The sequence below is a fragment of the Rhamphochromis longiceps genome, linkage group LG9 (assembly GCF_057381845.1).
Source record: "Rhamphochromis longiceps isolate RC_006_pf linkage group LG9, R_longiceps_female_GT1.1, whole genome shotgun sequence".
Taxonomy (NCBI): Eukaryota; Metazoa; Chordata; class Actinopteri; order Cichliformes; family Cichlidae; genus Rhamphochromis; species Rhamphochromis longiceps.
In genome coordinates, this window is record NC_140565.1 from 18176430 (window position 1) to 18320608 (window position 144179).

The 144179-nt window shown below is 41.2% G+C and overlaps 2 protein-coding genes across 2 annotated transcripts; both read right to left on the reverse strand.

Annotated features, from left to right (window-relative positions):
- Positions 1 to 5455: 5455 nt before the first annotated feature.
- On the reverse strand, positions 5456 to 87570 carry neto1l (neuropilin (NRP) and tolloid (TLL)-like 1, like). The gene is made up of 12 exons (XM_085418598.1): positions 86885 to 87570; positions 86098 to 86154; positions 85852 to 85986; positions 85226 to 85474; positions 32913 to 32954; positions 32556 to 32683; positions 20455 to 20537; positions 18697 to 18842; positions 13220 to 13333; positions 8479 to 9106; positions 7440 to 7514; positions 5456 to 6450 (listed from the first exon to the last, which is right to left on the reverse strand). The coding sequence occupies exons 1-11, from the start codon at positions 86910 to 86912 to the stop codon at positions 7454 to 7456; spliced, it is 1671 nt and encodes a 556-aa protein (XP_085274724.1). The 5' UTR covers positions 86913 to 87570; the 3' UTR covers positions 5456 to 6450; positions 7440 to 7453.
- Positions 87571 to 135632: 48062 nt separating this feature from the next.
- LOC146662140 (uncharacterized) lies at positions 135633 to 141244 on the reverse strand. Its single transcript, XM_085417880.1, has 3 exons — positions 141052 to 141244; positions 135697 to 141019; positions 135633 to 135638 (listed from the first exon to the last, which is right to left on the reverse strand). Exons 2-3 carry the CDS (start codon positions 140362 to 140364, stop codon positions 135633 to 135635), a joined length of 4674 nt encoding a protein of 1557 aa, XP_085274006.1. The 5' UTR covers positions 140365 to 141019; positions 141052 to 141244.
- Positions 141245 to 144179: the final 2935 nt, after the last annotated feature.

Below are 144179 nucleotides of genomic sequence, written 5' to 3' on the forward strand. Positions count from 1 at the left end.
CTAGATGATGTTAATGCAGCACTACGGGCAATACCTACAACCACGATTACCGACACTAACAAGCTGATCTACAATACGGCAGCAGTGATCAGTGAGATGCTTGGCTACAAGTTGAACAGCCACAAGGGGCAGTACCCTCCATGGAGAAGGAGGCTAGAGGGCAAGATCAAAGTAGCACGGAGGGAGGTTAGCCAACTAACGGAGTTGCAGAAAGGTGCGACAAATAAGGTGCCTAAGAAATACAGCAAGCTGTCCATACCTGAGGCCTTGGAAACTGCCAAGCAAAGACTCACAGCCTTGGCCAGCCGCTTGAGGAGGTACACCAGAGAGATAGAAGGCAGGAGAATAAACCAGCTGTTCTCCACAGAACCAGCAAAGGTGTACTCTCAGTGGCAAGGGAACAATAAGAGGACAGCACCACCAAGGCTGGAGACGGAGCAATACTGGAAGAGCATATGGGAGAAGGATGCAACCCATAACGGCAATGCTCAGTGGCTAGAGGATCTGAGGGCAGACCACAGCGACCTCCCTGAACAGGGTCCAGTAACCATCACAGTGGCAGATATCCAAGAAAGGGTCTCCAGTATGAAGAGTTGGACAGCACCAGGGCCCGACATGGTTCACGCCTACTGGCTGAAGAAGCTGACTGCACTCCACGAGCGTCTGGCAGCACAAATGAACCAGCTGCTAGTTAACGAGAGACACCCGGAATGGCTAACTGAAGGCCGGACGGTCCTGATCCCCAAGGACCCCAAGAAGGGACCGGTCCCCTCCAACTACCGACCAATAACCTGCCTCAGTACTACATGGAAGCTCCTGTCAGGCATCATATCGGCTAAGATGAACAGGCACATGGGTCAATACATGAGCGGGACACAGAAAGGAATTGGCAAGAATACCAGAGGCGCAAAACACCAGCTACTGGTAGACAGAACAATCAGCCGAGACTGCAAGACCAGACTGACCAACCTGTGCACTGCCTGGATTGATTACAAGAAGGCCTATGACTCAATGCCCCACAGCTGGATACTGGAATGCCTAGAATTGTACAAGATCAATGGGACCCTAAGAGCCTTCATCAGGAACTCAATGGGGATGTGGCGTACAACACTAGAGGCCAACTCCAAGCCCATAGCACAAGTCACCATCAAGTGCGGGATCTACCAAGGAGATGCTCTGTCCCCACTGCTGTTCTGCATAGGCCTGAACCCCCTCAGTGAGATCATTAACAAGACTGGCTACGGATACCGACTACGGAACGGAGCAGTTGTCAGCCACCTCCTGTACATGGATGACATCAAGCTGTATGCCAAGAGTGAACGAGACATCGATTCACTGATCCACACTACCAGGCTATACAGCAATGACATTGGAATGTCGTTCGGACTGGAGAAGTGTAGTCGGATGGTAACAAAGAGAGGGAAGGTAGTCAGAACTGAGGGGATTGAACTACCAGAAGGCAACATTGCAGACATAGAGGACAGTTACAAGTACTTGGGGATCCCGCAGGCGAATGGGAACCATGAAGAGGCCGCTAGAAAAGCTGCAACCACCAAGTACCTGCAGAGGGTCAGGCAAGTCCTGAGGAGTCAGCTGAATGGTAAGAACAAGATCCGGGCCATCAACACGTACGCCCTGCCCGTGATCAGGTACCCTGCTGGGGTAATAGGCTGGCCAAAGGAGGAGATAGAAGCCACTGACATAAAGACAAGAAAGCTCCTTACCATGCATGGAGGGTTTCACCCCAAGTCCAGCACCCTGAGGCTGTACGCTAAGCGGAAGGAAGGGGGCCGGGGACTGGTGAGTGTCAGCACCACAGTCCAGGATGAGACAACGAACATCCAAGAATACATTGGGAAGATGGCCCCAACTGACCGAGTGCTCAGTGAATATCTCAGGCAGCAGAAACCCAAGAAAGAGGAGGGAGACGAGGAACCATCATGGAAGGACAGGCCCCTGCACGGTATGTACCACCGGCAGATAGAGGAGGTGGCTGATATCCAGAAATCCTACCAGTGGCTGGACAAAGCTGGACTGAAAGACAGCACAGAGGCACTAATCATGGCAGCACAAGAACAAGCTCTGAGCACAAGATCCATAGAGGCTGGGGTCTATCACACCAGGCAAGACCCCAGGTGCAGGCTGTGTAAAGATGCCCCAGAGACAATCCAGCACATAACAGCAGGGTGCAAGATGCTAGCAGGCAAGGCATACATGGAACGCCATAACCAAGTGGCCGGCATAGTGTACAGGAACATCTGTGCCGAGTATAACATGGAAGTCCCGAGGTCAAAATGGGAGATGCCCCCAAGGGTGGTGGAGAATGACCGAGCTAAGATCCTGTGGGACTTCCAGATACAGACGGACAAAATGGTGGTGGCTAACCAACTGGACATAGTGGTGGTAGACAAACAGAAGAAGACGGCCGTAGTGATCGATGTAGCGGTTCCGAATGAGAGCAATATCAGGAAGAAGGAACACGAGAAGCTGGAGAAATACCAAGGGCTCAGAGAAGAGCTCGAGAGGATGTGGAGGGTGAAGGTAACGGTGGTCCCCGTGTTAATCGGAGCACTAGGTGCGGTGATTCCCAAGCTAGGCGAGTGGCTCCAGCAGATCCCGGGAACAACATCGGAGATCTCTGTCCAGAAGAGCGCAGTCCTGGGAACAGCTAAGATACTGCGCAGGACCCTCAAGCTCCCAGGCCTCTGGTAGAGGACCCGAGCTTGAAGGATAAACCGCCCGCAGGGGCGTGCTGGGTGTTTTTATATTTATTTATATTTATTTATATATATATATATATATATATATATATATATATATACATCCTATGCAGCTTATATATAAAGGTTAGTGCCTACCATAAGTGCCATAGGATAAGAGGGAGACGTACACACTGAGCCCTGGGTGTGTATCGCAGACAGCGCCCTCTACTTCCTGAACTACAGCCTCCCATTTAAACACCACATGCTAACTACTAACAATTATTACTTATACTACGAACAGATCACTGATTGTAGCTTTGTAGTCATAGATTTTCCCCTACTTTTATTGTCCGAAGTGAGAAAACTTGTGGTGCAGCAGCTTGTTTGATTAAAAACAAAACACAAAAAGCATTAAACAAACAATATATACAAAAAACAACTAAATATAACTTAAATTTCATCCATACAAATTAAAAAGGTTGATAGGCGATGGTACAAATGACACTGTTAATCTTTGATGGTTTAAACTTTTGTCCCAAAGTTTAGTACTGAAATTCGTAATGGCTCTTACTGGCCTTGGTGCATCTGCTGCTCCCAGACAGTTACACCATTACACTATTCATTGAGTATCGTATGTGCTTATTTCATCTTCTAACCGATACCTGTTCTTAAAACGTCCAACAAATGTGTCAACAAATAAAATTGTAAGGTGTGTCCTTCAAAATGTTTGAAGATGTAGTTGAACTTCCTTGCAGTTTCTGCATGTTGTCTAATTGTTGTCTAAACTTTAAAGGCTCAGGTTGCCACACTGTGCAATATCATCATATAGGTGTGTGATCACTCAAACAATATGCCTGACAACAACCCCAAGCATAAATCCAGTGCAATAAACAACCATCTGGAGACACAAAAACAACATCCCTACATCTGATGGGATACCATTATCAATATCATAAGAATGTATCAAAAAATATATAATGACATCATGCTAAACATAATACTTAATTCAGTTTGTACTCATTTATTAAATAAGTCATCACAAAAAAAAATCAGTAGACATGAGTTTATTGAAAACATTCAGTCCAGCATTTTCTTAATGTGTCTTAAGTTAAAAATGCACATGAATAAAAAAACAAAAAACAAAAACAAAATACCACAATGCTATGAATTTTGACCAGGAGACTGAAAACGAATCGGTAAAAGTATCAGTAAAAATGAGACGAAATGGATGTTAGATGAAAGGCAGGGACAACCATGTATGCACCCATATATGCAGTTTAACATTAGTCACTTCTTCACTTCACCACATCCCCCCACCAAACAACCTGATTATCTACTGTAAAGACACGGCACCAAAATAGGAAAATATGTGAAATCAGCAGCTGAAATATGCAATTTTATATTTTCATGGTTACATTAAAATGATGTAAAAACCTGATTCTGCATTTTTTCTTTGCCTCCATGAATCACTTTACATTAAAGGTACTCTAAATTTAAAAAAACAAACAAACAAAAAAAAACTTTCAGTCTCATATCTGAAGTTATCAGCGCTCCGTGGCGGCTCAATCCAAGACCGGCGGGGAGCAAATGCACCTCTAGTCCAAAGCAAAGAAGAAAAAAAAACTTGATTCATACATCACAAACCTTTTTCTTTTTTTCTTTTTTCTTGATTTAAGGAATTTTCTCATAACATCACTCTACATTGGTAAAGTTGCTCTTTAACAACAGTTCACTCAAGATGCACATGGGAGAGAAACCTTAGCTCCAAATGCTGTCAAACTTGGCAAGATGCAGAGGAATGATGCATCTGTCTGATGTATCTGCAGAGAAATGAAAACACTATTACTTTAAGTCCGCTCTGGGCCCTTCACTTTTCTCATCTGCTTCCTGCTGCTGCTTGATCGAATTGATTCAGACTTACTTAATTAGCGGCGTGTCCGCCTCCATCTATAAACCGGCGGATGAGTTTGAGACTGTGTGTGTTTGTGTGTGTGTCCATTTTCAGAGAAAGAAAGAGTAAAGAAGACACAAAACAGAGAGAGCATGGATATGGTACCTGTGCTGAACATGTCTGTTGACAGACGTGTGAAGCAGAGAGACAACACACAGACCAGGCAGTGCAAATGTGTGTACAGAAAAGAAAAGCATTTTATTCGCTATTTGCAGGAATATTTATGTGCATGGCTGTGTGTATGCGGAAGGAAAAAAAATAGTGGAGAGTATGAATGTAAGTAATGACACTAAACACAGAAAAATAATGAACACATAGATGGTAAATTCAAATTCCCACAAATACAGGTAAGGACACAATGACAGTGAGTAAGAAATGTGTTGCATGTGTCACTGTGCTCAGATCCACTTATTTTACTCTCCACATAGTGCACGTCGTCTTATATTAACCAGCCTGCCAGTAGCAAGTGTTATCCGAGTGCAAGGCTAATCCTTCACTTCTGATCGAGTTGGATAAACGCATCACAAAAAGTCAATTAACTTGCCTGTCAGATACCTTGATTACCCGGAATTATTTAAACTCTCAGAGATTGAAAAGAAGTGTACTGCTTGGTGAAATAAATCCTTCCGGTTTGAGTCTGCGCTTCCTCAGAAGCAAGTCAGGCAGAAAAAAAAGGAGCAACATTTAATTGGTTGTGAGAGGAGAACGAGGTGTGCTGACAGATTGAGGACACGCTTAATGGACAGAGGAACTACTGACCAAAGGCCAATAAAACAAAGGGAAAGGAAAGGTGAAGCTTCAGTGTTATTTATTTTATAAAGCATCAGTAAAATCAGCCCTGAAAGATAACTCGAGTAACTGTAAAAACATTCACTTTTTCAATTTGCCTTAGTATAAAATCCTGTTTTAATACAAAGATATGAAGCTTCTACAGTAAGTAAGAGAATTAGGAGTTAAACAGATTTGAAGGAATCAAAGTTGCCAAAAATAAATAAAAATTAATTAAAGAAAAATACTTATTGGAAAGTTAGCACATTTAAGAAGTTGAACTTATTATGTTGGAAATTGGAGCTCTGCTTTGTAATGATTCAGCCACACAATAACATGCAGTGTAATTAATCTATTTTGAAAACACCTTTTAACCCACATCTTATTCCTGTATGACTTAAGTATTGTTAGTAGATGCGTTATTTTCATACTCAGTTGTTAGTATGTTAATGCTTTAATGGGTATAGAAGAAGCATGCAGGAGTCATAAAACTGGACTTTGAGCTGTTAACCAAATAAACAGTTGTCCAATAGAATTAAATTCAATTAGGTTAGTAATTAGTTTAATTCCAATTTTGACTAATGTAAATCTTTCTAGATTTGACAAACCGCAAGCACCTATAATTGGCTATCAAACTCATGTATGCTACAAAAAAATACATGCTTAAAATAAACTTGAAATTTCCTGATCACTTGAGAATCTACGATGACACATATATTTCTAAATGTCCCAAATCTAAAGTTCAGGAATGATGTTTGTTGTAAAGGTCCAAAGCTTCTGCAGTGAGACATCTGCACTGGCTACCGAACGTAGAGCAAAGAGACGATTTTCAAAACTTTGCATCTGCAGCAGTTTCATCTAGTCTTCATGTTCATCTTTGCACATTTAGTTTGTTTCATCAAATTGTCCCTTCATCATCATCATCAGCAGCAGCAGCAGCATCATGCTGGTGTAAATCTCCGCTCCGTTTTTTCATATGTCAGTGACGCCCGTTCGTACTGATCCAGGATTGCACTATTCTCAAGAAGTCTACATGATGGAGACAATGCAACATAATGCAGAACATAAGCAGACACACACACACACACACAAACACACATATGTATATCAGGACAGCACATTTTTTCACAGTAGAAGACAAAACAGTGGGTAGCATTTTATGTGGCTACTCCATCTTACGCAGGCATGAAGCTGCAAGCATGATCTTATATATCGCTGAGTCACATTTAAACCAAATGAAACTTTAATTGTCAATTAAATTCAAATATGAATCAGAAAAGTTACATACATTTCAAATGTATGCATTGCTATCGTTGTTTCATATGGTGCTTTTTGCAACTTCATGAAAGCACATTTAAGGAGCATACGCACATCAAATGTTACACACAGCTATAAACACTACGCTTCGCAATTAACCAAACACAAAATCAAATACTACCACTGATCATGCAAATCTACAGAGGACTTCTTTATGAGTGTGTGATAAGTAAAGACTAACAGGATATTTACATCATCTCAATGTGCCTCCTTTAAAGCATGTAATGTGATGTTGTAATAAAAACATTTGAGTGTGTGCTTTTCCCTTTTGGGCCTTTATGTGAACTTAAGTGAAGTATGATTTTCCGTAGGCTAACTAAGGAGAGCTGGGAAGGGGTTAGACATATTAACTGATACCAGCACCAACTAAAGATGAAATTGGAGAAGTCCATGCTAATGAATATCCACTGAGTGACTTAATGTATGCCTTCAAGGGGAAGAGGACATACAGTAAACTTGAGCATCACAAAGACTTCAAACAAACTCAACACGGCCAAGATGGCTGCAAGCAAGAAAACCATCTTGGTGAAAATGAACAATTCAAACATAAACATAAAAAAATAAAATAAAATATAAACCTGCGCAAAACAAAAACAAAAAAATCACAGAAAAATAAAATACATAAAAGTATATATTAACTGGGCAAACGATGGATACACAACAACATATAAAGATGTTGATTGTTGGATAAGGGTGCTTACCTTGAGATTGTCTCTTAGACCCTAGTGGTGTTGTACTCTGATTCATGTTTGCTCAAAGAGCCAATGAGGCAGAACCTGAAATATCATGGCTCTTTCATTTAATATCAAACTCCTTTTGCATAGAGAGATCAAAATGCATAATGTGCTACAAAACAGCAATAAACGTCATTAGTGCTTTGATGGCATCTGAGAGCCAGGCATGCAGACTTGGTAGAAAATTAATTCAGTTGGAAACACTCTGCACAGAGCACATAGAAAGTGCATGCAGGAAAACCTTGCATTTTTAAAGTTTTTCCTCCAAAAAACCCAAAAACAAATGTACTCTGATTCACATAGTGATTTTGTAAACATATACAGTTGCTTTTCAAGCAGTCACGGTACAAGTACAGAGTAAAATCTTTTTTCTATAGAAAATCTTGCTCATGCCAAAATAATGTGCTACTGGATAGAGATTACAAGTTATCTTTTTTTTTTTTTCAGTTATCACAGTTAGAAATACAAATGCGTATTTTATAGCAAACTGCATTCATTTGAATAGATGTCAGTGAATTAAATATCTCTGTGAGGCACCGATTCAAGCCCTTGTGGAAAACTGTCAAACCAGACGATTACAGAGTTATCATCTGCTAAATTGAGGTCTGTGTCTTCTTAAAGATCTCTGACAAACCTCAAAGCACAGTAGAGTTTAGAGTAGGAAAGCTGTGAATCAACATTCATAAAAAGCTAGCTGGAAGAGGGTTTTTTTTTTTTTTTTTTTTACATTTTCAAGGATTAACATGCAAGACGGGACAAAGACATATTTGTCCTTTGTATTGCAGCCCTTTGAGAAAATGTTTTTAATGTAGGAAAAAGGGGAAATAACAAGGATCAATGCAAAAATAAAGGTTATTGTAATATCAAAATAATAAACGAAAATAGGAAGCTAAAATGAAAGGAATGCAAAAAATAAATGTAAATATCCCACATATATCTCAAAACATCCCCATAGTTAACTCTGGGGTTGTTGCTCTTCCCTGATCAGAAATCTATGGATACTGACCGCTGTACTGCCTTTTCGTGGCGTGAAAGCCGGTGGCTGGTGGTGGGAACTTCTTCCAGGTCGTCGTCCAGGTCACATCCATTGTCTGCTGCCTCTTGTGAGTAGCTGTGCTTCATGACCAAGATGCTCCTGCGATTTCCCGTGGCCGGCAACAACGGCCGCACTGCCATGGAAGGCTGCGGAAGGTCTGTGAGCAGAGTGGCAGCCGCAGCATCACGGGCGCTCAAGTTGCCCCGGCTCTCTCGTGCACTGAGTGACAGCTGGGATATGTGCGCGGAGCCGGGGTTGGAGGAGGAGCCACAGTGGTGATCGTGAACGCAGCGGGAAGAGGCACGGCGAAGGGCGTGGTAGTTCTCAAAGTCTTCAGCCAGGTCGACTAAGTCTGCTGAGGCCGCTGTGGGTGTGGTGGCGCTCCGTAACGTACACAGCTCATAGTGAGGTGGCTCAAAGACCTCTTGGAACATGGTGGGGTCAAAGTCCTCACGTCGCAAGATATACTTTTTGCGTGGCTGCTTGATCTGGACAATAACAGAGATGATGAGGAGAATGAAGACAATGCAACAGGTGACGCCAATTATGGTCCCATTAGTGTTGTTCAGGTTGTCCAGGATGTTGGCTTTCCTCTTTTCTGTAGTGTGGGAGAAAAACAGCAAAACAAAAAAGGTAAAGTTTTTTTTTATGTGAATGCAATATAATCCTGAGGGATTTACTAAGATAAACCCCTCCAGGAAACAGTGTACAGTGTTAACACTAAGAGCCTGATTTAACTTACTTTTAAAATGTATCTCGGGCAATTAGACCAGAAGTGGTCAGCAATGATTATAAGTTAAAACAACCGCCAAGACCTGCTGTGATTCAAACATTTAACCACTTCACACATTTGGCCACATGTCTTTTGTAGGCCACATATTTACATACATACAGTGCTGTAAAAAGGTGTCTTTTCCCCCTTCCTGATTTCCTGTTTTTTCTATGTTTGTCACACTTAAATGTTTCAGATCATCAACAAAATTTAGAAAAAGACAACAAAAGTAAATACAAATGCAGTTTCTAAATGAAGGTGTTTAATATAATGGGGGAAAAAGTACAAACCTACATAGCCCTGTGTGAAAAAGAGAAAAACTGTCATGGTTCTCAAGATCTGGAGAGGTCGTGGTGTGTGTGGTTTTTGTCTTCGCCTCTCCCACCAGGGTGGAACTGGACCTTGATTCCCCGCCTCTGAACCCCCCCTGAACACACACCTGTGGCTCATTCACACTGATCCTGGCAGACTACTTAAGTTGGCAAGAGAGGCTGCTTCCTCGCTGGATCGTCACATTACCTAGCGCCTCGCCTTCTAGATTCCCTGCCGTCTGGATTTCTGTGGATGTGTGTGAGTGAGCGTGAGCATTTTGGAGTGGACATTCAGAGTGAGTTGTGGATTAAGTTGAAGAGGAGTGTATGTACCCCGCCTTGGACCTTCCCCTCGGGCCCCCCTCGGGCCCCCCTCCACCCCCTGGAGCCCCGTGTTATCTGTCTCACTGTATTTAAGTAGATATTCTCACTTGGTGCCACACTGTAAATAAACCCTCACCTTCTCTCTAAACTAAGCCACCCATAGCAGTAACAACTGGAGGGTTTTCGAGAATGAACCGCTGTTCTAAGGTCATGCCACAGCATCTCAATCCTCAATCGGACAGGACTGGACAGGTCAGGACTTTGACTAGGCCACTCCAAAGTCTTCATTTTGTTTTTCTTAAGCCATTTAGAGGTGGACTTGCTGGTGTGTTTTGGATAATTGCTCTGCTGCAAACTCAAGTGCGCTTCAGCTTGAGTTCACAAACAGATGGCCGGACATTCTCCTTCAGGATGTTTTAGGAGACAGCAGAAGTCCTCCATGCAGCAAAACAGCCCCAGGCCATCACACTACCACCACCATATTTTACTGTTGGTATGATGTTGCTTTCCTGAAATGCTGTCTTACTTTTACACCAGATGTAATGGGACACACACCTTCCAGAAAGTTTAACTTTTGCTTCGTCAGTCCACAAAGTATTTTCCCATAAGTCTTGGGGATCGTCAAGATATTTTCTGGCAAAACTGAGGCGAGCCTTTAAGTTTCTTTTGCTCAGCGGTGGTTTTCGTCTTGGAACTCTGCCATGCAGGCCATTTTTGCCGAGTCTCTTTGTTATAGTAGAGTCATGAACACTGACCTTAACTGAGGCAAGTAAGGCCCTCGGTTCTTTGGATGTTGTTTTGAGGTCTTTTGTGACCTCCTGGATGAGTCATTTCTGTGCTGGTCAGCCAGCCACTCCTGGGAAGGTTCATTACTGGTCCATGTTTTTGGCATTTGTGGATAATGGCTCTCTGTCTTCACTGGAGTCCCACAGCTTTAGAAATGGCTTTATAACCTTCTCCAGACTGAGAGATCGCAATTACTTTGTTTCTCACTTGTTCCTGAACTTCTTGGACCGTGGCATGATGTGTGGCCTACTTTTTGGTCTATCTTTTGGGGATTTTAAAAATAAACACCTTAATTTAGAAACGGCATTTTGTGTTTACTTGTGCGATCTTTGTCTAATATTTGATAATCTGAAACAATTAAGTGCGACTAACATACAAAAATAGGAAATCAGGAAGGGGGCAAACACGTTTTCACATCACTGTATCTGTTTGGTCTTTAAGGAAAAAAAAAATGAAAATAAAACTTTGTTTGTTGTTTCCTTTTTATTTCATCACATGCCCTTTTACAAATGACTTTCGTCCTGCCAGCTCAACCACTAGAACAGCCCGTACAGCCATATTGATTCTTGAAACACTTCATTTCTTTGCAAGCCAATCCTAACAAATGCTGCACTTGACTGTTGACAGGTGGATGAAAAAAAATAATGGTTAAACGACTTAGTAGAAGTCACGCAGACAGAGCAGAAATCTTCAAAAGTCAGCTTGACACTTTGGGGACATGTGATTGACACTGGATACAAAGGTTGTGGTAACATTTTAAAACCAAGTGCAAATAAGACAAACACAACTGAATGCTTTTTAAGCCTTTCTAAGAGAAAGGGAATGAAGCATAATACAAGTTAGTTAGCATGCCTTGTTTACTGTAGTACAGCACAAGCCTTGATAACCAGCACATTTTGCATCACTCTGAGGATTTCATACTGGTTATTTTGTGGGGGAACAGTGTGAACTAACACAGCTCAGTCCTGCTCTATAGGATTTTCTGCTTACAGTATCCACTTCTAACTATCCGAGTCCAACCAAACTGAACCATTAACCAGGTCAGCACAAATTTGTAGACGCTAGAAGAAAAAAAATCTCTAAACCACAAAACAAAAATGTCTGATGAAGAGATTTTGCCATACTTTACTTTAGACTTGAGTTTTTATTTTAACTTAAGCTGTCTTACAACATTATAACATCAGTTAGAGATGTGCATCGTCAACCAATTAATGAAACTTTTTAGTGGTTATTGCCTTAATTGCCTAGCTAGATAGCAACATGAAAGCTGCCGCTTACACTGAAATTGGAAGCATGCTTTTGTCTGAATTTAAGGACCAATTATACATAACATTAGAAGAATTTCTAAATGGGAATTAGTGATGGGATGAGCAAATGGTCTGGTATGTCCTTTAAAAGAGCTTAAGCTTAAGATTAAGTGACTTCCATGAATTATCAAACAGATGGACATATATTTTATTACAGGATCACAGCTTTAGTCTATTTATAACACGGGCTACTATAAAGACACGCACACGCACACACACAGTACAGAGAGCCAATCAGGGTGACATTTAAATGCTTTATGAACTTGTAGTGCAGTGGACTGAGCTTCAATGACAGCAAATGGTTACATTCAGACATGTAAAGGAGAAAGAAATGAAACTTGACATTTTACTGCTAATGAGGACAAATGTGGGGCCAACACTCTACCAGAGCAGAGTAGGAGTCTGAGAGACAAGCCCTCTTCTTGCTGATTTCTGCACAATTTCAAACTCAGACTGTAGGCTGGAAAGGTATCTGGTAGTCTGAGTGAGTAATAGGTCACGCAGGATTTACCTAATTGATAAAATTTGTCAGCGGTTCTGCTTAAAGCTTCAGAGGGTTAGAGTGCACATTCAGAATACGCAAGCATCTTTTCTGTGCAACTTTTCGATCTGAGGGAGAAAATATATACAAAAAATAATATAGCAAGAACACATCTTACTTGCAAACCAGGCAAAACACTTTAATAGTCTAAAAAATACATGTATTGAATAAGAAGGATGCTGCATTATAAAAAGAAAAAAAACCCTGAACTAGTCAATTCTTACTCCACTTTCTTAAATTACTGAATAAGATCAAGGACACTGCAATCAGCAAACCTCCTCATTATAAATTATGAACAGCCAGTAATAAGATGTTTGGGATCAATGTATGGATTTGGTGGCATTACAATTCTGAGAGGAGTGAAGGACTGAGCGACAGAGGAAATGAAAAAAATGGGCATTAGCTCAAAATACGGGACTACAAAGGACAGTGGAGGGGCATCAGCTTGGATCAGTTTGACGATGGGTTCAAATTTGGGTGAGGGAGGAGAGGGAGAAGGAAGAAAGGGGGTGGCATATAGCAAGAAGTGGCAGGTTTCTCTGTGTGTCACTCTCCATGGTGCTGAAACATTAAACATCCACTCCTATCTTTGTGTGTTGCTGTGACTAGCTGTTGGAGATCTGCTAAAGCTGTGACATGAGAGGTCAGATAACTACACGTAACATCTCACCTTTACACTGGTTCTCATCCCAGGGGTAGACACAGTTCTGCATGCCATTACACACGAGTGTGTTATTTATGCACATGTTACTGTGACAGAAGAAGGCATCTGCATCGCATGGAGCTGGAAGGGGAGAGAGCACAATGAGCAATTAAGACATTAAAGAAGTTTATTTATATTTGCACATTCAGTTCACAGGACAAGTTCAATGCAATTTTTAGTATATTTACCATCTCTAAAAATAGCAAACACAAAGGACAATTACATGCGCTACTGTACTGATCATTATAAGAAGTAGAGCAGAAGTCCAGCGTGGCAGATTTTCAGACTCAGTTCAAACCTGCTTCCCCTGAACCCATCTGTTCTTCATGAATTTTCATTCTCACCCTCCTCTTCAAACAACTTGTGGATATGAATGAATTTCTTGTTATGTGTGCGTATGTGTGCGTATGTGTGCGAGCTGTATGCGGGTGAGTGTGCGGGGTGTCTGGAGAAAAAGTCATGACATTTTACAACCATTTGCACACACACACCCAAAACAAATCCTTTCTATTTATACTGCATGTTGTTTATTTGTTCACCGTGACACCCGCCCCCATGGTGTGACCTGTCGGAGACACAACATTCACGTGTTTTGTCTCAGTGTGAGGAAGAAGAGTCATTCTTCAGAAATTCATCAAATCAATGTGCTGATGTCGCAAGAAAATACACTGTATTTTCACGTTCACGTGAAAAAGATTACTGTATGTAGTTAGGTGAAAAGCTGAGTACACCCTTCTTGCTTCCCTATGATTTAAGAGGGTAAGTAGCAGCCAGGTGCTGCTAATCAGACACGTTTGATTAAATGATCACGAGCAAATTTGAGCACCTCTATAAAAGCAGATGTGCAACATTCAGTTGAGTGTTAGGACAATGCTGCAGTCTTCCCAATTGATGTCTTGGCAAAATCATCCCAAGATGAGACCTTGGGATGTTCAGAAAAACAACATCTACATCTCAGGCTTGCCAGGGCAAAGTATGGCAAGTTTGGGTTGCTAGGAGAAAGTCTCTTTTCTCTAAAAAGAACCTGGAAATCTAAACGGACCATTTTCTGGGTGTTAAGTAAGAGGTTTCTGTTTAACACTGTATAAACTATTTGATGCCATTCTACCAGTCTAAAGCATTTACACACATGGTTGTAATTTTGTAACTGTGTTACTTGGAAATTAAAAAATAAACAAGTTAATTAAAAGATAAGATATTGACCTTTTTACTATTTATTCATTGTAACTGATAGATGTCTTCTGATAGATCACCTATATATGTATCACCTGACCCTCCTGTTATTTTGCAAAAGTATCCCTAAAGCATACGAAGCTGAATATGTCTGCTCCATGCAGATTTATGTGAAAAGGATGCAGAAAGCAGAAGTAATGCAGGATCGCTTTCAGTTTCTCTGTGTTTTAAAAGTGAGTGACATGTGAACAGAATGGCTCTGTTTAGCTGCTGGGTGTTTTGTTGCAGAGGAGCTGTCCTTCCCTGGTCTCTTGCATGTCTCTTACTTTCTGTCTTTATCTCTCACCTTCTCCCCACTCACACACAACACTGGCACTGGTGCTAAAGCAGCTTGCCAGTGGTATGGCAGAACTGGGGACTATTTGACAGCGTTACCGCTGTGATGTATGGCTGTTTTCATCCCAGCTCTCATCCCAAGTGAATAATAACACACCAAATTAGAGTGACTTATCTGTATCTCTCTCTGTAACCCATCCTGTCTGGGCCTTTGCCAGCATTTCCTGAGTCATATTGGCTCTCTGTGTGTGTTCTAATACTCCTCTTCTCATTTTCTGCCCCCAGCCTCAGTCTGTTTTTCTAATCCTTTATGTCATGTAGTACACTCCACACCAAAGCTGTGACAGTTTGTTTTTGCTAACAGCCACCAGAGGGAGCCCACGCCTTCTCGTTTTCCACTCAAGGCAGGGTGAGACCAGATGTTATAAAGAGCGTGATCCACACTAATCTCCTGCTAAATTAATTTCAAGACATTCTGTAATAAAAGTGCTCTTTTGCCCACACAGAAATGTCCACAGTCGCTGCTGGAAGCATAAATTAAGTCGTAAATGAGTGGCTGATGAAAATAGTCTGGGTGTCTCTGCAGAGCGGGGTCTAAGAGCAAAGAGGTGTCTGCAGTGAAGTGCTATAAGCAACACCTGGTTATCATGAATCTTTAAATTCAATCTACTGTAGATGTCTGCTTCGTGGGGTTTTGATTTAAAGTGCAGTTATAATATTTCTATGAGATGAGTTTGATGAGTCTCTGTTTTTTGTCATAAGTGATTTTTTAATAAAGATCTTTTTTGTTTGGTACATGGTAACACCTGCAATAATGCAAGCTCTCACGTGTTATGATTTGGGATAGTCAGCTCCTACCTGAGTCTTGTTTTTTTTTTACCCATAGAGTTATTTTCTGTTACTCTACGGCCTTTTTGATGCTTCTTTTTTATTTTCTGCTATGATTATCTAGATTTCAATACTGCTGATAATAAATACAGTAACACTACCCAGCAGAGTGCATCTGGTACTGATTTTTTACAATGTCCAGCACTACAGTCTCTCCACAATCCTCCCAAAGCATTCTAACTGCAAAGCAACAGAGTGCCTACAGTTGATATAATCTAATCTAAGACCAAGCACGCTGACAGGCATTAGCATATTGTGTTGGTCTCAAACTCTTTCATGCACACAGTAAAGAAGCTTTCCTATAGGTAAAAAGTGACATGTGTAGTGAAGCCAGAGCAAATTTCCATCTGCAACCCGGGAGACGTGTTGCAGATGAGCCGTAACAATGCTGACAGCTGAGATGTCGCAAGCGTACATTTATCACCTAAGACATAATTGGTTCTTGGGTAGAGGTAGGTATCACTTATGCTTCACATTTGTAACTATATACTACCTTCATAGCAGGGCTGTTTATGCGTTTGTGTGTGTGCGTGCATGTGTGTGTATGTGAGAGAGAGGATGGAAGCAGTAAAGTTCAGTGCTAGTGTCAGCAGGTGTAAACTCTTCACAGATGGTAAAGCTGCATGTTTGTGTTTGAGAACATTGCGTTTCCCACATGAGCAGTTTGCCGGGTGTCAGCAGGTCTGAACGGTACTCTAAGAGCCGCTGGTTCCACTGGGAACCAACGGCTGGGAACAAACATCCAATGGTTTAGGATCTCCATGGCTGGGGAGCACTTATGGTAACAATTGGGCTATAAGCAGCTGCATGCGCGCACAGCAGAGTCACTCATCTGCAGTGATCACATAGGGCATGAAAGCCATTATTTTTGTTTTCATATCAGCTGGTTTTTGCCGTTCTGAGCTTTCATTTTTCTTTTTGTTACATTTCTGTGCAATAAAAAGTAATTTTATTCGTTAAAACTAAATCTAAACTATATTTTGACATTGCTTTTTCTAAGCTTGCATTTGGCTGTTTAACGGGGGATCTTTTATCTCACATAAATGTTCAATGACTGATTTAAATAGTCGGAATATATGATGAGTTCATTAAAAACAAACAGCAGAAAAATCAATGTTTTGTTCATGTAACTGAAACAATAGACCCGAGGGCACCTGTTCAGTAAATGTGTCTAACAATATCAAATACAGTGCTTTTCAAATTTATCAGACCACCTGTCATAAAAAAACCCACAAACTTTTTAGAAATCTGCTAAAACCAAAAATGTTATTGTCAAGGGGAACAATTAACTGCTAAAACAAACTCTTCTCTTCAGGAATACATGTTATTAACTGTGCTTTGGCATCTTAATAAAAAACAATATAGTACGTTTCCCAACACAGAACACCACTTTATACACATCAAATAGAAGCAAATACATCTGTCCTGAGAGTGTAAAACAAGCAAAGTCTGAATTGTTTAATTGTTTGCGTTTTTCGCAGCTCTGGTACATTAGTGCATTCACTGTTGACAGGGTTGCTGCAGTGCTGCTGAGCTGTGGTGGATGCTGCTCTAAAGGCTGAGGTCTGGCCGGGGATCGCCTGAGTGACTTAGGCAGAGGCGTTGCCCCGGCAACAGCACATCCTGGCTCTGCTTGGTGAAAGGGCCTCACAAAGGGGACACTGACTTCACAACGTAAACAACTCTGTCGCTATTGCAGTTGCTTACTGATTAAGCTAAGCACAAGCACACAATAAACAGCCAATGAAGACAAGGTGCAGGTGTGTAAAGTGATAAACAGATTGCAGTTCAGTCTTTTATTAAACCTCTCTTTTTTATGAGTTAATGGTTCTTCTCACAAATGATAATGTCAGTGGTTCCAGTCCTTTTGAAATGGCAGCAAAAAGCATTAAAATAACTTTAAAATGCAGTAAGTCTTTCATTTAAACAGTTTGAAAATAATATTCTAAGATTTTTTTCTTATCCTATCTACATTCAGAAAGAAGCCCCATTCAGTTTCTGAAATCGCTCAATAGTGTGCAGCTGCGTGCACCTATTTCCTCGTGTCCTTGTCATTAAAAGGCACCGACTGATGCTGACACGGTGTAGACTAATGGGCCCCAGACCCTCTTCCTTCATGTCGCTAGTACAAAGAATGGCCTCTCCACACGACTATCTCTATCAATGAAAATCCGCTGAATGAGAAATAGACAGACTTTGAGTGTGCTTGTGTGAATTTCAAACTGATTTTTTTCTGAAACAAGACAGGTAGATGTGAACATATTGTAGGTTTGGTGCAGTCACAGTCTCTACATATTTTAAACAAAGGAATTAGCTGGTGCAGATGCTCCACCTGTGTTAATGCAGCAGAGCTGAACTCAAATCCACCTGTGCTGTCATCTTCACATTTACCCACAGGCAAGATTCCCTGTGATGGAAATGGTGTTCGGTGGTTTCCTGCTTGCTGCTGTTTACATTGTTATGAATCTTAATGGAAACTCATTATAGACCATTTCCTATGACGAAAGATTCCAGATGAAATATGACCAATGTGCAAGAATCACAGTGATATCTCTGATTGTGTTTTAAAACTCGTTATTGGAATAATTCTGCAACTGAACAGTGTGGGAAAATGTAAATGTGGGAAAATGTAAATGCCTCTATAACCTGCGATTACTAGGCAACCAACGGGAATGCAGCATGAAATTACACACTGATCGACACTCAATTAAGAAGAAAATCTAGTTGAGGCAAAAGCCTTGTTTGCACGATGTGTCGACCAGCTGTTATTATGACTGCACCGCGGGGGGTTTAGCATGAAAAACAAATATCAGAGGACGTAATAATGTATCATGTGTGTGTGTGTTTCAGCAGGTATTTGCATTGCACTGTCTGCACAGACCAAACGTGATCTTGTACTCAAGTTTCTTAGGTTTACATAAACTTATAAGAGTGCAGAAATCTCACAGTTTGGACGTGCTTTTATTTTGGCGACTGCAATTAAGCAAAGACCAGACGAAGAAAGCTGCCTAAGCAGGAAGATCACACTGCAGTAAAGATCAGCTTACGTTCTTGGTAGGTTGTGAAAAGGATGCGGAAGCGACTTTTGCGGCTGGCCTCGTCTGCCCACATCCTGATGACTCCCAGCGTGGAAACCAGCATGATGTCGTTGGCCACCGTGGAGCAGAACTTGCTCTTCAGGTCTTCCACTGAACTGAGACATGACGGGACGAGATAAGCATGCATACTTTATTATCCAGTAACATAGGCAGTCACTGTGCATCTTAATAATCCACAGAGTTGGAAAGAGCAGTCGTGGTACTTTAATGTTTGGTTTTGTTTTTTCTGGGCTGTTATCGTCTGATCACTGCTAAATATTCTGAATCTCTCAAGATAATAAACTGCCGCTGAGCTCAAGTGTGTAGTAGATAGTGATTCAATTATATCCTTATCTCAGTGTATCAAATATTGTTTTCTTTAATCTGGATTTCAAAATCTCATTATTTGGAGTTTAAAAACAGGTTACTTTATATTAATAGACTTGTTTGTGAGAAGTGCGCGAGAAGCAAGTGTGCAGCTTGCATGCTGTGAGTTAGATAAGAAGATCAATACCGCTCTCATATCTGTCCTTAAACTGCAAATCTACAGTCAGCAGTTGGTTAGTGTAGCTTATCATGAGGACTGGAATGGATAGCCTGACCTGGTTCTACCCACAGCTAATAAAATCCAGCATCCAGATCCTCTAAAGCAGGGGTGTCGAACATAAAGCCAAGGGGCCAGAATCGCCCAGTCGGGCCTAATGGATAGCTTTAGAAAATGTGAAAGAGGTCTTACATTTTTGGACAATTAAGTGTATTTTAATAAGTTTTAGACATTTTGACATTGTCTGTAAGCTCAGTGTTATAATTACAGGACAGTTTTTGAACTGTACACATTTATTTCTTACAGCTAAAGCCCAAACAGTCATGCTGACACATTTCTTTCATTTGCTACAGCAGCATTTATATATCATGTAGAAAGACTGAGACGTACTGTTGGAACTGACCTTCTTTCTCTTATAATGAAATATCTCTATTAAACCTGTAGTAAAAGTCCGGCCCATTCGTGATCAGAGTGGGCTGTATGTGGCCCTCGACATAAAACGAGTTTGACACCCCTGCTTTAAAGCTTGCTGCCTAAACTTGAAAAGAAATCCTGCCCAAATTCCTGAATTTAAATAATTTAATTGCATGTAAATTTTCCATGTAATTTTTTTTACAATTTAAAAATTTTACATTTAATCAAATTTGATTAACTCGATTGGTATACATTCAGTTTAGAGCAAGCACAATTCCCTTAGTAAAGAATTATTTGAATAAATTAACCTTTTAAAATATTTCCATTGCATGTTACTCAAAATTATTGCTTCATGTTTATTGAGGGAGAAGACTCCCACTTTTGACTGCATAAATGGAAATTATGAAGTTGTGATGTTACATATGCTGTAACTTGACCCTTTCCAGTCATTCAGCTCAGTTCATCTGTATTTCCCATATAGACATGAGTAGCATCATTCTTTTTATCTAGCTTTCATCAACAAAGCCAATATGTGATTACCCTTTAACTCAGCTAAAATACTTAAACAGTTTCCTTAAATTAAAATAGTTTTTTTTTAGGCGACTTCAATTTCATGTTTTCAGATCAGAAGCTCATGAACAGCACAAAGTTGTTATATGAGGATAAAGTAAAGTGAGTGAAGTGATTTATACAATTGAAGATTTAAAACAAAGCCCTCTTGTGCAACAAGAGCATGTCACATTAAAGATGTACAAAAAAAAAAATCACACCTGCCGCCATCATACACTGCCACAAAGTTGCGCTTGCATTCATTGGAATTTGCCATCTCATAGTCGAGAAAACGCAGGTAGATCTGTCCGAGGAGGCAGAGAGGAGGGAAAAACAACAAAGAGAAGAGAAAGAAAAAGAAGCGATCAGGCGAGGAAAATCAAAGGACACAGTAAGATTTGGAGGTGACAGAAGAAAGATGTGAAGCAAACAGCGGAGAGGAGAGACAAGTGAGAGAAAAGATTTCAGCTCTTTCCTATTACTGCCCGGGCATCTCAGTCATTATCCAAGTGCCTGATATAGCAGCCCTGTAATGAAATAAGACTGACAGACAGCAGCTAGCACAAAGTCATTACATACGCATTTCAAATGAAGACTCAAAGACAGACAGTCTATTAGCTTTGCACTCATTATCCATATCTGTTGAGATAAAGAATTACATAAAACCTACAACCTTGTTAAACTTTAAGGACATGTTGGACGTTTTGCCACCAGTTTTGGATATTTAAGCGAAAAAAAGATGTCATCATTTAAAATTAAAATGCAAAGAACTTATACACCAAAGGACATATTTGGTATATAAACAGACTTACCTTATGTCTAACTATTCATGAAGCAACTAAGACAGATACAACACATGCTCTGTTTTAATATCCTAACAATCGCTCGTTGAGTAAAATATCCACCTTGCTATCCACCTTGACTCTTCATAGTAGCTATTCTGCACTTCCTAACTGTCTCCGCACCATTTTCTGTCACTCATTCATCAGGCTGAGATCCCCCAATCACAGCTATGGTTCTGGTCGGCCGCTCACAGCACTTGCCATCATTACGGTTAATGAGCGGACGGCTCCTGGACTGTGACAGGAAAATTTGACGCTTTAAATACCCAAAGACAAAAGCTGCAGATGGAGCAGGATAATGGACCCTGCAATGTCAACTTGGCTTCAACAACATGACAAGCGAAATGGACTAGAGGGGGGAAAACAAGCTAGCTCTCTCGAGGTATCACACTGATGTCAATAATCAGTCTAATAAAAAACAATCATATTCAGCTATACTGTCACAGGGATGGGGGAAGCATTTTCTCTCCTATACTGCGATTGTGGAATTAAATACTGTCAAATTCATTGCAGGCTTTCTGATGCAAAGATGTATCCAGTTATAAACTCAATCACATAGGAAGCATGTGACTAAAAGTGATTTGTCCCAGGGAGTGTATAGATTACATTCATATTATTGGCTCTACACTGGGAGAGGGGGGGATACTCTGAAAATACACTTAAGCTGACGCCACTGAGTGCTGTTGTGTTCTTGTCAATATTACAATGATTTCCAGTACAGAGCATAAAATATGACTGAAAGCTTTAGACTGGAGATACATGCAGTAAGTGCCTAAAATTTGGTTTCTCAGCAGTTGGGATAATGCTGTGATTAAGTTAGTGATCTGAGACGAATGTCACTTGACATTGTAGTACAATATAAAAAGGTTTCTAAGTTTAGAAGTTCTAAGTTTTTAAGAACAAGGAAAACTTTGGATTAAGGGAAAACTGCCAGAAATGACTTTGACTAAGAACAAAGAATTTATAATACGTGGATGATGGCTCCTTTCCATATGGCAGATTACCAAAGACGACAGATTTAATGCAAAAATTTTAAGGTTATAGTGAAGGTTAAGGTTACAGTTAGGGACTCTCTGCCAATTTTTTCTTTGTCTGTTCTAGAGTTGAAGAGGCAAATAATTGGTAAAAGCACCAATGAGCATGTTAATTAGGACACTTGGCACCGTCGTTTCATCGTCAGCGAATGGTGGGAGAATTAGACATGAAGTTTTCCACCTACAGCACAAAGAATGCACTAAATTCAGCCATCTGTAACCGATAAAAGTACTTTTTCAGCAAGCGGAGACTAATTGCTAATGCAAAACAATGTTGATATAATGAACAAATTAGGATTTTGGCATAGACTTCAATTGGTGCTAATGGCTAATTAAAGCAATAAAACTACAGCCATTAAATAGCATAATTCCCAGTCTTGACCATCATGACTGTTTCTGGATGGAAGCATGACAGTGATGGTGTTGAAGAAGGGGGCTTCTCCACATTGATCACGTTAGAATATCTGAACGGATGCACTGTCACAAAATTGTGTACAGAGTCTTGGAGCTGTGGCAAGGTTCAAAACCTTTGATACTGGAGGCATTCTGGTTTTCCGTTTCACCTGTTTTTGGTTAAATTTCTTTTAATCAATCAGTTCCTTTGCTGATATCTCAAAATTGTCAGTTATCGTGTGAAAATGTAGCTTTTAATTTTAAATATATAACCCTTATGAAAGACTAACCAGTGACCTGCACACTAACCAGTTAAGCTGAAAAATTGGCCCTCAGACTGGCCGATGGCTTTCTAGGGTGAGAGTTTCTAATATTGTAGCATTCTAACATGCTTAACTCGAGTACTTTTGTATGGCAGGCCATAAGGATGTGCATGTCTGTGAAAAAAAAATCCTTTCAGTATTGTCTTTGATCAGGCGTTGCATACACAAACTCATTATCTGACCGATGTAGTTACTGTGAGCACTGACTGGAAGGTGAACAGGACGGCCTCATTATGTGACAAATATATAACATTTACTAACAAATTCACAAATAAAAGCTTCTGATGTTGTTTTTCTGTGGCTCCTAAGCCCTAACAGGCCGATGATGATGCAGATGGCATCACAACACAGAATGACAGCAACGGATAAGATAGATACAATCACCAATTTGTACGGTGAGAGATTGGCTCCAGCAGGGAAATAGGCTGCTTCTTCATTGATTGCAGCGCCCAATAATGACGCCGAATCCATCATTGACCGGGGAAGAATATGCTCTCTCTGTTGCTAAAGGGTGTCTGTAACAGCGCGTGCTGTTCATTACAGTCAGAATGAATGTCCATATTTTGACCATTATCATGAAAGGATGTAGAAGGTGTCAGACAGCGCGGGCAAGAAAAATCCAGACTGTGTAAAACAGACGGGACAGAGATGCTCTGTGGAAAACAGAGAAACTGATGAGGTAACTGAATGTATCCCTCAGTACAGCTAATAAGTTTGCGCTGAATTTGGACGGCTGTCCAAAATAGCCCAAAGAACCTAAAAAAACAGAGCAGTGGTGATAGGAAGAGTTTATAAATTTAAATATAATGCAGTTTCAGTTCAAAGTTTTTGTAAATCACTCTTATTAGACATGTATATCACTGTGAATCCTAGTGAAGGGTAATCTATTCTGAAGTGGAGGATGAATGGTGGTGTAAAGTAACGTGATGGTATTAAATTTGGTGCATTGCTGTGACTTCTGGCAACAACACATGGTCATTACTGCTTACTTGCAGGTATGTTTTTCAGTCAGTCTCCACCTTTCTTTCCTTTTTACTCCATCCCTCTCTCTGCCATCTGCCATGTGCCATCTCACCCCCAAAACTCCATCCCTATATATTTAAGATCTTCAGTAAAACGCATTATTAAGCATTGCTTTCCCTTATTCCCTCCTTTCTCATGCTTCCACCTCCTCTCCTACCTCCTTCTCCCGGCTTCTCTCTGGAGTGCTCCGGTGCAGTCTAATTAGAGCCTCCGGTATAGGATGTCATTATCTCTGCTGTTTCTGGCACACTGGGTGTAGTGCAGTAGTGTATAAGCATAGGGAGATGAACACCTTGCCTTACACACTGTGCGACCTCCATGCATGCGTACACACAGTAATGTAGTCCCCCTCTCTGCAGCAGCATGTGACCATGCATGCGTCTACTTGACAGAGGTAGTGAGGAACCAAAGAGAGAAACTGTAGGTTTTTTATATTTTATGTGTAACTGAGTGCGAATAGTTGCAGTGCAGGTGGGAGCTTCAGGACTGTGATTTACAGAAGATAGAGTTGTACTAAAAATGTGATTTGCTGCCTTGTCCATCAGTGCCAATGACTGTCAGCCTCTGGCCCATGACTTGGCCTCGGAGGCATTTCTGCAGTACGAAATGTGACACTTATTCAAACTAATACATCATACTGCCAGGCTTGCTTGCTTTGTTACTCTTTCATGCACATAACTAACGTATTCACACACAAACGGAGGATGCATGTGATGCGCACAAACTTGACTTGTCTGTTTTGATGGCTCACTGGCAATGCATCAATTGATTTTTTTTAAAAAAAGAAAAAAAAATCAAGCATAACCTTTAACCCTGGCAAGACTCCCTGCTAATAGCTGTTTCAATTTAACACTTATTGTAAGCTTCCATGTGACGACTAAGAGTAAGTCTCCTGATTGATGCAGTTGTATAACTCCCGTGGCCTTGAGTTTTCAAAACAGCTGAATCCGAAGGTCATTTCTGAAGGGAAACCAGAGCATTAGAGGGAAATATGCGACCCGAGGAATATGCCAGATAAGAACAAATACTGTGCCCATGAATAACAGTCGAACCATTATCAGCCAGTCATATCATAAGCCAGTGTGTGTGTGTGTGTGTGTGTGTGTACAGTACAGAGAGCCTGCAGTTCAGTATGAAAAGCCTGTGTAGAAAAAAATACTGTGAACCTAATCAAAGCTTCCATCTGATATAAACTATGCCTTAATAGCTTCTCTAATGTGTACTCTATAAATCTTAAAAGATCTCTACAGTAACCATAATAGCATGGCATCACTAATAAGCACTGAATTAGTGAAACTAATAGTGACACAGTAAAGCTGACAATACAGCTACCTTGCCTCACCCCCTGGAATAACTGAACAATGCACGTACTCGGAAAAATTGATTCCTATTAACATTAAGTCAGAGCAAGTCACTATTTCATATCCTGCTGTAGTATCTTATTATAATGATCATAGCATATCATCTCTTGCCAACTGAGAGACGATGGCAGCAGAAACCTAAGAAAGAGGAGGAAGAGGAGGAAGCGTCATGGAAGAACAGGCCCCTGCACGGTATGTACCACCGGCAGATAGAGGAAGTGGCTAACATCAAGAAATCCTACCAGTGGCTGGACAAAGCTGGACTGAAAGGCAGCACAGAGGCACTAATCATGGCAGCACAGGAGTAAGCTCTAGGCACAAGATCCATAGAGGCTGGGGTCTACCACACCAGGCAAGACCCCAGGTGCAAGCTGTTTAAAGATGGTCCTGATGCTAGCAGGCAGGGCATACGTGGAACGCCATAACCAAGTGGCCAGCATAGTATACAGAAACATCTGTGCTGAGTATGGCCTGGAAGTCCCGAAGGCACCCCTTAGTGTGGTGGAGAATGACCGAGCTAAGATCCTGTGGGACTTCGAGACACAGATGAACAAAATGGTGCTGGCTAACCAACCAGATATAGCGGTGGTAGACAAGCGAAAGAAGACGGCTGTAGTGATCGATCTAGCGATACCGAATGACAGCAACATCAGGAAGAAGGAACACGAGAGGCTGGAGAAGTACCAAGGGCTCAGAGAAGAGCTCGAGAAGATGTGGAGGGTGAAGGTAACAGCAGTGCAGTGGTAATCAGAGCACTTGGTGCCGTGACTCCCAAGCTAGGAGAGTGGCTCCATCTAACTAATGAGCCTCCGGGTAAATTTAGATCGAAAGCCAAGATGTGAATCCAGTAGGTTACAAATGTGCATTACAACTGGGATCTTAAATTATTGACCAAAGAAATCAAACATGTACTATGTCCCTTAAATGCCTTAAGTGTCTCTTTTTAAATAACAATTTAAATGTGTATGGTTTTTGGTGAGCATCACCAGCCACACCTAACATTACTGTCAAAGGAGCTTGCAAAGAAAAGCGTCTGGACTTCTTTAAGTTGCTTGAAGACGTTTCACCTCTCATCCGAGAAGCTTCTTCAGTTCTAAGGTCAAATGGTGGAGAGTCCCAGATATAAACCTAATGGGAGTTTCCCCCCACGGAGGGACAAAAGGACCCCCTGATGATCCTCTAATCGCCTGAGCCAAGGTGTGAAACTGGGCGTGGGTCCCAATCAGCCAGAGTTTCGGGTATGTTCATTGTGAAACCTGGCCCCACCTTATCATGCGAATTCCTGAGGTCAGATGGCCCAGGATGTGAGTGGGCATTAAGGCGTCTGGGAAGGGATCTCAAAACTGGATTATAGATGGCAGAGAGTTGGTGTCGTAAACCCCCGCCTCTGTTCAAAGATGGTCGCTCACAGTGGACATAGATGGCTTCTTTCACTCCTCTTTCAAACCATCTGTCTTCTCTGTCCAAAATGCGAACGTTGGCATCCTCGAAAGAGTGTCCTTTATCCTTAAGATGCAGATGGACTGCTGAGTCTTGTCCTGTGGAGGTGGCTCTTCTGTGTTGTGCCATGCGCTTGTGAAGTGGCTGTTTGGTCTCTCCAATGTAGAGGTCTGGGCATTCCTCGCTGCACTGTACAGCATACACCACATTGTTAAGTCTGTGTTTTGGCGTTTTGTCTTTCGGGTGAACCAGTTTCTGTCTGAGCGTGTTGCTGGGTCTGAAATACACTGGGATGTCATGCTTGGAGAAAACTCTCCTGAGTTTCTCTGATACACCGGCTACATAGAGGATGACAATGTTGTTGCGTCTGTCCTTCTTATCCTCCCTCGCTGGTGTCTGGTCTTCTTTTCTGTGCCTCTTTGCTGACTTTAAGAACGCCCATTTAGGATAGCCGCACGTTTTGAGTGCTTCCTTTACATGTGTGTGTTCTTTCTTTTTTCCTTCAGGCTTAGAGGGAACATGTTCTGCCCGGTGGTGTAGGGTCCTAATTACTCCAAGTTTGTGTTCCAGAGGGTGATGGGAGTCAAAGAGGAGGTACTGGTCCGTGTGTGTGGGCTTCCGCTAAACTTTGATGTTGAGTTTGCTGTTCTCTTCAATGTGCACAGCGCAGTCCAGGAAAGGCAAACAGTTGTCCTTTGTGTCTTCCCTGGTGAATTTGATGTTCTTATCCACAGCGTTAATGTGCGCAGTGAAGGATTCCACTTCTTGGGTCTTGATTTTGACCCAGGTGTCGTCCACATATCTGTACCAGTGGCTGGGTACTCTTCCTTTGAAAGAGCCAAGAGCCTTCCTTTCCACTTCCTCCATGTAAAGGTTGGCTACAATAGGTGACACGGGGGAGCCCATGGCACAGCCATGTTTTTGTCTGTAAAAGCCTTCGTTGTACTTGAAATATGTAGTGGTGAGGCAGAGGTCTAACAGTGTGCGGATCTGATCGGGTGTGAAGTTGGTCCTGTCCTCCAAGGAGCTGTCTTCTTGTAGTCGTTTTATGACAGTCTCCACGGCCTCCATGGTGGGTATGCAAGTGAAGAGAGAGACTACATCAAAGAGAGAGAGACTACATCTCTACATTGGAGAGACCAATCAGCCACTTCACAAGCGCATGGCACAACACAGAAGAGCCACCTCCACAGGACAAGACTCAGCTGTCCATCTGCATCTTAAGGATAAAGGACACTCTTTCGAGGATGCCAACGTTCACATTTTGGACAGAGAGGACAGATGGTTTGAAAGAGGAGTGAAAGAAGCCATCTATGTCCACTGTGAGCGACCATCTTTGAACAGAGGCGGTGGTTTACGACACCAACTCTCTGCCATCTATAATCCAGTTTTGAGATCCCTTCCCAGACGCCTTAACGCCCACTCACATCCTGGGCCATCTGACCTCAGGAATTCGCATGATAAGGTGGGGCCAGGTTTCACAATGAACACACCCGAAACTCTGGCTGATGGGGACCCACACCCAGTTTCACACCTTGGCTCAGGCGATTAGAGGATCATCAGGGGGTCCTTTTGTCCCTCTGTGGGGGGATACTCCCACTAGGTTTATATCTGGGACTCTCCACCATTTGACCTTAGAACTGAAGAAGCTTCTCGGATGAGAGGTGAAACGTCTTCAAGCAACTTAAAGAAGTCCAGACGCTTTTCTTTGCAAGCTCCTTTGACTACAATGACCTGGATGACTGAGAACCTTCACAGACATATTGCCGTACATTTTGGGAGGAACACCCTTCAACTGGTGCGGGAGTATGAAAGGGAATCAAGGAAACTAGCAGATTATAGGAACCATCTCCGTTTCAACCTAAGATGTAGACAAAGCAGAGTTGTTCCTAAGAGCCTGCACCTTGGATCCACTGTCAGGGGATACAGAGCAGACTTGATTCTACAGAGAGCACAAAATCAACTTTTAAGTGAAAGGATAAGACAGGTCCATTTCACCATAGATGCCCTCCAGATCAAGATCAGCCAGACCCTGTAGGAACTGGAAATCCTTCTACCCTCTCCAATCTTAGAAGAGGTTTACAAGTTTGTGGACAAGGCTCAGCGGGCCCAACACTCTAAAGGAAAAGAAAGACAACGCAGGAAATTTCACACCTTGCTTTCAAAAACACACACTCCTCATCCTGAACCTACACAACCCAGAGAAGAAAACACACCTGATGTCAGTCAGGAGAAATGGGTTAAGAACTTTTCAGACAGGATTCTCACTGAACCTGAAAAGAGAGTATTAGCCAAAGGACTCAATTTTGCCATTGCTCCACAACAGTTGCCCATAGTGGACCTCATCACAGCCACAGAATCTGCCATACGGATTAATAAATTATCACAGACAGAAGCAGAGCAAATCAGGATGAAAGTCTCAGCCACGCTCTCCAGTGCCAAAGTCCCTCCATCCAACCTCACAATACAGGAAAAGAAGGCCGTCGCTTCCCTGAGCAAAGACCACAACATCACTGTTTTACCAGCTGATAAGGGAAGATGCACCGTGGTCCTAAACACTACAGATTACCATACAAAGATCACTACTCTCCTCAGTGACAACAATACCTACGAAGCCTTAAAGCGAGACCCCACAAGCAGCTACAAAAAGAAAGTTATAGCTTGCCTTCAAGACTTTGAAAAGGACAAAATTGTTGACCGCCTTACATATCACCGCCTTTACCCAGGTGATGCCATACCCTGCATCTATGGACTTCCTAAAATCCACAAGGAAGCTGTCCCACTCAGACCCATAGTCAGTAGCATAAACTCAGCCACTTATAACATTGCTAAACACCTTGCTACCATCCTTGCTCCTCTCGTGGGGAACACCCCACACCACATCAAGAACTCCACTGACTTTACAGACAAGGTCCAGAAACTTACCCTGGATCCAGATGAAACCATGGTGTCCTTTGATGTAGTCTCTCTCTTCACTTGCATACCCACCACAGAGGCCGTGGAGACTGTCAGAAAACGACTACAAGAAGACAGCTCCTTGGAGGACAGGACCAACTTCACACCCGATCAGATCCGCACACTGTTAGACCTCTGCCTCACCACTACATATTTCAAGTACAACGAAGGCTTCTACAGACAAAAACATGGCTGTGCCATGGGCTCCCCCGTGTCACCTATTGTAGCCAACCTTTACATGGAGGAAGTGGAAAGGAAGGCTCTTGGCTCTTTCAAAGGAAGAGTACCCAGCCACTGGTACAGATATGTGGACGACACCTGGGTCAAAATCAAGACCCAAGAAGTGGAATCCTTCACTGCGCACATTAACGCTGTGGATAAAAACATCAAGTTCACCAGGGAAGACACAAAGGACAACTGTTTGCCTTTCCTGGACTGCGCTGTGCACATTGAAGAGAACGGCAAACTCAACATCGAAGTTTAGCGGAAGCCCACACACACGGACCAGTACCTCCTCTTTGACTCCCATCACCCTCTGGAACACAAACTTAATTAGGACCCTACACCACCGGGCAGAACATGTTCCCTCTAAGCCTGAAGGAAAAAAGAAAGAACACACACATGTAAAGGAAGCACTCAAAACGTGCGGCTATCCTAAATGGGCGTTCTTAAAGTCAGCAAAGAGGCACAGAAAAGAAGACCAGACACCAGCGAGGGAGGATAAGAAGGACAGACGCAACAACATTGTCATCCTCTATGTAGCCGGTGTATCAGAGAAACTCAGGAGAGTTTTCTCCAAGCATGACATCCCGGTGTATTTCAGACCCAGCAACACGCTCAGACAGAAACTGGTTCACCCGAAAGACAAAACGCCAAAACACAGACTTAACAATGTGGTGTATGCTGTACAGTGCAGCGAGGAATGCCCAGACCTCTACATTGGAGAGACCAAACAGCCACGTCACAAGCGCATGGCACAACACAGAAGAGCCACCTCCACAGGACAAGACTCAGCTGTCCATCTGCATCTTAAGGATAAAGGACACTCTTTCGAGGATGCCAACGTTCGCATTTTGGACAGAGAAGACAGATGGTTTGAAAGAGGAGTGAAAGAAGCCATCTATGTCCACTGTGAGCGACCATCTTTGAACAGAGGCGGTGGTTTACGACACCAACTCTCTGCCATCTATAATCCAGTTTTGAGATCCCTTCCCAGACGCCTTAACGCCCACTCACATCCTGGGCCATCTGATCTCAGGAATTCGCATGATAAGGTGGGGCCAGGTTTCACAATGAACACACCCGAAACTCTGGCTGATGGGGACCCACACCCAGTTTCACACCTTGGCTCAGGCGATTAGAGGATCATCAGGGGGTCCTTTTGTCCCTCCGTGGGGGGAAACTCCCACTAGGTTTATATCTGGGACTCTCCACCATTTGACCTTAGAACTGAAGAAGCTTCTCGGATGAGAGGTGAAACGTCTTCAAGCAACTTAAAGAAGTCCAGACGCTTTTCTTTGCAAGCTCCTTTGACTACGATGACCTGGATGACTGAGAACCTTCACAGACTAACATTACTGTATTCCAGGTAAACATCAAACCCAAAGTTTACAGGTTAGGTTTTGTTTGTCTTTAAAACTGAACAGATTTCTATGTAGCTTGCAAAGAAGACATATACATTTTGTGTTTACATACAACCAGTTCTTTTGGTCATCTGACTTTCTACAGTGGCATAATGAAGATAATAAGAACGATAAAAATAAATGAACCACATGTCTGTGCCATAAGTGAGTCATAGTTAAAGAAGCCTGTCATGACCAAAGTTATAAATACATTCTCACATATGTACAAACCAGACACGCGCAGATCCAAAAGACACTGTAATATAAAACATGGGTTTATTTAATGTCACGATTTATAGTTTTAGTATTACGAGGGAGATCAAATATTTTAACATTTTAACTATGCAGACACCATAATTCCTTCCTGCCCTTCAAAGAATTGTTCTAACCATGAAAGTCAAAGTAAAATTGTGGCCTTATGCTATCAAATCAAACCCCCCAAATGCACTCAGAAGAGGGCCAACACTATTTGAGCAGCAGATTTACTGCAGTCATGGATGTACAGGATCAAACCATATAGAATCATATGAGAGGTGGTAGCATTTGTAAAATATAGCCTTTTCCTGCACTGCTGCTCTGCCCTTAGGAAACACTTAATCCCATGCATTAATGCAGCACAGGTACCTCTAGTAGATAAGGAAGCATGTCTAGTGTGTATTAGGGGTTGGAGCAAAGGTGTGCATGTATATGCATGTCCTGTATTTGTATATGCAAAACACAGGCGAGGAAAACAAATGCAGGCTGTTGCAGGCCTCAGGGTCAAACTGCAACCCAACACTATTTTATCAATGGTAACGCTTCCTGCCTCTCTTTGTTTGTTCAGTCCTCTCTCCTTCTGCAGCGCTCTCTTTTTTTTCTTCCCTCCCTCTATTCCTCTTGGCAACAGCTCACTGATTTAAAAAATGGGCCTGACCCCAAATAAACCCTTCTGCCTATCTGTCTGACCCTAGCGGGGAAACAAGTCCTCCCCCCAGCCACAAACACTCTCGTCGGGATACTGCTGACAGCTGCAGACAAACTGACATGTAATATCAAAGCTTCCTGATGCAACCCCTGATCTTACTGCCTGTGTGGCGAAATATAGAAAGGAAACAGATAATTATTAAGAAAAAATATCCTCAATATCTCAACAGAAGCCGGAAATTTCACAAGGAATACATCCAGGATTTGTCAGCTGAACATTAGTCTTTCTGATGTAACTATGTTGTGCTGTCATCAGCTCAGCTAATGGGGACACAATTTCATTTCCATTTTATTTCATGTGACATTTCAAAATTTGGCTTCAAATCAAATTCACAGTTTGATGGGAGCGTAGTTTACGTCACTGACCTTGGAGCGCGGCGGGGCACGGATGTACCATTTACAGTCGACGGCCTCTGTGGCACCGGCCTTTCCGTCTCTGGTGATCTGATGAGACTCGACGATACCTTCTGGGCCAACCATGTCATACTGACAGGCTGAAACACACGCATATGTATAAACACACCCAAAACAAATGCATGCACACATGTGTGGTTCATGCAGACAAACACCGATGATTAAGAGGTATAACACATGCACCAACACACAGTATGTATATAAGTGATAGTAAAACAGCATAAATACACTTTAGAGAGACAAGAGAAGAAGAATGGCTATAGAGAGAGAAAGAAAGCAGAAAGCGGGAGAGAGAGGGAGTGTACCTACAGGGCAGAGGTGGGGGTATTCCCATGTCTCCAAAGTCTGGATCTGAGGAGAGAGCAGAATAGAGGAAGGGGGAAATTATTTTTTAATATATGATTACAAAATCAAAATCATTACAGAGGAAAACACAACAAGGTTTATCTATGTACTGAGGAACTTCCTGCAAAGACAACAAACTGCTGTCCTCACGTATAAATTATTTCAGCGTCTCTGAATGCTTTGCTGCTTTTTCCTCTTGAAGTCACCAACAGGAAGTTCTCCAGATATTCTCCATATAACATCTGGTTATGTGTGACTTTTGCACTTTGCACTGGTGGATTAAGCATTAAAGCAACATAAAAAATATTTTTTTAACTACAGGTACCAACACTGTTAAGGCAGCTGTGCCATTAATGTTTTAAACTGGGAAGTGCTCCAGTATCTATTTGTCTATCTGAACCCGCACTAAGCTATATGCTAACATCACCATGCTAGCATTTTAATTACTATACAGTTGTTTAGTTTGTCATTTTAGCACGTTCACATCTACAACATTGGAAAGTGTGAGCTCACAAACCGTTGCAGGGCATGCATGATAACGAGTCTAGCTGAAATCATTGAACCAAAGGACCAACGTTTTAGAAACTGATAAAGCAGGATGAATAAACCAAACTGAGCGGCAATTCTTTTTTTTCTTTTTTTTTAATCTATGGAGTATTTGAAAAACGCTTTTTTGTTTCCTTAGAGTAGTTTGATAAAATTACAAAAAGAAATCTACTCCACCCACATGCAAAGTCCTGCAGTACAATAAAACAACCTCTTAATATGTTTGTCAGATATTGCTCTGAATAAAATCAAATGATTTGGAGGATTGAGGCAAATGCACGCTTGTGCTTCAATTCAATATTGTTATCAGGACACTGCAGCTGTATTTTACAGTAATTGGCTTTAAACCAAGACAGGTGATGATTTTGTGAAGTGTAGCAGCCAACTTATTGATGCCAACATGAGGTCACCGTCAAGTCAGTATTTACTCACAATCAGGGTTGGGTAGCGACAGATCACATGCAACCAGCATCATGTAATATTATTCTTTAAAGAAACAAAAATCAAAATTAACTGTGATAAAAAAAAATCTGTTCGATTATAGATCATCAACGATTATTAATCACATCGTAAGTACACCCTTAAAAGGCAAAAATTGTTTTTAAATTGGTGACCAATTGTGTTTAGTAACTTATGATGAAGATGTTTGCGTTTCTTAAAAAATGTCTTGCTTGGGGGTGCATTTCAAGGTCCATGTTGGTAATCCTGACTTTTGAGAGTCCTGACTTTACAATCCACGATGGCAGCATTGCATGCAAATGTTAGCAAAACTGCGAAACCTGTAATCTGTTATGATCTGTGACCTGCTAAATAAGCCATATAAAGAGCCCTGACCAGTCTCTACCCACGACGGGTTGCAGAAGTGTTTTTAAAAGCATAAAGCATTTGTTTTTAAATAATTTCCCCTAGGGATCAATACAGTATTCTGATTCTGATTCTGAAAACTGGTACTGCGCTGTATTGCTAGTGGTAGATGAATGACTCCACCTTGCTAGGAAGCATAACAAATCCTCACTTTTCTAATTTTACTACTGGAACACAAATAGCTAAATGCACAAACATGTCAGAGCTGAAGAATCTTTCTCAGTTAGATAGCCAGTGTTTAAAAAAATGTTCATTCGGGTTGGAATTTTGTTTTAACCATCAGATAGCTTGCATGGATAATGGTAGCACTAGCATAGCTCATTAGCTAACACACAACATCACTTATTTTAGCTATATTTCAAAGCAATTCAGGTTAGATTACATTTTTTGCAAATCAGTGGATGAATGCGTATCCAGTAATTCATGACATTCAGATGAATGCTTCCTGTGCAGATGACGCTGTAAGCCTCTGGAAAGTATATAGCAAAGATAACATTTCTTGGGCTCGGCTCCCCTGAGCTCACCACATAAGTCTCATTTTTGTTCCATTTAGCAGTGCCAGAACAAAGCATAACTGAGGCTTAACAGACCTAAACGGAAGAGAAGAAACATTAAATGTGTCCTAAAGAAAGGTTTTAAAATTTTAGCAGACTGCGAGGCTGTGACGGTAATCCTCCACCAAACTTTTACATATTCAGAACAAAAATCAAACTCAACTTCCCAGCTGTACGTGATAAGAAACGTGTCACGCAAAGTTTAAAAAGTCAGCTTCAAGTGAGAGCTTTTTAGCAGTTTTTCCTGAATAATGTTGCAATAAATTACATCAACAAGGCCAGCCTTTCTGAGCTGTGTTCCCTCCTCCTGCTAGCGCAACATCACAGTCTCATCTCTTATCCCCAAAGACTCAATATCACTCTTCAGATGACTTCACAGAAGACAGAAATTGACTCTTGAACACTCTCACTAGTCTTTCACATCATCATTTCAGTGTGTGTATCTTGTCAAGGAGGTTTGTGTGTGTTTTTTCAGTCTATCAGAATTTCATAAGCACAAACCGGTGAAGCTTAAACGCGTCTAAAATTCATGCGATGTGTGATTATTTATGATTGTTTCTCAATAAAAGGAAAGAGCAATGAAGTTATTAGGCTACTTTTCTGATGCAGCATTCCACTATTACACCACTGCATGTCACCTGCCCTGAAATACAGCATTCTCTTTGATGTAAAACCTCCACAGAATTACAATACATTCCCAGAGACCCCATTTTATTCCAGCCTAGTAACAGAGCGGTTGGGCTTTCAAAGATATGCCGTTAGCTGTGATCTTCGGGCTGCATTCTTTTGAGGATAGAGCCTGCAGAAACAAGAAACACAAAAAAAGGCTTCACATTAAATCTGATTGTTCCTTGCCAAATCGAGACATGGCTACCATTGACTGAGCTCTGTGTGGAAAATGAGGTCTGATTGCACAGCGTGAACACCTTGTCTAAATGTCAAAGTTTTTTTTTGTCTGTATGTATGCCCTAATTTTTCTGTCTAGACATGAGTCGGTACTTGAGTGTGAGCACTTCGGACTCGGAAAAACATTGCACCGACGCCTGTGCTGCGGTGATATAAAAAAAGGGAGTCAAATGATGGAACAGATAGGATTCAGATAGGCACTCTTGGCTCAATTTCTGCTTTGTTCTCACAGATTCAGAAGATGGGAACCTCCCCAAATGGTGAGAAGACGAGCCTGTTGAATACCTGTGACAAATGTAGCAAGGCTGCCGAAACCCCTTCTCTCTTTGGCACTTTAACACCGTCTGGGACAGTAAAACATTCATGTGAGCACAAAAGCAGTCAGGAGACGTGCTTAGAGTGTACTCAAGAGTTTCTCCTGAGGCTTTTACTACACTTCCCTCCTGATTAATTGTTGCTTTCAACTTAGGCTCAATGATTCAATCTCTAAAAAGCTGAATGGGGAATACCACGCAATTTTAAAAGTGGCTCCTCTGGCCTTGGACAGCTAAGTGGTAGTAAACATGTTTTTTGTCTTTTGGAGAAAGCAATGCTTTGCTTGTACATTTCAAACAAATCCACCCACTTGTCGTCTTTCCATCTGGAGAAGTGGTGAAAGATGCCATATGCTTCAATATTATGAGTGATTTTTTTTCCTTTTACAAGAAAAACATGTGAATTTGCTGTAATGTAATATAACATTTGTTAAATTTGCAAATGAAAGCGGTGTGGCCTAGTTTTTGTATACGGTTAAAAACCACACATTTAGAGCCCATTTAGCATCTTTATTCCATTGATCGTTTAAGCTCATTTTATCTTTACATATACTATAAATAATGAAAAACAAGAATGTAAAAGGAGGATCTCGCTCTCTATCCACACACACACAAGCAGGTATTGTTTATTCATACACGGGAGTTTGAAATAAACAAAATATGATGCATTGATTCTTCTTCTTGTTGTTACGTTTCGGTGTGTCAGTGTTTTGTTTTTGCATGACTTATGTATTTCCTGCTTTACTTTGAAAGTCTGTGTTAACTTAGTGTGTTCAGTTTACATTTTCCCTGTCTCGTCAGTTCTAATTTGCCCCAGCTGTGTTTCCCTCCTGTGGTCCATTTCCTGATTGCTCCCTCTATGTATTTAAACCCTGTGTTTCAGTGTGTCATGGTCGCGATCTCCCCCGTGTTGTAAATAGTTTGGTGTTTTGTTGTAAATAAATAGTCTGTTGTAAATAGTTGTGAATGGGTTTGTTAATACTTTCGTCATGGGATATTTTCGTTTTGGGATTTTGGTGGAGAGCCTTCGTGGTTTTATTTTCCTTATCTTTGTTTTTCTACGTTGCACCCCGGTTGCCTAGGCCGGGGTGTAACATATGGGGGCTCGTCCGGGATCGCTGGTGGGTCCGAAGGAGAGACAGCTTCGGCCTTCTGTCTTCGCTGGAGGGTCCGAGGACCGCTTCAGCCTCCGTCTGCCTTCGCTGGAGGATCCGAGGGACCGCTCCAGCCTTCTGCAGCTGGTGGGCTGCGTGTCCGTGTGTGCAGCTGGTGGGCTGCGTGTCCGTGTGTGCAGCTGGTGGGCTGCGTGTCCGTGTGTGCAGCTGGTGGGCTGCGTGTCCGTGTGTGCAGCTAGTGAGCTGCTCGTCTGTCTTCGCTGGAGGATCCGAGGGACCGCTCCAGCCTTCATCCGCCTTCGCTGGAGGATCCGAGGGACCGCTCCAGCCTTCTGCAGCTGGTGGGCTGCGTGTCCGTGTGTGCAGCTGGTGGGCTGCGTGTCCGTGTGTGCAGCTGGTGGGCTGCGTGTCCGTGTGTGCAGCTGGTGGGCTGCGTGTCCGTGTGTGCAGCTGGTGGGCTGCGTGTCCGTGTGTGCAGCTAGTGAGCTGCTCATCCGCCTTCGCTGGAGCGTCCGAGGGACCGCTCCAGCCTTCATCCGCCTCTGCTGGAGGGTCCGGGGGACCGCACCAGCCTTCGTCGTCTGCTGGAGGGTCCGTGGGACCGCACCAGCCTTCGTCGTCTGCTGGAGGGTCCGTGGGACCGCTCCAGCCTCCATCAGCTTCGTCTGCCTTCGTTTCAGCCTTCGTTTGTCTGAATCAAACTTTTCACTTGGGGTTACATGTTTGATTTTTGGGTAGGGGGAAATGTTACGTTTCGGTGTGTCAGTGTTTTGTTTTTGCATGACTTATGTATTTCCTGCTTTACTTTGAAAGTCTGTGTTAACTTAGTGTGTTCAGTTTACATTTTCCCTGTCTCGTCAGTTCTAATTTGCCCCAGCTGTGTTTCCCTCCTGTGGTCCATTTCCTGATTGCTCCCTCTATGTATTTAAACCCTGTGTTTCAGTGTGTCATGGTCGCGATCTCCCCCGTGTTGTAAATAGTTTGGTGTTTTGTTGTAAATAAATAGTCTGTTGTAAATAGTTGTGAATGGGTTTGTTAATACTTTCGTCATGGGATATTTTCGTTTTGGGATTTTGGTGGAGAGCCTTCGTGGTTTTATTTTCCTTATCTTTGTTTTTCTACGTTGCACCCCGGTTGCCTAGGCCGGGGTGTAACATTGTGGACTGACTTTGAGGCAGCCTTGGTGTGGATATCAGCCAACTTGCAAAGGTCTGATGTTAATTAGTACGGCAAGTATATTTAACTCGTGATCACCTTAAAGATGGAGTAATTATAGACTCTGAAATATAAAACTATGTTATGATAGATATCAACATTTATCAAGTAATAAGAGGCATTAACAGAGTTAAACTGTTATCTCATCTGGGCGCTGCATCTGCAAACACGCAGACGTGTACTAGGCAAGGATCAATAACAAACTAGGCTGATCAGAAAGGTAATCAGTATATTTCCTTAAATGTCAATGCATTCCTCAAAGCCTGCTGACTGCACCACTTATGAAAGCCCCCCCTCTCATTATCCGTGTCTACATTGCCTCTCAGAGCATCTTTACTAGGTGTAGTGGGGAGTTAGGCAGGCAGGAGAGCAGAAGGGCATGAGGGATGAGAAAATCAAAGTGGAAGACACTTAATGAAACTGTAACCTTCAGGTCATCGATGATAGTTGCGGCACAGATTTATTATTGGGCTTTGGCATCACTTACCCAAACACGATCACAGGGGCAAGAAACCTAAGTGGAATGTATCTATGGCGATGCACGCACACATTCGGGCAAACACACACACACATTCATGAACCTTTGATAAAGGTTATTCCTAACATCAAGAACGAAGAGGGTGCTATGCCTATAAATGTCACTTGTGTGACCTTTGACCTTTTTAAACTTCAGCTCTTGAATTTCATTCTGATGGGTCCCATCCCTCTCGCCATCCATCACCTTCTCTGCCCTCGCTGATTAATCAATTTAATCAATTACATGGATTGATGGAATGATTCATGAAGCATATACAGAAGAAGTGTACTCCTTCCACAGCAGCTGATTTAACCCTGTTAAATTGGATGCATCAGCTCACCAGCACTATTAATACTGATTACACTGTGAATGGGACATTTCAGAAGGCTCTTTCTGTGTGTTGCTACACTGAAGGTAAATATCATAAAATAGAGATTTCAGCTCAGACAGCTGACATGTGGGATCTGTGCGTTCTCTGCAGACGTATTCGCTGCAGTGTCTTTAAAGGCCCTGCTTTATCGTATAAATGCTTTCGAAGCAAGCTGGATTCAGAGCACATCCACACTTGGCCACACCCTCTCCTCCCTTCATAAAGCTCGTCTAAGTGTAATCTGGGACTTACTGCGTTTACCCTTTGCAGCACAGAACTGCTCACTTTAAAGCCTGGGATGCAGACTTTAAGTCCTATATGTGCTCTTCATTCACAGGCAACTTAAAGAGAAAAACACCTCCAGCGTACAGTTTAATCTTAACCACACAAACAGCTTTTTTGCATATTATTATATGTACAACAGGTATGGTTAAAAAAAGAGAAGGTAGCACAACCACTGCAATTCCCAGAGACAGAGCAGAATTCACAGAAGCTATAATCTGCATGCTAAGTTGGCTACTTAAAAAAGTACTACAACAAAGTGCCAGGTCTCAACTTCAGTTTGAGTCTTTGAATATTTGAGGAACTCTGCACAATTATGGTATTCTGTGATTTGACTCTGATGGCCCATCACGGCAGAATGAAATCCTAGTGGTGATGGGAATTAGGGCAGACCCCCCGGAGATGGGGAGGGGGTGGTTTGGACGAAGGAGTCTGCAAGGGAGAATGAAAGAGGAGCAGCGCAAGTTAAAGTATACAGAGTGGAGGCTGACTGGCTTAAAGAAGGCGGGCAGATAGATCATTGGACTGCAGCAATGATGTCGGCTTTACAGAGTGGAAAAGAGGAAGTGAGGCAACGAATAGACTAGCAGCCAAGCATAAGCTTCTTCATTAAAGGCAGGAAGGCTGAAGGTGGCACAAGCATACCAGACATTCACTTGGGAGACTCCAGTCTGGGAGTATTTTTAATTTCTGCTTACACTTTCTATTTGCTTTCATTTTTATTCCTGGTTTAGTTACGTTTAGGCATACAACAATTAGGATGTTAACGATAGGGTGAGATAAAGGTAGATGTGGCGACCCCTAAAAGGAGCAGCCACAAGAAGAAAGTCAGGCGCTAGAACTATTTGTTCACACAGCCACAGAAACTACTTGATTAGGGTTAGATCTTCGTTTGGGTTAAAGTACACTGTTAACCATCAGATTTTTAAAAAAGCACATCTAAAGGTCACACAAAGCCACACATTTTACTTGCAAATATTCACGTGGTGTTTAGTTGTCATTTATTTTTTAAAAAGTAACTAAAGGTTGTGATAACAGCTTCCACAGAAAACTTATTCTGACTGTGAGGAGTAACAATGTGACCGTGTAAAGGAATACGACTTTAAAATCCACAAATAGATGAGTTCATTGTATAAAAAAAGCACGCATGGAAAAAACTTCCCCACAATAAGCAATAGCTGAAGGTCTGTGTGAGCAACACCAGGGAAGATAAAAGGGCCTGGTTTGTGTGTCAAAGACTTCAGGCTGTCATTGAAGTTTTTGCTCTTTTTTTTTCTCCACAGAATATTAAATTTTTTTCTGACTTCATGTCACTTAGATCCCTAAAAATCTGGCCCTTATGTGTGAAAATACCTCCCACACAGTTCTCTCAATATTGGCATAATCCTGCTCAAATTTTAGCAAAGACCAGGGACTTCAGTGTAATATCCAATATTTCATTTCAAACTGAATGCGCTGAAGCACAGCCCCGAATGAGCGGGAAAAAAAACGTAGCTGTGAAAATACACACGGTCTGGACTGTATGTGAAAGCAAACATGAGCAGCTTGCAAATGCCAGCTCAAATTTGCTCATTACATTTCTTCAAAACATGTTTGTACTAGCAGTTTGGCAGTGGCAACTCTGGACACGAAAACAATCATTACGAATTTGCTGTGGTAAAACTTTCTGAAACAAATGATACGTAGGTCCTGATTATCCCTATTTGGCAGCATGTTTAGTGATAAATGTTATAAATCTTCTATATACAGCACATATAGCCTATACTTTAGGCCCACACATAGAAATGAAGCAGAGCCCTGCAAAGCTGTCAGGAGGTGTGAATTTCTAATAACTGAACAATCCCATAAGTATTGTAATGCTCTTCATAATGCAGGCACAACAAAATGTTTTATTAATGAGACACAATGCGTCTCATTTGGAATTGAACATTAGGCTCCATTGCTACATATCCCTTCAGTATTAGCTGCTCCCACAAATGCATGTATAACAGCATATGAATGAGTTCAAGGTTAGCAGTGTGAGGAAATATTCCAGCAAGTAAACATGCACAGTGCGCAAATGCACACACACACACACACACACACACACACACACACACACACACACAGACAGACAGACAGACAGACAGACAGACAGACAGACAGACAGACAGACAGACAGACAAGCAGCCCACACACAAAAACTCAATTTCCCAGTGGCCTCATTTCCTCTCAGCTGCTCGGTGGTGACATTTAAATAAGCATCTGATTAATAATCTCTGCTAAAGTGGTTGATCAAGTTAATGAATGGCTGCCATTAATCACACCAGCCGTAGCTGAGGATTGAGTTCAAAAGACAAGCAGAGGAAGAGGCAGAGTGAGAAAGTCAGGGCCTGAAAACAAAAGATTTTCCACAGTCTGGCCCGTTCAATCAGTTCAATCTCAAGAACAATTCTGGCAGAGACGATTGCCGGTGTCGTTATTTCACGGCTTCCTGTTTTGAGTGCACTTTTCGTTCTTGCAGTTTGACCAGCTTTCAACTATAAAGGCAAAATACATGCTGGACTGTTTCCCTGAGCAAACAAAAGCCTATTGTGAAAGCCTCTTTCAATGAAACGGAGCTGTAAAGATTAGCCATATAGCTAATACACACTCAACAGTGCTTTGTTGACCCTGTGGATGACAACCCAACTATACAGAGGAGTAGCTGAGAAAAAGTGGGGGGCAATATCTGCTGGGGACTGATAGGATTCACCACACCCTGGTGACACGGCCAGTGAGCTGGGTCTTTGCCCCAAACAGTGATTAGCATTGATGTGTATCCCAGTGCCACACATCAATGTGCCTGCTAAGAACTGTATTGAGCTAGTCTGCAAAGGGGAAAAAAGACAGATGGAAAGAGTTCAACTTGTGCTTATGGTGCACAAAATGATAGGCTAGGATGTCACTGACCTGCAAATGTAAAATTATACTCTTTAAAGGAGTAGGATGAGCTTGTAGCTGAGAAAATAAAATCCATACAGGTCAAAGCAGCTAGTGACTACCACCTCTACTTCAAGTGCCCTTGAGCAAAGCACTTAACCCTCAGTATTTCCTAGTGGAGGTGATCAGTATCCAGAAATGTGTCTTTTTTTAAAAAGAAAAATCCTGTGTCAGCAGAACTGACTGTTACATCGTTTTCAGAGACATATAAATTACAAGAGGTGGGGAATCTCTGTCCTTGTGGTTGAATTTATGATTCATGCGATACATTATTGATCTCCATAAGGAAAACCACTATAGAAAAGCTCTTTAAGCAGACAGAGATACAGTGTCTTGGTCAAGGACACTTCAGCAGGGAAAACATGACACTCAGGGTCATCTCGTTTGTTTCTAACCTCTAAAGGCTTCTTTTTGTCCCATAGTCCTCTCCCTTGATTGAGACCATTCACCATGTTGCATTTGGATCATAAGCTGTTATCTTTTCAGTATTCAAAAGTTAGTGTTCAGTTAAGACGACTCTCACACAAGTGGACTTAATTGTAACAACTTATTCCTCATATCAAGACAGTCCACTAGAAGAGCGGTCTCCAACCCTCGGGCCACGGACTGGTAGCGGTCCGTGAGTTGTTTGGTACCAGGCTGCGATAGTTGAGGCTCGGGTGTGAAATTTATGGTTTTCAGGGTTTTTATTGGTTTTTAGCATTATTTTTTTTAATCGTTTTTATCATTAACTCAGTTTCCCTGGATCTTTTCCCATGTGTTATGAATAAATCTTCTTTTTTTTGGTGCCGGTACTGATTTTATTTTGTTGTATTTATCCGTGACACCTTAAAGGCCGGTCCGTGGCACAAAAAAGGTTGGGGACCGCTCCACTAGAACCAAAAACTGCTGTTCCAAGAGTGGCCACTTGAGTTTAGCTCCAAAAATGAGGCAGTTCCTACAAAATGTTGAACTTCAGTACAAAAAAACAATGTTTGCATACTACTTCAACCCCCTGTATGATAAATTACCACTTTAAACTGTATTAAGGCTTAAAGTTTGCATGAAAAGGGCCGTGGCTACTTTGAGTAACAGCTCTGTTGGTACAGACGGTACCAACACAAGGTGTTATAGTCCATTGGGGTACATTAGCTAGTTCAAATTACTCAAGTAGAATGTGTTTTAGTGCTCACAAATTCATGACTTGCTGTGCACTTATTTTTAAAATAACAGACAGCCTAAGAAGTGTGCAGTTAGATTATTTCAGCTAATAACATTCCAGTATAATTTTCTTCACATTTTAGCTCTTATTAGCAGGTACCTGTGCACTGTAGTAACCAAGCTAGATTGGTTCAGCTGATAACTTTGGTCACTACCCTTCCATCCAGGCATGGTGAGACATAGCTCCTAAGAAAATCACACAGCCAAAAATACCATAAGGGGTGTCTTTTATAATCTACTCTGCAACCTTTCCATGTATGAGCAAATGTAGACATATCGCAGAAGCACCTCTGGCAGATTACAGCTCGAAATCTCTTCAATCAGAATCGCATTATGAAAATATACTGAAGTGTTGCAATGTCTTTAATTATGTGTTTTGTTCATTTACTGTCTTAATTAGTTTTGGTTTCACAGGCTGAAATGTCTTTGTTCGCTACAGACCATTAAGCACATCGGCATTGAAGAGAAAAAAATCATATTTATTAATAAATATGCTCAATGGTCCATTCATCCATCTTTCTGCCCCCATATCCTCTGGAGTGTAGTATGCTCCTTTAACATTGCTAGTGTGAGGAGTTTGTTACAGAAACTCACAGTGTATATGCCGCATTGAATAAATGTGTCCATCCAGATTTCTGGGGGAATTCAGTCACTGGGATGGATTTTTACTTTATTTTCCTTTCTTGTTTACACTGATGGATTTGAGAAATCTGTTTATGGTTGTGTGTGCCCATAGCTCTATGTGCGTGTGTGTGCATGTGCTTCCATCTCTCCCATTGATCAAACTGTTAACTGCTCTCCTCCTTCTCTCCTCCTCTTTCTTTCCAGAATACCCCAGGGAACAATGACAAGGACACAAAGCTGATACAACGCTACTCCTGCATCTTGCCAACAATGTCCCCCATCCTGTTTAGGTATGTGTGCATGTGTTGTTAAGAAACGGCATGCTGCAGTGTTGGAGTGGTATATTGGTAGGAAGAGCTTGAACTATTTTACTCTGGGGTAGCTTAACTTATAAAATCATCTTTTATAACTGGATCTATGCAAAATATTCTATTAAAGTAACAAAACTGATCTTTTCATGGAGTGAAAAGGAGATTTCCATACAACTAAATTGCTTTAGCAGTTTTTCTTTATCAGTGGCTCACTATATGTTATACAATTGCAATCATAATCTAAATAGAAAAGTGCTTAGAAATATAGATTAAGTAAGCAGATTTCTGTATAATCAGTTTTTTCAAGCAGACGAGTCATTCCCTCCTTTGGTCTTTAGAAAGAATTGCAGAGCTGGCTTCACGTTTCAGACCTGGAGGCCATATTTATTTCTTATATACAGCCTGTTGTTGTTAGATTAGGGCAGCTAAAGCACTTTGGTTCATGTTGTGAACCCAATTCTGAAAAAGCTGGGCTGCTTCGTAACATAAAAATAAAAATAGAATGGTAATAAATCAATATTTTATTCACAGTAAAGACTGTGTAGCTTTGTCAGTACAGAGTGCATTTTGTTTTCAGTCCTAGCGCACGCGATTGTGTACCTGTGTAAATTTGTGTGCATGCATCTAGGATAGGCTGATAGCTCAGTCGGGAACCCATTCCTGATGGAGCGGTTAGTTGTCCCTAGGCATCACAGGTGTTTCCATCTAAGTGACACCCCAATGACAGACAAATTCCATCCAGGTTCCACTTGGGCAACCATGCAATAAATCAACACAACATCGCCACTCTGCCACTCATTACTGCACGCAGAGTGTCTGAGAGGCAGGGAGAGAGACTGAGCGAGCGATACAGTGACATAAAGGGACAGAGCAAGGATAGTTCTGCTGATCTGCAAACAATGCCCCCCTCAAGAAAGGTAATTTAAGAGTCTGATTGCTTTCTTGAGATGTGTTTCATTTCACTGTCATGGAATTATGAGTGGTAGCAGACTCCTGTTTCAATTTTCACTGCCGCTGTGCATCTGTTCCAGAGGGCCCGGGGAGGCGATCGATGGCTCACAGACATTTCTATACCAACAACAGGCTGCAATTTGACCCAGCGGGGCGATAAACTACAGGCTAACATACTTCAACTAGTAGCCAATGCAAAAACATGAAAGGGGGATTGCTAAGCATTTATTTTTTCCACGTTAGCTCGGTAACAGGTTTAAGATTAGTCAGAATTACAGGGTTAAACTGTGTGCAGCATTAGCTCTTAAACAAACCGTCAGTTGGTTAGAAGGGTGAAACCTAAGAAGAATGAGGGTGGAAACAGTAAAACTGCAATCTGACAGCTGAATCTTTAATTACGGAGAGAGTGAGAGGACTAACAGTGGATGAGGGATTATGAGCGAGAGATTAAGAAACTGAGAGAAAGACGCAGATTGAGACTTTGTCTCCCAGACTGCTGCTTACACTTTTCCATCACAAAAGTGACGGACCATAATAGGATTGACAGCTGCATTAAGAATATTACACCACCAGTGCAGCCGAGTAGCACAACAAGAGCTCTTAAGGGATCTGGTCATTAGAACAAAGGCAGAACAAGCTATAAAATCTACAGCTCTGGTAACAGTCACAACTGTCAGCCATGCTGATACATTTCCGACATTCATGTTCCCTTTGAGAACATAATCCCAACAACATATGGGCTACTTACCCAAGCTACTTCTAAAATCTGTTTCTGGAAACACGGCTGGCAGGGTGGAGTACAGTTTACAGTCAGAATACAGAGAGAATGACATGTTTTTGAGGCTATAAACTTTGAGCTTGATGAAATTGATTGATTTTTTTAACAATAAAGAATGAGGTAATTTAATTAGGAAGTGACTTTGGTGAACAGCAGCTAAAATCCACTTTTATGGCCCTAAGTGCTGGATTACTGTTAGGATTTTACACCAGTGGTGAATAAATTGATGAATATTTTGAATCAATTATGGAGACCAACAGAGGAATCTGTCTAAAAACACACATCATTTAATAATAATAATAATAATAATGGATACTTTATTGATCCCCATGGGGAAATTACTTGTTTTTCTCTGCATTTGACCCATTCACTCAGTGAAGCAGTGGGCAGCCCACTAAGCAGGCGCCCGGGGAGCAGTGTGTAGGGACGGTACCTTGCTCAGGGGTACCTCAGGGTAGCCGTTAAGTGGATTCAAACCGCCGACCTTCCGACCTTCCGATCATGGGGCGACCACTTTACCTACTGAGCTATCCCTGCCCCATTTATGAAGTTTTAAGGGATTCTCCGCTGACTGTACACATCAAAGGGCTTCATGGAGGCAAACTGTTATGTAATATACTCAGAAGGAGCTTTGTCGAGCTTGAGAAGCTGGAATGGAAATGTGTTTTTCTTCTTTCCTGGAAAATAGCTATAAAGTAGCTTTTTGGAAAATGTAGCATCCGGTGTTTACCAAAGGAATAAAAAACAAAAAAGTGTATTTCTACTTTTAACAGTGTATGTGGCAAATTTACCAGCAAACCTTTTTTTACACATCCAGAAGATGGTGCTCTGCATTTATTCTCGTTTTGACCTGTAATTCTATGCAGCTGAGTAATATCCAGAGTCCATTATTCACTCTTTTTGTCACAAATGCTCTGATATCTTAGCACGCTGCTATCTGTGTGGTTAGTTTATATGGTGGGCTGCTTGCATGAGACCTGTATGAGTCTATCCCAACTGAGCCTGCAGGATAACAGTGCTGAGCTTTCTTCACCCAGTGCTTGGGTCACATACAGACATTTTACCCTCTAATTAAATCACTGGCCATTTGATTAAAAAAAGGTTAATTTCCTATGGTTCTACATAATTATCATTTCATAAAAAAACAGGCAGGTTTGATCGGTTTTAATTGCATTCATTTGGTCTCACTGGGTTTGTAATAGAAATAATGTAACACACTCGCTGTTTCTGGGCTAAACTACTTGGCCTTATCTTGCTCACCCTCCTTGACTTTCTCCACACAGTCTATTTCCAACACACCCCAGCCTGTTAAAATATAGCACCCATCCAACCATGACTGCGCATTAAGGCCACAACAGTCAAAAAATATTTATGCCAGTCAGCAATTTATTCTTGTAGAGCGTATTCAGTGACTGGCAGCGAACTGCCAAATCCGACTCCACGTCCATCGTGACCGTCATTTCACAGGATGCTGTTTAGTGAAAATTCACTTTTATACATCATAGACTGTCACTTCTTCCCCAATATGTCGCATGAAGTATGGAATCAGATGAAATTGGCAGGTAGGTAATCACCCAGAGTGGTTAAGCATAATGATGGCATATTTCCAGGCAGAGAGCTATTCCATGCAGCATGGCATATTTTCAAGCCAGTTCCATTACACCCAAATAAGTAAATGCAATCAACAGTGATAGAGAGGGGGATGCCGTTGGAGGGTGGAATGGTACCATAGTTACATACTAATAGAATTTAAATTTCTATGTGCGCACTGAAAGCGTTTCAAACAGCTCTCAGCAGTGTGGACGAGAGAGTAATGGGTGACCCACGTGTTTGACTTCATATTGCCAGTAATTTGGGAACAATGAAGAAACTGCAGTGCCTGAAATGTGAACTGAAATGTGACTTGCTTTAGATGTTCATTCTATTACATAGTTCAGCACTCTGAACCCATACCTTATTTGCCTTTTATCCCTTTTTAATGGTAGTAATAGTAATAAAGGTCGAACAATGAACTGATAATCAGGGTTTGTGTGAAAGATGAAGCCAAGGATGTCTGACCTGTGCCCATAATGGCAGGTTTCGACATGCATCTGTCACATTATAAATTCACCCAGGTTGTTTGGGATAAATTCTGGATGTGCTGAATGTCAACTGAGAGCTAATTTTTCTAACCCAGAAACCTCTGCCAAAGTCTCGCATTTTATCCTAATGATGACCTGTTGGGAAAATCTTGTTAGTGTGCTGCAAGTAAAAAATCCATACAGAGGTGGATGTCTTTCACAGCAGCTACCACACTGTATAAAAAAGCTGACAGAAGCATTCCTGCTGGACTCAGTGAAGCAGACCAGGTTAGGATGTTTGATTATTCGTCAATTCTTCTCATACTGTTCAGGGTCTAAAAGCTCAGCACTTCCGCAGGTTCGCACTGTTCACCTTAATTGCAATCTCAGTGGAAGACAACAATCGATAACAAACAGCATAGCTTTAAGCTATGAGCGGGTGGAGGGAGGTTTGGAGTCTTCTCTCACCCCCATTCTCTGCGACCTGCTGGAGCAGGGGGGCTAGGAGGAGGAGTTGGCCGTCCGACTGCGGTCTGGAGTGTGGGGCCTCCCTGCTGCTGCGGAGTCGGGGCGGTCTGCCTCCCCCCACCGCAGGGAAAAGGGTAACACCACCTGGGTCTGGGTGCAGTTCCCCCCTCCAGGGGCAAGGGTACCTAGACCCGGTTCGTAGAGTACGCTTGGGGAGTGTGATCGTGTGTACAGCGTCTCTTTATGTCTGTCTCCACGTTGGTTGAGTGTGGAGTAAGTGTATATGAGAGCATGAGGGTGGGAACGGATGTTTGTATCTGTGTGTGCCTGTGTCTATATGTCAGGTTGGGTATCAGACGGCACCTCTCTGGGGACATCCCAGGTCCTCCAAGGTTTGGAGGCCTATCTCCCCCTACCACCACTTCCCCTGCTGGTGGCGGACTCCCTCAGGTGTCGGAGCGTTGGTGGTTCTTTGTGTCCGGGGATGGGCGTCCAGTTACACACCGGCTCACTCCTTGGCGGCCGCTTATCGGGGCCTGGAGCCTGGGGCTCGCTCGGGCCACTTCGGAGGTGGGGTGCCCCCGGCCTCTCGGCCTGGGGCTCGGTCACTCAGGCACGGCTGGCTGCCGGCGGAGCTCATGGGCGCGTCACTGCAACTCCCCCTGGCTTCTGCTCCGCGGCTGCTGAGTGAGCCCTCATCTGGGACTCTCCTCAGCTCTTTCTGGGACAGTGGCGCGGCTGCCACTCTGTTGGTCTTCCTTGGTCTCTTGTGTTCTGGGGGCCTCTGGATGTCTGGAGTTTTGATCTCCTTCATACCTGCTTCATGCCCTGGAGGACGGGGCTGTGGCCCCCCCACACCCTCTAGCAGATCATTACATGAAGGAACCTTTTAAAAAAAACCCCAAAAAAACAAGCGCGACCATGCTCACAGGTGTACACACGGGTGATCACACCCACAAACTACATCCTTTTTGGCTCCTACCTCAAAGCACACTGTGTTCTGTTGATCTTATGTGCTGCACAATAATGTTTAACATTTAGTATTTACTGTCATATTCCCATATATCATTGTGATGTTGTTTATTCTATTACTCTTGTTCTCTTCTGCTTGTTTTCTTTTTTCTTTCTCAGCAGGTGACCCAGGTGATTGATATATGCATTTTTTCCCCCTTTTTTTTTTGCCCATTCTGTTGGTTTTTGTTTTTTGCCCTTCTCCCCCGTCCCTCTTCTCAGCTGTTTCTCTTTCCCTCTTTCTTTCTCCCCTTCTTTCCTCCAGTCAAGTCTGTCCCGTATTCAGTAAGTGAAAAAACAAACAAACAATAAAAGGTGAATCAAATGGACCATTACGGCAAGGCTGGGATGGTCAATTTGGTAAAGTAAATCCGTTGGGCATCTTTCTTTGCCTTTAGACAATAATTCTGATGGCAAAAGAGCCAAACGGGACAGGCAAAAAAAAAAAAAAAAAAAAAAAAAAAAAGACTGATTGCCAAGAAGTTTAAAGGTATAGCTTAAAAAATATCCTCAGTGCACAATACCAGGGTATCACGCAGAATTTAGGAAAAGATTAAGGTTTGGAAATATTCATGCACAATGTCAATTACTCATGTTAAAAATATAACGTTAATGGTGTTACCTCATGGCTTACCTCTCGGATGACCTTAAGACTCACTCCTTAGAGGTCACCCTCTAAGGAGTGAGTCTTGAGCAATGGTTCTCTGGCTTTCTGAAGGTCTTTCAAAGTTTTTCTTTGGACATTGGCTATTTTGCCCCTCATTTTTAGTCCATTCATTGTATTCGACCACTTAACACTGACTTATGAATAATTCAAACATAAAGGCCCCTAACTCAAGTGATGAACTAGCTGTTGGTCTACACATAACAGAGAACTTAGCAAAGAACCGGTTTAAAACTGTATCTTTAAACACTGTATTACCAGCAGCCTGTCACAAAGACACATGCATTCTTTCCATTTCTTTAGCTGAGGTTTTACACACTCACCTAATGAGTGTTTAAAAAGTCTGCACAAAGTCTGCCTATGCGTACCAAAGAGCTATTAGCTGAAAAATTGCCATCTATCTGCATGGTATGCAATGTGTGCTTAACAAAAGTGGAGGACAAAAGAAAAACTGTCAGTCCTAAAAACCATTGACAGCAGGAAACACAACTGAATAGAAAAACACACAAGGGAACACAGTCATGGATTGGGCCCTGCAGAGCCCAGACCTCAACATTACTCGAGCAGTGTGGGATCACCGTGACAGAGAACAGAACAAAAGGCAGAAACATCCAAAGAAGAGCTTTGAATATGTTTTGAGAAGCCTGGAGAACTACTCCTGAAGAATACTTGCCTTTGGCTCAGACTTTTGCACTGTACCGTGTGTCTATCTACATGAAGCTACCACTAATAGTCTGTTAGTGTTAGAAAATCCTACACAGCGTAAGTGCAGGGGGTGAAAGCTGTCCTGCTCTGTCCAACGCTAACAAAGATCTACCCGTAAGATGACTGGCTGCTCGCTGAAGCTTCATATTTACTGTGCTGACAAGAAACTGAACAAGTTTATTTCCCAAAATGTCGAACTGTTCCATTAAATCAACACCTGCACAGTGGAAAAGACTTGAGATTTACACACTACAACGGAACAAGGTGTTTAATCCCTCCACTTTATCAAACAGGCACAAATAGGTTCGCACACATAAATATACCTCCGGCTCCACTTACTGTAGTGACACTTGATTAAGTCCCTGTTGGCACAGCAACAAATATCTACATGCACACAGAGCTACTGATGAACTGTCATCTAAAAGCCACCCACATAGCACTCTGTCCATATCTTCTCCTCACACACCATTCTCACCATCATTGTGCTACAGGGCAGAGATGGCTGAGCGTCACATACCCTCATCACAGCGGGCATGAGTGATCACTGTCAGCGCTGATGGATCTCACTGAGATCGTTATAATGTTGTGGTTGATCAAACCGTACTCGGGAGCTCCTGCAGGGAGCGTTCAAGCAGTTTTTTCCCCCATCTCTCAATGTGAGGATGTAGGAATGTGTTTTATATATAGGGATCCTTTATCCAATTACATGGCTGCACATGTGCTCTCAAGATTGGTGCGTGTCTCCAGCTTTGAGCATCCAGATGTTCCACTTTGTTGTATTGTGTTCTGTCATTGCTTTCATGACTGCTCATCCCATGCTCCCATATGGACACATCATTAGTGACGGGCTCATCATTCAGTCGGCAAAGGCCACTGACATGCATTTTACTAAGACTGGACTGCTGCCAGATTTCACACTGGAAGCTCCGATGCACAAGCACATCCATCTCTTTTCAGTGTTCCTTACAAACTGATCAGCACCCGCAACACAAACATTCACAGCGTTCTTGAACACTTGGTTTTCTCAGCCTGTTAGCATGTTCTGATGTCTCCGAGATCGCTCGTCTTCTAGAGCCACAAAGCGGCTCATACTTGAGTTTGGAGTAGAACCCCTCAATTTTTATACTCCCGTGAAAATCATGTCCCTGTGAAGACAAAGTGAAAAAAATGGAGGCTGACAGTGTTACAAATCTGAGAGATGAGCATGAATTGCTGAAACTTATTGAACTCGAACTGCAGCTGCACATTTTAAACTCCTGGCTCCAAACGAGGAGAAAAAAAAAAGTTTAGAACCGCATATGAACGTAAAATAGAGTTGTCGAATGGGGTAAATAAGGTCTGCGAGACACCTGTGATGGCATTTGGTGAGTATTTACAATAATCTTCGCTGTGACTGTAGAAAGAAATGAATCCAGTGGAGTTAACCCCTGGTGCTGATATCTTTTGTTGAAGCGGGAGCGGAACATTCGAGCTGAATCTGTAATCAGTCAGGAGCAATAGCCTCAGTGTGAGACTACCCTTGAGGGCTAATCTATATGTGTCCCTGGTGCTTACAGTGTCCGTGAAATGTAGTGATGCCAAGCCTGGAAACCCAGGGGACTTGGAGGCTTGGGAGTAGGGGTGAAAGGTCTAATTACTGAATGTGGATCTGCTTCTTTTTTGGACCGTGTTCATATCCTGTTTCAGTTTTTTTCCACCCATGAACCTTTCTTTAGTACCTGTCTATTTCCAATCTCTATTGTGAGCCACTGGACTGAACCCCATGGATACTGAAATATCTCTCTGTCTCGGGGAGATAAAAGGAGAGAAATGGTTTCAGTGGATATTGATACAATAATTTTCATTTCTCGCAGACAAAGTGAAATTGCAGAATTTTGATCATAGCACTCTCAGCGGAGGCAGTGCATAATAGAACAATGCATCCTCCCCCTTTCAGCTGTACTTTGCTTTATATGCAAGCTTGGGCCAAGTTTCTCCTTCATCATCCAAAACGTTACAGTAAAGGTTTAGTTTGTTTCAATCTATAAAACTTCCAGAGTTTTATCGTTTTTTTGTAATCTTTGCTGGGTCCTTTCTATGGGCTCTGCACTTTTTGTTTTGATAGCTTTTCTTTCTCTCGTCTCCCACAGTACACTTTTAATAATATCCTGCTGAAATATTTTAGCAGCGCTCTTTGGGGAGCTGCTGGCGCACTCTGCATTCTAAAAGCTCGCTTCATAGTTCACTCGTCAAGGTGATAGTGTTGACAGGGCACCTACTTTTCTTTACAACAAATTATGTTGGGAAGAGCCATATGCCAGACCTCTGACAGAAGTCAGCAGTGAGGCCTAATATATACAGTAAACACCTCTTGTGTATTAAAATCAGCTCTACTCAGTTTATGTAATCAAATGCATACCTGTGAGAATGTGTGTGAGTGTGTGTGTGTGTGAAAGAGAGAATTCAGCTGTCAACATGCCAGCCTTTCTCCTTCCTGTCCTGTCAACCTCTCTCTGCTTGTGCTCTCTATCCCATGGTGCAGAACAGAGAGGGGTTAGGAAAGCCTCTCTTCCCCTCCCCTCCCCTCCTTCATCTTCCTGCCTTTGCCCGTCATTTTTGAGTTGCAAATGTCAAACTGACAGTCTTTGCACCATTATACGTCACACTGTCAACATTTCCCCCCCCCCATCAAATTGAGTGTCCCGTGCAGGCATCGTATTCTGTTACTATTTGACATCCGAGCTCCATATCCTGGAGTTCATGTGTCTGACATCTCCAGTTTTAGTATGGGCTTCTAGGTCTGTTGTTTCAAAGTCCTGCTGTCACTGTGAAGGTCTAAGGTCAGCAGCCTTGGACTCATGAGAATGATGACAGCCCAGAAACAAAGACACCAGACTGAGGCCCAGAGGTTTGCATCATTTCAACGTGTCACACACACATGCCTCGCATCGCTTTGCAGCAGGGATGCCGGCCTGTTAGCAGTGTGACATCTCTGTCGAGACACCCAACTTGATGGGCAGCCATGTGAATCCGACTTTCACTATGATATTATGAGCACTTCAGCTTCTATTTCCCTTATTTACACTCAAATGTGCAGCTCCTGCAAAAGTTTCAAGAGAAAAGGATGCAAGCGTCAATTACAAACATAAATTAACATAAAACGCTCTCATCATCTATCAGTGATTGTTAGTTTTCATTTATAGATCAATTGCACAGCACGCACTAAAATATGTAACTTGAAGATCTCCTGTAGGATTTTCTCATTAATTAACCAAAACAAAGGTGGTCATTATATTATTTTCTGTTTGCAGGCTCTAGCCCCGGTGCAACCCTGAATTGGATACATGGAAGAAAATGGATGTGCCGATTTCCTATTTGCACTGCCCGTGCGGGTGCATTTCCTACATAGTTAGTCAGTAATTGATAAGAAAAGCCGCATGTTTGCCCTCGTGCACGTGCACAGCTGAAATCAAATAAGGACTCACTCATAAAAAAACTACTGTGTGCTAATAGTGGTCAAAAACTCCAGAGGGCAGCTTTAATTTAATATTGCAAGACAGTCAGCATCGTTTCATGATGACAAGTGGCAGTTGCTGGCAATGATAATTAAGCTGTTTGCAATTTGCTGAAAATGAAGAAATTTTAATTACTCACACGATAAAAAAAGTGGGGAAAAAATGATCAACATCTCATCTATTTTATTCTTTCTTTCTTTCCGTGATGGCATTTCGCATGTAATAATTATGCACCTCAGATTGTTCACAGGTTTTTTGCCCGTGTGAGCAAATTGCATCTTAACTGTCTTACACCGTTCAGTCTGCCAATCTCAGCCAGCAGAGTGAGTTTCATTTGCAAGATATTTGCAGCCAGCCATTTTAATTCAAGTCACATACTTCTCACTGTCAGATATATGAGTATGGTGATGACCAGTAAAGCTGAATCAAAGCTGCAGAGCACATAATGTTGATAACAAGGTTCCTAAATGAACTCTAAAACCACTCAAGCTCTTCTCCATTGTCCTCTGCATATCTCCATGTCACACTTTCCATACTGACAGCATGTGCTGAAGTACCGTCTTACGTTACCTGAAATGTCAAACATCAACATGCTCAGCAGTTCAGATCGTGTATTTTACGGCGCCAGTAGGTGCATAACTGTTCCACAAACTTCTCACACACCAATAAAGCGCAACAGAATACAGAGATATGACAAAGATATGAGTGTTCTTCCACTTCGTAAAACTTTTATCACAGATTGGCACTTTGTTTTTTTTAAATCAGCAGCTTCATAAGTCATATAAGTGCCACTTTATGAGTTTGCATCACAAGCTTTATGAGGGCAAATTTGAAAGTGGAAGTGGATTAACTTATGTGGGTTGTGTGTGTGAGTGGGTATGTCTAAGGATTGTGAGTGTAGTGCATATGCATATGTATGCACAGTAGCTGTGCACACAAAGGTACAGTAAATACTTGCACTGTGCTACATAATTTATAGTATCCATTACCAGTATCCTCAGCGCCCTTTGCAGCCGCACGGGAGATTAAAAAATAGATTTCAGTTTAAGGTTTCCTGATTTTGCTGAAGACACACAGAGGAACCGCTTGTGCATATCGGGACTGACATTAATACTTAAAATAGTTTAATAATACTGGAATGAAAACATGTCAGCTGTCTGTCAGTGCTGATTCTGACAGTTTCCGTGACAGGTAGTGTGCGCTTGTTTATAGGTGTAGGATGTGCAAAATAAGAAAGTGCAGCTCTCTGCCTGTTGAAACATGGCAGATCAACTGAATTCATTTGATTTCTCAGGCTTTTCATGAACTTTTCACCAATTCAAAAATTAGGCTTACCTTCCTCCAGCTAGCGTAGACATTTCAGATCAATCACAACATTAGAGGTGCTGATTTCCTACGAATTACTTTAAATTAGATTTTATCACAGAATAGAGGAATACACAGACATAAAAATTTCATTTTTGCTGGATTTTTAACATGCAAAACTACTTTGGAAGTTCATATGTATATCCAGTTTGATTTAGAAGCAGTTAAAAAGCCTCATGCAGCAGCAGTGATACTTTTTTCTCCGAAAAATAATAAATGCAGCTTTAAGGAAGGATAAGGCCTACTTGGCAGTGGGACTCTCGCCTGCCACCGGCACAATAAGAAGGCAACAGGAAGCTAGCCAAGCACTAGCTCTCAGCACTAGCTGTAAGGTTCTAAGCAGCAGGGAAGCTGTTCTGCAACATAGCTTTTGCTACATGTCTGCCAGATTTGAGCATGAATAAATAAATACAGCAAGATCAGTCCAATTTTCCCTTAGCCCCAAGGCTTTATACCAGAATACTTCTGACACCTGCTATGATCATTCATTATCCTTTCCTCACATGCATTATTTCGCGTATGCCAAGTTAAAAATAGTTCTATCCATTTTTGATGGATGCCAACGAGTAAGTGAAATGAAGCCCCACTTGTGTTTGACAGACCACATAGTGCCAGATGAGGAGATTACTGCTGGTTAAGCTGTTCCCACTGTGGTTCCCACAACCAAATTACTCAACAGGTCACAGTTCACTTGTTAGAAAACAAGGGAGCCTTCTGTGGATAAGAAGGCAGCCCAAAGCATCATTTAGGGGCTGAGCAGTGGTGAAATTTAACAAAGATTTTTAGTATTTGGATGTTTTCAACATTTTGTTGGAGCATGTGCAAACTGAAAGGACAACTTTGCCTGCATTAGGAAGATTTTTGTACTTCACTGCAATTTGCAAAGGACAGAAATCAGTTTTAGAAATTCAGAATTAATGAGATCAATTGGACTCGAGCTCAATTCCCTTTTCTGCAAAATGCTCCACATTCCTTAGATCTGTCATGAATCGTGCGGCTGGTTAAGCTGAACATAGCACACAAAAAGAAGTCAGAGACACAGCGGTGCTCAGTAGCACCTTGCTGAACTGAGCGAAAGCCACAGTCGAGTCTGTCTGTACTTGTCAAAAGCATGCCAAGCAATCAGCGATTCACATCCTAGTGGGATATCTTTCACAAGAACTACTCAGACATACAGCACAGAATGTGTAGAGCAGCGCAGCGCCACTACTTTCCATATCGTACATGTGGCACTACTCATCCACTATGATGCAAACTGCTAATTGTGTGACAAAGCTGCAGAGCCGTGCAGGTGCACATCTGCACATGGGAGGCACGATGAGACAGCAACATGTACGTGTAGGGGAGAAATTAAACCAAACATATTTGATCTCTTTAATTAATAGCATTAAGTGATTTAGCTCTGAATGGGAACGTAATATTAGGCAGTCAGTCAGGCAGTCAGTCAGTCAGTCTCCAGACAGTAATTTTCTAGCTACCTTGTTTAGTGTAAGCCACAAGTGGCTAAGCCCTCAATAGATTTTGCAGTATTAAATTAAAAAACATTGAAGAAAAAAAAACACAATCAGGCTCTACCTGCTGTTTCATTTCCTATCTTTCTGATTACCTGCTTTGATTCTCATTTTCCCCTGATGTTTTCACATCTAACTCAGTAGAGTAAGCTACTGAAGGTTTTATTTTGAACAAACCAGAATTTGAGGCTATTAGATCAGTGGAATCAGAAACAAAGATGGTTTTGATGAGTTTGATTTTATTTCTGAGTCTAAACCTGTATACCGGGTTTGAGGCGAGCGATAAGTGTTTGTGATTCAACATAAATCATCTTACTCTTACTACTCTTAGTATTACAAACTGTTCGTCAAATTGTCCACTCAAAACAAGCCAAATAGATTTGAGCCTTGCTCAGGTCACCCTTAATGCCAGTTTACAAAATAACTAATCTGAGGTGAGAGAGACTGACCACTGGGATTGATTGTGTCAGGGTTTCGATTTCCACAACTGATTCATATTTGCTTGAAGCACTGACAGAAATCCAGTTTCTGCAGCGAGCCAATAATAATGGCAAAAAATGATTATGAACATAATAAAAATACAAATGGAGCATAAATTACTTTTATCACAGTTGCTAATGATCTACTTTGGACTGTATCAAGTCAGTGTCCCCCTTTATAAGCAGATTTATTGACTGATATTACAGGGAGTGCAGAATTATTAGGCAAGTTGTATTTTTGAGGAATAATTTTATTATTGAACAACAACCATGTTCTCAATGAACCCAAAAAACTCATTAATATCAAAGCTGAATGTTTTTGGAAGTCGTTTTTAGTTTGTTTTTAGTTTTAGCTATTTTAGGGGGATATCTGTGTGTGCAGGTGACTATTACTGTGCATAATTATTAGGCAACTTAACAAAAAACAAATATATACCCATTTCAATTATTTATTTTTACCAGTGAAACCAATATAACATCTCCACATTCACAAATATACATTTCTGACATTCAAAAACAAAACAAAAACAAATCAGCGACCAATATAGCCACCTTTCTTTGCAAGGACACTCAAAAGCCTGCCATCCATGGATTCTGTCAGTGTTTTGATCTGTTCACCATCAACATTGCGTGCAGCAGCAACCACAGCCTCCCAGACACTGTTCAGAGAGGTGTACTGTTTTCCCTCCTTGTAAATCTCACATTTGATGATGGACCACAGGTTCTCAATGGGGTTCAGATCAGGTGAACAAGGAGGCCATGTCATTAGTTTTTCTTCTTTTATACCCTTTCTTGCCAGCCACGCTGTGGAGTACTTGGACGCGTGTGATGGAGCATTGTCCTGCATGAAAATCATGTTTTTCTTGAAGGATGCAGACTTCTTCCTGTACCACTGCTTGAAGAAGGTGTCTTCCAGAAACTGTCAGTAGGACTGGGAGTTGAGCTTGACTCCATCCTCAACCCGAAAAGGCCCCACAAGCTCATCTTTGATGATACCAGCCCAAACCAGTACTCCACCTCCACCTTGCTGGCGTCTGAGTCGGACTGGAGCTCTCTGCCCTTTACCAATCCAGCCACGGGCCCATCCATCTGGCCCATCAAGACTCACTCTCATTTCATCAGTCCATAAAACCTTAGAAAAATCAGTCTTGAGATATTTCTTGGCCCAGTCTTGACGTTTCAGCTTGTGTGTCTTGTTCAGTGGTGGTCGTCTTTCAGCCTTTCTTACCTTGGCCATGTCTCTGAGTATTGCACACCTTGTGCTTTTGGGCACTCCAGTGATGTTGCAGCTCTGAAATATGGCCAAACTGGTGGCAAGTGGCATCTTGGCAGCTGCACGCTTGACTTTTCTCAGTTCATGGGCAGTTATTTTGCGCCTTGGTTTTTCCACACGCTTCTTGCGACCCCGTTGACTATTTTGAATGAAACGCTTGATTGTTCGATGATCACGCTTCAGAAGCTTTGCAATTTTGAGACTGCTGCATCCCTCTGCAAGATATCTCACTATTTTTGACTTTTCTGAGCCTGTCAAGTCCTTCTTTTGACCCATTTTGCCAAAGGAAAGGACGTTGCCTAAGAATTATGCACACCTGATATAGGGTGTTGATGTCATTAGACCACACCCCTTCTCATTACAGAGATGCACATCACCTAATATGCTTAATTGGTAGTAGGCTTTCGAGCCTATACAGCTTGGAGTAAGACAACATGCATGAAGAGGATGATGTGGACAAAATACTCATTTGCCTAATAATTCTGCACTCCCTGTATATTGCTGAAGGTTTTCTGGTCAGGATTAAACCCTGAGAATGATCAAACATGTTTTTTAAGCCAAGGTGTTAGCAAGGAGACTAAGAGGGCAGTGCAGAGGAATGTTAACGTCATCAGTCTGCATGGGGAGTCTGTTGGGTCTGTTGTCAGGCACCTATATAAGTTCTATATACAGGTGATAGCTATCTAGCTAGCTAGCTAGCTGGCTCTTTACATTAACCCTGTAATGCCTGAACCAGGAAATAATTGTTATAAATCCTAATTTTGGAGTGTTTATTAAACATTCTGACAAATGTAAATTAATAAATAAAATTCATTAAATATTTTTTAAAAAATTCCATTTATGTGCAATTAATTGCTCACAGTAGCACTGCATGTGTCTGACTGTATACATCAGATTTTTCAGAGAGAAAAAAAATCACGCTGATGATTGAAATTATCTCTCTTGGGTCTTGGAACTACTTTTCTACATTTTCTGTAATTTTTATACTAAAATAATGAATGAGTTGCTAATGAAACATATTAATCAATAGTGAAACATAATTGTGATGCTACATGATGATATATAGAAATTAGTTGTGCTCTAAACTGAAATGATGCGTTTCTAGTGCTGTAGATAAAGGGAGACAAGCATCGCTGACGCTTACTAAATCATCTACTGTGATATAGTGAGCTGCCCAATGTGATACTAAGAGACACAGCCAGGGTAGCACCTGTCCACCTGTAAAATAAAAAACAGACTGACACACAAAAACTGACGAGGGCAGAAAAAAATGGCCTTGGCTGTCGAGAAACATAAAGTGAGAAACAGAGACACAGAGGGGTTTGGAGTAGAAAGAGGAGATGGAAACAGCAGAGTGTTGGGAAACAGTGGGAGCTAGAGAGTAGGGAAGAGATAAAAAAGAGAAATCCAGGCTATTAAAGAGTATCGAGAAATGGGAAAAGCTAGTGATGGGGAGTGGGTAAAACAGCGCCTGACAGAAGCAAAGAGAGACCGAAAAAAAGGGAAAAAAGGTTTGCGAGCTGTCTACATTCAGATGAGAGAGGCAGGTCATTAGTAGTGATGTGATGACTCGAGGTATGGGTGTGTGTGTGCGTGAGTCTGCATATGGCTGTTGATGAAGGATAGCTTTCTAGCAGGAAACCAGCCACCAGCCAAGTGGTCTAGCACCATCCTGGGAGAAACAGCATCTGTCTCAGCAAAATAGAGAGGAGCAATCAATAACTATACAGTTAAGGTGTGGGTGCACTGCGTGTGTGAGCTACGCCTGCACTGGCCGTTGTAGTTGTGCTTACACTGCATCTATGTAGCTGCACTATGACAGAAATGTATGATATGTGGATGACATGTAAAATGACTGTTTATGATTTTTAACATCTGCTCGCAGCCGCACTCTGGGGACGGCAGTGTTGGTCTGCCTGCCACTTGATAAATCTTCGTGATGGAGATAACCTGACTGACACTCGAGTTTTGGAATTGATACTGATGGCAGTATTAATACTAGTTTAAGAAAATTTAGTCGCAGTGTTTGGGCTAAAAGTCCATCCATTTTCTTAACTGCATATACACTTCAGGGTTTCATGGTTTAGAGCTTATTCCGTCTGTCATACGACACAAGTCATCAGTCTATAACAGGGTTAGTCATTTTTTGCTTCCTTCTAAAAACAAACAATCCCTTAGATTCCTCAGATTTTGACTTTCACTGTTACCTGGCGGACTTCCTGTGTATTCGCGTTGACCCAGTTTGACTTTGATTTTTTGGTGCTTGTGGTCCACACATGCAGCATTGGCCACATATTTACTTGGCTCTAACAAACTGAAACATCTCCACTATTACACTATGAACTGCCACTGGATTTTGTGCAGGCGTTGGTGGATCTGTGATGATTTATTCTGACTCTGGTGATCCTGCAAGGATCAGTGTGGTGGTTTCAATTGTAAACTTTCATCAACTTTTGATTAATGAAATCCGCTACATGACTGTCGATCGTACATTATGTAGGATAATTTTTTACCTGTTCAATACTTATGACAAAAAATCCAATCAAATCCAATCAACCTCCAGTGTACTTTGTAGTTTTTGTTAATTTGCTAATCCTGCTAGTTAACATATTGCAGTTCAGTAACCTGTTTCACAGGGAATAAAATGTAGCAGTAGTATAAAAAATATTGTACACTTTGTGTCTTTTTCTGAAGAGCAAATACGCTCTTCTGGGTGTGTTTATGGGTTTAGAGCACATGTAAAACACAAGCTAGCATCACACGGACAATGGCTTCAGCGCAGACAGACTGTAAATTGTGTTCATTTGAAACAACTTAATGGAAACAACTTAAAACAATTAAGACAGATCCCATTGTGCCAGCACTACGTCACCACAAACTGTAACACACAGTCAATGTGGTCACCTTATCTCATCAATAACCTCGACTTTCCAGACATTAGACATTACATCCACTTATAATTAGAAGTCAATCCTGACCAGAAAGCCGCAGTTACGAGTGGCAAAATATAAAACGATACTACAGATTCAAATTGAAGCAGGATCAGCCGTATGTAAATATCTGTTTCTGTGACCTGTGGAGAGTACAAAGTACAGTTCACATAATGGATTTTCATCCCTTAGATGGGTTTACTATGCAAAGCCTCTGTGTTTGTTTTCAGAATTGCTCTGCATGACTCACACGAATATGCAGATTCATGATGGATTATGGTGTATCCACAGCTACCAGAGGATGAATATATGTATATATATATATATATATATATATATATATATATTCATACTGTATATGAGCTGCATTTATTTCTGCATGTAACCTTTGAAGTCTCATAAAAATGGGAAGAAACACTCTGATCTCCTAGAGAGAATAACCCTGTTGGTCAGATTCACTGCAATCAAAAGGACCGTGTGTTTCTCAGTGTGTGTCAGGGGGAATTAAGACCAATGAATGAGAAATCAAATCACACAGCATTTCCTTTCATCTCCTCTTGAATCGATACCATGTCGTAAAGTATGTTGGGGCTGACCTTGCGGCATTCTGGCATTTTCTACTGATGAGCACGGCTGCTTCCTGACTCTTTCACACAGTTTCAAATAGGACAGAGCTTCTTGCGACACCTGCGAGTTAATTCTTCAAAATGTCAGGTTTATTCACAGTCACACTGACAGGCTGGGATTACACCTTCATCAGAGTATCTGTCCCTACACAGCAAAATCTCCAGTGTTAAATTAACACTAGAGAGTGTCTATATGGGTCCACACCTCTGAGTGTTAAATACAACACTGTTGAGTGTTAAATTAACACTTTTGACAGTGTTATATGTTTAAAAGTAACCTAGTCAGTTTTGAAGATTAACAAAGACTAACACTGAGCAGTGCTGATTTTCTAACACTGGAAAATAACTCAAAATGTTAGAAATATCCCAGTGTTAGAAAATCAGCACTGCTCAGTGTTAGTCTTTGTTAATCTTCAAAACTGACTAGGTTACTTTTAAACATATAACACTGTCAAAAGTGTTAATTTAACACTCAACAGTGTTGTATTTAACACTCAGAGGTGTGGACCCATATAGACACTCTCTAGTGTTAATTTAACACTGGAGATTTTGCTGTGTACAATACAAACATTTCCGTCGTCCAGTTAAGTCAATTTAGGCTTTCCCCTGCTTGGCTATTTGACGGATGCCCAGAGTAGTTGGCAGTGGAGTGGAGAGTAGGCTTTGATGTCCAGGCCCAGACTGTTAGAGTATTCAGGTTGACTTTGATAAACCCTATTAGACTGTCGTTATCTCCCCCTCTCTCTTTCTCGCAAGTGCTTACATGCTATAAGCCTCAGAGGAACCAGTTTGAGGGCAAAAATACAAGGTTGCTCAGATGCTGTATAAAACGTGGATAAAGGAGAAGATGCTTTCAGAAAGGGGAAGGCAAATTGCCCGAGATGACTCAAAATGAGTGGGGGAAAAAATAAATGACACACTGTTGCGAAGGATTTGCACATGCAATATCACAATCCGCAATTAAGAGCTGCGTTGTATATCTGTGTGTCGCCACAGACAGCTGGTCGTCCGGGCTCGCAGACAGAGCAGAGAGCAACATCGGCTTAATGCAATAAAAAGAATGAAGGATTCGTCAAGAATTGTCGTGGAGGTCGACGCGCTACATGCATGCTAACGTAACGCCCCATTCACCACTCACCGCTATCTAAATTGAAAAGAATATTTATACCAACTTAGGGTTCAGAAGTTAATGGAAACAGTCATGCATCAATTGAGTTACATAAAGATGTCCGCTGGGAAAAAAAAAAGCGAGATAACTACATCCTTTTAAAAGATTTTTAATTTTCTTAAATTGGCTTTTTGTGTCTGATAGAGGGTGTGTGTGTGTGTTTGCATGTCTCTGTGTGTGTAGGGGGGGTGTTGTATGCACATTACTGTGAGTTTTAATCAGGCATCAGAAGGGGTATTAACAGGGAAATGTTCTAAAAGAGAAAGATCAAAAAAAAAATCTCACTCCAGCGTAATGAAACACTGCTCTTTGGTGCGCTGGCTAATTATGCCGGCCGCGGTGCAGCAGCGATTGCTCGCAGCGATTTGTGGGACAGAGGTGGGAATCGGATATGCCTAAATAAGGACTCACCACCCACCCTACACAGGAAGCGCTTACTCGTTTACATATCCTGCCCTCATGTAAACTCTTTTGTCACTCATAATGCCGATCTTATAATCCCATCTGCTAGTTTAGGAAATTACTAAAGTTGCGGCTGCTTCACACATCTAAACCTCAGGCAAGCTGTTGCCTCCAGGTGATGAAATCCCTGTCGCGTTTAATGAAAAGAAAAGTCCTGATCAGGATTGCACTGAGAAAACCCAAAAGAGATTTCCAAGTGCACTGACAAAACACAAGCTGTGCTAAAAGAAATTGTAAAAACACTACAACAGTTTCCAATCTTTGAGAAATGCCAAACCTTAAGGGCTAACCTCTGCGAGGCTGTTTAATTAACATTATCAATATAGTTGTATGGTTGGCATCAAAAGGGCAAATTTAAGTTGGTAAAAATGAAATCAATGCTTCAAAATTCATCACGTGAGCGTAGCATCTTCACTCGTTTTTAACAGGCATATTCTTTAGAGGAGACTAATTTATATTCACAACTGTCTAACCAACAACACCCGCCTTTGTCGCTGTAAGTCATGCCATTGGCGTAAATGGCATGACACAAATGGCTTCTTCCATTAGGAGGAAGCCATTTAGGAAGGAGCCATTTATGGGTTGAAAATTGCGGATTTAATCTTCAAATAAAGCCTCATGAGGTGGTGCGCTGGCAGCAGAGGGAAGGAATTATCTCTTCTCTACCAACAGACGCTCAGAGTACCGTTCAAAGCAGTGATACCTGAAGCTTGGTGTTTTAACAAACGCAATGTGATGTGCACGTGTTTCCTTTATTGAATGGAACCAAAGAACATCTAAGACTCAACATTTGCCAACACCAAGAAAGGTGGAACTTCAAAACACTGTTTCCAGCACGCCGCAGCAAACTGTAGCACTCGTGTTAGCCAGTGTTCTCCAATAAATGGGCAGGTTTGTGTCAAGAAGGCATATCTGTAGCCAAGTAACATATTAACATAGCTGCCTAATCAAAGACAGTACGTGGATCTGAATAATTCTGTAATGCAATTTTTTACGGGATGCTGAAGTACGAATGGAGGCAGATAATCCCCTTCAGGTAGTAGATGAAAGAAGAAGAAAGAAAAGCTGTTATGCGCAGCAGTATAGTGGCAATGGTAACAGAAACATCTGTCCAATCAGAACTGAGAGCAGCACAATTGTAAACAAGAGTTACGCAGAAAACATGCTTGAAGTCCCAACATCCTCATGAGCAAAAACTGAAGCTTAAAAGGACGAATGCCAACGGTGGTCCTACGCAGAACTGAGGTAAATTCAAACAGGCTGTTACAAAGTGAAAAATAGGGATCTAATTATTGTGTGGCGCCCTGAGTATTTTGAGCATTAAGAACAAGTCTCAGATGTGTTCCTTATGTGTTCGTGCCCACCCCCCATCATCTTTTTTTGCTATTTGTTGTGACAATAGTTTGCATCATAACACAGAGCGAAAAGCTCATTTGCTCCCACCTGATGTGATGTTAGGGCGATATTTAGTTTCGCCAGTAGGTGGCAGTGGCGGCTCAGCCAAACGGGTAACTGGCAAAATAATCCTTCACAAAAGTAACGCAGGCCAGTTATTACAATGGAAGCCGCCAGTAACACTGAATTGTTTTGCTGTGTTTCAGGTGAGAGCAATATACGAGAACTACATACATTTATGTAAAGTTGATACTTATTTAACATGTTTGGAGTGTAATTCTTGTTTATATGGTGTTTAATGTGAGCTAATAAGGGAGTTGTTTCACGTTATCTGTGGGTAATGCTAGTAACATTTGTGCGCTAGCTAAGTCATGTTAGCCTCCTGCATTAATCTCTTTTTTTTTTTTTTTTCTTTTATTAGTAATATAAACATACAAACAAAATGCACCATATATTACAGATTCAGAGAATAAACATTTCTTACATATTAGCAACTTTCATATATAGTGAAAATAAAATATAAAGATGGGGTCACATAAATTAACAGATTATTAACTCACTAAATCAAAATCTTCTACAAAGGAAACAAAAAAAGCAGCCTTTTTCTTTTTAACTAAAGTCAAAGATTTAACCAACAGGTTTAGGTCGTTTTTCCAGTGAGCCAGTGTTGGTTTAATCTTAAAAAAGCGACATTTATGTATAAAATACTTACACAAGATTAATAACACATTAACACCATAATTAGCTTTCTTTTCTTTCAAAAACACTCCAAACATTATCATATTTAAGGTAAATGGGGTAATTTGAATCCCACTGGAATAAAGCCAGGTATGAAAATCCAACCAAAATATTTGTATAAAATTGCACAAAAAGAATAGATGGTCCAAATCCTCCTCTTCTGTTTCACAAAATACACAATTACCCGTTTCTATTTTGAATCTATCACTAAGGAGTCTATTTGTCGGGTAAATTTTATTCAAGATTTTAAATTGGACTTCTTTCCCTTTAGGAGGGATAGGGAAGGTGATATAATCAGTTCTTATTTTTTCAATTTCTTCCCTTTGGAAATCTTTTAATATGTAATTACGTCTAAGTAAATTTGGAGAATAAAGACTCCTTAATGAAGATCTAAGAAACTTATTGTTGCATTTAACATCACAAAATCGAATACCATCTATATATAATTGCCTTAACTTGGGGGAGATGTCAGAATATATTATATCATTTACAACTATGTTTTTAAGTGACAATGGAATGGATTTTATAACCCGATTAAATTTACTTTTAGAACATTGGATATTAAACTTTTGGCAAAAATCTTGATGTCCTAGAACATGTCCTTCCTCATCTACAAAATGGGCAATTGCCCAAACACCTTTTGATAACCAATCTTGAATAAAAATAGATTTTCTGTTCATCAGTATATATCTATTGTTCCAAATTGGGCTATTATGTGGAGTGAAATTATGTTTAAATAACATTTTCCAATAAAGAAGGACCTGTTTATGGAATTCAGAGAGTTTAGCAGGTAGCTTAGTAATTTCAAAGTCACACTTTAGGAGAAAGTCGATACCCCCTAGTGTGTTAAAGACCTTACTTGGTATAAAAAACCAAATGGAGTGTGGATTATTTAGGAAGGATTTTAACCATTTAAGTTTCAAAACACCATTCATTATGTCAAAATCAATTGCGTTTCCACCGCCTTCAATGTATGGTTTAACCAAATCATCTTTAGATATATAATGGCACTTATTCCTCCAAATAAAATTAAAATTCAAGCTATTAATTGTTTTAATAACTTTATTCGATATTGATAGAGAGTAAGCTGGATATATAAATCTAGATAAACTATCCATTTTGGTTAATAATATTCTTCCAAAAATTGTGATGTCTCTTTGTAACCACTTATTTAGGATTGTCTTACATTTGTCAACATTATCTAAAATATTTACTTTTTCTAAGACTTTGTGATCTTTTGAAATTGTGATGCCCAAATATTTTACCTCCCTCTTCACCTTTATATCGTACAGTAATTGTGAATTACACTCCTTTAATGCCAATAATTCACATTTATTTAAATTTAACTTTAAGCCTGAAGCTTTTGAGAATGTAGTGATTATTTGTTTTACCAGGGGAATCTGATGTTCATTTTTTAAGAAAAGAGTAGTGTCATCCGCAAGTTGACTAATTATTAAAGAATTGTCCATAATCTCAATTCCGGCAACGCTGCTGTTTTTAATTAGAATTGCGAGCATCTCCACAACCATTATGAACAACAACGGAGAGCTTCCACACCCTTGCCTAATTCCTCTTTTGACGCCAAATCTTTTACCAGTGCCATAGCCTAATGACACAGAGCTATTTATATCATTATACAGTATATCTATTATCTTCCTAAATTTATCCCCAAATCCAAATCGAGTTAGTGTTTCTAAAATAAAAGGATGTTCTACTGAATCGAAAGCTTTATAAAAGTCCAAGAAAAGAATAAAACTGTCATCACTAATCAGATCATTGTAGTCCAGTAAGTCTAAAACCAATCTGATATTATTATGAATGTTCCTGTCTTTCAAAAACCCTGATTGTGTCTCACTAATTATACTTGAAACCCCTTGTTTGAGCCTTGTTGCAACTGAGCTAGAGAAAATTTTATAATCTGTATTTAATAAAGTTATGGGCCTTAAGTTATCCAATTGTCGTTTATCTTTGTTTGGTTTAGGAATTAATGTAATTAATCCTTGTTTCATGCTAGACATCAATTCTCCCTTTTCAATACTGGCCAGTATAGCTTTGAATAAAATTTCCCGTAAGTCTTCCCAAAAAAATTGGAAGAAATTAACTGTCAGCCCATCTGGACCAGGGGATTTATTAAGTGCCATTTTCTTAACAGATGCATCTAATTCTTCAATTCTGAAGTCAGATTCACATAATTCCTTAAATGATTCATCAATTTTAGGGATCAGATTATCTATTTGATCAAAAAAGACATCACAATCTGCTTGGGAGAACTGTGAGGAGTATAAATTGGAATAGAATGTATAAGTTTCATTCTCCAAAATTTTAGGGTCGTCACATTCAATGCCATCAATTAACAGAGAAGATATAAAATTTCTTTTCTGTCTGCTCTTTTCTAAATTAAAAAAATATGAAGAATTTCTTTCCCCCTCCTCAATCCACTTGGCCCGTGAACGCACAAAAGCTCCTTCTGCTTTATTTAGGTAGAGCTGATCTAATTTAGTTTGCAACTCCATAAGTTTACTCCTTTCTTGGGTATTTAGATCATCTTTACTACAGCAATAAGTAATTTCTTGGAATAATTTACATTCATATTCTCTTTGCTTTTGACTTATGTTTTTACTGAATTGAATACTAAATTCTCTAATTTTGAATTTAATGAATTCCCATTTATTGATATATCCTACAATTAGATGATCAGCCATAATATCTTTTATAATTTTTTTGACTATGTTGCAGTAGTCTTCATTTTGTAAAAGTTTGGCATTGAACTTCCAATAAGTTCTTTTATTTGATTGTCTAATTTCCGATTCTAAGCACAGTTCAATAAAGCAATGATCAGATAGAGGTGCATTTGACATTGCAACTTTTACAGTGTGGCTAAGAATGATGTCACTTCCTAGCCAATAGTCTATTCTAGATTTACAAGCTCCATTTGGTTTAAACCAGGAAAAGCTCTTAATTTCTGGATTTCTTACTCTCCAAATATCTGTCAAGTTGTTATTAATCAAAAATTCTATAATTAGGTTATTTTTTTGTGGTCTACCTGTCCTTGAGGGCCATCTATCAGTCCATTCATCAGGAGTCATATTCCAATCACCACCCATTAAAATGTATTCTGTAGGGTATCGACCTTTAAGTTCAAAAATATTTGAAGTTATATCTTCTAACATAATTTTATTCTGACTTTCATTGTTATATCCATAAACGTTGACTAAAATGAAAAACAAACTTTCAACTCTCATTACAGCAATCAACCAATGACCATTCAAGTCAGTTCGTTGTATTACAAGATCCCCGGGAAAGTTATTGAATAAAATTGCTACACCCCCCGACCTCATTGAGCCATGGCTAAACAGGATTTTGCTACCCCATTGGTTTGACCAAAAAGATACATCACTATCAGATGAATGAGTCTCTTGTAGAAAAATACAGTTTGATTTTTTACCTTTGCAGTACAAAAATAAGGCTTTTCTTTTAACAGATTCTCTTAAACCCCTAACATTTAAAGAACCAAAACAAATGTTAACATTCAACATGAACTATAGACAGAATATCACTCACCACGTGAGAAAAAGAAGAAAAAAAAAGTACTAAATGCTGAGCTCCTCAGACCGCGAACAAGTTTCCACTATTTCAGTTTTTGTCATTTTTAGTTCTCCTGTCTTTCCTCAACTTTGCGTCCATCAATGAAGGCATGTGGACCACGAAAGTAGGCCCGTTTACCCGCACGTCTTGCTTCCTCCACCAGAGGCCATAGGCGCTGTCGATCTTGTATGTCCTCCTGCGGCAACATCTCCGCGAAGCTGATGCCTTCTTGCTTGCAGGTTGAAGAGTCTTTGGTGCGCCTCCACAATTCTTCTTTAATTCGCCTCTGTGTGAATAGAATAATGATGTTTCTGTTTCTGCCATCAACTCGTTTCCCTAAGCGGTGGACAATATCAACGGCCTCTTCTAAGTTCAAGTCAGGGGCAATCTTCTGAAGCGTTTGCAAAACCTTCACTCTAATGTTTTCATCTTTGTCTTCCTTCACCCCTTTCAGTTTTAGGCACCACCTCATTCGGTAGCGCTCTTGTTCTCTCACTCTTCTTTTCAAGTCTTCATTTTCTTTAAGCAGCTGTTCATTCGCATTTGCCAGTTTAACAACTTTCAATTTGCAATCAACTATCTCTGCAGCATTAAACTCTACAGCCTTAGCCAAGCTGGCAACCATAGCTGCACTTTGTTTGTTTTGTTCCTTGATATCCTCCAGTTGTGCTTCAAATTTTTTGTCAAGTCCCATAATGGCTTCAAAAATAGTTTTATTGGAGATATCATCTTCCTTCTCTGAAGATTTTGTTCTTTTCTCCTCTGGCGGTTGTTTTGAAGGAGTTGGCGGCGCCGAGTCTGTTCCCCGTTCTCGCTTGTTTAGGCCCACGTTGGCAGCTTCAGTGCTAGCATAGCCATGGTCACTGACTTTAGCATGCGACGACGTCTTAACAATGGGGTTTGACGGCACAAATTGCAGCTTTGCATTCTTAATAACCTTTTGGGCATCCATAGTTATAGTTCGAGTGGAAAGAGAATAAAGTTACTTAGTAAATTTTGCGGTCTTTCGGAGCTCCTGAAAAAACACGACTGTTCAAGCCGCCATCTTGGTGCCTCCCCTCCTGCATTAATCTCTGTAACCGTGTTGTTCCATCAGTAATGTGAAAGGAAACTGTTAGCTGGTTTCAGTTAAAGTTATAGGAAATAGACCAGCCAGTACATGTTATGTTGTCTATTGTTTACTGGTCATTTTCTCTGTGTGTTAAGGGCTGATTAATACGTGGCCATTACACATAATGCTACAAAAGTAACGCAGGCCAGTTATTACAATGGAAGCCGCCAGTAACACTGAATTGTTTTGCTGTGTTTCAGCGCAATAAATCTTCATGTGCACCTGAATGAACCCTGTCGTCCTTCAGTGTGTAACAATTGCAAAAAAGCAACATATTTTTTTAAAGAAAAATTCATATGGAGTCCACACAATATTTTACCTGACCATGTTTGTTCCCACTTTTTCTTTTGATAAATAAAAACTTTTAAGCTGTTTATGTTTTTTTTTTACACCTAAATTGAATTTCGTTGGTGAAATGAACATCTTTCTACAGATGTCTACACTTATGACATCAGCAATCCTATGATGCATATGTGAAGTGAGTTAACTCAGTCAGATGACATTGTGAGTTGGTGTGCTTTTTCCTTTCTCTTCTTTTCTATCGAGAAACTTAAATGTTTACGTCACTTTATTGTAGTTGATAAAAAACAAAGCGTCTCTTGCTAAAAAGTCTAAAAAGGGAAGTCTAGGCGATGCTTAAGAAGTACTTCAAACTGATGTCATGGTAATGTTCCTGAACTTTCCTTTTGGAAGTATTTTCCAACAATGATTTGACATCAGGAAAAGTTGACGGACAGCCAGCAGCTACTTAATGTCCAAATGCTTACTTGGTGTCTTGCCAAACTGGGGAAAAAAAACAGATAAACCAGTATTTGACAGCTCAGAATGCATTCTGAGTCGATGCCTTCATATAATATTTCTCTCTGGATATTTTCATGTGGCGCACTGAATACATTATCTAATTACTCACATGTGTTACGGCAACAAAGCTGGGTGTTGTGTAGACTGCAGTCGTGAATATGAATTAGTCTCCCCTAAATAACATGCCTGCCAACAAAGACTGAAAATATTTTGTTCATGTGATACATTTGGATCTTTACATTTATTTTAAAGAGCATCTTCAATCTCTGCTTTTAAATCGAAGCTCAAAATCCACTTTTACACTTTGCCCGTTCCAACTCATGAATCCCTCATTTGTTGTTCTGTCTGTTGTCATTATGTATCTACTTATTGTTGTAGGCCTCTTAATTCTGTAATGTAGTGTTTGTGTTAGGTCTGCAGCCTTCCACTGCAGAGTTATTGCATGTTGGATTTTTCTTTAATTAGTTTTTATTTTATTTCATTTTTACTTTTTATTTTAAATTCAGCTTAGTTTCGGTTAGTTTCCAGAGTGGTTTTCAGTTTACTTTTTATTAGTTTTAATGTTAATTTTTAGTGTTTTTTAAATTATTAGCACATTTATATGATAGATATTCCAACGTAAACAGAAGACATACAAAGCCTCAATAAACATGTCCATAAAAACAATATCAGGTAGTTTGTGACAATCTTTTTTTTAATTTTTTTTTTTATCAGATTAACAAATACAAAACTAAGGCTATTTCTGCCATAATAATCTAGTTTTAGGTTTTAGTTTAGTTAACTATAACAACCTTGTTCTATTGTTAGCTTCCTGGTTTGCAATGACAACATCAGTATTGGCTAAATAGAGTCCTCCTGCTGCATGTTTGGTGGTCCCTCCCTTTACTCTGCATTGCCAAGACACGACATCCATTGAGGGCTAACGTCTCATGTCCCGAGACGTCCCATGGGAACACAAAAGGTGACCTTCCGCGTTCCAATGTTACACGCCAGATTGTCGATGAAATCGAATAGAATGATGCTACCTCGGTAATACACGTTCCAGCCGTGTATTCCAGCCCTAACCACAACCTTATCCCTAACGTTAACCACCACCTTAATCATGTTAGATAGTTTTTCCAAAGCGATTTAAGTAAAATAAACACACATGTGAAGATTCATTCCAAATGCTTCCCATGTTTCCTCATTAGGGACGTGTTGGGTGGCCGACAGCGTAATATACCGACGATTTGTCACCTAGTGTAAAATGTTACGCTTTGGGAGTGGAAGTACACAATTTGAGACACAACAATAAACTTTATCCAAAAAACAAACAAACAATCAAACAGAACAATTGCATAGACGATGCAGTGCTATAGGATGACGGATTTTCGGAAATAGCATACCCAGCCATTAACAAACCACTTATCATTTCTAAACTGCTAAAGCAAACCTCTTTATTAAGACACAAAAGCACCTTTCTCCACAGGAGGACAATAAATGCTCGTGTAACTCAACATTCAAACCCCATGCTTTTGAAATCAGCTTTGCATCAGCCCATCGGGCAAAAATCACTGATGTTTGACAAATAGTGTGTCAAGAGATCCACTGCTTGGAGCTAAAACCTTACTCCAGAGCTACTGCCACTAGCAAATGAATATTTAAGCCACACCAAAGCCCTCCTCTCCAAGCACTCAATTTAGGCATTTTCACTGAGCTTTTTCTACTACAATATAAGTTTCCACAAAGCCCTGCTCTTCAGAGGCAGAGCACGATAAAATCAATGACTCAGACTTTCTTCTTGATCACAGTCAATCTCTCCTATAAGCTACAAACACACAAGGAGTTTTTGTAAGGGAGGTTTTAAATCTAATCTCATCTTCTACCTCCCACTCTTCTTTATTTCTCCTTCTGACGCGTGACCCTATAATGCTGTTTCCAGCCCTCTTACCTCGCTGTGCTCTGGTGTTTTCATTACATGTGGCGTGGTTCAGTTCATGTCAAGCAACAAAAACATTAGTCAAATGTCTCTGAAGTGGTAGGTGAAGTAATTTCCCACAGGTACAGCAACCTACACACATAATCTCCCTTTCTACAACAGAGACAGAGTGTGAAATATCTACTAAGTCAGAAGGTAAAAGCTGGCAGACTTTTGAAATACCAGGAAATACAGTGTTGCCCAGAGGGAGACAAAATTTTCAGCCGAGCTCTGCAGATTCAACCTCATCTTTTCTAATTTAAGAAAAAGGAAATTATGTCCTTGTGGCACCCAGTTATCTAGGGAAAGGACTATGATTCAAATCGCACTTGAATTCTACATTTTACCAGCAGAGCCCCAAAACGGATTACGTCTGAATATTTAAGATTGTCCGGTGTATAAAACGGACAAAATGTGTGCAGCATTGTGCTGTGTGTGTATTCCACTTGAAGATAGAGCCCTGCTGCTCAGCTACTTTCCATCATTTTATTCTTCACGGCTTTCCTCCTTACGAACATGGAGATTTTTTTTTTTGCTGCCAGCACACAAACCCAGGACCAACACTACCCCTACAAATAAACTGGAGGACAAAATGAAAAGGATTTTTAGATCTGAGGGTTCAGATGTAGCTGCTCAGCGGAGGTCCAGAGTGTATGTCTGTGTTTGTGCACAGGGATTAGGAGCAGCATACAGATTTGAGCAGTTTCGCCCAACCAAAATCCAGATTGACTCAACTCTTGGATGAGAAATATCCTCTGCACACAAACACACACACACGCTACAAGAACAAGATTGTATGTCTACGGCCATATACGTGGACAGTGACAGCCAGCCTTAAAAATTACGTTTACACAGGAAAGATCTTGTACCTGCAGAATACAGATTCTCCAGCGAACTCATTTATTCTCACAAAGATATCTGCAACCCCGAGCAAAGTGATGCAATGTGATTACAAAAAATCACTGCAAACCTGACTATCCTGGATCATATCTGAATAAAAATTATATAAATGTGCTGAATGGATGAATAATCTGCTTTTTGATAAACTGAAGGATTTCCTGAAACAATCCCCCCCCAACCCCTGCAGCAGATCAGATATTTCATTATTAAGAAAGAATAAGCAATCACACTGCATGCAGGAAAGCAGATAAAGTCAGCAAGTCTCAATTTCAATCCCGGAGATATTCAGCCAAACAAGTGGCATTTAAAAAAAATGTAATATCTTTAATGCACAGCAATTGAAACTTACTGAGAGTAAACCGTCATGGTACTTTAAGTTGTTTTGAGGCTGCTCGTGAGAAGGTTACAGGAACGAGCATGTGCATTTGTGTATTACGAAGAGTCATTTGTATGCATGTTAGGCACACGGGCTTATTAGAAGCCACAAGGTAAAAGCCAATTGGCATCCTTTTATAGATGGTGGCGAGAAAAGCCACTGTCAGCTCAATGAATATTCAGATAGAAGCAGAAGCCTTGAGGGGACATGGAGCAGCCCCAGTCTTTTATCAGTCTTCCTCACAGCGCAGCCACAACCTATTCACAGCAATCCAAATCTTTCTCTGTATCACTGAATCCTCCTTTAATTTCTTCCATCTTTGTCTCTTGTTCTCTTCTCCCTGTTACTTTTATCACTCATATATACCCTTCCTGTATAGTCTTGCTCTTTCTCTGCCTCCATTTTCCGTGCTGTACATTTTCCCGTGTTGGGGAATAATGAGAGCCAGCAACAGTGGGTGGCCATGTGCGTCGCATTGTATAGGAGTGCCGTGATTAATCGAGCTTGCCAATTGGAAAATGCCAGCAAGGCCATGCCGTCAACACACTGTTAGTGTTAGTTTGAGAAAGAAACGCAGACGAACACACACGATTGACTTCCTGACTTTTCCACGTCCTTCCATTCTGCCAGAAAGACTTCAGTCGCTCACTGAAAGAAGATGGCTTTAAATGAGCTGCTGGAGCACGCCGGTGTACAGTCAATGGTCTGAGAAGGAAATAAAATTCTCTTGCGTGAACCTCAAAAATCGTAGACGAATGAGCAATTCGAGCTTTGACGAGGGTAAAAGGAGATTCGTGTTTGTCATTTTGACAGTTTTGTCAAGGTGTGCGACTCGAGGATGCAGAGCGAGAAAAATGCTTGGCAGCTCAAGCAAAAAGTGAACTGAGACAAAATAACACGGAACATCGTGCAATCTGGTTTACACCTCTATGAAACCAAATGTCACATGCACCTTTAGGACGACAAGCGGTCCAATTTAAACTGGCCTTTCTTATAGGAACAGTTTAGGACCCTGCAAGCTCACTTAATGGATCCTCTGGGCGCCATAGTAACCCTCTGCACACATAAGAAAAGGCAGGATGAGGCAGCTGAACTAAGCGGGCAAACTCAAGTTTTGTTGAACATAATACAGTCTATCTTTTGCGCTCTGCTTTGTGTAAACATTTTGTTCCATTATAATCATGTTGAGTATTTGTTCCTTGGTTGAACCTTGAAAAGAAGAATACATGAAATAAGCTGAAATAGGAGGAAACTCATTCAGTTGTAAACCATAAACCACTTGTCACGGTTTGCCCGTAAGCCTAACAGATGGTAATGATATACATTAAACCTCCATCACGGTCTCAGCAGTGTATGAAGTAGAGTAGCTGGTATATGGCCCAAGCTGCACTATTAGTTCATGAAATGTACCATTAACTCGTTTTATTGTCATTTTCTATAAGGGAATATTATATACTGGTGTGGCCATCTGCTTGAATCCGCAACTATTTTATTATTCTGCAATATTACGAGGATTACTGACATTCCACATTTCATAATCCCATCATGGATGCCCTCCTTCATTGTTGACATCATTCTTCCAGTAGCCAAACAAAAGCCTGCCATTACCTATTAGATTACCCAGAAGCCAAATGTGATTTAGGTCCCTTTGGAATCGGACATTTGCTCTTAGATGATAAGCTGGGAATTTAAAGTCCAAGCCGCTGCCAAACTGGATGTAAGAAAATGGGGGAGCAAAAGTGTAGATAATGAAAACAGAACGTTCATCATTCATCCCTGAGGAAGCGTCCTACTGATGAGAAGATGAAAATAAAAGTAAAATCCATCAAGCACGCAAAGCAGTCTGCTCTGTGATGCCATATGGAATCAGAGGTGCAAATCAGGAGTGATGAACAAACAAAATTCCTTCACCTTCCAACAATCAAAAGACCTTTTCAATCTGCTCTTAAGGGAATAACTCTCTTAGACGTTTTCGATGGGTTGAGGCCTTAATGTGTACAGAGATAAAACACAGAGCTCAATCTCATTCCTGCCTAATACAGCATAATGGAGAGAGTCGGGCTCTCGGCATGACAGCCATGGATCCACCACAGCGATAGGCTAATGAAACAAAGAGCCCTAGGCAAGCTGTTATACCTACAGAGGTAGGAAGAATGCAAAAAAAAAAAAAGCCTTACAACACTCGAGCTAATTTCCAATGCAGTGGAGACCATATGCATCATGTGCACAATGTAGCAAACACAGCGTGCATACACAATAGAGCACTCTATTGTGTATGTCGCACAGGAAGGACACAGGGGTTTGAACAGGAAGGCAGCCAAGATTTTGGTACAGATTGGAGAGTTGCATGGTGTAGACAAACACATGTACACACACACACACACACACACACACACACACACACACACACACACACACACACACACACACACACACACAAACACACACACCCCACTCCAATCCCCACACCACACCACAAATAAACCCCCACACCAAGCATGGTTTACATTACTGCAGACTTCCAGCTACAACAGAGAGATGCCCTGACCCCAGAAGCATCTGTAGCTGAACAGCAGGCCTGGCTAACAAACCGCCACAGAGGATAGAAGCAGGAGGCAGGCTGAGCTGCTGATTGATCTGCAGCGTAATTGGCTAGGAGTGGCTGAAACAGCCAGAGGACGTAAATATCAGCCATCCCGCTGGACAGTGAGTTAAGTTCCACAAGAGCGATAAACTCTGACTGGTTGTCCCCTGAGTGAAGGCTTGTTGTCTGATAAGCTGGGGAACACTCTGTGCTGAGATTCCACTGCTGAGCAGGAAGGAGCAAGGTGTAATATCAGAGCAAAGGATGTGAGAGGAGTTGAGTGGGGCAGATGAACAGTCACACAAGAAAGCGGCACAGCTAAGTTCAATCACTTTTTTCCAACATATGTAGTTTTACAAGATAGCTTATATATCTAGCTGGTGAGAAAACCACTAACAAACCAGCTAGTTACCAACCGTAATTCTACAAAGGGAGTAATTAAAGGGAAAAATCCAAATTAGTATCTTATTTAAGCAATATGGTGTAAATATCATAAATCGGAATGATAGAAACGGGGTTTTAATATTTGAGACTTACCTTTTAATTGCATGTAAATTTGCAATTTTCACATCACAGAAAGCGCAAGAATTGTGTGCTGTTCCCTTTCATAAACTTGGTGTGAACCATGCATAGCATGAGAGAAAATAGGAGAGAAGAAAAGAGGTAGTGTGCTAGCTGAAAACAGAGAGAGATGAGATGAGGGGAGCGAGGGCACGGCTGACCTCATCCACAGCTGCAAGAGGTGTGCCTGTAATGCTAACTCGCTCAATCCGTCTCATTTTGCTCAGCGCAGAGAGAAGGGAGTCTTTAGCTGAGCTCGGACGTACCACCTGTCGTTTGACGTATTTCACCTGATGCGAGCGCATGAGATTCCTCTTGAAATTAGATTTTTGTTTGGCAGCCACCACTCAAAAACAAAAAGTTAGAAAAGAAAATACGCAGGAGAGCCTATTCTCTTAACACAGGTTATTTTCTATTTGCTAAAGCCTTTAGCCTGATAGCGTTCCTTTGGTGAAACAATATAACACATGGGGAGTGTGTTAAAAAAAAGTACACCTACATGTGTTTCCAGTAAAGAAAAGAAAGACCCATAATAATCAGAGAAACAGCAGGCAGCCCTGAACAATCAGAAAAGAAACTCCCAGAGAATGTGTCCTGCACTGTAGGCAGCGCTAATGGCAATAAGCACTGGAGCAAAACATAAGGAGGGAGATCATTTTGTTGTTGGTGGTGGCTTTGTGATTTATTAGTAATGACTACATGCAAGAATCTTATTCAGGCAAACACACTGAGGTCTTAAGGGAACACCCAAAAGTGTACCATGGGAGATTTCTCTCTCCATTTCTACCTGTTCTCTGTGCTCCACTGAATTTGAAACCCTACCACTGCTGGGCCGAGGAAAATGAAATTTAACTCCCACTACCTTAGGTGCTATACCACTTTGACAATGTTTTTATTAGATTTATGATGGCAAGTGGACCGCATCTCACATGCACACACTACAAGACTGAAATGTGTTTGAACTAAGTGTTATCAGCCAACAACTGGATACATGTTTAGTACTTGAAAAAGATTTTGTAGCGTGAAAAGCATCATCTTTTTGTCTTTCGGGAGAAAAGAGCTACGAGGAACAATTGCAGTAGCTAACAATAGTTTGCAGTCGGGGAAGAAAATGCTTATCAGGAGAGAGCAGTCCAGACAACAATTACATTCAATACCTCGATACAGCAAAACATTGTACTGCTTCATCGTGCTAATTATTGGCACAAACTATGGAGCTACTCAAATGGATTCAGACTTACTAGAGTCACTGCATTATGACTTCCTGTGGTGGGGCTTATCAAATAAATGTGAAGAAAGTGAACAGTGGAGAAGGAGAAATAAGAAGGTTACCCAGTGGGACCCAATAGGGGGTGTTGGTTAACTAAACTGACACATAACTGAATGGTTGAAACAGTAGATCAGTTGCTATGGTGCAGTGGATAAATACACACTTCAGGTCACTTGAGGGTTATTTTTCCCTCTCCAGTTACACAGATATTGTGATGGATGGCAAATAACTGTGTTGCAAACTACTGAATATCACAGAAGTGCTACATAATAATACGATCCTGATAGATACTCCATGACTCCCACTTTTGTCTTTCTTTTACACTTTCATGACATATTGTGAGTTTTTGCAGACAAATGTAGAATATGCTCCAGACCTGTACTTCTCTCTACAGGCAAACTTTGAACAAACTCCCCTAAAACTGTCCTTATTACAGCCTAAAACACCTATGTGACTTCGCTTTCCACACACAATACCATAAATTACAACTATTATGAATGATTATTTACCTCTCTTTGCCTGTCTGTTGAATGTCAGTGTCTTTAGAAAGTTCACTCTGAGAGTTTGGTGGATGCAATTAAATAAAATGTGACTCAAACATTTAAATGTCAGTTGCTGGCAAATGGCTTTGGAAAGAGATGTGTTACTGGGAAGTTACTGAACTTTCTACCCAGCCCCAGCGATGGTGTCGCTGTACTCAGCCGCTTCCAAGAGAGACAAGTCGATCTCTGTGGTTCAATTTCCAATTTTCCTGTTTGAGCCCATCTAGGTTCAATCTCATGACCCTGCCTCCTTTGTGATGGGCCCATACATCCTATTCCAGATATAATACTAAATGCCATTTGACTCATTTCAAAATAATTCTCAGCCCAGTTAGAGCGCAGTTGGCTCTGAAGCACTGTGATCGCTCAGTGTCATCTTGATTACCAGGCACGGTTAAAATTTTAAATAGAAGAAAACATTAAGAAGATGTTCGATTAACATCTGAGGTTTCCTGTGGAATTTAAACGATGAGGAATATTAGATTGTGTGCGGCACATTTCAAAAAGATCGAACGAAAACCATTAAAACAGTCAACATTATAAATGTATGGTCGCTTTTCATGGAGCACCACAGTCTCCATATTTTATCACAAACCACACAGCATCTGTCTCAGTTCCAGGTCTTGGCTCTGCAAACAGCCGAGTGCAGGGAGCAAGAGGCGGGAGAACTTGCAGCTTTTATTTGCTCTGGCTTTCGCTTAAGGTGCTGAAACACCACTTAATCTACCAGTCCACAAGGGTCCAAGGTCACGGCGCCCTAGGACAACCTGAATAGCAGAATGCTGCTGAAATCCCCCAGCAGTCTTGAATGCACACATACACACAGAAACACACATACCACAGCTCCTCCACTGAGTAATTTCCCCTGCTGCACACGTTGTACTTTTATATTACACAATATTACTAGAAGGCTGCCCGTCAACCTAATGCATTAGCTCTCTCGCTGACCTCCACGGATGATGCAAATCTGTTGGCCACAACTTCACGTGTGCTTTTAAAATATAACAAGCTTATTACTGTGCTGGCTTTTATGACAGACAACTAAATTGCGCTCATTATAGTTTCTTTCATAGCACCACACAACGGGCTTTTGCACACAATGGCTCAGTATCACACTTTTACATTTCGTCACTAGTTCACAATTACATTATGGTTCTGCCATGAATACATGTATAATCAGGCACTGTAATGAAAAAGGCAGATTAACACAAAAATAAAACCATAAGTTATAACGCAGGAAGCCTCAGGCCTTATTCTTCTTTCTTAAAATAGTTTTGTTTTGGAATATTTGCTGATCACTATTTAGTCTCAATCCCCTCTGGCTAAACAGGCTTTTTTATATATTCACTTGATTACTGAGCAGTATGTGATCAATTCTGAGATACACTGAGGTTTGCGTGCTGTTTCAAAGTGGTATTAAGATTACATGTCAAGACTAAGTGTACAGCATTTTGGTGTTTTTGAGAAACTAGTGTGACATTTTAACAAATACGCTGGTGAAATTGCTCTCTTGCAAAGAGTTCGCTGCCAAGACTGAAGCCACTCACATGTCTTTAAGCTACTGCCAGTATGACCAATAACCTTTTAGCTTAGTGTGAAGGCTGCAAAATGGTTACTTCTTGCACTGTGGGTGCCAGTAGATAATAGCATGACTAGCAAGTCTGAACTTCATTCTTTTGCATAAACAGCAAGACATATGCATCATCAACTCTGCCTCTAATTCAAAGTGAGATTAAGAAATTTGTCTGTAACTCATTGTCACTGTTCCCTCTTCAGAAGCAGTTTCTTTTTACAGAGCCTGCGTGGAAGTCAAGGTTTCTGCATGCAGTACACACAAACACACATAGATCCTTTTCTTAATGTTACTTTAAGTGACTTATGTGTTATACAGGCCATGTCTCAAATGGCTGCAATTGGGGAGCTGGGGAACCTAATGAGGTTTTGCATTTACGTGACAGCTAAGTAGGTGAAGTTAACTTATCAGCCATGTTGGATGTATGAGAATGTAAGGCCAAGTAAATTAGGTCCAAGTCAGACAGGCCTCGAGACTGGACTGGGCCAATCTACCAACCACCCGTTGCAAGAAAAATACGCATGCTCCCAAACTGGTTGGCAAGTGGTTGCTGGAGGTTGATGGCAGTCAACGTGAAAGAAAAATGTGTTGCCATTAATCTCCTTGTGGTTTCTTTTTTCACATACCTACTTGACTTTACAAATGCTTTCCATTTCCTCTTTGCATCACACTTTTTCAATTTTTAGTACTTTGTTTTTGCTAATTGACCCAGTCTCACCTATCCCAAAAAGGTTTTTGGTGCAGCCCTCTCTTTTCAACTGATTGTGCTTAGTGATAGCCAGGAGCATCCAGTAACAGCTCATGTGGAATACACAGTTCTTCCTCATAACTGGTAGTTGTATCACATCCAATATGGCGGACAACTCTCGTGCAAGGTATGAGTGATGTCATGTGAGGAACCTCTATATGTGTCAGGTGTTCTAATTCAGTCAGGTGGCTCGCTTGTGAGTCACACAGGCAGCTTGCCATGGCCTGGTAAGCTTCCATTATAAATCCTGCAAAAGTGCCAGGCAATCTTGTAATTAAAAATGTGTCTGAGTGACTGTAAGTAATTGAGTCGGAAGCTACTGTACATATACCTCCAAAATATCTGTCAAATCCCAACGTAACTTTGATTTCTTTGCAAAAAACAAGTTACAGCACAGTTTGAAGAGGGGAAAAAAGAATGCTGTACAAGTTCTGTGACACAATACACTGAGTATGAAGAATCTTGGTGTAACGTGTTTGACAACTAAATTGTGAGTCACATCAACAGGAACATTAAGTGCATCAAAGACTATTATATTTGGATCTCTACTGTCTGCTAAATCTCTTATATAAATATAAAAATTTAATACATAGCACCTTCAGACTTCAAGTACCTCAAGATCTATGATAGGACATTAGATACTGGAGATTCCAGTCATTGGTTATTCATTCACTGGCTGCTGTATTAACCGAATTAGTCATCAAGAGCTCTGAAAGGACAGTAGCAGAATGTGAAGGAGAGGCACAATTTTTTCTTTATCTGGCAGCTGCTAAAATGACTGAGGAAAGAGAGTGAGAGGAGATGATTCATGTCAGCTTTGTTGCCACATCTTTTTTTCTTTTGCTTCCATTCATGAGAGGAGGGCTGTGTAAATTAGCATGGTTAGCAGAGCAGCTGCAGATGTGAGACACTATTCACACTGCCATATTTCAGAGTATCGAGTCGAGTGAATTCAAGACTTTTATCTTCATTAATTATGGAAATCATATGCCTCAGATATGTCCTATCAAGTCAAGAGGCAAAGCTTTTCACTGTTCTCTAAGCAAATTTTCAATAGGACTCCCAAGAGAAGCAGGAAGGAGAAACAATACTTGAATTACACACCGCTGGGAAAAAAGAGGGGTCTTTAACTATCAGGGATGAAAAAAACATCCTTTATGTGCAACTCTTTTTCAGAGCAATTTTGAAAAATTACAGTACAGATGTTAATTGCAATTACCGCATGTGAATTCTTATTCACACCCATTAGGAAACAAAGCTATGCAGACTTAGTCAGGGTAAAAACTCAGAAAATGCTACTATTTTGACATTTTATGATCACCTTTAACATTTTGGAAACAGTGCTTATCTCATATATAATTATTAATTTTGGTCAAGAGTTGACATCTGCCTTTGAAGAATATTGGTAAAGCTAATCGAACATAAATACAAAAGAATCTTTGTGTTAATGAGCGAGCTTAATGGTGTGCTCCTACTCAGATAAACCAAAGCCAACAGAACAGAATGACACGATGGGCAAGGCTATGGTACTGCAGTGTGCGCTGAGGTGAAGAGGAGTCAGTATGAACAGCATGAAATTGAAACCCTTCCCTGAGGTAAAAGTTGGGTTTATCCCCAGGCTGCTTTGTCAATATACAGTAGAAACCCGCAATTTCCTATGAACAGCTTCACCATTCGGATTTCCACAAAGCAATCGGAGATAAATCTGCAGCTCTCTCCCTTTTCACCCCAATAGCTTTCTTTTCAACTGCCTGCAGCTAATAGCGTGTTTTTCAGATGAAAGGTTCATGTACTGCATGTGTTCATTATTTAAACAGTGACACGCTCAAATATCCGATGGTAAAATGCCCCAGAAGGTTTGGAGACAAATTGGCATACTCTATGCATTTCCTGGCACTATGTCTTTCAAGCCTTTGACTCACTAAAAAAAAAAAGTTGACAGTGTTATTAAACCCAGTCAAGTGTGGGTGAGTGAATATTAAATCATTCTTATGCCCTGATTCTTTGTCACCAATCCTCATGCTGCTTCAGTAATGCTATCACGACCAAAGATGAGGTAAATTAAAAAACGCCAAGGTTTGTGTTCGACACTACAGATAGGTTAGCTTCTCCCTGTGAATCAGTGTTGATGAAACCGTTCCATGTCTCTACACATATAGAGAGAAAAACAAGAGCGAGCCAACCAGTCACAAGAGTGTCCCAGCCAATGACAGCATAATGCCAATGGTAACAGTGAGCGTGTGCAGACAGACAATCAATAACACTCTAAGAGGCTTCCACAAATATCAAGGCCGAGCTCCCCAGATGATGTTCGTTATTCACTTGGGAACCTGCTGTTAGAGCTATAAACTCTGAATATGCTTATAAAGGAAGTCTAAAAAAAAGCCTAAAAAGCTACAAAAACAATCATACCTGCAGTAAAGTTGTAACTTGCCGAAAATCCCACTGCTTCCAGTTCACCATCCGTAACAAATTTTATCCACAGATATCTGCCGCTACTCCTGATGTCAGGCGGGCTGTGCTGACCGCAGTACCGTCCGAGAATCGGGGAGAAGCCAAACGGTCCATCTCGTACCTCAATGTTGTCAAATTTACATTCCCAAGAGGACTCGATTGAATAATTCTCGTCAAAGTGTAGGTCGATACACTGCCTTGGGGGAGCTGCAAGACACAATGGAAATAATTACTACCTAGCACAAAGAATGGCGTAAACTATTAGTCATGCTTTCATCGATGAACATTCAGCTTCTTTCATTATCAGCGCTCAACTCAAATTCTGGCTGTTAGTCAAGTCATCTCTAAATAACGAGAGATGTTATTTCCACATTCACTTTGGTACTACATTAATGAGGCTATGTGCACTGACACACAAAAAACATGTTTTTATATTTAAAAAAGGCTTTCTAGGCTTGCCAATCAGTCCAATGTGTATCATCACTCACTGAGGATAGCCTCAGTAGTGCTTTAGTTGAGAATAAACAGCTAGATCGCGTTGGCTTTTTTTCTTCACTACTGCTGTGTTTAAAGAGATGATTTACCTTCAAGGATGTAAACACACTCTGTGTCTGGGGGGTATTTGTTTGGGTAATTGGGAGAAGTGAAGAGCCCTCCTTCTGCTTCCTTTACCCACGTTCCACACTGACCTGCAGGCTTCACTCCAGAATTGTTTTTCACTGAAATATACACACACATACATTATGTATTTGATAGTGTTAAGCATATACATATAAATTTGAACAGAGGACATTTGGACACCAAAAAGACAAGCTGGTGATGGCTATTACCTGCTGTATCCTTCTTTGTTGCCCCACACAACCCAAGTATGAGTAGACTTGCAACAACTGTAAGGAAAGAAAGATGAATTCATATTGGGGTTTTTTTGGGGGGTGTTTTTTTTTTTTTTTTAATTACACTAGTTTTTGTCTTTGTTTTGTTTGTTTTTTTCATTTAGGTTGGAACAAAGGTATTAATACTGTATTTATGTACGTAATGTAACAACCTGGTCCCGACCTAAAGGAATTAAAAAAACACACAATACCTCCAATAATAATAATAATAATAATAATAATAATAATAATAATAATAATAATAATAATAATAATAATAATAGTATAGATCACGCAACCTATAGGTCACGTAAGAACATAACCTACAGGCTGCTACTAAAAGTCTCTTCCAACAAAGACTACACCTATATAAAGCCCCTTTTAGCCAAAGGCTTCAAAATTATATATTTTTTTAAACGATAGGCCCACATCACAAACTGCAACAATCTCAATATGACTATTTCCTGCCATAAATAAAACTGGAGGTTAAAAAAAAACTTAAGACTGTGACCTTCACTGTGAGTTTACAGGTTGCAGGATGCGGTGCATCCGTTTTTCATCTCATATTTGTTTATCCCTACTGAATCACCATTTTGTTCCTATGTTGATTTCGATCTGTTGCTCTGATATTTACAGTCCGTCTAAACTGATTAAAAGATTATCATGCCGCTTTTGCGCTTGGGTAGGACAAACATTAAGAGCTTTTCAGCAAGTGTGCTTCAGTTGGTGAATACGGATGTCTTACCGTGATGGAAGCTGTGCCCATGTAGCATGTCTGTTCCTTTCACAAACGGCTTTAGGCTCAACTAATTCCATTTAGATTAGGAATACTTGAAGAGAGAAAAAAGATAGAGATGTAAGTTTCTGAGTATTCACGCAGAGATATCGCTCATGTTATCAAACCTTTCGGTGGTGGGTTAAAAAAAAAGCGAAATTTTACTCCTTATTAAAATCTCAGAGAGAGAAAAAAATCCTTCCAGATGTGTCACAACAACTACTAATCACCAGTTTCATATAAAACCAAAAACAGTTCCAAACACTCGCCCGATTTCCATCCAAACGTTTCTAGTACCCCTTGGCACGTTTGATGCACTGAAAGGATTAATAGTCCCTTCATCAGCCCTTCTCTAATCGCTCCACCTTTGCAATCTTCTTTTAGAAAATATCACGGGCAACCTTGTTTTGTCCGCTTTGGTCCCTTTATCAAGAGAGATGATCCTTCAAGAGCACGTAAAACCACGCAACACTCATCTCTGCGGCGTTTTCTGTACTCTTTTGCGCTGCGTAAAAATCTTCTGGAAAACAAGAGGTTGCCAAACAGATACAAAAAATAATAATAATTAATTGATTTTTTGTTTGGCTTTCATTTGTCGCCCCGTGTTTCCCCAAAAAAGCTGTCAGTGTTGTTCTCACTGAGTCCCTCTGCCTGGGTTTCTGTCAACTGCCTGAGTCCCCGCAGCCGGCAGGAGCTAATGTAAGATCTTCTTCCTCCTCCCGTTCATTCACCACCGACTACGGCCGTCCAATGCGCCACAGTCCTCACGTACTTTTGACGCACGCATCGAAAAGTTCTCCAGGACACGACTTCATCACACACACGATACGCGCACGTGTTTGAACAATAAAGCACGCGCTGCAGAACTCATTTTCACTAGATCCACCGCGCAACATAAAAAGGGAAAGGTAAGCAGAAAAGGCAAAGGGGATTGGAAATGAAATAAACAGTCGAGGAACGCGAAGGAGCGAGGTTAAACAAACGGAAAATGCACTGTTAAGCATAAAGGAATCTCAAGTCATATTTCAATGGTCGAAAAAAATGCACATCGCCTTCTTTTATCAGATTAAGAATCCACCCATTTGTTTCTGCTGTGTTTGGGAGCTATCCTAAAATGCATAAGTAGGCTAACGTAGTTTATATAGAACAACAACACACCTGTCATCCACAAACAAGTGACCAAGGATGGCATCTTTAGAAATTCTGCACTTCATGTTTCCAGTTTCTACAGAAATTGGAGCGATAAGAGGACACAGAGAAAACTCCACTTTTCTTTCTTTTTTTCTAAAACCGTGCCAGCGACTTTCCTGTAGTGTGAGTGTCAGGATGCATCTGCACTCTTCTACTGACTGTGTAGTCACTCTCACACCTGATGACAAAGCTGATCAGAGGGTGCCCAGGGACAACTCAGGGGCTCAGGCTCCCAAAATAGTTTTTGGCTCCCATCAGACAATATCCATCTTCAGATACTCCTACTGCAGTGGCAAACTTGGACTCGGTTTCTCTGTGCATTTGTTATTGTTACTGGTTTGCATTTGCCCCGCAACTGCGATCAGCTTCAACAGAACTGTTCGCGATAGTGGACATTTATGTCTCATCTTTTGCAGCATGACATACTCCTGTACAACTTTGTTTCCTTTCCTGTCTCCCTCTTCCTCTGTGTGTCTTTCTAGGTCACAAACCCACCTGAGATTTGTAAGATAAAGATTCACTATCGCCTCCAACGTCCTTCTCTTAATTACATCCTGTTCCAGAGATTGGCTTGTTACTCTTCACTCTAAAACTGTTTGGTTTTATAGCAGGTAATGTAGACTCTGAAGGTGCCACGCTGACTTCAAGAATACATGTGGGAGTGGAAAATCTCACAACTCTTTTCAACTAATAGGCTCCCGCTAATCTGTTATAGAGTGATTTAATGGACTTGGGATTTGGACCCCCACACACGAACCAAAGCTTAGCCACTCACTTTCTTGCTACTGTACAAAAAACTCCCATGAAACTTGTAACCCGCTACACAGTGTAGCTCGCTCTGCTCCCTCCAAAATCTCACAAACACACAAAAATGCTGAAAAATTTTTTAAAATGTCAATTTCTCAGCAAAGGCAAAGCTTATTATAGATCTTCGAGTCTGAAGGGATGTCAATAATATCATACAATGCAGTGCCCAAAGCTTGTTATTGATCAGCAGTGATGCTGTGCCATCTGACAACTTCATAAACACAACGGCACACATTTCTGATGGGTAAACTCGGAGATAAAGCAGCAGAGCTACATGGGTATTATTCAAATGAGGCTTATCTAGCCTACTGTATGCAAGAGTAGCCTTAGCGAATTTAACAGCAGCCTCCAGTTTAGCTACATAAACCGCCTCTTTGACTCAGTAGCACAGAGGCAGTGGGAGAATATCAGAGAAATAATTCATTCAACAGCAGTCTCAAAGTCTGCCATTTTAATTAAGGAAGTCTATCATTTGGCTGAAGATAAGTATTGCGCTGTGTCGGCTTTACCTACATTTGTAATTGTAATCAGTTTGGGGAATTGGGAACATTCAGGTCTGGAACTATACATTTTACTAACAGCACGCACATAACTAAACAGCCAGTTCAATGAAGTCGTTCATTACACATGTTCTGCTCTGTTTGCTGTTTCATCTTCAGTTAAATTTCACGATTGCTCATTGTCTAGAGGCAATTTAACTCCTACAGTCTGTGCCCTCAACCCCCCAAAAACAAAACAAAAAAACCCCATCAAGGCGCATGAGTTTCATTTAAAACATGCAAAAATGCACTCACAACAAGTATATTACTCTGCTGCATACGCAAAACAGAGAGTAATTCACGATTGCTTCCTGTTCATTTGGCTCAGACCTCATGTGCAAATTAGGCATTCACCTTCTACTTACTGTCATTATAATGACACTGCCAGCACACTTTCTTTTTGTCATTCTAACAGGGGACAGTGCTAAAGCGGATAAACACTTAGGCTAATGCCTCTTGCCCACTGGGACTCAAATTAACCTTATTAGTGATGCATTGAGCAGCGTGTTGGCTTAAAAAAAACACAATTTATTTGTCATTTGAGGCGCCTTGTAGTTCATTAAGCAAGACCCAGTTACAAGAAAGGGTTGCTCCGTCCACGGGCAAATTTTGAGCTGCTCTTTATGCTACATTAGCTGTCTGGGTCTCTGGCGATAGGCTGCCTTTATCCTGGCCCTGCACCTGGAGCTAGTAAGAAAATAATTCCATGAGATGATAACCCATAAACTACTCGTGGTTTTATGTTTGTTGGCAATACAGCATGTCATTTTAGGTCCTGGGCTCTTCGTCAAAAAAAAAGAAAAAGAGCATCTTGAGTTATGCAAACAGGGTGCGGTGTGAAAAATCAGATTGAAGGCAAATTATATTTGACATACAACACAAACAAAACGGGAGAAACGAATAACACTCACCACTTTTGCAGAAGATAAATTCTAATATAGAGGAGATTTAAAGTTATCCTGTAAATAAGTTTCATTAAATGTTAATCTGATGCCGATTTTCTGGATTAACCAATGAATCATTTTCTCTTTAACAGTCAGTAAGTAAGGTTTCAAGGAATCTTTGTTTTCATGTTGCTGAATTTGTAAAGAAATGACTTTTTTTTTTGTTTTTCTGCACTTTTTATCTGTTTATCAGCAAACTGACTTCATATCCTTTTACCCAAATTTGAGTCGTCAAACAGGTCGGAGAAGTCAGACATTAATTAATCATAACATTCAATGACTAAGACAAATTTTTCTGTTCAGGAATGGGAGTAAATAACTGTAATTTGGCATCGTAATCAAAAAATAATGACGTGCTTTGCAATTTTTTCCTGCTCTTTTGTAAAACAGTAAATTTGAAAATTCATGGATAACAACAATAACTACACTTTAGCATTAAAAATATCATTTTGGTCAAAGAGCTTGTTCATACTGGTGCACTAACTATTACAGAAAAGTTTGGAAATTACCAAAAGTGTTTTATGAAGGTAACATAAATTTTACCAAATAAAAATACCTGACAGTCTTAGAGGTGACGAGTCGATGCCAAGGCTGTAATCCATTCAACAAAGCTGTAAAATTGAGTGCAATTGATGCCTGACTTTGTTCTTATTTTGCTTCACAGCGCATACATGATGCTGTTTATAGAACATTCGGGGTCAAACATGATTTGTTACCTTGGCACACTATTAGATTTAAAGATGGATGCAACGTGAGCTACCTGCCCTTGGGGTGAATATTTTAAAATATAAGGACACCGGACACAATATTGTGCAGCGCACACTCCTAGCATCACTCTCAGGATACGTATTTGGGGGTTAACAGCGTCAGTAGGACAGGAAATAAAAACCCCACCTACAATGACTACAACTCATCCACTGATTGTGTTAATTGATAACTTCTAATGACCTTCAATCATATTTTGCATGATGAACTCCAAACATTTGGTTCCAGCGAACCATAATCTGAGAAACTTTAAACACTCAGCACTAATTTCCCTCCGAACTGCTCCACATTCATCTCTCTCAGTCCCTTCAGTGTTTCTCCTCATCTGTCAATCACTGTAGCTTTATCCATCCAGCAATTAATCTCAGCCCAAGAGGGGCAGCTGTACTGTCTATGAACCTAAATGTCTGCTGAATTGCTACGCCTGGTCTGCAGATTTCTGCTCTAGTTACAGGATTGAGAGGAATTACATCTGCGTGTAGTCCTTTATTTTCACCACTTTTCAGCAAATTCTTTTTCAGTGTTTCCTCCACATGCCTTTCATTCCTTCATTCTTCCCATACACTCAAGCATGAAGCAAGCAATGGCTTGCTGTTTCACAGCATTTGCACTAACATACCCTCTGCAATCTGTTCTGTGGATGAAGTCCCGAGCCCCTTTGTTTAACCGACTGTGTAATTCGTCATTTGACCTCATTAGCCACGTTGAAGGGGGGGGGGGGTGCCACGGACACTGTGGACTGGCACTCTGCGGGTAATAACACCAGCGCAGGAGTAAGAGTCACCAATGTCATACCACCGCCTAAAAAGGGGGTTATTTTAGATTGATATACTGTATGGGGAATGATGCAAGAATCACAGCTTACATGTATTTTGAAAGGTAAGGGAGATGTCATTAGCTAATAATATTATTTTTGAGGAAATATGCTATATTTAAAAGATAAAAAATTTAATATCCACATGACATCAAAATATTTCGTCATGCAAAAAAGAGTAAGATATTAAACAAAACACTTAATACTTATAATTGGACGAAAATTTGTTTCTGTATTTACTGAAGAGACGCAACAATCGACCAGCTAGGGACCATTTTCCCGCCCTCACCGGTGACTGACTGGGTCAGTCTGACATATGTCAGATCACGAGCCAATTTGATTTCTGCAGGTTCCACATGCGAACAGTTGTGCAGAAAATAGTCACACGCATATTTATAGCCATATGCTAACATCTCGTTAGCATTGAAAGCTGTTCACTGTGAGTGAAGACACAAAATAAACTATGGGGTGACCACCGTAGTAAAATGTGTGTGTAACAACAAACAAAATCACAACCTTAAATCTGTCATCCTTTTGAACATGGAGATTTTAAAGACACTATCAAAGATAGAGTGGCTAATGCTAAAGCTGTGCGGTGCTCAGAGCCAGCCTCAAGCTAGCAGCCTTGAAGCAGAAAGCTGTTCTGAGAAAAAGGGTGGATTTCTTGTTGTGTGGTGAAGTTATTATTAGAAAACTAATGTAAGTACCTGACATTTGTTTTGTCATATAAATCTGTTGTGGCTACTTTTCTTTGCTAAGGTAAAATATGTTAAGTAAAAGTGGGTGTACAGCAATTCATTTTCAGCTAATCATTTATACATCTATTTAACAGCAGAACACTTTGTTTTCAGTTGTTCAGTGAGATGATCGGGTAATAGACTATGGCTATGTTCACACTGCAGGTCTTAATGCTCAATTCCGATTTTTTGATCAGATCCGATTTTTTTGTCTGCTCGTTCACACTACAAATAAAATGCGACAGCAAACGCGCTCCAGTGTGAACGCTCAAAGCGGCACGCATGCGCAAAAGAAGACGTCACACACAACGCGCTCTGTTTAGACCCAGAGCAAACAATATTGTTTGACTGATGGCCCTTAATATAAAGACTTCGGACTTTACGTTTCCCAATTTTTGCTTTAAGTTATTTTGTTATTTACATAATAATGTAAATAATGAATTCTGAGATTAAAGTCAGAATTCTGAGAAAAAAGTCATAATTCTGAGAAAAAAGTCAGAATTCTGAGATTAAAGTCAGAATTCTTTTTTTTTTTTCCCAGTGGCCCTAATCCTCTTCCGTAATGATCGGATATGGGTCGCATAGGGTCAAAAAAATCGGATTTGATGCGCTTTCGCCTGCAGTGTGAACGTAGCCGCATCAAATCGTCTACGTTCACACTGCAGGCGATCGATGCAGCGATTCTGTACTGTACAGGAGAGACGTCACAGAGGAGATCGTCTGCAGCGATCAGGACGCAGGACACAATGTGAAAGGTGAAAGGTGAACCACGTTATAGCGAGGGACCACTGTAATTGTGAAGGTAAGTCACAACATACCCTTCGTAAATACTAATGTATAGAAACCCTTACCAGCAATCATTCATTTTTTTGTGTGGCTTTTTTTCAGGGTTTGTTAACATGCTGTGTAGGTGTGTACTTGACTAGCTGATATCACATAACGGGGAAACATCTGGTTTGACTATTCTTCACCTGTAGTTTGAATGCTGAACATTTGCCTGTTTAAATCATAAGACCAGTCACTATACAGAGATGTGCTTCTGAATGTGGTCGATGTGTCTTCTGCTGCAATAATGCAGTTCTGCTTGTGTTGAGTGATGTAAACAACTGATCGCTCTAAACTCTTTAAACGTCAAAATTGATCATTAGATTTTTTATGACACAACAGTGGTGAGTGTTCCCACCTTCTGCTCTTTGTAACTTAACACGATCTTTCTGTTTTCGAGTTTTGGACATGATTTTGGAGTATATCTTCGCAGTAGCGATTGACCGCAAAGTAAAGCTACCGGAAATGTACAACCCTACATCCCGTCTCAAACCAGGAAGTTAGCATTTTCTTGTGCACAGGGTCTATTTAGTGACGTTAATCTTTAAATTATGAAGTTGTAAATCATAAGGTCCACATGATACAGAATCAGTGATCACTTGCTGTAAAATAAAAGATGCATTTTGTCCTTAAAAAATAACAAATTGTAAGTAGTTAATCTGCAAATTTTATGAAAAGAAACTGAAAAACTGAAGTGTCGTGTCAGCTGAAATAACATGTTGAGGTCATTCAGGTTATAACTGTTATAAATATGTATTTTTGTTTTTAATTTTCACTTCCTCACCAACTGTGGAAGTGTAAAAATGTTATCCGCCCTCATCCTGTGCTCAGTGATGCCCCACTGTAAGCTGGCATGGACAGAGATCATTTCCGCTGAAACGCCAGGTGAGCTCCGTGGAGTGGAGAGAGATGACCTTTTATATTTGACCCAGTGTTTAAAGATAAAGCATAACTGCTAAGATCATCTCACCCTTAAACATGCCTGCACAGTTTTCACATTGTGACTAACCACCGTGTTTGCTCATGGTACATTTCACTCAGTTAGCAGTTACACTGCACTCAGTGACAGTGCAGTGGAAAATGTCACAGAGAAGCATGTATTTTCTTTAAAAAAGTTAATCAGGGTAAAATCCAATAAAAATCCAGTTATATAAAATAATCTAAATTAAATATAATTACACCAGCTATCATCAAATTCTGTATTTAAGAATGATACATTTTGACATCTTAATTTTATCTGTGAAAGGAGAAAAAAATTGTTACATAACATTACACGACTCTCCAATATTAGCTTTCTCATCTCCCTTGCAGGCAGTGTTGGTCTAGAAGCTGTGTGATGTGAAAAAGTCTTGACCTACTCATTGATTTGTGTAGTTGTACCACTGGTGTGTGACAAATTCAGTTTTCTGGGGCAGAGTGCACCAGTTGATGCCTATAATAATAATTTTGTCTAAATGAAAGAGGAGAGAAAGCTTTATGCCAACTTTGAGGTTGTATATCTGAAGTCAAACAGTGGAAGGTGCTGAGATTTTTAATATCACGGTAAAATGTTAATTTTCAATTTTGTCTTACCAATTAACTGATTGATTAACTTACTGCAAAAGTATAATTAGAGGCAAATGCAATCTCTTCTGGAACTTGCAGTCCTACATGGTTTTTGCAACAGGCAGGCAAAATGTTAACAAACATGTCCTATCTCGTGCTTTATTTCACATATTATGACACAATTTCTCCCTAGCCTTAACTTGTACTTAATCGTGTTAGGGATGAACCCACCGTTAGGCAAAAAAGTCACAGAAGCAAATTTTCAAAACTACTATGATGTTCCACAATTTCAATTACTTTTCCCAAGTGTTGTCTGTCTAGAGTTAAGTAGAATCACATGTAGACCAATGGGTTTAAATTCATACATTTAATATGGGCTCGAACAGCAGATTTTCAGCTTTTTTTCAAAGGGTTGTTTACTGAAGTTTTGCATTGTTTGTAACTGTTTAGGAATTACAGCCATTTTTATACAAAGTTTCCCATTTTCAAACACTTTTATGTGAGGTCTGTTACCTTTCTATTTATGAAATATTACGCAGATAAATGATGTGGAGTTAGTGCTGAACCAGAATTTGTTAGTTTTTGACTGGAATTCTCATTACTGTATGTGGTCCAAAGAAATATTGACACAAATGAAGAATTTCATCACTACAAATAGTTTATGCTTGTCATTATCGTGCTAAGTGGAGCTGGCATGAGCCAAAAATGCCATCACAAAATGTGAAAAAATGAGACTTTCTGAAGAAAACTCAAAAATAAATAAGTAAAAAGGTTACAGTTTCTTTGCTTTCTGTTTTGACTTATTCTGCTCCTATACCCGCACCGATGCAGACCTATTTTTCTGAGTGGCAATACCTATCATTTATCCAAAGGCTGCACCGAGTCTGGCGTGCCCTCAGGCACCAAAACCAGCGAAGAAGCGATGATGACGTCACACTGATCATAAACTAGGCTAGAGATGCTAGTAAAGCCTTCAGGGGTGGCCAAATCAATAATTTGATAAATTCTTTAAAAAGGACTGCACTGACAAGCTCACAGGCCTCAAAGACCACAGAAGATAACTAAAGTGGATAATTGCATCATGCTTTTCTTGGTTCACGATATCTAGCCAAGACAAGAACGCTCTTGAGAAGGTACATCGTTGTCAAATGAAGAGACACATTCACCGGTTACACATCCACTGTGGTGGTGTAAAGAGGCAACATTACAAAAAAGCATCACAGCAGCAAACTTACAGTACAGACCTATCATCTCAAGTTCCTACATCTTTAGCTGCCCTGAAACAGCATCAGTTAGCATGCGATCCATTTCTGAGTGTTTGTGCCGCTGGATTGTTGGGACGACCTCATCTCATTTGGCTTAATTGTATAGACTTTGTATCTAATTGTGCCTTTTGCAAACTTCACTTCACATTTGACATGAAAGCACAAAAACACATTCTTTCGGCTACTGAACGCTAAATTCTATGTTTGCCTTTTACCAAAGATGTAAAAATTTCAGGGGGCATACAGGCTCAGACTCACAGGGTGGTGCAGCAGCCGGCTGTGGCTTTCCCTTTCTGTGGACTTTCTCTTTTTGTGCGTTTTTGTTACTGGTAAAGTACTTTGGCTTCCTTGACTACCCAAATATTTGCTTAATTGTCATTGGCTGTGGGTCTCAGTGGTGTCAGTAGGGTAGCAGTAAGCTGATCAAAGAAAGAAAAACAGATCAATAAATTACATTCTATAAATCAAACAGCTCAATGAAAGCTAGTTTCCCCCCAAAGCTGTTTACAGTGGGGTTTAAAGTCAGTATTGTCAGTATCTGGTCACAGGTCAGATAAAATGATGGATAAAACTGCAATGAAACTTTCTTGCTAGTATTATCCTTATTATATTAGTGCGATTTCCAAATCCCAGCAGTCAGGTGGCAAGAAAAAATGCAATATAACAGTGAACCCCAGGACGAGTCAACAATAGATATTTCCACAGAGGTACTTTCAACGGGATTTCTTAAAAAAACAAAAAACAAAGACATTGCAGCATATGGATCTATGTGTGAATCATAGTCTTGTCCAAATGTTGCAATATGGCAGCTTGATAATTAATCTCAGAGGGAGGCTCTTGCCATTGCTGAAATCTTGAACCATGTAGATTTGTGATGCTGACAAAGAGTCATTTTTCTTTTCTTTCATATCAATAATTCCTCTTTAGTTTCTATACTCGAGCCCATCTTTTTGTTAGCTAATTGAGTGCAACTCGTTTGTCATTCACTTTCATTGCCACTAAAAGGAATATAGGAAAAGCAAATGGGCGGCACGGCGATGCTGTGTTTAGCAGTGTCACCTCACAGAGTTCGAATTCAGTCTGGGGTCTTTCTCTGCAGAGTTTGGATGTTCTCCCCATGTCTGCATAGGTTCTCTCCAGGTCTAAAACCATGCACTGGCTAACTGGTGATGCTCAGGTGTGAACATGAGTGTTTATGACTGTCTGCCTCTCTGTGTATCCGCCCTGTGGCAGATTGGTGTCCTATCCAGGGTGTCCCCCACCTATAACCCAATGGCAGCTGGGATAGACTCCAGCTCTCCCACCATGACACTAAATTGAGTAACTGGATAACTGGAAGAAACTGGGTGGTTGAATATTAAATGTGATGTTATTGTGTTTTGTATTTAATCAGTTAGAAGGGGCTGGAGGCTTAGATTGGTGAGTTGGTATGAGTCTATTTTTTTGTTGTTTTTTGTAGTTTATAGCACATTCTTGTTGACTGTGGCCCATAACAGTGCAGTGCAGGATTATCTGTTGGTATCCGCTAGATTATTTGTCAGCTTTATTGAATTCTTGCCATTAGTTATTGTTGATATCTTCTTACATCAGCTCTTAACAAACACTGGAGCACCAGGTAGCCGAAGAGTGGCGATAAAGCAAGGTAGAAAAATACAATGGGAGGATGTGGGGGAAGGGTGGAGGAGACAAGAGGAAAGGAAAAGAGGAGCGAAAGATGATAAATGATGATGGTGTGGCCAAGGTGGCTCGTGAAATGAACAAAGGCTTAGCCAGCAGCAGACCACAGGGAGCAGAAGGTGCTTCACAGACCCACACCAGCTCAGACCCAACTCATAGATAAGTGCGTGCTAGATTTACTAGGTGTTATTCATAATTCAGATATCTTAAACTGGCAATGCTTGCTTGAAGGCTCGGGTTTGTTGAGTAATAATAAATTCTGATAAAGCATCCAGAACTGGTATCAGAGGGTGACACGATACAATGAAGTCCCAGCGCACATAATAATGTTATTACCTAACAACATCCTCCTTGTCTTCAAAAGAAATCACCTCAGTTAGGAAGTGCTGATGTATCATAGATAGTTTAAATATTTCTTACACTAAAACCCACTTAACCTCACGTCTTTGGTTTTGCAAACAACAAAAGAAAAAAGCGTTATTATTCTCTACAGGTTCAGACCAGTTGAAATAATCAATCATTGTTGGTTAAACAATCATCGAGGACAAAAATACCCTTTAAACCCCCCCCCCCCCAGAAAATCAATTATTTCAACCGTGCTGCGGGAGACATAATTCTAGTGTTTTTAATCAGTCCTTTCTGTATTCAATGAATGCTAATCACGAAAGCAGCTGACTCCCTGTGGACTGGTAAGGATAGTGTTGTGTCAGTAAGAGATAAGATTTTTGCTTGCTAACAGGAGACAATAATTACTCAGAGGACACTGTGATGTTGGAACAAAAACATTTGTTGTTGAACATCCGTGCAGTTACACGGAAACTATTTTTAGTCAAGCTTTTAATGAAAAAATAAATAAAATGAAATCCTATTATGCATGACTCTTCTCTGGTAAGCAATGCCTTTTTCAAAAATGTCTAAATATAAACTCTGTGGAAAAAACTGAGATATATTTCAAAGTAAGCGCTACAGCTGAACAACATGCAGAAGCAGTATTTCTTGACAGAGCGCTTGCTCACATGTTAAGGCTATAGCATGGGTGATGTGGTACGCCCTGGACAGGTCTTTAGTACTGTACAAGGGCAAGACAGAGAGACATAGAAACAAAACACACACAGAGACACACATACATTTGGACCTGCTGTCAATTTAGAATCATTAAGATAACCTAATAAACATGCGTTTGGACTGCGATAGGAACCACAGGTATCCCAGTCAAGAGATGGCCTTAAATTAATGCACAAGGTTGTTTGTTGGTAGCTGATTTGTGTTGTTTCTGTTTCTCTGTGCTTTATGTTTCCAACTCAGAACCCAGAAGACAACAGCAGTACACCTGGTGGTCCCTAGCGCTGTCTGTCTATATAATGAATTTGAGTTGTTTAAGAGTGAGTGCTTCCAGGAGTTGAATGCTGATAGACAGGTCATGCCACAGGCCCGCACAGGCCACCTGGGACTGTGTGTTTATTTCAAGACATGCAGTCAAAAGTTTCTAATTAAATGTTCACTTGTAGACAAACAGCCTGTTTACTGCTTAATTCGCAGCCTTCAGCGGTGCAGGCACAAAGTGGGAACAAGCACATAACATTGTCAGCTGTTACTCTTGGCCTGAGCTGTTCACAGTCACTAAAGACTCCAACACTGGCAGCAGGTACATGAGGACACAGGAGAACATGTGGAAATAAAGAGACAAGCGCACACAGCAATAAACCAGCCTTGACCTTTCTGAGTTTCGTTGCTCAGTTAAAACTGAACTAATATTTTTTTTAAACTTTGAAATTCACCATTCTGTGGTTTAATGTGTGTAGGAAATGAATTTGCTTCCAGTTACAATTACCTTCTTAGTCAGTGATGAATGATTTTGGGAAGTGTTTTGGTGACTATGAAATAACTTACAACTGGTTTTTTTAGGTGCTAAACTAAATTAAATTAAGTGCTTTATAAATTTTAAGCCTGTTCCCAATAAGTGTCATAAATGAAAATTAAAATTTGGAAGCATTTGTAGATAAACATCTGCCTGAGAAGCCTGCTTTAAGTGACAAAAGAGAATAAAAAGGCTTTTAAGTTAGCTCTCAGTCACACAAGCCTAGAGACCAGCTATCAACTCCCTGGCAACTATTGGTCACTAGGGAAAGATGTGTATTCACTGACCAGTTAGTGAGTGGTTGCTGACAGTCCCTAGGTGACACTGGTCACAAAGAGGTACATGGTGCTGAACCATAACCCTTCTTGCAATTGTTTTGGATCATAGCAGATTGCCACAGTAGCTCCTAGTTTACATGGAAGACTGACTTGTTTGCAGACACTTGCTAAAGAGTGTTCAAAATAAAAGCTCTTCCTTTTAACCTTTATGTTAAAGGCAAACAAAGGAGACAGGAAAGGAAAGGAGACAGTTTCACTACCACCCAGGAAGTAGTTGGCGAGCATTTGCAGATAAGTTGATGTCTTCCATGCAAACTGTATGCAATCACAGCAAACTTCCAAAGCAATCGCAAGAACATTTCTGGTGCAGCACTGTATTCATATTTCCGACCAATTTGACTTAGCAACATACAGCAACCTCCAGCAACAACTCATCAATCGGTCAGGCAATAGATATTTTTCTCTAGTGACCAGTGGTTGCCATGGTGTCGCCAGTCGATCACCGGGCCTATGTGATTGAGGCCTTACCAGTTTCTAAGTAAGCACAGTCACAGTTAAATTTACTTGATAATGATAATTTTCATACAGTAACTGAATGTGTTTCGTTTTTCTCATAGGAATATGACCCCCTTTCATACAATGTGTTCAGGGCGGTATGTCGTTACAATTCTTCTTTATTGGTGGTCAGAATATTCAAACATGGAAAGAGGACGGCATTTTTAGTCTGCGGTTAAGTCAGCAGCAGAAACAGTTTGATCTAGGTCTGTGTGAAGACATTTTAATATGTATATAAAGTGCTACTGGGCTTTTTGAAAATTAGTAGCTAACCTTCAGGAACCAAAATGTTACGGTTGAAAATTTCTGCAAACTGGTGAGAGAGTGATTCAAGTGTTGAAAGCAACCCCTTTGGTTGGGGTATTGATATTTCCAGTGCCTGTTTTATGCATCATATTAAACTTCAAATCCATTGTGCTACATTTCATGCCATAACTCTTCATTGCTGCCTAAAATCCCAAACACTTGTGCCGGGTTTGTTTAGTTCAGTGTAAGCAAAACCAAGCAAAGCTGAATAATTAGGAGTCTTCTTAACAACAGTGACGCAGAATATGAAGACAGGCGATTGTAATTGCAGAGCAAAAACATCTGCTTTTGTAAATAATGCATAAAAGATGGTAGCAGAGATGGCAAGAAAGCAAATTTCTGCAATGTGCTGCAATGTCAAAGTGAAGAGAAAAGAAGAGAAAGGAAGAGAAAAGCAAGTCTTAATATGAAGCCACTTTTCCTGCACTTACTGCCTGTGTGTTAGAGATGACTTTACGAACACAATATTTACTTTTCAAGGTCAGTTCACTCAGTTTTTGAGCACAACTTTTTATATTTTCAAGTCCTGTGTGTCACACCTTTCCCAGTGTCTCAGTACATGTGGGTTAAGCTGTATAGACCAAAGGAGACCAGACCTTATTTAGCTACAGAAGGAGCCTGGGTCCATTTCCGGCCTGAATATGTTTATTCAGTTCTAGGGACTCTTTGGCTGTAATCAGCTTGCATAAATCTCTTTGATGATAGCCACTAGAACATCTGCTGGAGCAATAAAAAAAATCGAGGGAGGCAATAAAATGTCTGGCTGAACATATGTTAATGGAAATGTGAGTTGTTCTGAAAAGTTTGTCTCAAAGTAATTGCCGCAATGTAACTATGTCATTTATAAATTCTTGTAAGGATCACTGAATGTAGCCCAGCTGATATTGTTATTCCGTGTTTGCAGTTTGATGATCATCTCAGAGCATGATGAGCTTACCTGGCTGTTGGAGTGACAGAGTGCTAAGGCAGTTCTGTCCTTCACCCAGGATTCCACCCACCTCCACCCACCCCCCATCTTGCTCTCTCCTGCAGTACTTCTTGTTCTTTTCATTACCTTCACACAGCCACAAACACACAAGTTCACGCACAGTGTCCACCTTTGCCTATAAAATCAGGGCTGAAAGGTCCAGTGGTTTGTCACAGCTTTGTATTTGTTCATTGAGTTTGTGTGTATAGTTATCTGTGCTTGGAGAGACGAAATAACCATAATCACTAATCAACAGTGAGGACATGTTATGTTACCTTTCTAAAGTAATCGGGACCATTTAAAGGTGTCTTCATACCCACTAAATCCTTTACAAATATCATGCTACATTTATGTATTAAAAGAAAATTATTGCTATGTTTTAATAGGCAGCCAAACTATATTTTGTAGGCATTTTTCAACAAAAAATTTATTTTAGCCATATTTAAGCTGTGGGGTTCTCCAGCTCTTGTTTCTAAAAAGAGAGCCAGAGTTTCTTGAAGTAAAGATGGACAGAGGTTGAAGGATCTGCCAAAAACTGCAATTACAAAGTGTGGAATAATTTCAGAATAATGTTCATCAACATACTGTTTTGAAGACATTAAATATCTTTTCAGTTACAATACATAACGTCGTCAACAGATTCAGACAATCCCTGTGCGTGAGGGACGCAGGCGAAAATCATTATTGGATGCCCAAAATCGCTGCATGGGCCGTGCATTGAGAAAAGCATCTGGAAAAGCGCTGTTAATGCTTAAAGGTATATACAGGTGTTAGAGCAACAGATGGTGCAGTTTAGATGACATCTTTATCAGGGTCAGCCTTACATATTTCAGCAAGACAGTACTAAACTGCATATTGCATCTATTACAACAGCATGATTGTGTAGTAGAAAAGTCCAGGAGATAAACCGACTGCCTGCAGTGCAGAGCTTTCACCAATGGAAATCATTTAGAGCATCATGAAACAAAAAATATAGCAGAGAATATCCAGGACTGTTGAGCAGCTGCATTATTAGGATGTAGGGTATTATATTACCCTATATTAAACAAGAATGGGACTACATTCCTCTCCCAACGGTTCAGCAGCTGCTCTCCTTAGTTCCCCCATGTTTACAAACTGCTGTTCCAACTTTTTTAAGATATGTTGAGCCAATATTTTTCTTAAAATGTTCTCATTTTAACATTTGGCTTTTCTATATAAAGTTGTGAATAAAATAGGGGTTTATGAGATTTGCAAATAATTGCACTCTGTTTTTATTTACATTTTAGTTAATGTCCCAGCTTTGAAGAAATAGCTGTGAAACGAGTCATGCTTTATTAAAGATTACCGTCATGCAGGTTTATGCACATGTAGCGGTTTAAATCAAGCATAAAGATGATGTCATCACTCGGAGCTCTGACACAGGTTTATATGTTAACTCTGAACAGAGCAAAAAGCAGGTGTCAAGTGTGTGCCAAGTTTTTCCACTGTGAATCAAGCACACGTCATACACAACCTGACCAGTTGCATGTCAGCTTATACAAGCAAAGCACAAAGCTTGCAAGCAATGAGGTATTCACTAGACTGCCACTGTCGCTGTGGAACAACACATGTGGTGTATTTCTGTCAGGCTTGAGGATTGTAAATACTTTTTAAGAATATATGTTGGCTGCGTGTTAAAGCACACTTTGAATATCAAATGTGTGGCTTCTGTTGGTGTAGAGCAGGGATGTCAAACTCAATTTACATGGAGGTACATATACAGGGACACATAATTGTTCTTAACAAACATTTTTTAACCAAATTTTTGGTAGCACTTTCTTTGGTAAAGTGGTAATAGTAGGGTAACAAGGCAGAACCAAGAACGCAATAACATGGTTATTACCACTCAATTACCTGTGGTAGTTTATTTGTAATGAGCACGAAACAGAGCTGCAAAATGCAAAACCACCTGTTTCTATTTAATAACATATTTTTAACATATTAAAGGAAACTTCACTCCACTTTTACCTGGAAACAAATGTGGTAGTGAAAAACACGAACTCTTTTGCTTTGTTGTGGTATAAATGGCTGTGGGGGAGGTCTTTATTAGAAAAAAATAAAGTTAGGTTTAGGTTAAACTTACAAGTAATTTGTTAATATGACTGACTTCTCTTTTGAGAACAAAACAATAAATAAATAAATAAATAATAGATAGTTGTCTGCTTCAGTGTATCACTGTAAAAATAGCTATTTAAAAATTGCATAATATGTTGCTCTGAACACACTTGTCATACATACAGATGCAAAACAGCTCTTAGAATCTGAGGTTACAATATGGAGCCAACATTTTTTAGTTTCCAAAGCTGCCCTTCCCCACTTTAGTGCGGTGTCATTTTTCATGCAATACAACCTGTATTATTAAAGCAGAAGCCACTGCACATAAACCTAAAGGGTGTGTCCTACTCCATTTAAAAACAAAGTCCAAGGATTGTCCCTGCATGTGTTAGGCTAAGCTGGAAATTAACCAAAAGTAATGACATTATCTATGCAGCATAATCATTAATTATCTATTCATTTTATTATAATTATCTCCCCTCCTTCATGTCCCTTACATCTCAGCAGAAAAAGCAATTAAAGCAACACCATGTTTTATGACAGCCACATGAGAAGAACAGTAGGGGCCTTTCACATTTACAGCGTATCGCTTTGTCACAGATATGACTTTGCCGAGTGGCTCATTGCTGTGATTGTAAAAACAACTGCAGTCTGGGAGCTTTAGTGGTGTCTTAGGCCAAACTGTTTGGACTTGGTATATTTGCCAGATTTTAGGGATCACTGCGTGTGCTGAGGGGAACAAAGATGGGATCTGAAGGAGCGCTAGAGTAAAATTGAATTTTTTTGTGCTATTTTTAGAAAAGGTTTAGAGGGTATGCATTTTCGATCGATTTTTATGAGCGAGGAAGCCTTTCCCAAATCATCTAGTCCTCTTGACGTGTGTCTGGCTGAGTTAATTGTGTGAGAGTGGTGTGGATGGGTGCCTGTAGATTGGATAATTGATCCATTTTGTGGGTGTGAAAACCACCCGCAGAGCAGGGTGAAGATATGGCTTCAGAAAGCATTCACAATGCTGTATCCTCCCCCGCTGCTAACCACGGTGCAGCACGGAGCTGCGGAATTCCAGGAGCTGAATCCCTGCTGAGGGCTGGGGAACAATTTGGATGCATTGCTTTCAATTTCAGTCAGAACTGTCTCAATGGAATTGCCAGTACATCTTCATATAAGATGTACGCGGCTCAGCTGGCTGGAGTGTTCACGCACATCTTCAACCTTTCCCTCTCTCTGGCTGTAGTCCCAGCCTGCTTCAAAATGGCCACCATCGTCCCTGTACCCAAATCCTCCACCATCTCCTCATTGAACGACTGGCGACCTGTAGCCCTGACCCCCATCGTAAGCAAATGCTTCGAGAAGCTGGTCAGGGACTTCATCTGCTCTGCACTACCCGACTCACTGGACCCTCTACAGTTCGCATACCGCCACAACAGGTCCACTGATGATGCCATAGCCCTGACACTACATACTGCCCTGTCACACCTGGAGAAGAGAGACACGTATGTGAGAATGCTGTTTGTAGATTACAGCTCAGCATTCAATACCATCGTTCCCTCGAAGCTGGACAGGAAACTGCAGGATCTAGGACTGAGCAGCTCCCTCTGCAGCTGGATCCTTAGCTTCCTGTCTGACAGATGCCAAGTGGTCAGACTGGGCAGCATCACCTCATCCCCCATCACACTGAACACTGGTGCTCCACAGGGGTGTGTACTGAGCCCTCTCCTATACTCACTCTACACCTACGACTGCACGGCCACTAACAACTCCAACATCATTGTGAAGTTTGCGGACGACACTACAGTGGTGGGTCTTATCACCAACGGTGATGAGACGGCTTACAGGGAGGAGGTCAGCGCCCTGACCCACTGGTGTCAAGACAATCAGAATCAGAATCAGAATACTTTATTGATCCCTGGGGGAAATTATTTTTTGTTACAGTGCTCCATTTTAAACCAACATTAAGACAAGACAGACAATACACTAACTAAGAATAGTACAATATATACATATATATACATACATACATACATAAGTCACTCATAAATAAATATTTGGAAAAGAAACATGTGTAGTTGTAGCAGCAAACAGTGTGTTAAGTGGATGCGTTGTACAGGGAGATGGCCACAGGCAGGAATGATTTCCTGTGTCGTTCAGTGGTGCTTTTCGGTAATCTCAGTCTCTCACTGAACGAGCTCCTGTGACTGACCAGCATGTCATGGAGTGGGTGGGAGGTGTTATCCAACATTGTCTTTATCTTGGACAGCATCCGCCTCTCCGACACCACCTTGAGGGAGTCCAGCTCCATCCCCACAACATTGCTGGCCTTACGGATTAGTTTATTAAGTCTGTTGGCATCTGCGACCCTCAGCCTGCTCCCCCAGCATGCAACAGCATAGAGGATCGCACTGGCCACAACAGACTCATAGAAAATCCTCAGCATTTTCTGGCAGATGTTGAAGGACCTCAGTCGCCTCAAAAAATAGAGACGACTCTGGCCCTTCCTGTAAAGTGCTGTGGTGTTTTTAGCCCAGTCCAGTTTATTGTCAATGTGTACTTCAAGGTATTTATAGTCCTCCACAATGTCAACACTGACCCCCTGGATTGAAACAGGGGTCAAGTGTTTCCTGGTCTTCCTGAAGTCCACGATCAGTTCCTTGGTCTTTGCCACGTTGAGCTGCAGATGATTCTGCTCACACCACGTGACAAAGGAGTCGACCACAGCCCGGTACTCTGTCTCATCATCCCTGCTGATGCATCCAACCACCGCAGAGTCATCAGAAAACTTCTGAAGATGGCAGGTCTCTGTGCAGTGGCTGAAGTCTGTGGTGTAGAGGGTGAAGAGGAAGGGGGAGAGGACAGTCCCCTGTGGTGCCCCTGTGTTGCTGATTACCTTGTCAGACACACACTGTGGGAGACGTACATATTGTGGTCTTCCTGTCAGGTAATCAACAATCCAGGACACCAGAGAAGCATCCACCTGCATCGCTGCTAACTTATCACCCAGGAGGGTCGGCCTGATGGTGTTGAAAGCACTAGAAAAGTCAAAAAACATGACCCTCACAGTGCTCGCCGGCTGGTCCAGATGGGTGTAGACACGATTGAGCAGGTAGATGATGGCGTCCTCAGTTCCGAGACGAGGCTGATAAGCGAACTGAAGGGGATCCAGGTGTGGTCTTACTATGGGTCGCAGCTGGTCCAGGATGAGCCTTTCCAGGGTCTTCATGATGTGGGAGGTCAGTGCCACGGGCCTGTAATCCTGGGGGCCACTGGGACATGGCGTCTTTGGTACAGGGACGAGGCATGATGTCTTCCACATCACCGGGACCCTCTGCAGACTCAGACTCAGCATAAACAGTTTATGAAAGACTCCACACAGCTGGGGGGCACAGGTCTTGAGGACAAGGGGACTCACTCCGTCTGGTCCAGCAGACTTGCCTGAGTGAAGTCTCCTCATTTGCATCTCAACCTGGTATTGAGTGAAGGTGATGGGTGGGGGAGGGGTGTCAGGAATCTCACAGGAGGCAACATGTGAAGAGAGAGGCTGGCACAGTGGTGTGGCTCTGGATTCCAGGCTGACTACAGGTGAGGTTGTGGGGGTGGGAGCAGACACTGTGGTGTCGAATCTATTGAAAAACAGATTCAACTCATTGGCTCTATTCTCACCTCCCTCAGTTCCCCTGCTGTTGGTTGGCCTGAATCCAGTAATGGTCTTCATGCCCCTCCACACCTCTCTCATGCTGTTCTGCTGGAGTTTCCAGCAGAACAGCACAAGCATCTCACCCTCAACGTCGCAAAGACAAAGGAGTTGATAGTGGACTTCCGGAGGTGCAGAGAAGTACACACCCCCATCACCATCAACAGCGCTGCTGTGGAGAGAGTGAGCAGCTTCCGGTTCCTTGGTGTACATCTGGCTGAGGATCTTACGTGGTCAGTACACACAAACAAAACAGTGAAGAAGGCGCAGCAGCGCCTCTTCTTTCTCAGGAGACTGAAAAGATTCGGCATGAGCCCCCGCATCCTCAGGACCTTCTATCACTGTGCCATTGAGAGCATCCTCACTGGATGCATCACCACCTGGTATGGCAACAGCACCGCCTACAACTGCAAAGCTCTCCAGCGAGTAGTGCGGTGCTCTGAACGGATAATTGGAGGTGAGCTTCCCTCCCTCCAAGACATCTACAGGAAGCGGTGCCTGAGGAAAGCGGGGAGGATCATCAAGGACTCCAGTCACCCCAGCCATAAACTGTTCAGACTGCTTCCATCAGGAAGGAGGTTCTGCAGCATCCGGTCCCGTACCAGCAGACTGAGAGACAGCTTCTTCCATCAGGCCATCAGACTGCTGAACACTTCATAGACACCTCAGCTTCACTACTGGAACTTTAACATTATGCACTCCATACTGTACAGTAATGCCACTGTTTTGCACATGTCTCAACTCTGTATATTTTATTTTATATATTTTATTTATTGTTTACTCTATTTAATTTGTAAAATATGTGTATACACACACACACACACACACACACACACACACACACACACGTAGAAAAATATTTAGTATACACATCCAGAAATGCATATACTATTATATATTGTACATATATTTATTAGTTTCAGATGTAGCCATTCTTGTATTTTGCTTGTTTACATTATTGTATTTTGCACAACTCTGTTGCTTGTGAAGCTCGCACACAAGAATTTCACTCACATGTGCTGTACCAATGTACCTGCACATGTGATGTGACAATAAAAAGTGATTTGATATAAGACTTCTAATACAAAAAAATAAAAAATAAAATAAAAAACTAAATATGTAAAAACTCACCCCTTCATAAATTAATCCAACACAATCTGTGGCTATACAAACACACCGTGGGAACTGCAATACTTGTGTGAATTATGAATTTGCATTTCACAAACACAATGCAGTCACCTCCCACGACACCGGGCAGCTTCTGAATGTGCAGCGTTTTCCGCTGAAATGTATTTTCGAAATTTTGGCTGGGTATTTATCAAAGAGTGTCACCGCATTGTTGTGTCAGTCTGCCCCGGCTCATAAAGGATATTTTGCTTCCACATGTTTAAAGTTTCTGCCGCAACAAGGTCCCAAAATGCCTTTGGAAAGTGCCGGCGGGTGTACGCATATGAGAGCGAAAGAGCAACAGAAGCAAATGTTTCATGTGAATGGAAACATATTGGGGAGAGGTGATAATTGTGTGTGTACAGAGAGGGAGCACTTGGGAGCTGTGGCAGTGTTCTCTTGGGAGCTGAAGAAAGCAGAGAGATGGATGGGAGAAGAGAGGACTTCAGATTTCTCGCTGACACTGGGTGACAGTGTGCTAGGCAGCATCCCAGGTTTATGTCCTGCTGTCAGCTTTGGATCAGAAACGGCATGAGCACCTCGTGTACCCCAATTACCCAACTGATCTGCCAGTTGACATTATAATTTTCTCTGGGCATGTTCATGTATTGTGGTTTTTAGTCATCTCTGGTCTTCTGCTCCTATCCCCACATGTAGCCAGACAGTCTCTTTATTACATTTTGGTCTTTTAATTCTAGTTTATAGGCTTTATTATAATGTATCTATTGTGGCATATGTGTTGTGCCAATCTACACAACCGGCACCTTCTCAAATTTCCATTTTCATGCTGATTTGCTCCAGGGCTTTCTCACATCGATTCAAACTGGTGTTCTGTTGTGTGTTTTAGTGGCTCGTGTGTGTCAAAGGAATGCAGATTTGAGCCCATTCCTCAGCATGGCGGTCTCAAGGCCATATCATTAGAGTAAGAGGGCTGTAATTAGTGAGTCCATGCATATTAAACAGCACCCTGCATCTCCAGCTCTGACAGCCTTGAATAACAGTGCTCAGTTGTCACTTGCCACCATTAAGTTACTGTCTGGAAGGTTACAGATAGCGCCCCAGAGCATTGTGCTACCAAAAATCTGTTGGGATCTCCACCACTCCCCACACTTAATCTGTGATGCAGAAGATTCAATTATAGCAACATTCAAAGGAGAAGAAAAATTTATTCCACCAAGTACCAGCGAGGATTTTAAAGAGAAGACGACTGGACTACTGAAACAGCAATCATATATGGTACAGTGCTTTACAGTCCCTTATTAAGAGAAAAAAATCTGAAAACCTGCCTGCTCTGTGTGAAAAAGTAACAACCCTCTTTGTTAAATCATCAATTTATACTGATTAACCAGTTAAAGTTCACTAGCAACACCCAGATGTGGTTACTGCCAGACCTGTTACATCTGGTGTAAAACTAACACAGCATTTCATAATAAGAACATCAAACCAACAGTTACACATGGTCGTGCTAGTGTGACGGTTTCTGCTTCAGGACCTGGACGACATGCGGTAATTGATGGAGCCACGAATTCTGCTCTCTACCAGAAAATCCCGAAGGAGAACGTCAAGCCATCAGTTTGTGCCCACCTTTGAATGGATTGAAAAATAAATAAAACATTTTTTTTAATATAAGGTTTTGGAGTGGTCTAGTCAAAGTAACGATTTATATTTGATATTTATGGTCCCCAGGTCTTGAGCCCAGAGTTTTGAGTTTGTGGGTTTAGGATTTCTTTGGGGTTTTGAGAAGGGATTATGTTCTAGTTCTATTTAATCTTCTGTTTATTGTGTAATTCTAGTACATTTGAGTCTCTTTATTATTTGTGCCTGCAGATATTTGTTTAGGATGGTTATACGTTTGTTAGCTTCCTATTTGTGATCTCATTCTGTTCCTCCAGGCAGGTCTTCATGGTTGTTTTCTGTGTCTAGTCCTTATGTTTGAGTTTTTGTCTTAGCACATGTTGTTTCCTGTCTTATTTTGGGAGTCTCTTGTCTGGTGTACCTCGTATTGAGTTTAACTTCCTTTGTCTTGTTATCCTTGATTTGTTCCCACAGTCTTTCCCACTTGTTCCTCTCGACTCTATTTATTTATTGTCAGAGTCTCCCCTCGTCCTTAGTCACATCCTCCTTCTAGGTAGTGTGTTTCCTTGTCCCATGTTTTCCAGAGATTGTGTTTACGAAAGAGTTCAGCATTAAAGCTAAATTTGGATCCACGGCCTGCCTGCTACACTGCCAACCTGTGACACTGATTGAGAGGCTTTGGCGAAAACCCTCCAGTGTGGCTGAATTAAACCAATTCCGCAAAGAAAAGTGGACCAAATTTCCTCTTCAATGATGTGAAAGACTCGTTGCCAGTTATAACAAAGGCTTGTTTGTAGTTCTTGCTGCCAAGGGTTGCACAACCAGTTATTATGTTTAGGAGGTAATTACATTTTCACACAGGGCCAGGTAGCTTTGGAAAACTTTTTTCCTCTTAATAAATGAAATCATCATTTAAAAACTGCATTTTTATTTATGCAAAAAAGAAGCCAGGCACACAGATTCATGGGTCTGTGTGTTAGTTTGTTATACAGATACGCTGGCCCGTAATATGCAGAAAATGAAGACGCTTCGTTTGACTTGATGCTTTTCAAATTAAGTTGCTTGTTACTAATAAAATTGCTTGACTGTATAGGAGACCATTGATGTAGCATTTTAGTCAGAGCCACATGTGGGAAATAAATTAAAACTGGAATTGAGCTGTCAGTGGTTTCATCTTTCAGTGTGTAAGTGTCCAACTGTGTTTTCTTCAAATATTTTCTTCAAATATTTCTTAACTCTGCCGACTTTCATGTACACATAATCAAATAGCATCTTTTGGGGTCAAAGGACCTGGTGTAGAGGCACTTATAATTTACATACAGATACATACACACTGCCAAGTATCAGCAACGCAGGTAGCTCTTTAAATAAGACAGAATGCTACATGTTGCTGTGTTCAGTTTTGCAGGACATCCACTGCAAAGTGTGGATAAAAGAGTTGAATATGAAAATATATTTCCAGATGAAGTAGCTGACAAGTTCTGTTAGCTCAGACCTTCCCAAAGTGTGGGGCCCGCCCCCTAGGTGGGGGCGCAGAGCCATTGCGGGGGGGGGGATTAAAAGGAAAAAACAAAACAAAAAAAACAACGCTTCGGCACTGCTAACACGGGGCGCCTCCACTAGCGCAAATCAGGAGATGAAGCATAGCTGAATATGTTTCCAAACCAACTTCATTCTGAGGCAAAGACTAGAAAATATGGTGAAGCATATCTGCCCTTTGATTTCACCGGCACAAGTGCCGAGGTAGGTCTCCCCTGCATAATTGGTTTTCCCTTCCTCGGGAGCAGCGCTGGGCTCTTCAAATCACGGACAAACAGTATCCCACATTCTTGATTTTTAGTTCACAAACACTTCTCATAATGACTAACTACTCCTGACATTTTGGAGATGTTAGCTCTTTATACAGTAAAGTTACAGTGGGATACAAATAACATCAGGCGGATCCTGCCACAATTTGTTCCCCCTGTTCAAATCACAGACAAACAGTATCCAACGGTTGTTTATGTTTTTGAACCCATTTTGCACAGAGAGGCATTTTTTGACAAATGTATTGACAGCAATGTTGAATATTATTACACAGGAAAAAAACAACTACACTTAAAATAATCACACCGTGACGCCTCTGCCTTTGTAAATGGAGGGACAGTAACTGTGTGTGTATGTAAGCGTGTAAAAACTGAAGATAGTCAGATTAACAGTATTTCGTCTCTATCTGCCATTCTGCAATTCATGTCATGTAAACAATAAGGTGGTGCACAGCGTGACGTGAAAAAAGGCACATACCTTTGACGTTGCATGACGAACTCTGTAGTCCTCGTCCACACCTAAACGCAAAAAAGGAGTTTTAAAAAAAATCTCAGTTTTCGGTGATTTGAAACGCCGTTTACGTGTGGACGAAACAGCTGCGTTTTCAAAATTACCCGTGTAGGTGCGGACGTAGCGTAACAGAGTTAGTAGTTTATTTTATTACTACCTGTAATTTATTGCAGTTTACTTGTATTTGCTTAATTGTTTACTAACATCTGAGGATCTAACATCTGATATGCTACCAGTGTCACAAACAAGCATCAGCAAGCTGTAGTCATTATGATGGCTCACTCACAACTGAGACGCCTGTGGTAACTTTTGTTGCAGCCTCCTTTCACTAAATATTTTACACACACACACACACACACACACACACACACACACACACACACACACACACACACACACACACACACACACACACACACAGACAAATCATACATCCTCTCTTGCTTTCGCTCTCGCTTTCATAAAGAAAGGCGGTCTGTTACGTGACTAAATCAAAGCGGAAATGTCAAACTTTTCTTGGTGAGCCACTATTTTACCTCTCTTTAACATTTTACTGAACTTCCATCAGACAGAGGAAGAAATGCAGGATCCTGGTAATATTTTTGTATAATGAAAAATCAATAGGAGAAATATTTGCAGAAACTGGGGAGCCAAAGAAATGGGCAGAAGAGAAGGATTAAACTGATAATAAAGAAAAAGCCTTCTTCCATATTGTATGGCATCCCATTATAGCAATACTCTGTGCCAGCTCACTCTGTCATTGACTACAGTCCTTGTTAACACCACTGTTAAATCAGAGGTGACAATGGGCTAAAAAAAAGCAACACAAGTTACCCTTTTCAGTAAGTTTGAAGATGAATGAGTATTTCTATGATTACCTACAGAGTTGTTGTAGGTCTAGTGATGAATAGCTTTCTTCATCCTCATGCTTCTCACTCAGATGTTGCTCTAATTGGCTCCCTAATAGAATTCATCACTCAGCACACGCAACAGCATACAGCTCCACCATACTATAAACTCTGCAGCCCCCTCTTTCCCATTTAGCTCATGTCCCAAGGCACATGTGTTGTTTTTGAGTTGCTAAAACTAATAAAGTGGAGGCACATAAATTCTTATTATTCACTGGAAAAAATGACAACAGTTTTACAACATTTCACTATCAAAAGTGAATAAAGAGGCTTATAAGTATTTTGTTATTGATTTACTCCTAAGTGCTAATTAAACACTTTCATGCCTTGTTATTGTTCAGTCTCATATGATTTCTAGTTAAATGTACCTTTACCGAATGTAACAGGGTGGGCTTTTGAGGCTGGATTTACAGTGAGGCAGACCAAGACAAGTATAGTGGAATGAGGCATTTATTCACAATATAGCTGTCCTCACAAAACCATTCACTCATCTAACGACAACTACATACTTTCAGCTGTCACAGGCTAAACCATAATTCAATTAACAGGTGAGAAACACCCTGGAGAGGACACAGGAAAGAAAGGTAACTGATCACATCTTACAGTCATTTTGCACCACCTTTATTTCTAGATTTTCACACACACTTGCATTAATTCTCCTTACTGATAGACCTTATTTGCTCTCAACCACAACCTCTCCCTTTCACAGACAACCACCACATTTCTTGATGAGGAGCAACTGTGCAGGACCTGGAACAAAGGCTACCAACTGATTTTAAAATACACAATAAATATTCAATAAATAATTAAACTTTTTGTGTGCAAATGTTCTTCAAGTGCAAATCTATGCTTAAAGTGCGATGCTAAAAAAGGTGCTTTTTAGTAAAGTGAAAGGTCCTCATAAGGTACTATACAAATTATAATATACATAGTAGTAAGGGAGTCATCTTCCTTACACTGAAAATGGAATTGCCACGTGTTTCTGCAATCTCCTCAAAACTGATCCTGAGGTTACCAGGTTAAAGATTGTGTAAAAGCATCACAGGTAATACTGTTTTATGATGTGCACAATATCACTTATGGTTGCACAGTATGGCTGACAAAATGCAAAAGCAGAAAAGTAATAGACCAAATGCTGAAAATTCAAATCAAGATACATTTTGGGCTGGAGAAATATCATAAGTAACTGTAAGATTTGACTTTTGATTAATTAATTTAATAAATTTCTCTGTGTATCCTTGTGGATCCAAAACACGTTTGACCAGCAGCATCTTGCCTCCTCTCCAGCTGCTGGGATCTTGTTCACCTCTGTTGCAGTTTGTCAGAGAGCTTCATCCGGAAGCTCAGAGAACATCATCTTCTTTCTGAAGGAACTCCCTCTGCCCATCTTTCCTTCAGTATCACCATGCTATTTGTTTTCTGTTGTTCTCTGGCCCTACTGATCAGCTTGTCCTTTTTGCTGAGGAGATTTTCAAGTTGGCTGCCTTTTTTGTTTCTGCCACCCACCTTCCACACGCTGGGATCTTTGTATTCAATAGCAGAGGCTCTTGCCCCGCTCAGTTGAAGAGAGGTGACCTGCTCAACTGTCAACTTTCTCCAGAGAAGAGAGATGGTGGATAAGAAAGCTAATATTCTCATTTGCCTTGTGGAGGCCACACTTTAGCTTTCTGCTCTCATGTTCACTGACAGACAGACAGCTTCTCCTGCAAGGTTTTATTTTCCTAAGAATTGTTGTTTGGCACTTTTCTAAGCTGCTCCTTTCTATTGGACCATTTCTTTCCTCAACAGTTTATCTTCTGCTTTTATCTTATTTACGTGCATCTCCTCATGTCTTCCACTGTCTAAATTATTGCAGAGGAATACATTCCTGCATCTATATATTACAGAATAAGAATTGTATTATCAAACTGATAATGGAAACAATGATAATTGATTGTAGGAGGTAGTTATTATGCTAGCCACGTGCAGGTATGTATCCACCTAATTAAGGAACCCATCGGCTACAGTTTGATGACACTACAGGCAAAGGCAATATCTAAGGGTTTCCAAAATGAATGCAAAATTACCATCAGATGATAGTATGACAAGACTTTTTTTAAAAACTAAAAATGTGTGTAAACGTACTGCTGAATTGTATCTGCTGTGCCTCCTGGTTTTAGCAGCTTTTCCTGCTGACTCTGCTCTTATGGCTGACAAATTGGAAATAATCCAATGAGGAGAAAACATGAAGAGAAAAGATCTAGCTCATAGGCCGATTGAAAGTGGTCTTGAAATCTGTGAAAGCTGCTAAAGTTTTTATTATTATTATTATTATTATGCAACTTCTAGCCACTGTATAATTAGGTCCATGTAAAACTGCACTGGTATCCATCTCATTTGATTTTGTGGTAAACTTCATGCTGCGAGCTAATGAAAACAAATTTTCTACCATCTGTTTAACATCTGTTGAGCAGCTCTTGTAGGTATAATGTGTAGGTGGCTCAGTACGTTTGTCCTTATAGTGTGTATTTCCAAGCAAAAACCCCCTTTATGAGTTTGGAGGCCAGCATATTATTATCTTTGTTAGATACTTTAAAGCTGTTTTGGACTTAATGTAAATATATCCAGTTGTAATCTAAAGTTAAGAAGTAGCAAGGATCTTACTTCAGAGGCCACCTGGGTCGCAGGTAAAAAGTTTTGCATCTTCTGTTTGTATCTTTTTTGCAGGGTAGGATTAGACCGACACAGGTGGAACAGCATGTGCAGCAAACTGTGCTTTCCTAAAATGATGGTGCACTTTGTAGTGATTGCACGGCAACATATGGCTGTAAAAACTATGTGTTTAAAGTTTTCATATTAAGTAATCTTTATAAGTATATCTTTATAACTATGTAATCATTTTACTTTTATGATTAATAATTGTGAATAACTGTGAGTTCATTCTTAGTCTTACTGTAAGTGTAACTCTGCCCAAACGTGGTGCTCTGCCTTAACTTTTTACTTCAGTCCACCTTGGTGTTTTTTAAGCATCCAAACTGTCATACTAGTCTGAGGGAATAATAGTTTCATGTGCTGAAACTTATTGATTCCGAATACCTAAAAATTAACTACAAAAGACCAGCTGATTAGTATTGAAAGTTGTAAAATAAATTAAAAATAGTATAAGCAGTGAGTACAACTTTATAATTTCCACACTGACCAGTTAAAACATGATGATTTCAAGTAACATCTCATACCAGATTATCACATTTGTTGATATTTGTTCTACACAGAGGGAGCAGACCAAACTATCAGGCATAATGAAAAGCCAAGCTAGCTTGCTTGATCCTACTTAATTGCAGAACATTAATTATGCATTTGGAACAACGCTCCATGGTGGGCTACAACGGGTGACAATTGTCCTTTGGATAAAGTATGCAAGACATCATTTACTGCCTACAGTGGGAGTGATAAATAGGCCAACTCCAGCAGCAAGAAATCTGCTGTCATAGGAATAACATGAATCATTAAAACTGACAGTGTGGCATGTATGTTCTGACGCAGTTGTTCAATACAGAAACTGAATCGTGCAACCGTGATATCCTCACCACAGTCCAGCTTTTTTAGGCCACATTTAACAATCGACCTTGCTGTGAACTCAAATGACAAAACAGGCTAGCTGGCATCCTTTGGTTTAGGGCTTCTCTCTTATTTATGGGTCTAATTGCTTGCTCCTCTTCCTCACTGGGAGATAAAATGTTTGAAATTGTGGGCCAAAGCACTGATGTTGTGCTGGCAAACTCAGTTCAGCTTGAAAAGGCCATAAGAAAAAGAAGAAAGAGCAGTAACTTGTGGCATAATCATTACTCTCTGGCTTTTCTTTCTCAGAAACCTCACTCTGTGTCTATTTAATGCTATCAAGACAACAAACCAATGATCAATAATCCAATTGGAAATAAAAGGTAAGTGAGCACCAGAGCTGGGGGGGTGTTTTCTTTTTTGGCTATACAAAGGCCGTGTATGAGCTTAAGGTTAAAACTAGATGATCACCAAGTGACCCTGATGTGTCAGCATCGTACCCCTCCCTCCATTACTTGATAGCTGCATCATCCGACAACCTGCAATGATTATGTTTTTCCCCTGAATTTCCAATTAAACAAAAAGATGCAAGCCTGAAAAAGGCAATAGAAAGTTTTACATGGTTTTAGATGCAGCCTGTATAATAAAGAGCTTCTGTCTTGATGCCATAGAAAAACACTTGAGGACATTTCTAACCCAGCCAATAAAGCCAATGTTGTAACTGCAGACTGTGTTTTGCAACGGTGAATTAGAATGACAATATTAGTCTGCAAAACTAATTACTTTTCATAGATTGTGAAATTTATTCAGTGTTCACAGCGAGAATAATGAATAATTAATTGAGTGATTAGTTAATCAATGTTTTGCTAATTGTGTTTATTAGCTGCTTTATTGATTGTGCCATGTGGAAATGCACTTAATCACACTGCGAATTGTTTTATATACCTTTTAATCTGTTGTAATTATCCAGTGTTCAAAGAATTAATAATGTGACTGGCAAACTTTGCCCTGCCTGCCGGATAAAAGCATCATCTGCAGAGTGAAAGCAACCGAACGTTAAAAATAAGCAAACACCGCCATCGAGCTAGAGACGTCAACATTCTCAAGAGTATGGAGATGAAGACTGACTGGCAGGCTCATCGCTGACTGGCAATCAATGTCTCCTTGCGCTGAACACAGTATTGTCGATCTTTCAAGGCCCAGCAGAAGATTTTCCTCCTCATCTCCCTTCTCCCGCCGCAAAAGAAAAGCTGCAACATGTCATTTGACTGACGGTGATGGTTGTTAGTTGATGGCTCTGTTCAGTGTGAAGGCAAGCCAAAAGCCAAAAGAGGGCTCCTTTTGACCCCTTAAAGCACAAAAAACTGCTTCTCAGCCACTGAAGCCATTTTCCAGTGCTTTAGTGTCAGCAGCACCACCTGCAATTGCAGCAGTGTTGTTCCCACAGTACTCTGATCACCCAGCCTTCCACAGACACACACTAACCTGCTCATCCCACCATCAAAACTGTCACATGTGCATGTAGCTACACTTTCAGTTGTCCTTTTGTATCCTGTAGAACATGTATTGCGTTATTTGAAGCTCTTTTAAGCCTTTTTCATCAAACCTAATTGTAGGTAGTGCTAACCTACAAATACTTAGGTTACAGCTAGCACCATAATTTCATGGACAAAGACCTGCCTTAAATTTTGTACGTAACTCCTGAAAAGCATGTGCTCTATTGGGTTAACATCACTGAATATCTCAAATGGGTTGCTTTTGCAGTTATGTTTTGCGTCATTAACCATCTGACCAGTCAGTGCTGCAGCATTTTGTCTGAAACTGAGCAAAGAGTATAGCCCTGTACACTTCATAATACATCTTGCTACTTCTATCACCAGTCACATCATCAATAAACACCAGTGGTTCAGCTGGCAGCCAAACATGCCCATGCCATAACATTGGCTCCATCATGTTTGACACAAAGCGTGGTGCGCTTCAGATCACGAGCCGCGTCTTTTTTTTTACATATTTTCTGGCAAAGTCAGTTGATTTTGTGTATAACCGGTTGTTTGCACCTTGATGTAAACTCTCTGTATTAGCATTCATGATGGTGTCTCTGATACACCTACTTCCCTGAGAGCGTTCTTGATTTAGTTAGATGCTGTAAAGTTGTTTTTCTTAACCGCAGAACAAACTCTGTTCTCTGCTGTCATTTGCTTTAGTTGCCGTCTGTGTTCTTTCAGACCTTTTGGGGTTGCTGTTGCAGTGCATTCATTGTACCAGACTGTTGATCGGGCCACCCCTAGAGTTTTTGCTATTTCTCTGGATGGATTTATTTCATATCTTATTTAGAAGTAGGGCTGCGCAGTTCATTGAATTCTAATCTTAATCACATTTAAATGATCATGATCAACTGATCTTGGAACTGAATGTTTCACCAATAGAATGCAAAGGAAATGCAGCTGATAATGTCCCTGCATGCGCCAATCACAGCTTCAAACTCCTGCTCCACTGAGCTTGAAGTTTCCTGGATGTAGTCTGAATGAGTAACACTATTACCAACTACTATTTGTCAAATTAATTTTGAGCCAATTCCTAAAAATTTGTGTAAATATTTTGTTAAACCCTTTGGATTAAAGTCCTACACAGAGGAGTCATCAGCAGAAAATTTCACCTAGAAACTCATCACAAAAATCAAAGTTTGAAGTAGTAAAAAAGTAAAATCTTTGAACTATTCTGGAAACAAGTGCAGACAGATGAGGTTAAAATTGAACTATTTTCCCACAGTCAGTTTGGAGAAATGGTAACGCATGTTTAAAATCCCTGTGCAAAATCATTTTTCTTTTTTCTGTCTTCCAGGCTTTCACAGAATCTTCCCGAACTGATACTGCTGTGAATATGGTGCAAATTCAATATATTGTATTGAATACACAACTACTATAAAGTCTCCGATCGTGCTTCCTGCAAACTATTCAGTGGATGGTTCGAGTCGACAGCCTTCTGTAGTTTTTATTCTACATTTCAATGCAAATTCATTCAAGTTTATCAAAGACTTGCATCAGAAGGTTTTATGTAATCCACGTATCATCGGTGAACGGGAGAATTGTTTTTGATGGAGCCTTCTTTTTCTGTTTAAAGGTTTCTGCATACGCCTGCCTAAGGCATAGTTTATGTACTCAGAAATGGAGTCTAAAGCACTATATTGCATTACAAGCAGTAATCACCACAATGAAAGATCTTTTTGCAGTTGTTATTTTTTTTAAACCAGAATTTTTGTTCCCTATGAGTTGTTTCCATAACTCCTTAAATAACAGGGAGTAATGGAGTTATAAAGAGGGTTAATGATACATGAACACCCACTTGAATCCGCTGCAGTGCTGTATTATACTAAGATCCCAAATTAAATATGGTGCACACCAAGCTGCTGATGTGAGAAAAGTTGTAACATTTCTTCACTAAAGTCTTAAGTGACAAAATCACCCAGATTTCAAATTAAAGGAGTGATTTTCTGGAGCTTTAGAGGAAAATCCACCTCTATCCTCCTGTTGAGTGAGGAAAGCCTGCTGCAAATGAAAGAGTTCTCTCTTGAAACCAGGCACCGAGCCAAGCACAATGTCTGTTGGCATTGCCAACCCTTAGGATTCTAGCTATTTATTTTTCTTCTTTTCATGTTTGGCACACAGGAGACAAAGAAAGGATCCATTCAAGACCGGCAAAGGAGGTCGACTTTTCAAATGCAGCAATTAACCTGCGGCAAAAAATGTTTTGGTGCAGTTATGGATTTGTCAAAAGGAGAAGCTCCTTAGTTGCTTTTTTTTTTTTTTTTTTGCTTGGTTCACTTTGACGGAGAAATACAGAAAACCTAATTATAGAGCTGCTGCAAAGGGCTTTAACAATGCACAAGACTTGTGTAGAGTTAAGCAACATGGTAGCACAAGAGGGAATGTTATTCAGGGTGTAAAAGTAAATCAAGCAGGGAAAGCAATTAATTTGAGATGCTGAAGAGTGGCTCTGAGGTCAGGAGTCCTGTAAGTACCATTTTGCCAGCAGCAAAGTATCCTCACACACAAATATTACTCCAAACATAACAAAATAATGAGAAGTACAATCCTGGGACCTACTATACAGTGTGAAACTGTGCAGCAAATTACACTCTAGCCAGGTGTTCAGTTTGAAGCCACCTTAGGCACACTCAAGTCAGCCTCTGAATCTTGCTTGCCTTTGCTTTGACTGCCAGCTAATTTATTGTATGACAGCCACCCTGGCTGCTCAGTGAACATTACTGTAATAAACAATTCAAGTGAAAAGTAAACTAACAACACCTTTCCCTGCCCTGATTAATGATGTTGTTTCTGTTTAGCATGGAGCATCTGGCGCCACCTGTTCTAACAGACCGCGTGCCCGTAAGAGTCAGGCTTCCAGAGCGTGACACAAGTGAGAGCCGGTCAAAGGGCACGTGTTCATAACAGGGCATCATGCTAGGTGATGTCCTCCCTGAATTCTAATTTCCCAATTGCACAACAACGTCATTAACCTTCAGTCATGGCTATCTGATAGCAAAGCTCACTGGAGCAGCAGTTAATTTGTTTAATACCAGTCGCTACCTGAGGATGATGGATTGAAAGAGGAAGTCAGTCAGCAAATAACAGAGAGGGTTGCTTTAATCCTTGCCTTATTTACAGAGGTGCAGTGTGTAGAACGCAGTTGTTAGGACCTGCTTATATATTGCTAAAAGGGCTAAAAATGCTAATAGCACACAAAGAAGCTGAAACTTTGAGACTATAGTTTGAACTACATTTAATTTTGAAGTTTTAGAAGGGTTAGGCACTTCAAACTAATTCTAACCCTTTTGTGTTATTATTTGAAGCAAGGTTCGAGAGCCTCAACTAATAAGGCAGATTTGCGAGGTGAGTGGTGTCTAGTTGCAGCAGCGCGCAAACAGCCATGGTTTGTCACAGACAGACGCAGACATCAGTCATCAGGCCAATCTGCCTCTGATGCCTGATGAATTGGCAGGCTACAGTGGAGATGGCAGGCAGGCGGCCACACTACAGCAATTATCAATCACACACGCTGTTGGACTGCACCCATATTTCATGCCACCATTGTCAAATGTAATGAAAGTCACACAGGTGGATTGATATGCAATAAAAACCTGCAGTTATTGTCTTATTCATCCTTATGTAAATCATAGCAGTTTGCAGCTTTGCATTAAAAAAAAATCCTTTTTATGGACAGATGTCATTTGACACACGTCTTGTGATCCATTAAGTACAACACAATCAGTTATACTGACCACATCTCACCAAAAACATTTTTAGACAGCCGCTGTTCCAGGCTCGCACTTAAAAGTCTCCCCCAAGGCTCTCAGCCTGACTCCAGAGAAGTACTCAGTGTCACTTGTCTTCCACAACCAACTGTTAAGTCAGTGAATAACTATATTATAGTTCACTACAAACACTGAGAGGGGAAAATACTTTGGGGTAAATTACCACTCCAAGATAGTGTAATTTGAGCCTTATTTCAATTAGCATTTACATTTCGGTGTGTATGAGAAGTTAATGGTGTCTGTGAATCTATTTCTTCAATAAACATGCATAATGAAGTCAGAGTGAACAATCAGAGGCATCAAACAAGAGGCACAGAAAGAGAAAAAGAGACCTACTACCAGAGTTAGAGGGAAATTTAATTAAATTCAGTAGCATTATATTATTTATTTTAAGTCCAGTATACAGTGCAGTGCAACACGTCTTAAGTCGCCCCTCAATTTTTTATATTTTGCCAGGAAAATGAGAAATAGGTGCAGTGATTTACTTAAACATATACAAACATACATGGAAATATAGTATATAAGGCAAAAAAAAAAAAGAGCTTGTACCATTTTAATGAACTTGAAACTCAAGATTTGCTATGGCCACCTTTATTCTTCAGCACAGCCTGAACTCTTTTAGGCAAGCTTTCTTTCTGTGAGGAGTCTGCAGGAATAGTTCCCAGGCTTTCTGAAGGACAGTCAGAGCTCTTCTTTGGATGTTGGCTGCTTTTTGTTCTGTTCTCTGTCAAGATAAACCCGCACTGTTTCTATAATGTGATGTCTGGGCTCTGGGGAGGCCAATCCATGACTGACAGTGTTGCACTGTCAGTCATGGATTTTTCTATCCTGGTATGCTTTTACTACACTGGCGGTCTGCTTGGGATCATGATTATCCACTATACAACGCTGTGTTTATAGATGGTAATCTTCCTGCATTTTGGCAAGATCCACAGCACACAGCTGGTGGAAATGCATCCCTAAACCATGACAGAGCCTCCACCGTGTTTTACAGATGGCACTTACTGCTGTTCTGTACATGAGACCTCTGATTTTCTGTCCCATTGTGTAATTTTGCATACCTCAACTTTTTTCTCCCTATTTCCAAAACCTTTCAGAAAGCCTGGAGAACTATAGCTCAAGACAAATTTCAAGGAAGGCTCCTTTGAGGCTAAGAAATACAGAAATGAGGGCGGTTCAAGACTTTTGCACAGTACTGTATATGTTGTATATTATGAACCTATACACAATTTTAACACCATGTTTGAGTTTCTCTTATTAATATATGGGACAAAAGCTTCAACAACCACTTTCACTTTATAAATACACTACAAATATCTTGTCCCGTCCTTAGACGACATTGAATGAACTACATAAAGACGGCACAAGCAACCTGATTATTGCTGGAGAGCATAAGAAAACTTTAAGTGATAGATGTGGGCACGAGGAAGTGTGTCAGAAGCCATCATAAAAAAGGTAATAGGATGGCTGTGAACTGGGAATAACTGACAAACAGTTCTTATCATTTGTCTGTTACGTTCTCCTTGTTACACAGGCCTGGGGATAAAAAAAAAGAAAGAGGGAGAGTTTGAAAGGTTATATAAAGAATATGCACAGGTAAAAAATAAATTCATGCACTCTGTGGTTTAGAGAAAGCTAGACCTCGGGCAGGGTAGAAATTAAGCTGAGGAAGCAGCAACAAAACAATTCAGTGCTATTTAATGATAATGATCAGCGTTATTCAGTTATACTTCAGAATGGATTCAGTCGCGCCTGAGGGTGAATTATTGAATGATAGCAAAGATTATTAAACGGCACAGGAACTCAATGCATAAACATTTAGAATTAAAACATATGTGCAGCTACATTAAGCTCATCTTTGCCTCACCATGACCATTTCTTCACCACATCGCTGGAGTCCCTTCATAATAATTACATTTTGTAGTTCATGCCAAAGGGCTCACGGTTTCCCGTCAGTCTGTCAAAAACAGTTATTTGGGGATTTTTGTCCTGTTGTGGATTTGATGTCTTTTTTTCTAACTCAGTCAGCCTGATTTTATCGAGTTAGATTTGAGTTCATAAAAGGCGATGCTAGAATCAAACTTTTAGATATGCATTGTAAAGTCATGCGTACAGTGCCAATGAAACATGCTGATTTCACATTACATTACAATGGCAGTTTCAAAAGCAACTTAATTAATTAGATCACTTATTGTACTATCTAAGAATAATTCAGAATGAATAATCACAGACTTCTCAGGATGTAGCAACCTGATTTTGCCACTCCTAACACTGTAGCGTTTTCTCAGACGGGTTTTTTCTGTTTTCGCAGACGGCTTGTCTCACCTGCACGGAGAGCTCCTTTAGCCACACACCTCAAATCAACTCCAGGCCTTTTATCTGCTTAATTGATAATGAAATAATGAAGGAATTACCCAAACCTGCCTGTGAAATAGCCTTTGAGTCAATTACGTTTGATCCCTTTAAAAACAGGGTGGCACATGTTAAGGAGCCAAAACTCCTAAACCTTTCATCCAATTTGAATACAGATACCCTTAAATTTAAACTGAGAGTCTACACTTTATGTCTATGTCCATTATATAACTATAATCGGAATATGTTTCAGTAAAAACTGTACTTATAATGATATAGCTGGTGTAAGCTAACGTTTCTGACACTATCTAAAGACCAAAGACACTCTTTAAGTCACATTAATGATCCTGTGTTATCAGATGAATTTGAACTTGCTAATGCAAACGGTAACGGTAAGGTTAGACTTGAGCACCCCAAAAATGGGTCTACTCTCACCAGTGGAGCTGATATGGCAGAAGTCCACAGTTATTGGAGGATAAAAATCTAAAAAGCACAGAAGCCCCCATGCGTTTCCAAAGATGTTGCTTTATTTTTTATTTCTTGTGTCCTTTAAAGAACAAGAAGATTATAATACCATATTCAAAACTGGTAAGGATTTGACTTTGGATATTCTCACCCATTCAGTGGAAATCTTAAACTTTTTTCTTCACTTTAATATTTTAATCTCTCATTTGAGCCGCTGCCTGAGCCGGATCATTCCTTACGCTCTCCATGACATTTCAGATCTGCTCCATGGGATGAAGAAAACTGGTGCTCTGATGCTTCAAAGAAGGAAAGTCAAACTGCTAAAGAAAACATGCACTCAAAAAAAACCCCAAATTTTATTATTTTCTCCTAATAATTAAATGTCTAAAGGCAACAATGTATCAAGAAGACTTAAACCATCGATGTTATAACTCGCCGTTTGTTTGATCCACAGATCATGATTTCATAATGTATGTGATGTTAACTAGGTCATTAAAGTTATATTTCTTTGTATTTTTATGAAATAAACCTGATTCTAACACTATCTTTTAATCCCCTCCATTTGCAGTTTGACATTTGTGATAAATCTGTGATGAATCATTCATATTCCAGTCTCCAGTATAAGTGTGTTTACTGGTTCTGATCACCACTAAAAAACAATGACAACAGCTTTAGTACTGCCAACGGATGATGAATCCGTTTTGGACCATTTGAGAAACCAGCATTTCAATTCACAAAGTCACACTCTTGGACCGGATGAATTCAAAGATCTGGACCAATGCAAAGTTCTTCTAATTAACTAACTTTTGTTTTATAGAGTTTCTCAGGTTGGACTGCAAGCAGATACATGTTTAAATTCATTCTCCTGTTTATGTCACTTATTTTTCTTATTCTTGGTCAAAAGCAATCTACTTCCAGAATATTTGCAGTTGCGCAATCACTAAACATTTGACTTGAACTTTTTTTACCAATTTGGAAGTGTGATGCAGTAGGGTCAATAGAACAAAGCCGCTTTTACACAGGACTAGAGACAGTTTAGCAACCATAAGGCAACCACTGATTGCTAGGGTTTCTTGTTGAGTGATTGCAAAGTGAAAAAGGCCACAAAGTAGGATGCTGCAGGAAAAACCTTGTTGTGATTGCTTTGGTCTTTGGTAGATTGCCACAGTTGCCTGTAGTTTGCATGGAAGTTGCTGATTTGTCTGTAAACACACACTAACTACTAGCCAAGCAGTGGTAAAAAAGTGTAACAAAAACCAGAAAACTCATGCTTCAGCACCGCAACCAACACGCTCCAGATGGTGCAAATTTAATTTTCTATTTCCAGATTGTGTTGCACTTCTCAAAGCTTTCACTGCAGTTTCACCACTCTTTGCATCTTCCATGCAAACTATGGACAACTGCGACAACCTGCTACCAACCAAAGCATTTGCAAGAATGTTTTTTCTGCAGCATCCTCTTTGTGACCAGTTTCATTTCCAGATACCAGGGAATACATACTGTGGCTGTATCACAACAATATGATAGATTGCTATAATGAATTGGGACAAAATGAATAACAGACAATTTTTTGGTAATCACAGTAATTCAGCATAAACATTTTCCCAATTAAGTGGCTATAATTTATGTGTTTTTAAAATAAATAAACACAGTGTGAACACTGTGGTGAAAATTCCAGTGATGGTAGCAAGTAGTCAGCTGAATCGGCACCTTTTTTTTCTTATTTTATGAAATGTAGGAGGCTGCACCGACATGAAACCTTTGGTTTGTTTGCAGAAATGTAGTGCACAGAGAACTCAAGTGGCTCACTCGGGTAAACAGAGTTTGACCTACAGCTGAACCGGAAATTAGCATATTTCTGTTGTCACAAAAGACAGGCTCCGTTATATTAAGGAAATATTGTTATACAGTCTGTGTCTAATCATGACTGAAAAAAGCTGATGTTCTCTATCTCTCTTCACAATAAAGCAATTCAGAAAGAAAAATATTGCCTGCTTGAAGAACGTCTTTCAAATTACAGATAGTGGTGAGAGAAAACATCGACGAGGTCAAGACCATCAAACCCAAAGAGTGATTGTGACCAGATGAAATGGAGTGGAGATAATCACTGGGATTAATTAGGATTAATTTGGCATTAATTTCTGCTTTTACTTACCTTAGTTACCAGTCTTGTACTTTAGGATACGTTTTATTTTCCTTGCCTGACGTGCATGCTTTCCGTCCTACCCTCTATCTCCTATCAGTGACACTGCCTCAACACTAACATAATTTGCGATGGCACTGGACCATCTTTCACATTAAGGTTGAATCATCCATTTGATGACAGTTGACATAATTGGAAATTATTCCGATAATGTTTTTCCAAAATAACAATTAAGAGCCATGGGGAGCCAGAGAAACCCCCAAAACTGGGAAAGAAGGCAAAGAAAATGAGGCGAAAGGAGGAGAGAAAAAGAATCGAGAAAAAGCTTTTTTCCAGGGCCAGCCAAGCAGCAACTGCTCTGCACAGTTGAGCAGTGGAGATAAGCCACAAAGCAGATGCCTGCATATCAAGTGCTTGCCTTACTCGCCACATTTCCAATAGCTGACTCACAGCTGTGATTTGCCAGAAGACAGGGGTGTATGTTTGTGAATGTGCTGTATTTCTTCTCTATGCCCGTTTGGGTCTGAATGTTTGTGGCATTAGAAAGGTGTCCAAGACAAAGGGAAATGTCTTTGAGAAGGTTACGGTCTGGTTATTACCTTTGCTCAGCCTCTGTGACTGAAAGTGAGGAAGGTGCATCAATCATGTGAGGCTCTGTGAGCCCGGGAAGCATTCGAGATTCTCCAGGAGATAGATCAGCGTTCCAGTTCCTAATGTTAATGAGCGAGAGTTAATTGAAAACTAAAGTCTTGTGGAAAGAGATGAGAAGGCAAGATGTGTGGAAGCAAAAACTTCAATCCCACTTTTAAGTTATTATGCAGATGTTGGAGTCTCAGTGTCAGACCAAATAATCTTCCTGTGTGTCATGCAGACTTTGACGGGAACTACTCAGTAATAATGTGGCACAGCAACCTCAAATTATGTATTTTTTTCCCCATCTGCACCTTTGACGCTTCCAATCATGTTTTTCCACCTTGTTCAATTTCATTTGTTGTCACCGAGTTCAGTTGGGTCCGACTTCTCTGACACTTTAAAATGCAAGAACATCTGCGTTTTTACTCTACATTTTATATGCGCTAAGCAAAACTTGCCCTTAACATATGTCTGAAGTGTAATAGCAGCAAGGAGGATGTAAGAAATATACACATGGATTGTTTTTCCGTGAAGTAATTACCAAATACATAACTCGTTAATCTCAGCATGGACAATTAGAAAGATAATAACGTCCAGCACATGAATATACGTGAAGCTAAGGTGATGGCACGAAGACATGCGGTTATTCCCCGGTATTCCCAGTGTCCATGCCTTAAAGAAATACAGAGATGATTCCATAAAAGGCTCATAACAGTGCTATGTGAATATCCTAATTACAGAGTGTGTTAGAGGGTCTGTGCGAATTAAAGACATGAAGCAGAGACAGAAGACCAAAGCTCTAGCTTTAATAAGCAAACATCAGGGCAGCGCAGCCAATTATCAGGCACTCCACAGCAGAAAATGCCAGAGCACACAAGATAACAGATTAGCATTAGCACACAGCATTATTACTGAGTGGGGCCTGTGAGAGTTGAGCAGAGTGTCAGTGATTTTTCTATTGCTGATCAGGCAAACATAAACACCAAGATGAATGTTGTGTGAAAACCAGTTATTGATTTTGCCCATCATGAGGCCCGCTCTCTAAGGGACAATTGAACCGCTTCTAGGCGTCGAAGACACGGAGGGATTTGTCTTTAAAGGTCAATGAAGATGATGCATGTTTAGTCTTGTCTTCGTTTAGACATTTCAAAGAGTTACTCCAAACTTCGCAGGCCCTGAGAGGAAGTTAGGCTCTTACAGATAAGTGTGGAGAAATAATTAGATAGAAGTTAGCCTGGAAAGCGACCGTATGTTATCGCACTTTTTAATTTGCATGAATGCTGACTGAGTACACTTGAGTACTTTGACAGTATCACAGTATCAGCTTAAAGCACTTGTTGCAGGCTGCTGAGTTTGCATATTTTGCTGTGAAGTACAGCCAGACTTTTGACCGCTTCGCCTTGGGCATTTTTAATCTGTAGCTCTGCTCTAAAAGAACGTACATACCTGGACCCGCCTACTATCCTCGGAAATGTAAAATGATTGGCTAGAATCTAAAGTGTATGACATCTCAGGAAAAAAAAGCACCGAAATAAAGCACCGAAATGTGCGCTGCTTTTCGGTCTGGTTACTACCGTTTATGTCAGAACCGGTGCCATAATGGCACCGGATACCGGTACCCATCCCTAGTGAGGAGCACGGTGCTGTGCTTGTTAGCGCCCTCGCCTCACAGCAAGAGGATCCTGAAGCCTTTTTGTGTGGAGTTTGCATGATCTCCCTGGGCAGCAATGGGTTCCAGTACTCCAGCTTTCTCCCACAGACCAAACTCGTGCATGCTAGGTTAGTTGGTCGTGGGAGTGGAGGTGAATGTGATTGGTTGTTCTTTTCCATGGCTTTGCCCTACAATATGCCGGTAACCTGTCCTGGGGGTACTCTACTCCTCTGGATGGATAGATGATAGTCAACATCACAATTCATAATCAGAAGAGTTGCGGACCATATAACCTTTGCTGCCCAACCAAAAAATCCCATTAAAGTCTTCAATATATGTTGGTGAGGGAATGCATTTTTAAGGCAGCAGTTCTGCTTATATGGATAAATGAGACAGAAGGTTTGTTTAGAGGACTTTCACATTTCTGTCACTGCCTTTTCTCCTGGTTTCAAAACTAGTCCCACGGATACATGGCAGAGCAACACCTGACTTCTTTTTTATTCGTCTTTTCTTCTTTTTTTTAAATTAAATTTCAGGCCAGGCAAGAGTGCAGATTGTAATATTTACTTCCAGGCTTTTAGTTTCTTATTGCAAATGTTTATTTCAGTACAGTTCAGCACAGTTAGACGAGCTAGTTGATATTTTGTGCAGACATAAATAATGGGTCAGTGCAGGAAGTGGAATACAAAATGTTTTTATCAGCACAATTTCCCAGTCTTTTTTATTCCGTTTTTTAAAGACCCATCCACTGATGACATGATTGTGTTTCATAGTTCAAGTCGTGTTAGTAAGCAGATTCAAATGAGAGATCATTTTTTACCCCACAAAACTTCTTCTTTTCTTCTCATTTTTTAAAAAAATTAAAAATTTGCAAATCCCATTGGAGTTGTGTTACTTGTTGTGTGTTTGGTGTAAATTCCCCTTATGTGATACACTTCAGGGACAGAAAGGAGAGATTTTGTCTGTGTGTTACTGAGGCAGAGGAGAAAGTGGAGTCCTTTGAATAATACATGTCGTTTGTCCACAGTGCTATACATGTCTTTGTCTAATAGAGACTGGCCTTTCACTAAATAGGTTGGGCAGTTAAGTGAGGTCATTGAATTATAGATCTGACCTTACCCAAACAAATGCCAGATACAGTCAGTAAGTCTTCCTTTAAATGCTTCTGGTTTTGGATGTAACTGTGTGTTAGCTAACCATCTGTAGCAGACCTTTAAGGAAAATATCATTTTGCGGTTTACTTTCACTCTGAGATTTCTGACATGGAAAGCAATGATTTTATTTTACTTTTATACAAGGAAACAAAGATCAGGGTACATTTCATTATTTAAACAATTATTGGAGATTTATATATAGTTATTAGAGTATATAGAAAATGTTTTTTCACCAGGTTTCCCAAGTCTTAAAAAACTACGTGGACCAGATGCATGGTCCTGTGAAATTGACTCAGCAGCTGGTGGAGCCACCTTTAGAAGCCACAACTTGAAATACTTGTTTTCTATTTCGCTCTATCAGTCTCTCACATTGTTGTGGAGAAATTTTGGCCTAATCTTTTTTTGCAACATTGCTTCAGTTCATTGAAGGTTTTGGGAATTTGTTTCTTCAAAGCTGTCTTCAGTGTGCTCCACAGGACTGTTGCATGCGCCAACTTTGGCCATGTCATGGTCCCCGTGCCTCGCCGGCCGACTCCGTCTTAGGCAACATGTTTTGTTTTTGTTTTCGTTCTCTCTCTCTCCTCTGCCGCGGCGGTGCTCATTGGGAGCTCCCGCCCCTGGCCCACGCACCTGTGCTCATCATCGCACCTGCCGCTCATTCCAGTAAATCAGGAGGGATTCTTGAGATGGCAGACCTACGCTACTCTTCGCTGGATCGTTGAGCCATCAGCGTCAGTCATTCTGCAGTCTGCTAATCAGAATCTGTGAGTCTTTGTGTGATTTATTACTAACTGGACTTTCTGTGTGTGTGTGTAGCTCTTCCCTGGACCCGTCCTCGTGATATTGAACGAGCATGTGAGCGAGAGAAACGGGTGAGGAGTTGGACTTGGAGTGGGAGTGAGTGGGAGTGTGTTTAGGGGCCCTTTTCCTTTCCCCTCAGACCCTGGAGCCCAGGACCCTTTTCCCTAACAAATTATGCATATATCACCTGGTGTTACCACTGTAAATAAACGCACTTTTGCAAAGGATTCTTGGTCTGCGCCTGAGTTGGTTTACAAAATCTGGCATCATGGTGCCAGGACAACCACCTCCAGCTGAACGTCAGCAAGACCAAGGAGCTGGTGGTGGACTTCAGAAGGAGTCAGCACAGAGACTACAAGCCCATTATCATCAATGGAGCTCCAGTGGAGAGGGTGCAGTCCTTCAAGTATCTTGGTGTCCACATCTCCTCAGACCTGACATGGGCTGCCCACATTCAGGTCCAGACCAAAAAGGCTAGGCAGCGCCTGTATCACCGACGACAACTGAGGAAGTTCAGGGTCTCTCCAAAGATCCTCAGGATTATCTATACAGGTGCTGTGGAGAGCATCCTCACACAGAACATGACATCGTGGTTTGGGAACAGCTGTGTGAAGGACCAAAATGCTCTCCAGAGAGTGATCCGTACAGCAGAACGCTGCTGCAGGATTGCTCTCCCCCCGCTTCAGGACACCTACACCAGGAGATGCCGGACTAGAGCAGCGCAGATACTGAAGGACCCGTCCCATCCTGGCAACAAACTGTTCCAACTTCTGCATTGTGGTAGAAGGTTCCACATCTTCCGGGCAAGGACAGAGAGACTCAAGAGGAGCTTCTATCCCCAAGCCATCCGTGCCCTAAACACACACACCCGCCCTCTCACATCATCTATAATTGACTGAGACAGGACTCTTCCAGACACTCTAAACCAAGGCACAATGTACATTTCAATTCCTTTAATTTTAAATATGTTTATATTGTCTATCCTGTAAAATAGTCAGATGTCTATTCATATTAATGTACAGAATTCACCTGCTTGCTGCTACTACTGCACATTCACCCAATGTATATACTATATATATATATATATATATATATATATATATATATATATAATGTTCTTCCCCCCCCCCCCCCCCCCCCCCCCCCCCCCATTTTTGCACATGTCGAGGAGCGTGTCAGGCTACATTTCACTGTGTGTTATACTTGTATAACTATGCATGTGACAAATAAAGAACCTTGAACCTTGTAAACCTTGTCAGGCCAAGTGTTGCACACTTGGACAAATGACACTTCCAGGCGTGCATGAGTTCAGAATCGTTCTCTTTACTTGCTCTTTTGCAACTGCAAATACAAAACACAAGCACTTCAGTTCAGCGTAGCTGCGCTCTGCAGGCTATCTGTGCAGTAGAACACACACGACCATTTTACATATAACTACTGAACACGTGTTAACAAAGTACTCATTTACTCAGTATTTTCCCACCAATGTTCATATTACAATATTCTGCACACTCGTATGCTCCTCCAACTAGTATTGTTGCGCATGGAGACTACCCTCTCGATCCCCTCATTACATCATTTGCGATGTGACATCCCGTTTAACACCAGTTCAGGTACATCATGTAAATCACAAACTCCGACATTAGCGTTGTGTTCCATTAATGACAGTACCATACTCTAATACATTTCTCATACGTCAACATCATTCCGTTTATCAACACATAACTTGTGCTCACCTGCAAATACAAAACACAAGCACTTCAGTTCAGCGTAGCTGCGCTCTGCAGGCTATCTGTGCAGTAGAACACACAGGACCCCAAGGCTGCCCGATTCAGTGCCTGCGTGAGCCCGAAGCTGCCCGTTTCAGTGCCTGCGTGAGCACCACCCGTGGGAATCATCATTGATCAGAGTATCCTAGCTATATTGCCAGTTATCACAGTATGTGTCAGAAATAGTAATACAGAACTGAACGCATAACATAACAATGATAAGAATGCATGAGATTATGGAGGGGGGGCAATATCTATTACAATACTTCCATCTGTGCCCACCCATTACATGAGTCCCACACTCTCCCCTCCAAAAATGAATGTCATCCTGACATTAGAGATTTTTTCCAGAATGCATGTCTTCAACAGAAGGTTACAGCAGTAGCTTCACTGGGAGTCAGCCTCTCAAGATACGTTCTGTCCGGTAACAGTCTTTGGCATGACATACATCTCCCCCTTCATGTCATGTACCAGCAACAGACACTACTGGCCAGGCAATGTCTGTAAAGTCTCTCCGCCACTCAGGCGTGCTCTGTATCCGGCTGAAGGTGTAGACCTATCACTCTACCATGTAACCTTTTACACAGACACACATTTACTGCTGTATATCTCACATACAAGCCAGTATCTCTCTATGTGTAGCTAGTCTGGTTCTGGTATTCCCTGTTTAACTCATGTGAACTATTAAACAAATACATGCAGTTGTTGCTCTGTCAAATTTGCTCTTTTTAACATTTGCTACTGTGAACACTTCCCTTTCTGTTTAAACTGTCACCACAGTAAACTCAACATGTGACAATGAACTTAGTTTTTTCCTCTTAGCTGTGGACATCACTTGTGTCTGTTTATGACTGATGGCTGACCTAAGGTGTCATACGTGAATGTCTTGGGTGGATTTCTGCATCGGAAAGGATACTTTCTTGTGGGAACTGGCTCGTCTTCTTCATCAGATGACGACACCTGTCCTTGACTTCTTCTGTTCTCCTCCCCAGACAGCTCACTTCGCCCTGCCTCTTCCTCCTCTGCACTTGACTCCAGTCCACCTTTTCCACCCTCGTCTAGGCACTCGCTGCTGACACCACCACTTGACAGTTCTCCGTTAGCTTCTTCTGGCTGGAACTCCTCTGCCTCTGCCCTCAGCTGACTCCTGATCTGGGTGGGTGATTCCGCAGCTTGTGTGGTGATAATTCCCCAGTCACCCTCATCCTCTGAACCGCTGTCGTGGTCACTCTCCTGCTGCTTTTCTTGGGTCTTTCCTTTTCTTTGTTGTTTGGCATCCTCCTTCCCATTCTTGTTTTTCTCCAGCTTCTCCTCCTGGACGGGGAGAAAGTCACAGGGCAGTAGGAGGTTCCTGTGCAGAACTCTCACTTTCCCTGGTCCTCTCTCTGGCTGTACGGCATAGACAGGGCTATCTTTGTGCTTTCTTTCTAACACGACATGTACTCGCTCCTCCCAGTAAGACCTTAGCTTTCCGGGCCCACCCCGATCTCTGAAGTTCCGTACTAGCACCCGACATCCCGGTTGCAGTTCCACTCCATGAGCCTTCCGATCATACTGCTTTTTCGCTCTGTTCCTCTCTTTCTGGGCTGTTTCTGATGCCAGTCTGTATGCCTCTTGCATCCTACTTCTCCACTTACGGACGTAATCACTGTGAGAAGTACTCTGGTCACCTGGAACCAGGCCAAACATGATGTCCACTGGTAGGCGGGGGTTTCTGCCATAGAGAAGATAATATGGGGCATATCCTGTTGCTTCACTGCGTGTGCAGTTATACGCATGCACCACTTTGCTCAAGGAGTTTTTCCAGTCCGCCTTGGCTTCCTCTGTCAGGCTCCTCAACATGGAAAGGAGTGTCCGATTAAATCTCTCCACCTGGCCGTTCCCCGCTGCATGGTAAGGTGTTGTGCGTGACCCCTGGATTCCACAGTACTTTTCCAGGGTGGCAAACAGCTGGTTCTCAAACTCCCTTCCCTGATCATGGTGTAACTGGGCAGGGAATCCAAATTTGAGCACAAAATCTCCAAAGATCTTTTCTGCCGCTGTTCTTGCTGACTTGTTGGTGCATGCATATGCCTGTGCAAACCGGGTGAAATGATCCATCACGACTAGGATGTACTCATATCCTCCTTTACAACTCTCCAGATGCAGGAAGTCTAGTGAGACCATCTCAAAAGGGTATGTGGTGACAATGTTGACCAGCGGTGCTCTGTCTGGTTTGCCGGGACGTTTCCGTTTCAAGCAACTGCACACCTTAGTCACATAATGTTCCACATGTCTTTGCATATGTGGCCAATAGAATCGATCACGGACCAAGGCGAGTGTCCGCTCCACTCCGAGATGTCCCATTTCCTCATGGAGCTCCTTGTACACCAGCTGATGGAATTTTGTGGGTAACACTAGCTGAGCTCGAGCAGCTAATTTCCTGTACAGGATGTCATCTTTGTCGAGGTACAGCTTACTCTTTTCCCGGCTTAGAACGGAAGTGTCTTCCCCCCTGTCTCTTCCTCTCCAAGGGGGCCATTTTCCTGTCATAACACATTCTCGCACCCTGCCAATGACTGGATCATCCTCCTGTGCTTTCTTTAGTGTCTCTTTGGAGATCTGTGTCACTGGGGCCATTACTCGTTCAAGCTCTACATCAGCACATGCTGTGGTTATGGTAGCTGGACACATCCATGGCTCATCTTCATGGGCTTTCAACTGAAGCACCTCTGTCGCAGGGGTGATTACCTCTGGTTTCATTTCCTGCGAGCATGTGCGCATGTACTCCTCCATGTCTAGCGGCATTCGTGATAAACCATCAGCATCGCCATTAGCCCTTCCCGGCCGATACTTGATTGAGAAGTTAAAATCGGCTAGCTCAGCAACCCACCGGTGTGTTGTAGCATTTAGCTTCGCTGTAGTCAGGACATAGGTCAACGGATTGTTATCTGTATACACTGTGAACGAAGGTGCGTAGTACAGATACTCCCGAAACCTCTCACAGATTGCCCACTTCATTGCTAGAAACTCTAGCTTTCCAGAGTGGAGGTGGTAGTTGGTTTCTGGAGCTGTTAGAGTTCTCGACCCATACCCAATGACAACCAGTTGGCCCTGCTGTCTCTGGTACAGGACTGCACCAAGCCCTTCTTGAGAGGCATCACAGTGCAGCACAAATGGCCTTTCGAAGTCAGGGTATGCCAGGAGTGGTGGACTCAGCAGGTGTTCTATCAGTTGGCATAGCACTGCCTGGTGTTGTTCTGTCCATGTGATTGGCTGGCTTGAGTGGCGTTGGTCTGCTTTTTTCCGCTGTCCTTTGTGCTTTGTTACCGTTGATCTTCTGTCAGTAATCACTTGACTCTTTCCGATCGATAGCAGCTGGTATAGTGGCTTGGCAGTGCGTGAGAAGTTTGGAATGTAGGGGCGGTAGTATGACAGGAAACCTAGCATTTTCCTTAGGTCTCCCACAGTCTCAGGTTTGCGGTTTTTTAGTGCTTGCACTGGTGCCAATTCAGCAGGGTCCATGCAGTAGCCATCTTTGGATACAATTTTTCCCAAGAATTTCACCTTGTCCTTGAACACTTCACACTTTTTGGGGGTTAGCTTCACCCCGTGCTCTTGGTAGCGGCGCAGGACCTCCCTCAGATCACGCAGGTGGTCCTCAAATGATCTGCTGTGGACCAAATTGTCATCCAGATATGGCTGAGATATTTCATCCCTCAAGCCTGCCAGGCACTCTTCCATACTGCGCTGGAACTCTGCTGGAGCCGAGGACAAACCAAAGGGAATCCTTACCCACTCATATAAGCCCCAAGGTGTGATGAAGGCTGTGAGGGGTCTGCTACTCTCCTCCAGGAAACCCTGGTGGTACGCCTTGCCCTGGTCCAACACTGAGAACCATGCACTCCCAGTCAGGCTGTTTAGCATGTCTTGAACACGAGGGATGGGGTGACGGTCAGGAATGGATTTCCGGTTTAACTCACGGTAATCCACGCAGAGACGCAGACTTCCATCCTTCTTGCGCACACAGACGATGGGCGATGAGTAGGGGGAACAGGATTTCTGAATCCATCCTCTATTCAACAGGTCCTCCAAATACTCCTTCACCTCCTTGTGGAGTGGCTTGGGGACTGAGATGTATGTGCGTCTTACTGGGGTTGTGTCATTCAATCTGATCTTTAACTGCAGGGAGGGGATGCATCCCACATCGCTCTCATCTTTTGAAAATGCAGCACACTCATCACGCAGGACTTTTCTCACCTGCTCCTGCTGGTCTGGGGTCAGGTGATCAACTGACACCGGTGGGTCCCATAAATCTTGGCTGCATCTGCCCACCTCGTCATACTCCCCTTTGTGCTGTTCTGGGGCGCTGATGGTGCTCCCTGTGTTTTCACTAGCAAACGTCAACTTGCCCATGTTTTCAGCACTTACTGGTCTTACGTCTACTGGGTAAATAGCCTTCACTTGCTGTAGCCGTCCCAACACTGCATGAGGGAGGAGGGTGATGTCATGGCTGCTGCCATTCGTGACTGGAATAACCACCCTGGACCAGGTTCCCCTCTGCAGTCCAATGACAGTTTCATTCAGGTTAACCCCCTCTGGTAGTTTTGAAATGTCCTCTGGTTCGAAAAGAACCTCCTGTTTCAGGCGAAGGGGACCTGTCCTCACACTGCACTTAACCTCCCTGCTTTGTCCCGCTGGAATCACTATCTTTTGCCTCCCAACTTTCACCACACCCTCCTCGTCGCTTTTGTGGCAGCGCTGCACGATGTTAATTAGCACTTCCGCTTTCTTACAATCAATCGAGAAGGCTTCCCTTACCACCGCAGGTGTAACGTCTGGATGCTGCTCCATTCCATCCTTCACAAAATGCTCAATCACATTATAGCCAATGATGGGTGGCTCTGCTACTCCTGGTTCTTTTGAGACAAGCACGGGGACAACTAGCTCTGGCTGTGGATCTCTAGTTGACCCCAGTCTAAATTTTAGCTCAACCCAACCTGCGAAGGGTATGGGTGTTTGGTTCGCTGCTTTGCCCACCAGAGCCTCATCCTCACCTAGGAGTTCACTTGTGCTTCTCAGTTGGATATGTGGAAAGCAGGACTTCCTCCAGTTCTCATTAATGATAGTCACCTGTGAGCCTGTATCCCACAATGCTTGTGTTTCTACACCTTCAAAGAAACAATCCACCATACACTTCTTCCCGATCAGGGCTCTCAGCTTAGCCTGACAGCGTAGTGAGAGATGACTGGCATACGTGGCACCCACAGTCTCTTTAGCCTTGCCACTCTGCTCTAATTCTGCCTCCAACTGTCTTATCCGATTCCAAAGCAGTTCATGCAACTTGTCATCTGCTTCAGCATGGATGGGAATTAATGATTTGGGAGGGGCGATGGTCTGGATTCCCACTTGAGTGCTCTCCGATCTTTCTGTTGCCCCCCTTCGCCCTCTACAGCCTCTGGAGAGGTGTCCTGGCTGGCCACACTTGAAGCAGTGTTCACACCCTTCATTGGTTCCCTGCTCCTGGAATGCCTTACATCCCCTCCTCCCACTGGTTCTTAGTGGGCGAGTGGGGCCTTGAGGGGTGGTGACGCTCCTCCTTAATTCAGCCATCTCCTCTCTCAGCAGCCTGACCGCTTCATGCAGCTCTGACTCTCGGGAAGCAGCTACAACAGGTGTTCTGCGGTTCTTGGGTTTCACCACTTCAGCTGATTGCTCTTGAGTCCCCAACCTAGTTTCGGCTACACCCAGACCCAATTGACTGGCTGGCCTTTCCGTCTGGAGTTCATTTACTTTCACAGATTTGCTGCCTGTAGTTTTCTTTTGCTTCAATTGTCTTTCTGATTCAACACTAGCTGCTTCATTCATCTTATCAATGAGGATTTCATCTGTCACCCGAGGGTCATCCAGATAGGGCTTGAGCTGAAACTTGATAGGGTCACTCAGTAGCCCAGTACTGACCAACCTCAAGAATTTCTTCTGGATGAGCTCAGGGCTGTATTGTTCATCGGACCCCGTGTCTTCCGATGCAAGCAGCAGCCTCTCTTTTAACTCAATTGCTCTGAAGAGGAAGTTTTGGGGAGACTCACGGCTGTCTTGTGTGACGTTCACTAGTCTGTGATACAAATCTGTGGTGCTATCTTCTTTAAAATGCCCCTTTAATATGGCCTTCAATTGGGGGAGGGTGAGGTCACGTTTTATCTCAAGCATGTCTCTAAGACTCAAACCTGGGCTGACAGACTTCACCACAGCCTCTATAACCTCCGCTTCACTGTGTCCTTTGTTCAGACCTCTGTCAATCTGATGCATCAGGTTGGTGTATGAGAGTCTGTCCTTTTGGCCCTTCTCCCCAATTTGACCACAGATTTTGAATTCCCTCCTTATCGTCACTTCCGAAAGGCGGTTGGCTGCGACAGGAAACACATTTTGTGGGGTGGTTGGTTGATTTGGTGGTGTCCTCTCCACCCTTCCACTCAGCCTCCTAATTTCTTCCTGCAGTGCTTCGCTGTTTCTCTGGAGCTGTGCGTATCTCTCTGCTAAATCAACTTCTTCCCTTATTTCCTGAGCCCCCTGTGGCGAGCTCGTTGGATTTGATCCACTTTCTGTGCTTCTGGAGCTCCCTATCGCTGGGTCGACACTTTCTAACATTTTCTTTAGATAGCAGAGCGCAACATCCTGCTCTTCATCATTAATAACCTTGTCCATCGATTCTGTAATTAATCTTATTAACGCTCGTCTTGTTGTGACATTTCCACTAGGGATTTTAGCTTCAGCACATACCCCTTTGAGTTGGTCGAGTTGTAGGTTCCAGAGTGTCTGGGACACAGTCTCTGCCAGCTCCTCGAGGTCCATCGTGGTTGCTGTAGCCACGCCCCTTCCTTATTTTCATCACGCTGGACACGGCATTAATAATCCCAGCGGTGCCTCCAATATTTGTTGCACACTTGGACAAATGACACTTCCAGGCGTGCATGAGTTCAGAATCGTTCTCTTTACTTGCTCTTTTGCAACTGCAAATACAAAACACAAGCACTTCAGTTCAGCGTAGCTGCGCTCTGCAGGCTATCTGTGCAGTAGAACACACGCGACCATTTTACATATAACTACTGAACACGTGTTAACAAAGTACTCATTTACTCAGTATTTTCCCACCAATGTTCATATTACAATATTCTGCACACTCGTATGCTCCTCCAACTAGTATTGTTGCGCATGGAGACTACCCTCTCGATCCCCTCATTACATCATTTGCGATGTGACATCCCGTTTAACACCAGTTCAGGTACATCATGTAAATCACAAACTCCGACATTAGCGTTGTGTTCCATTAATGACAGTACCATACTCTAATACATTTCTCATACGTCAACATCATTCCGTTTATCAACACATAACTTGTGCTCACCTGCAAATACAAAACACAAGCACTTCAGTTCAGCGTAGCTGCGCTCTGCAGGCTATCTGTGCAGTAGAACACACAGGACCCCAAGGCTGCCCGATTCAGTGCCTGCGTGAGCCCGAAGCTGCCCGTTTCAGTGCCTGCGTGAGCACCACCCGTGGGAATCATCATTGATCAGAGTATCCTAGCTATATTGCCAGTTATCACAGTATGTGTCAGAAATAGTAATACAGAACTGAACGCATAACATAACAATGATAAGAATGCATGAGATTATGGAGGGGGGGCAATATCTATTACAATACTTCCATCTGTGCCCACCCATTACATGAGTCCCACACAAGCTTTAGCTGTCTGTCTGTGAAGCCATCTGGGCTTCACATTTGACTCTAGAATATTTAGGTATACAGATGAGCTCATGGTCAAATCATTGAATGCAAGGTGCCCAGGTCCTGTGTCTGGAAGACTAGCTCAAATCATCACCACTCCACCGTCAAGTGTTTTTGCTGACATGTTTGTCTTTGTCAAACTTACCTCTGTGGCCAAACATCTCAAATTTGGATCTCATGTGTTCAAAAAACACTGTTCCAGAAGTCTTGTGGTTTGCAAACCTGAGCTGTGCTGCCTTTTATAGAAAAAGAGGTTTTCTCCTGCTCCCAGTCTCCTTCTAATCGTACTTTCGTTAACTTTTAACATGCTAACTGAGGCATGTGCAGTCTGAGATGTAGCTCCTGGGAGTTTTGCAGTTTCTCTGAGCATGGCATGGTCTGACCTCGAGTTAATTTGCTGGTACGTCCACTCCTGGAAAGGCTGCGGTATTGTGTTAACACATACTCAAATGCAGCAGACCAGCAAACTGCTGAAACATCTGCTTTTATAGAGGCGCTCGCACTTGCTGATGTTCAGTTAACAAAGTGGGCTTGACTGACAGCACAAGGCTGATATTTATCCTCTTAATTCCTACAGCAACAGTAAGGATGCTAAGTCTGCATAGAGTCCTGTTTTCTTTTCCATAAGACTGTAAAATACTGACAGGTTTGAAAATGCTTTTTTTTTTTTTTTTTTTTAAAAACAACTTTTTTTTATTAGTAACCCAGTGTTTTTTATTTTCTCATGTATTTATGCTCAGTACCCTGGGTTATTTGATAAAGAACAAATTGAGCACTATTTTAGGACGCACCCTAAATAAACAATGCACAATGAGTTCATCTGGTCTCAGTCTCACCTAAGGCTGCTAGCTAAAAGGCCAGCAGGGGGATAATGTGGTGCTTGCAGCAAAAAGACATCAGATTCTGCAGAAGTCTAGCAGAAAACAACAGACTGGATCGCTTGATCTGAGATCTCATTCAACACTTTCCTGATGAATGACTGTCTCAGTCTCTACTTTCAAGGCTCATTAAATACAACACAATGTTCATTTTATAAATAGTGGCTTATTGTCCTGAGCTGTTTTTCCTTCTGGTTTTTCGATCAGATCTAGATCTGCCAAAATTCTGAAGAAGCTTCAAGACAGGAATTGAAAACACTGGTAACTCTACCAATCTGTTATATAGTGAGTGCTTTGGTACAGTGCCTTTCCTGCAATCCTCTCTACTTTTAATACTATCTAATGTTAGCTTAGAAATAGAGGTTTTAATTTAAATGTCACTAAAAATATGAAAGCCCATCTCCACGCTTCTTTTTAGCACTGAGTCAAATATAGATTATTAGCAAATCATAATACCAGCGTAGCTTCAGTTTTGATGCCAGTCAGTCATGTTTAGTCGTGAACTCCTGCGTATCCTGTTTGGCTGATGCACGAGACACTGCTAATATCTACCAGAGTCATTATTAAAAAGGCTTTTCTGAACAGTTCACAGAGGATCTTTAAACCAGACAAATGTTACTATAAAGAACAGTAAAAAGAAAGTGATTGCAGTCCCATTACTCTAATTGCACACAGGATGCCATTAGCATTTCCACTATGAAAGGAACTTTTGTGATTCTTTAATGCTTGCTTACTCAGTTCAGCATTGTTTAAAGGAACACAAACAATAAACGTCATTTTTAAATGTAAAAATAAATTGAATATATTGCATGTCATAAACATTTTGGCTGGAATGCAGAAATGTTTATTCACCTTGAGATATATTTAAATGTCATTCTGATGTACGGATCTATGTCCTTTTCTGTTTCAAATATTTTTATTGAGAGCAAGTATCATGATTGTAGTTTTTACAAATTGACATAACATAGCTTATGCTCCTTTTTTTCTCTAAACTAATAAGGCAAATAATTAAACAACACCAACAACAACAAAAAAAAAAAAAAAAAAAAAAAAAAACCAAAAAAAAAAAAACCCGCAGTCACCCATAAGGGGTCCCAATACCCCGGCTGTCGGCAAAAGGGAAGAGAAACAAGTAAACAAAATTTTATATTTTCCCAAGGTATATAAGTAAAGGGTGCCAGATTAATTCAAAATCTTTTACATTGTCATTCATACTATATCTTATTTTTTCAAGGTGAAGAGTGTTTATAAGTTCAGTAAGCCACATTTTTAATACAGGAGTTTCATTGCCTTTCCAAAGCTGCAGGATCAATTTCTTTGCAATAATCAAAGCATATGCCATAAACCTTTTTTGAGAGTGTTGTAAATTTTGTGTTTCGTTGGAAATCCCAAAGATGATTACTGTCGGATTTGGTTCAATCTTACTTTTAAAAATATTAGACATATAAGTAAAAATATCATACCAAAAACCCTGAAGCCTTGGACATAGTGCAAAACAATGTAACAGATTTCCATAGTGTATCTTGCATTTTTCACAGAGGGGGGAACACTCTGGATACATTTTGTGAAGTTTTTCCCTTGAATAGTGTAATCTGTGTATAATTTTGTACTGAATTAAACAGTGACGGGAATTAATAAAAGGCGTATTTATGTTGTGTAAGGCCTCCTGCCAGAAATCTTCTGATAGGAGAGTCCCAAAATCTTTTTCCCACTCCTCTTTGATTGAAGTAGTTGAAGGTATACTCATCTCCTGTATTGAATTATAAAATAATGAAATTCTCTGTTCAAACCCCCTTCCATCACTAAGACATCTGTCCAAAGGATCGGACGATATGTTTTCAAATTGTGGCAGGTATGTACGGATATAGTCTCTTAGTTGAAGATATCTAATCTTCTGTGAAATAATCAAGTTTAAAAGATATATCGAGCAGCGTGTGCTGTTCATCATTTTGACATTATCTCTCACTTTGATTTATTTGCACATCAACAAGGAGACAATCT

Excerpts from the sequence above, each read along its gene's own strand:
- neto1l (XM_085418598.1), bottom strand. The coding sequence starts at position 86,912 with ATGCTACATGGGCACAGCTTCCATCACG. Across the intron at positions 85,987-86,097 it reads AACAAAGAAGGATACAGCAG|TGAAAAACAATTCTGGAGTG; the intron begins GTAATAGCCATC and ends TGTATATTTCAG. Across the intron at positions 18,843-20,454 it reads GCAGTGTATGATGGCGGCAG|TTCAGTGGAAGACCTGAAGA; the intron begins GTGTGATTTTTT and ends GTCATGTCTCAG.
- LOC146662140 (XM_085417880.1), bottom strand. The coding sequence starts at position 140,364 with ATGGACCTCGAGGAGCTGGCAGAGACTGTGTCCCAGACACTCTGGAAC.